This window comes from Fringilla coelebs, assembly GCF_963513975.1.
Source record: "Fringilla coelebs genome assembly, chromosome: 16".
Lineage (NCBI taxonomy): Eukaryota > Metazoa > Chordata > Aves > Passeriformes > Fringillidae > Fringilla > Fringilla coelebs.
Window position 1 is genome coordinate 2,776,179 of NC_140042.1, and position 139,683 is coordinate 2,915,861.

General features: G+C 51.1%; 5 protein-coding genes across 10 annotated transcripts in view; 2 read left to right on the plus strand and 3 right to left on the minus strand.

Moving 5' to 3' along the window:
* USP22 (ubiquitin specific peptidase 22) overlaps positions 1 to 22,205 on the minus strand; it is a 90,760-nt gene extending 68,555 nt beyond the window's left edge. For both annotated transcript variants that reach the window (XM_084216619.1, XM_084216618.1), the window contains exon 1: positions 21,542 to 22,205. In XM_084216619.1, coding sequence (XP_084072745.1) covers positions 21,542 to 21,667 — 126 coding nt within the window. In that variant the 5' untranslated portion in view covers positions 21,668 to 22,205. The remainder of the gene's footprint in view (positions 1 to 21,541) is intronic.
* A 15,225-nt stretch (positions 22,206 to 37,430) lies between these two features.
* Positions 37,431 to 48,368, plus strand: DHRS7B (dehydrogenase/reductase 7B). Of its 4 annotated transcripts, none has more exons than XM_084216509.1 (8): positions 37,484 to 37,500; positions 37,942 to 38,031; positions 41,893 to 42,068; positions 43,577 to 43,692; positions 44,340 to 44,550; positions 45,187 to 45,279; positions 46,552 to 46,704; positions 47,042 to 48,368. In XM_084216509.1, exons 3-8 carry the CDS (start codon positions 41,918 to 41,920, stop codon positions 47,245 to 47,247), a joined length of 930 nt encoding a protein of 309 aa, XP_084072635.1. In that variant the 5' UTR covers positions 37,484 to 37,500; positions 37,942 to 38,031; positions 41,893 to 41,917; the 3' UTR covers positions 47,248 to 48,368. The 4 variants fall into 4 exon arrangements, with proteins under 4 accessions (XP_084072632.1, XP_084072635.1, XP_084072633.1 ...); XM_084216507.1 differs by lacking the exon at positions 37,484 to 37,500 and adding an exon at positions 38,403 to 38,539 and having other exon boundaries at positions 37,629 to 38,031; XM_084216506.1 differs by lacking the exon at positions 37,942 to 38,031 and having other exon boundaries at positions 37,431 to 37,500.
* A 2,577-nt stretch (positions 48,369 to 50,945) lies between these two features.
* TMEM11 (transmembrane protein 11) lies at positions 50,946 to 59,882 on the minus strand. The gene is made up of 2 exons (XM_084216214.1): positions 59,791 to 59,882; positions 50,946 to 51,882 (listed from the first exon to the last, which is right to left on the minus strand). The coding sequence occupies exons 1-2, from the start codon at positions 59,853 to 59,855 to the stop codon at positions 51,366 to 51,368; spliced, it is 582 nt and encodes a 193-aa protein (XP_084072340.1). The 5' UTR covers positions 59,856 to 59,882; the 3' UTR covers positions 50,946 to 51,365.
* A 1,879-nt stretch (positions 59,883 to 61,761) lies between these two features.
* NATD1 (N-acetyltransferase domain containing 1) lies at positions 61,762 to 72,623 on the minus strand. The gene is made up of 3 exons (XM_084216486.1): positions 72,419 to 72,623; positions 65,757 to 65,875; positions 61,762 to 65,034 (listed from the first exon to the last, which is right to left on the minus strand). Exons 1-3 carry the CDS (start codon positions 72,513 to 72,515, stop codon positions 64,918 to 64,920), a joined length of 333 nt encoding a protein of 110 aa, XP_084072612.1. The 5' UTR covers positions 72,516 to 72,623; the 3' UTR covers positions 61,762 to 64,917.
* Positions 72,624 to 76,615: 3,992 nt separating this feature from the next.
* MAP2K3 (mitogen-activated protein kinase kinase 3) lies at positions 76,616 to 106,684 on the plus strand. Of its 2 annotated transcripts, none has more exons than XM_084216257.1 (13): positions 76,616 to 76,703; positions 93,587 to 93,619; positions 93,950 to 94,019; positions 95,700 to 95,748; positions 98,062 to 98,175; positions 98,796 to 98,915; positions 99,065 to 99,181; positions 99,324 to 99,375; positions 100,175 to 100,302; positions 100,877 to 100,954; positions 102,729 to 102,868; positions 103,568 to 103,613; positions 104,031 to 106,684. In XM_084216257.1, exons 1-13 carry the CDS (start codon positions 76,688 to 76,690, stop codon positions 104,112 to 104,114), a joined length of 1,047 nt encoding a protein of 348 aa, XP_084072383.1. In that variant the 5' UTR covers positions 76,616 to 76,687; the 3' UTR covers positions 104,115 to 106,684. The 2 variants fall into 2 exon arrangements, with proteins under 2 accessions (XP_084072383.1, XP_084072384.1); XM_084216258.1 differs by lacking the exon at positions 76,616 to 76,703 and adding an exon at positions 88,932 to 89,004.
* Positions 106,685 to 139,683: the final 32,999 nt, after the last annotated feature.

Here is a 139,683-nt window from a genome sequence, read left to right on the forward strand (position 1 = left end):
TTCATCATCACCTACAGCAAAAGATACCAAGATTTGACAAGAACATTTTGTGCTGACCAGCCAGGCCCCACTCTCTTCACTCATCTTCTGTATTTATGAGAGGAAGTGCTAAACCCTTAACTCAACATAGACATTCCCTCCAACAAAGGCTGATCCCTTCAGCTTAGCCCCATTCACATCCCACCAGTACTATTTCCACATCTTCCTTTTTAGTAGGCTGCTTGGTTATATAATACTCCCCATTGAAAGCAAAAATTAGTAGATTATAGTGTTGGGTTTCATTTATGGACATTGTGCTTGGTTTGTCATTTAATGTAAAAAGTGTTAGTTTCATTTAAAGCATGCCTATAAAAATTAGTTAAGACAAAACAAATGCAGACTGCAGCAGCCAGCTGGGCTCAGTGGCTAGGAAAGCTTATTAGGCAAAGCACATGCTTTTAGCTAGAGCACACCTCTGCATTCCAAAAAGAAATCCCAGCAGGACAGCAAGCTTTTGCAACACCAGGATAAGAAAAGCAAGCAGAAAAACTCCCAGGCTGTTAATTACAGTCAAAGTCTATTTCATAATATCAACAACAGATCTTTCTCCCTATTTTCCTGTCTCTTTAAAGGATGGAATAAAGCAAAGCCAAGGCACCTCCACTCTTTGCCATTTGACTTGCCATGTGTTAGAGAGAAGCCTGTCTCATCTACCCTCTGCTTCCCAAAGGAAGGGGTTGGAAGAGCTGCAGAAGAAAGGGTCAAAATACAATTAGAAAGTGCAGGAACTAAACCAAGCCATCCTTCCTTGATGTAAAGCATGAAAACATAATGTGGGCATTATATAACTTGTCTGTATAAACACTAGTTTCTTTCTGAATTGATTAGTTTACATGAAATTCTAAAGCTTCCATTAAAATATGAAAGATGAAAAAGGAAGATGAGATTTCAGTTGAAGAGCTACCCAGTCCTGGGGAGATAAAAATCCATCTGCCTTTACACTACCAAATACATCAAATCCTGCATCTTCTGGAGTGTGTGAAAAGTACAAAACCAAACCAAAACAAAAACAAACCAAACAAAACACCAAACAAACAACCCCACCCAAACAAACCAGGAAGCAGAACAACTCTTTAATGCTGTACCCCATAAAAGACTCATCTTACAGAGCAACTGGGGAGTTCCAAGAACCATGTCTGGTAGCCAGTTCCAAGCAGTTGTTGGTGATCTTTCAGAAGGGGCACCACTTTAAACCTAAATAATTGAAAATCTGAACTCAGTTCTAAAAAAATTCTAAAACTATTCCAGCTCCTGAAACTGCTCAGAGTTCTGCAGGACAGGAGCCATCAAGACAGAACACTTCAGACACCATGTCACCTCTTCATTCACAGTGCATCTTTCTGACAGTACTTCAAAACTCATCATGTGCCATTGCCATTGCATTCTCACAAAATGCTCTTTAAACCAGAACACAAGAACTCAAGTTACAAGACAGCAAAGCAAAATGTTTAAAGATGTCAAAGAATATCTTGAACCTACATCCAAACCCAAAATGCTTATAAAGCTTAGTGACAAAGACCTGATTTTAAAAAACAGGAATGGGTTCACTTTCAGCACTTTAACTGCTGCCCTTACAGGAGCCAGGTCAGTGAAGCATTCAAACACAACCTCTCACCTTCCAGGTGCCCTACAAGCCCTTATGTCTGTGCCCTGTAAGCAAGAAAAAGTAACATGCTAGATAATACATAATATTTTCCAACTCTTTTTTTTTTTTTTTTGTGAAGACATTAAGGTTCCTACTAGAGATTTAATTTTGTCCACTGCCAGAGAGCTCGAACAGTACTCTAATGTAAAACACAATTTGCCTGTCAAAGTTAATAAATTAATCCAGTTATTCTTTCATTAATCACAAAGAAATTAAGGATAAAATTAAAAGATTCTCTAAGAGAGGGGAGATTTTTCAGAAACTTTACAGGCATGTTCAAGTGGTTTTCATCAGTCCTGCAAATCCATTCCCTGGCACTTCTTCCTCAGTAATGAAGTAATTGAAATTAACATGCCAAAAGACTTAATCAGAGCAGGATTTCCTGACATCCCATTTCTGATAATCAAGTGATGGCAGTGATAACTGAGGAGGGAAATTGGGGGACCTACACATATTTGACCCAAAATTTGCATTAGGACTTCCCAGTTCACCACTTCCAGGTAAAACTCATGGAGAAAAGACTTATCAGATCTATTAATATTCCACATGACCCTTTGAACAAGTGTTTGCACAGCAAATTCATCACTACAGTTCTGCTAGACACAAGTCAACTGACAACACTAAAAAGCAACAAGGAGAAAAAATCCACATAGTGGACATGTCAGGAATACTATGAAGAAAGAGGGAAAAGAGAACTCCACTCAATGTGACAGCTTCCTAGATCAAAACTCTCTTGGGAAATTCTTCATTTTGTAAAGAACTGATCTTCCTACTCAAATGAAAATACAATTATGTACATATACACACACACATATATAATGTGTTAAAAAGTGTAACCATTTTACTAAGAAGAAAGAAAACAGAATTTGATCTTAATTTCCTAAAAAGATGGTTTCAGAACCCAATTTATATACTCTTAACATAATTCAGCAAATACCAAGTACCAGGGACACATTGCAATTTCAATTAAAAATAGTACCTTAACACAAGAATTGTCTGTATAATGGGAAAATACATGGGGTTTTGGTAGAGGCTTTGATCTATTTATTAATGCCATGGATATTCAGTTGCTCACATTGCATCCTTGGACAGAAGCAGATTCTGTAAGAGCTGAGAGACCTTTAAGAAGAGAAAAACACAGAGGGAGAAACCATAAGCCATCACTGGAACACATGCACCTGACAAATTAGGAGCACGTGGCATTTCAGGACTACCAGTGCCTGCAAAAGATGCTTGAAAGAAGAGAAGTCTGCTTATGCATTCCAGGTGATTGCCAGCAACTCCTCATGCACGTGGCACTGATTCATTCAGACACGACAGTCAGAACTACAGCTCTGTCACATTTGTCAAGCACAAAAAGACATAACTTAGATTCTACCTGGCAATAGCAAATACTGAGCCCACACCATGTCCATTAACACTAATAATTAAGATAAGTAGTGTTTCATTTAGCAAAAGGGCATCTGTACAGCAAAGCTGCAGAGAGCTTCAGAAAAAGAATTATTCAGATATAATTCAGAGTTTATTTTATCAGGAGATTGTGAGGGTACTTGGCACACGTGAACTTTTGTGCAAAGCAGAACACAGAAAACTTCAGTAGCATAAATGTAATAATCATGTGATTTAAATAACTTCTTTGGAAAGCAAAAATCATCTATCTGAAGACTCCCAACTAGAAAAAAGACACTAATGAAAACTGGAACACACATTGGTGAAACAAATTGCTCTTTAACTCCTATCACAAACTAAATTCATCTTTTAATCAGAGAGTAAGACAACAAACACCAACAGCCAAACACATCCAAAGAAATTACAAAAAAGGATAAAGGGAGAAAACTTCATCCATATGGTCTAGCTCTGCTGCTCTGACAAAACACAGCAGACCTTGAAGCCTCTTTAATTGATCGTTAAATTAGTGAACCTGAGGCTTAAAAAGGCAGAGAAAGAACAGATTCTGTACTACACTGGATACCACACACCTTGAAGCATCTCCTATTACCATTCTCCACTTTTCCTGCCCAAGGTTAAGCAAATTACCAGTGACTATATGTGTGTGGGTTTTTAACATATATACACACACCAAAAACCCCTAATTAAACTTTAAAAAAACCCACTACAATGGTTCTGTGCATTGAAATGAAGGATTAAAACCTCAAAATTCAAACTGAGACTTTCAAAAGTTAACATCTGGAAATGCATACAGGGGAAAAAAAAAAACAACCCCAAGCCCTGAGCTCCACCCAACGACAACATCACAAAAATGAAATAAGCAAGTGCTCTTACAGGAGTCTAAATACCAAAATGCATTTTCTCATCATACATTCTGGTCTCTCATGATACAGGATGAAGTTTAATAGGAGCCTGTTGTGAGACACTGGGATTAAAAGAAAGAAATTTCATAACCACTTACAATAATTATTGGCATTTTTAGTAAAACAATAGATGAAGTCACAGTTTATTAACTCTGATATAACAGAGCAGTGACTGTTCAGTGGACCAGAACTCAGTCCTTGAATGCAGACTGACTGGAACAACCTGAGGTACATTTTTTTTCTTTTATGATTAAGACAATACCATGGAGAATTGTAAAACTTTACCACAAGCAACTACTTAACCAGCCTTTGCATACATTTTTTTATTTTTTAAAAAATTTTAATTATTTGTACAATATGTACATATAAAACACCAAATCAGTGTGAGATTGCCTGACAGATGAGACAATACAGTACAGAAAGTTTAATGAGCCACAGACTTAAGAAAGAACCAGCCACACACTTCAAACACAGAGACTTCTGGAAAAACTAATAAAATTAATGCTTTGTTTGTTGAATGTACATGAATTACAATTACAGTTTTATTGCTCTGTATTTGTTCAAATAAACCCCAGTGCTCCTTTACACAAATCTACACTTCAAAATAATCAATGGAATAGTTAGAAACACTGTAGAGAATTAGAGCATTGAGTAACATTTCCATAATTTCTCCTAAGAAATGATTAACAGATATTAGATAGCATGAGCAGTGCTTTTGAGGGACTTAAGGATATACTCATTTGGTTTTCCAGTTGAAGAAAGAGAGTTCTCATTTCCTACTGGCTTCCCATCAGCCAATACATTACTTCAAGACTCTCCAAGAATAAGGAGTATTGGTACAATCAAGAAATCTTACATGTTACTGCAGCACCAAGTGAAAGGGTTTTGGGTTTCAGACTCATAGAAAAAGTTTCCTTTGTTATGTGCTTTTAAATTTGAATTTCAACATACGCATTAAAAAAAGAAAAAGGACAAAAAATCAAGAAGGTCCATCCACAGGAAAGAGCCATAACTTCCCTCTGAGCTGAGTCTGCACTGTTATTTCTGCTGACTTTCCAACGACCTTCAGGAAAAATCAAACTCGGCCAACAGTTTGTGTTCCAAGGCCTCATGTTAACAATTGTGTACAGAACACATTGCTGGGATGGGCAGAACCAGCTGTGCCACCAAACACCACCCTGACAGAATCAGCCTGAAATCCCACTTCTTCCTTAAGGCCTGGAGGGATCGTTACGCCTGAACAGAACTCTGGGTTGTTCTACCACACTCAAGTAGTGAATTCCCTGCCATATCCTCACTGCTCACTATTCAGGGGTTTCCTAAACAACCAGCATATTAAAAATACTCTTCCCTCATCATCCCCCTACCCAAAATAAAGAGGCTTTCCCTCCAACTCTTTCACATTCCCTCAGTTTGTATGAGATGTTGTACAGGCTTCCATCTCCCATTATTTTCCATTTACTTACTTCCCATACAGAAACTGAAAGCCTTGTTGTGTCAGAAGGTAATTATTTCTACCAAGCAGAAGGCTGAATTCCAGAGAAGCCCAGTAAGCCAAGGCTCAGAGAGCAGCAAGGGCTCTGTGGGTCCTGCCTTCCCAATTTCAGTTCTCTCCCCAAAGGAACTGTGGATGGTCTGCTGGAATCCACAGCTTCCCCTTAAGCAGGGAATCCATCTGATGCAATCTCACCAATTACCACATCGCATTCCAACAGGGAAACATCATCACAAGGTAGGACTCCACAAGCTCTGCCCCAAAGCTGTAAATGACTGAGGTCTGAAATCAATCAGTTCAAGCAAACAGATCAACTTAACACTTCTTGTCTCCCAGCTGAGCAACTGAATTTGGGAGGACAGAACAGCTGGACCTGAAGATCTCAAACAGCAGTCTCACTGGGAAAGAGGGAGGTTATGTATGTATCATTTGCTTTCCTTCTTCCCCATATCACACAAACCTTAACAGTTTTCAGAAACTTTTAATTATTTATTGCCCTGAACATACTAACAAATCTTCTTTGGCAGATGAGACACATTTTTACACATTCTTCCACGGATCTAGCCTGTCCCAGCTTCCAAAACTCAGACAGACTTACCAACACTTAGGGAAAACATTAGCTAACATACAGCAGCTCATCAAAGCTCCAAATCCCTCACCAAAGCTAACATAGCAGCAGCCATTTGTGTGTGCTTGGCATTGCTTAAAAAAAAAAAAAGACATTGTATTTGTTATTAAAAATAACCACAGTGCAGTCTGAATGTTGGTAAGAACGGAGAACTCATCTGTCAATTTGTTCTAAACAAATTCCTGTTCCTACACTCACGGAAACAGTACCAGGAATAAATTCAACATCTATAATGCACAGATTGAGCCTCAATCCATCATTTGGATGTGGCAGTGGAGGCCAGAAACAGAACAGGGAACTCAACCTTTCTCCCTTCAGCTCCCAAAGCTGTGCAGGCTACCCCAGCAACAGGAACTGCCTGGGCTCTTGAAGCCCCTGTACATGGGAAAATGAAAGGCTGATACAAACACAAACCACAACAGCAGGATAGGGCGGGACAAGGGGAAACACAGGAATGAGGGAGAAAGTGAATTATAAAGTCTTTTATCTGAACAAAAGCCAGAACTTCCTTGGCATATTGCACTTGTAAAACCAGTTAAAAGCTTGAAGCAAAACCAAGGGATTCTTCAGGAGAGTATTACAATTGCAAATCACCAGTAATCTCACATAGATTAGAGCAAAAATATTCCATGAGAGCCAGTACATATTTATAGTCCTGATCTCTTGCTTTGTCTCCATAGTTATAAACATGGCTGGTGTTTTGGGGACAAATACATGGCCTTTATGCTTTACAGCAGGATTAAAAAAAGCATCTGAGAGCATTGAGGCCTCAGGCCTTCTTAGAGTACCTGAAATTGCTGAAAAGCTCTCCCTGCCAAGCAAAGAGGTGATTTACTCAGGTCTAAAAGAAGCTCTTCCTAGTTCTGATTTTCAGGGCAGTGTTTCCTGTGATCTGGAAGTGCAAAGCACTGAGGCACAAGAAATGAAAAGCAGGGGAGCACTGCATGACACTCAATGTGTGTGTAATAATAAACTCTCCAACACTGCATTTCTACCTGGATTTTGTCCTATGGGAACACATTCATAATAATGTAACTTCTATGGCACCTTCTCTTAAAATACAAGGGAGGATAAAATTATTGGTGAAACAATGCCCAGCCACTGGATATGATGAGATTTATGCTGGAAATACATTGGGAAAAGTGTACTTCTGTCTGACTAAACAGTCAGTAAATCTCACCTCTCTGGTAATCAGACACCACCATGCCCAAAATGTAACGGATACCTTGGGAAAAAAAACCTACATAACTTGCATTTTTCTACAGCACATATATAAGAGCAAATGTTAAGTTGCTACAGGGGACTCAGATCCTGCACCAAAAACCCACTTATTTTCCTCTTCAGGACTCTACATCTCAGATATAACTAAACCAAGCACCATCTTTAGGCCAGTGCTAAGATATGATGATATCCAGACTTCACAAAGGTTCTCTCCTGCTTTTGAAAGATCCTAAGGACACAGATGGCAGAGGCTCCAGTTCTTCAGAAATGAGCCAACCTAGTCACTACCTCTTAAAGAAAACACAAAATTTCCACAGCACCCAACTATGGCAGAGAACCCAGCTAACAGCAGGGGAAGAGACTTAATTTCCTTTTTAAAATTCCCCTCATCCTACCTTAAAAGCTTTCTTTCCTTTTTATCCTGAACACAAACCAGAACTTCCCTACATGAAAAACCAGAAAAATTAGCCACAATCAGAAGTTCATCCATGTCTTTACTAGTGTTACACAGGAATGTGTTTCAGTATATAATAGTTTTTCCTCCCTGAAGTCAGAGCAGCCATAAAAAGGGGGGAGGGGAGGTTGATTGCATGAGTTCTGCAGCATCTGGCTATGCAATAAGACTCTTGAAATAATTTTCTCTAGTGTAGCATATAGCCAACAAATCTGGCAAGAAGCAACTTTCAGCATGTGTTGCTGTGACAGCAATGAATTATCACCCCAGTCTGCAGCAAGATTAACACTTACAACCTTGGCATGAGGAACAGTCTGCTCAGACTGTGTCAGGAGTAGTGCTCCATGCTTAGGCTCGAAAGGGTGGGCTCACGTTAAGAAATTAAGAGCACAGAAATGTAGACATTTGTCTAAACTGTAAACAAACAGATAATTTCTAGGGCAAAAGGCAGTGTACAGTCAGAGAAGTAGGAACACGAAGGAAAACTCATGGTATGGAAGAAAAAAGAATAAAGTAGCCATTGAAAACAAGGTACTGTCTGTTGTAGAGGATGTGTTCCAAAGAACAGGTACAGAACAAAAATCAGGAAACAATGCACCAGATTCCTCCTGCTTAACACAAAATCATTGACATATCCAGTCAAACCAAGCTGATGTGAAATAAGTGACACTGAAAGCTTGGTGTGATCACTGAGTCCAACTCAAGACATTACAAAGCCTGTCAGATTTTGTGTGCTCTGCAGCAGAACTCACCATTACTTGTGAGTTAAGGGCAGGTTCAAAACCAGCTTTGGCCTCACTGGAAGGTCAGAGAGGAAATTACACCAAAAACCATCTCTGCTAAGAAGTAAACTCCTGGTCATCCATTCCACTTTTCCAGCTAACTGACCACAAAGAAACCTGGACCCAAAGCTCCTTACCACAAGTTCTTAAAGCAAAACCTGCAGAAGTAGTGAAGGAAAAAGCTGAAGAACACATAGTGGAATCTCCTTCCTGCTTGAACACTCACCACACTTAAACCTTCTTCTGCTCTGTAGAATTGACTAAATTCATGACTAAAGCATGACTTCTGCTCTTTGATCTAGTTTGCTAAATTTTTTTCAATAAACAGTTTGGAAATTCCACCAATCATCAATTTCAATTCTAATGCAATCTCTTTGCCTCATGAACCAGGAGAAAAGTACATTAATGCTGGTAAGAGTTGATTTCACATATTATGTGTTCTACTTTCAAGACCTTAACTTGAAGGAAATACTTTGAGCAGTTAAGCAGTGTGAGTTGAAACATATGAATTTGGTGAGGTTAAGGGATTTAGCACTGAGGAAGAGCAGGACAAAAGGATTTCATATCTTGAAAGAAAACTAATTCATTAGTTTTATGGCTATAAAAGTATTTAAAGTGACAGGAACAGTCTTGCAGGCATCACACTCAGCAAGGGTTTACACAGAATAGAGCTTTCTGCATGACAAAAGAAAAATGTCACCATTTCCTTGAAAAGCTTTATTTCAGATACCTGTAAGTAGATATAACAAACCTGCAAAAAAGAGTATTAAGAGAACAGTATGTGTTGAGAATTTTGTAAGGAAGCTATTACAAGTCATTTACTACCTTGCCAGGAAATTACCTCCAATTCCCTGTGATTTGAAGCTTCTCCAAGAAAAAGGTAGCAAAAATATTGTGTAGCAAAGAGGAGCACACACTGAGTAAAAACAGTTCCTGCAAATGAAGGTCACTTTGAAAAAACTACTTTGTAAAGAAATCAGGGAAATGCATCTAAAGCCTTTAAATTATTTCTCACCATACATTTCTTCCCACTGCTTCATTACTTCAAACTGCTGTGTCCTTCAAGATAGACTCAGCCTTAAATCACTTGCCTTGCTAATACAAGACTGCATGATCTCTCCCAAACTTCTCTCATGTCCTAACAGATCACAAAACCACCATCATTCTTTCTTCAAGAGCAGAGATAAATACTATTTAGGCTGGAATGGTGGTAACTTTCTGTGGTCCATTCTCCTTGTAGTTCATTCCTCTAGCACAATCATCAGGGCAAGGGAGCTACAAGGCACATCCTTCCTTTTTATTCCCACTCATATCCATTTCTGGAGACAGTCAGGGAGAGTTGACCCAAAATATATAGTTCTTCCAGTAAATCCTTTGTACATACTATCAAGTTGGGTTTATTACCTTATTTAAATCAGACACTTGAAATATCTACCCAAAATAGTCTCATGTGCCTCAGCTCAGGGGGGTTTTCAGCTGCAATTCTGCATGGGGGGTTATACCAACTACCTGTGCAGCAAATGCCACCACAGTAAAATCCAGGCTTGGCAGCTATTTTGGGTTCCTGGATTAGAAGTGTGAGCTGCATTAATGGGTCAATAAGAACAAAGCCTTCTGGGTCAAGAGAGTGAAGAAACACTGGGTAGGTTGGTGTATTTCAGCTCCTCTACAGAACAAATATCTGTTTGAGAAGCCACCAGGGAATTGATTCTTCAAAGAGTTTCACCCATTTATTGTCCTCATCTCCACAAGATGGGACTATTCAAACACGTGGGTTTTGTGGGGTACATCTTGTGCAGATGAGGTTATTCTACACTATGATTGTTCTGGAATACAAAGAAGCCACAGGGCTGAATACAATGCAGTAACACCAACAACTGATTTCACTGGTGTTCTAAGAAATCATTTTTTTTCAATAAAAACTATAAAGTCAACTAGGCAAATGGAGGGATGCTTTTGTTTTTGAGCATATCTGAAGTTGTCATTCAGACAGTGGAATGAAGGATTTGGTGTTTTTGTTTCATTTTAGTGGAAAAAAAATCAGCATTAACAAGCTTTTTCTAGTCTGAGTATCTTATGGATAACAGCATTTTTCGGTAGTGAGGATAAAGCAGGACAACACATCAGGAACCACCACACTTAATCAAATTGAAAAAATCTGTCTCAATAGTGAGCATCTGTACATACTATGGAATTGAACATTTCACAGATACAGTACAGAAGCATAAACCAGGAAAAAGGAGATGCTAACACATTGATAATGTTTAATAGCTGAATATTGAATTATGAATTTACTCCAAAAAAATGCCTGACAGATGCCCTAGCCCAGTCCTTTCTACAGCTGCACCAGTAGAGGAGTAACTGAGTCCCAGGGCAGCTCTTGCCCAGGGATCCCTGGCGGGGTTGCAGAGGCTGCACCTCTCCACGACCCCGTGAAGCACGTTTGGCTTTCACTGGAGTGCTGCTGTCTCCATCTGGCACAGCGGCCCCCAGGGCTCCAGCCAGCTGGCACCGCTCGGAACAGCCTTGGGGCTGCTCCACACTGCACAAGGGAGGAGGCCAGAGGAAAACCAGCACCATAAAGAGATAATTTACAGTCCCATTATCCCATCTTCCTCAACTACATGCAGCAGGAGCATGATCTAGGCACACGGCCCATGACCACATGCTTTAAACCAACAAAAAAGTTACATCAGCTTACGAGAGGTTGATTATAAAAGACGGAAATCTTAACTTAGAGACGGGCCTATTTAAAGAGGGACACAAGTGGCTCATAACTTGATTACTTGGAAAAACACTATTCATTTCATTAAATTAAACATAATATGAAAAGTAGATTTACTGTAATAGCTGATCACACATTACAGGCATTCTACACTCCCCCATTCATTTATTTTTCACAAGGAATCTGGGGTAACTTATTTGCATTCAGGACTAAGTTCCAGCAATTGCACACATAAGACAAGTTTCATGTATCAGGCTCAGCACACACCAGTGCATCACCTGTGAGAACAGCAGGTACGAGCACACCACTGCAGCACTAACAGAGGCTCCTTCACAGAACCTTCTGGATGAAGTCAGTATTAGAAACTCTTTACAGAAGAAGCCACCATTAGGACAACACTCACAAATGGTCTGTCACTGGCACAGTCCAGAGCACGGCAGCAGTTATTATTCAAGCTGCCACATGCAGCCTCCCAGTGTCACTACTCAGGTCGTTGAGATATCCGTAAGAGTAGTAGAAAAAAAATATTCATCTTTACCTGCTCTTTCTGGTTCATGGCACAACACAACATGACACAGCAATGGTGCAACAGCAACAACGTGCAGCCCAGAGCTAGTAATTCCTTACACCATTAAGGAAAGACACTTTTTCACCCAGAGCAGAAGAGCTGGTTTTCATGTTCTTCACTTACCAGTCTCCATGATAATGCACAGAAAGGTTCAAATTTCACATCTCTTGCTTTTCTCTGGTAAATCAAATACTGCTTGTCCTTTACCTCATTGGCATTCTTCTCACCCAAACCCTTTACCAATTCCATCAGGTACGTGTGTCTCACTGGAACCCATATCTATAACTAGTTTCCAAATTTCAATTCAAGATTTTAAAACGTGTCAGATTTGCTAACTCACCTTCTCCTTAACATCCTTTTCACCACTGCATAAAACAACTTGCCTGCCAGTTTCAACGTACATGTACAACATGCTTACAGAATTAAACTGCTTGCTTTATAAAGAATTGCTGTAATAAAGTAATTCTTCAGGTTACTGCAAAATTGGAGTTCTGTTTTACTACAGTCAGATTTTTTGAAGTACACGGCCTAAGGCAGACAAAGGAAAAATTTCCTACTCCCCAAAATCTCTCAATAAGGACATAATTATTACAAAGAGATGCAGAAAACAAATTTAATTTATTGGGGTAACTCTGAAACTTGCATAGCAAGAAAAGTTCTAAGTAGCAGAACTACTATGTGACAAGGAAATACATCACGAAGGGCAGTAAGATAAAATTATGCTGAACACAGTATAAGATAAATTTCCTTGGGGAACAGCCTCATCATTACAGAGGAAAGTCTTGTTCCTCTTTACGCACAGAACTGCAGGAACTTTGAAACTATTTTCATGGCATTTCTCATCCTGTTCTCCACATCAAGATCATCCCACAACCAAAAACACAAAATGTAGTCATGAGTGACCAAAGAACTGAGTGTTCATCATGCAGATAAACATTTCCAATAACAAGCTCTCGGGAGGGGATGCTTGCTGAGAGAGCATGGCAGAAGTCAGCAATGCACAGAGGCCACTGTGAGTGAGTGAGAGCTTCACCCTGGCCACCAGCTGCCAACAGGACAGAGATCCAGTTAGGAGCAAAACTGGGCAGTAATATGAAAATAATGAAGCACAGCAAAGAAAAACACAAAACCTTAAGACAAATTTTGCATTTGTCCCTCGAGGGCAGAGGGTCACAAAAGCTCACCTAACACAAACGAGGTACTGAAATCAGTCAGCTATCTCAGCTGTCTGCACTTACTGAGCTGTCATACATCTGCTGTGCAATAAATCTCACCTTTATTTACCAAGTATATTGTAGACAAGGTCCCTTAAAATCTGACTTGCAATGCAACAACAAGGCTGATTGCAGAGGACAGAAGTACAAACTGTAATTAGACAAACTTTGTGAAATAACATCAGGCTGTACAAAGACACAAGGAGGGAAAGATACTTTTTAAACAGAAGTTGGCAAGGGGGAGGTAGGCAAAAATAAGGCTTATAAACTGCTGCTTTCTTTCCTTGTGCTGATAAACACTGAAGTAATTCAAGTCTGTACTTGATTCAAAAACAAAAGCCCTTTAAAAACAGAAGCAAAACATACATATAAAAGCCCTGGCAGTCAATTCAGTGAGATGAATCCAAAGCCAAACCCTATTTAAAAGAGGCTACTTGGATGCATGAACTTCTGAGTGACAAGCGAGGCAAATGGAACTCGGTGCCACATGGGTGTTTGATCCTCCATCATCCCCATCACTAAACTACATTCAAATGCTGCAGGCTCTTTTATGTGTTTAAGAAAAATAAAGGGACTAATAACTAGGTGATTTTTAAAATATAATACATTTTAAACTATGGATTAATACATGGATGAGAACTTGGTTTAATATACTAGAGAAGACATGCAACACAGCACTCCAGATGAAGGCACTAATGACAAAGAGGAGATATTCCAATGATCTCTTGAGTGAAATGTAATGATCTCTACATATTAAGTCTACATAAACACAATTCACTGAATGTATGAATAGTTACATTTTCACATCTTACATGCATGTGCAGAAGAGCTCAGCTGTGTGTTCAAACTAACCATGGCAAAACCAGCATGGTACAAGGACAAGACCATTTAAGCTCAGTCAAATCCCAATTCTGACTTCAGACTTACTACCAAGCAGGGCCAGTTAGTGAGCTGCCTCTCACCACTACCTAAAATATGAGGATATTTAATATATTTGTCATGTTTAATGTCAGAATTTGTGTCAGGATATGAAAACTTGCACTAGCCCTCAACAGTTACATAAAAAAAGACACTACATTTTAAGTAGTGTTGAAAACAACTCTTGCTACCAATATTCACTTTTTTCTCTTTTTTTCAAGTTTCACCTTGTCGAATACCCAATTTTTTTATTCAATGACAAATTTAGTGTACTGTAGATCTTCACAGACATATTTCCCACCAGGGATATGCTGACATCACTAGTGATACTATGCAAGAGGTAGACAAGAAGAGCCACGTTAATTTCAAGCTCCATTAAACACAGGAAAGGAAGAATAAGAGGAGGGGGAAAAGTTCTCTTTAGCGATTTTAAAAGTAGCAGAGACAGGCAAAAAAAAAAAAAGGGGGAGGATTTACCTTAGGTTAAGAAAAAAATAACCAAACCTTAAGGAACATTCTACTTAAGTAGAGAAATGCAAAATCTAAAGTAGAGAATTTGCTGTATTCCACACACAAAAGAATGTGACAGGACTGCTTGCTGCTAATCAGTTATCAACTGATAAAGTGAATCTCAGGTTACTTTGAGTCAACTGGTGTCTGGTAACAGTTCACTTTACAGATCCTCAAATAGGTCTTGAGACAGATAAAATGATTCTTTTTCTTAAATGAGAGAGACCAGCACCATGGCAGCTGCTCCAGCACTGAAGCAAACCACAGATTGTTCTTGAGCTGCTGTGCCAGTTGCATTATGTGGTCCCACTCCCAAACAGAATGCAGGTCTATTTTGCAAGGAGTAACTCTTTACATTGATTCTATTACCAGCTAATGCAGCAAAGTTCTTAGCTTGAATTAAGCCGAGTGTACATAAAGGACTGCCAAATCAATATGTAAGGGAATACAACTACCAAGACAGAGCTTTCATCCAGTCAGAACAGATCTATCAACTTCTAGAACTGTTTCTGCTAAGGAAAGGTTCCCAATTCAGGCCTCTTGGGTAACATATGGCTCCCTCCCTACACCTCCAACACTGCTTGCTGACAACACAGTCCAAGATAACAGAATAAACTGTAATGTCATTATAGCATTTCATTCACTTGCTCCATTGTCCACAGGTTAACGAGAGACTGGAGACAGTGGCTCTAGGCAGCTCTTTCTGAACAAGTCTAGAAAGGTTCTAACAATGGCTCTTTGCATGGTCGGGAAAAAAATAATTTCTTTTTAAATAATGTTTGGAACAGGCCAGTGAAATGTGTACGGGTCACCTTCAGACTGCCTTTCTCCGGATGTATAATAAGAGGACATTAGTATCTCCTCACCTTGGACGCTGCTGCAGGCTTACAGACACATTACAGACACTTGGAGAACCTTGGGAATATAAGTAATAAAAAGCCCAAACCCACCATTTTAAAGTAGCTGTCAGTCAAATAGAAAGGTGTGGCTAATTAAAAAACCCCTATATCTACCAGGAAAAATACAGAAATAAATCAGTTTCTTCAAAGAATTCATAGATCATAAGAATTCATAGATCTGCACGTGAACAAGAAAAATTGTGGGTGCTTGGTTTAATGTGGGAAACACAAGGTTTTAAACCGAGTTAATGTTTCTCTGGTTTAAAACAAATCAGCCACCACTGGGAATCAAACTAACAGTTGCAAGGGCATTTGTTACGAAGAAGGATCCCCAGAGACCATCCCAAAGGAAAACACTTATTTTTTTGCTCAACTCAAGGAGCAATAATTCAGGAGAGTCAGCACTTCACAAGCAGAAAACTTCCACTACCAGTCAGTAACATTTGCCTCTAAATTTGTTACACCAGCTACTGAAACAGAAAATCCTCAAATGAAAGGAGGAGAGTACAAGGTTTGCAAGCAATTTGCAGCTCTGGTTTCACCTTAACACCACAGATTAAGGCTTGAAACAAAAATGAGGCTATCACCTAACCTTTGTTTGGGGTTTAAAGCTTTGATGGCTTAAAATAAAGCTCAACACATAGTCCAGCAAATCAAACAAAGCCATTCCACCCTGCTCACCTTCACACTACTCCCTGTCATTTCAGTTTAAAAGCTTTCAGCATTAAGCAAATAAAATCGTTGACTGCAGACAAAATTAAAGAGATGCTACAACTACTCTGACAAACAGCTTGGCTATGAGCAAACCTTTGACTGCTGATAAGACTACAGGAAAAAAAGGATATCAGCCTTCTTGTCCAACATATCCCTATTTTTTCCTTCATCAGCCTGTGCAGATGCATCTTCTTGCTCTAAAAAAGGGAACAAATACAAGTAGGAAGAAAAAGGCATTTATTGTCTTTCCCCATCCATGTTAAAAAACAGAGAGGTCCTGATGGTTCAGATCCCACAACTTAAAAATTGCTATTCATCATCTTCAACTTCATGGTGCAAGACAAATTCCTAACCTTTGGCCCAGAAAGCAACAAGTGATTAAAAAAAACCAAAAAACACCACAATACAGGATACAAAATAGGGCTTAGCACCATTAGAAAGAGGAAGGTCTTGTATTATGTTCTTCAGCACCAGAGACATAAACTCAGTGGAGCATTCTCAATCTGGCATATCCCACATAAACCAGGCTCTGCTGGGTACAGAGCCAAAATCTCATGTCTGGCTACCTCTCACACCAAGGTCATGTCTTCACAATGAGAGGAAAGAGAACATTACCTTCAGCACGTCTAAGGACCTTTTAAATCCTTAGTGGTTAAAAACTAAGGAAGATTGCTCAGGTATGTAACTGGAGACCTCCTGAACAATGAAGCTTGCAGTTGACTTTGACACTTCCCATGGGCTTTCAGGGAGAAGGCAGTTCCCACAGCACATGGCAAAGAAGAACATCCTTCCTGAGTCAGACAGTTCACTCAGGCAGCCACAGCAGAGTATGCAGCTGAAAAAGAGACATGCTTCTTGAATCCTGGATTCCTCTTTCAAGTGCTCCACAGGATTTGTAATCCAGAAGTTTGGTGCACACGCTAAAAATGTTAAAGAAAAACAAGCTAAGATTTCCTCGTTAATTTAAGCAATCCAAACACCAAGCCTGTGAAGATGGCACAGCCTGGTGAAGCTCCTGGCCTGTCTGTTACAGTACAAAGAAAATCACCTAAGCAACACCTCCCTGTTCCTGGACAGGTACATGGGGCAAGGCCCTTAGGAAGCAAACGTGCCTCAACAGGCACAAGATGAGAAGTTCCACCAGTAGCTTACCCTGAAGACTGCAAGGTCATTTTAGCAAGAACATGACACACTGATTTAAACTGTGAACCACAGTACTTGCTACTGAAAACATGACATGGCAGTTATCTGCCAAGTTATTTTAACCTTTTTAACTTTGAAAGTTAGGAAATTAACCAAAGTCATTTCAGGTTTAAGTCTAAGAATTGATTATCTGTCAAAATATTACAAGGAGTCACACACTGAAGTCACAAGTTCATGGGGAGGATGATACCTGACAAAAAGTCATCACCTATAAAAGCAAATGTTTCTTCATATCTAAAAGGATCAATTGGTCTGTAGGACCCATGTAAAGAGAGAATAATGGGAAAAACAAGAGAAGCTCTCAAATAGGGAGAAATATGCCAGAATGCAGCTGCTGTCAGTGAGAGTGCACAGCCCCTGACAGGCAATTATTCTTTGATCTATTGGCTGAAGCATTGAACAAACATTCTGAAATTCCACACAGAACCTTGTGCATATCCCAACTGTGGTCACAATGACCAGTTTACTTTTATCATCAAGAGCCTTTTCAGGGCAGTGACAGTAAGAACCATTCAGAATGAGACAGTTTTCCTCCAAGGCGTATAGTCCAGGAAGAGAGAATTTAATCATAAATTCAGTTGCCCTTCCAGCAATGAAACCATTACTTACCAACTCCTGGACACAAAGATGCATCTACATGTGTAATTGCTCATTGACGGGGACAAAAGCTACATTCAGCACTGCAAAACAGATTTTTCTCATCTGTAATTCTAAAGGAATAAGCCAAGTGTTTCAAGTGTGACCCTACAGAAAAAAAATGGAAAAAGCTGACACCAAGGTCTGGCACAAGCTTTTTCAGCATCCTCTGTCTGCTCCGTAATTCCTGAATGGGGAGTAGTGGTGACAAATTTAAGGACCTCTTCTAGAGTGTTACTTAATTAAGTGTGAGGTAATTTTCAGATCAAAATATTCAAGGTAAAGTCCATGACCTACAGAAACACAAGCTTTGCCATCAGGTTATTAAACAGATTCTAACTACGGCAAATTAAAAATCAAGAGTTGCAAGTCAAAGCCCCAACATGAAAAAGTCCACCCTAATTTTATGTCACTTTATACACAACTTGAAATCTAAAACCTAGCTCCAACATTTAATCACAGTAACTACAATTTCAAGAGTCAGTCTTTGGATTTCTCTCTCATCTCCCGTTCCACTCTCCAGCGTGACAACTTTGTCTTTGCTTAGGCTTCGCCACCAGCAACACAATTACACCACGACAAGCCCTGTGCCTAGAACAGCTTGTACAAGTGCTGCACTTGAGTTTGGCCAAGATGCAGTGAGATGAGGCAAGTCCCAGCCTCGCTCCTCCGTGTGGATACAACAATGCACCGTGATGACAGCTCAAATCCCGGCACAGCCAACGCTTCGGGAGCAAACACACTCCAAAAATCTTCACCAGAATCCCAGTGCCTACAAAGACACATACATAATTATCTCTTGGTTCTGACTGAGGATTGAAATACATGTTCAGGAGACAGCTTTCCCACTATAAACCAGGCTTTAGAGCCATTCTGCTGGAAGCACTGGCTGTAAAGCAAACTGAACTGCGAGCTGGAGCTCGTAAAAGCTTATTCACAGAAAAGGTGCGTATTAAAACCGAATAGCACAGCACTAAAATGGTCTGCCAAGGCAGAACGCAGTGTAGGTACAGCAGGAGAACGGACCCTTTCTGCCCCCTGCAGTTCCCACTGCTCCCTGGATTTTCAAGACAGGCTTAGGAGGGATAGTAGTTACCATTCTAGAACCAGAACCATTTACATCTGGCTCTCACCAACAGCCAAGGGATTTTTACACCTACCTTCATCTGAACAGCAGTTAAACTGCCCAGTGCCTTCCATAAAGATCAATTATATATATGGAATGTTTCCTGTGATAAACATAAAATGGGACTGTCCTTGATCATGCAATAAAAAGAGTATCACTTGCTAATAAACCTTTAATTTAGCCTCATCATTTTGATGATTAGGACTAAGAAGAATCTTCACCAATGAATAGGCGCTCTTAAGCAGCTGCAGCTTGCTCCTAGAACATATATACACAATATATGTGTATGTAAACTATTAAAGGACAAAGGATTGTTGTCGAGTTATATGGACTATCTAGGTAATTTTATTTCTAGTTCTTAGACTACAAATACACCACCAAACAGAAAACACCCCTTTCCTAATTTTACATATTGTATGTCAGGCATACATACATACAGGGAATTTCAGTGAATTAAAATTCCATGGAAGAAGATCTCATGTTCATATACATAAGAGGTGAATAAAGTACCATAACTGTCATTTATAGACTTTCTTCAATCCTTACAAACATAGACAGGGAATTGAATTCCCAATTTGGCTACCCAAAATGTTCCCCCATATTGATCATGTACACCCACATATTTCAGGTGGGCCGGATTCAGAAACCCAATTGTTTTCATACTGGCAACCTGCTTTAAAAAAAAAAAAGTGGGAGGAAAAGCATTTTTAGCATGTACTAGGAAAACTGGCATTTTCCTGGGTTGACAGATAATTTTGAAACAATCCTGTTCTGCTTTATGAGCCTGGCTGTGCAAAGAGGAAGTGAGAACAGATTGATTACAATGGAATATTCTGTATTTTCAGCTGTTTTCTCAAGCAATGATGAACACATCCCTACATTAGATTTTGGAAGGAAAAAACTGTTGCAGCACACAAGAGGTATGCAGGTTACATAGGATGCTCCATATTAAGAAAAAGGTAATTTTGCTAATGAAATTTTATTTTCATTCTTCCACACAGCACTTGCTTTATATTTGTCTGAGACATCTTCATGCCTCACTTGCCATTTTTTTCTTCCACAGCACAGACACAATTTTTTTCACCATTTAAGCTGAAAGCACCATCAACTATAACCCAATTTGTATTTTAACATGCTATAGGCTAAATAAACCCAGATTTTGACTAATATACTCCATAATATTGACCAGTAGGGAATTGTAAGGTATTTAAAACAAGTCTGGCTATACTTTGCAGGGCTATCAAGTAATTAAATCTATTTAAAACGTATTTCTTCTCAGATTCCATTTTTTCCTCTTTAGGTAAAAAAATTGGGAAACTGAATTATCCTGAGAACATGAACTGAGCACAGAGAAATGGTTTGGCACCTCACCCTTTAAGTCCATCCTTCATGCTCTAGTTCTATTATGAATAATAAGCTGAGCAGCTTAATGCAAAGCACTGGGATCACAAAGTTTTCAGCGGGTTGTTCCAACAAAAATACAATCCATGCTGTCCCAAACCCCAAGTTTTGCTCCGCATAGCTGCTGCCTTCCTCTCCTCAGTCACCAATGCGACGACTGACAGAAATCTGCCAAGTCACTTTGAAGTAAAAACTAGTTGATTCTAGGGAAAAACAGTAATTAGTTGCACAGTGCATGAAGCAGCCCTCCAGAAACATACATGTGTATAAGGATGTTATTATAGGAGATAGGTGGGGAAAAACACTCTTCCTGCTTTTTGCCTGGTTTACAGGGATTTTTTCCCAGGCGCCAACAGCTCCCAGAGCAAACCCCTCCTGCCCTTCCCTGTACTCCAGGCTGAGCCAGTTCCTTTCCCCACGCCCCACCAGAGCACGAATCCCCTTTTCCAAGTGGATTATCAGCACGAGCAGCTTTTTTTTTTTTTTTTTTTTTTTTTTTTTTTTAAGGAAAACCACACACACAACCGAGCGAGCCGCAGCCCCCGGCCCCGGGACCCGCTCCCAGCCATTGTGCTCCGCGCAGCCCCCCGGGCTCGGGCGCGGCCCCGCGGGGCTCCACAAAGCTCCGCCACAGGCCGGACGTGCCCGGTGCCCCGGGCCTCCCCTCCCCCCGGTATTCCGGGAAACCTCCGGGAGGAGGAGGAGGAGGAGAAGGAGGAGGAGGAAGCGGCGGCGCTGCGGAACAGCCCCGCTGCGGAAAAGCCGCCGGGGCAGGTGGCAGGGAGAGAGGCCCCGCCGGGGCTGCTTCCCTCCTCCATCCCGGTGCCCCCCCTCGCCATCCCGGAGGCACCGAGCGCTTCCTCCTCCCTCCCCCCAGGACCGCGTGCGGGAGCTCGGGCCCACCTGCCCCGTGGGGATGGAAGGAGGGAGGGCTAGAGGGGGACCGGACCCGTCCCCTCCCCGAGGCGGCGGCGGGTGGGTCGGGGAGGGAGGGAGGGAAGGAGGGAGGGAAGGGAAAGGAAGGGGGGTGGATGCGAGCCGCCCCCGGTACCTTGCGCTTCCTGGTCTCGGCCGAGCCGCTCCACACGAAGCACTGGTAAATCGCCCGCAGGTTCTGCTTCCAGTTCTCCACCTTGAAGCCGGTCACATGGCAGCACCCGGCCGCCGGCGGACTCATGTCAGACCCCCCCACATCAATCCGCCCGCACACGGGCCGGGCCGGCGGGCAGCGAGCCGGCCCCTTCCCCCGCCCCGCAGCACCGACACGGGCCGGGGCCCCCCCGCCCTCAGGGGCTCCGGCCCCTCACGCCGCCGCCGCCGGGGAGCCGCTGGCACATAGAGCCGGGGCTCCGCCACGGCCCCCCGGCTCCGAACAAAGCGCGGCGGGCGGGCAGCGCGCACTCCCTCCCGCCCTTCTCCCGCACACACAAAGATGGGGCGCTCTGAGGCGAGGAGAAGGAGGAGGCGGCGGCTGTAGCGGCCGCTGCCGCCCCCGGAGTGGCCGCCGCTCCCTTCTACCTCATAGAGGCCGCTGTGGAAGCGGCGGGCGGAGGGGAAGGGAGGGGATGGGGGCGCTGGCGGCGGCGACCCCGGCCGCGGTGCGAGCGGGCGTGTGTGGGGAAGGGGGCGAGTCCCCGCCCGCCGCCGCTCCGGCTTCCCCCGCCGGCGCCCGCACGGCTCTTGTCCCTTTAAACCGCCCCCCCGCCTCCTTCGCCGGCTCCTTCCTCCTCCGCCTCGCCCGCGCCCCCCCCGCCCGCCGCGAGCAATGGTCCGAGCCGCTCACTCAACCCAGCCCGCCCGGCCCGGAGTGGGATAGACCAACGGGGAAGGTGCGGGAGGAGCGCCCCCTCTGCCCCGCCGCCCGCGAGGGAGGGAGTGGAGGGGGGAAGGAGAGCGCCGATTGGTCCATGTGCCTGTCAATCTGACTGTCTCTAGCGTCTGATTGGTTCATTTTCTTTTCTTCTCTCCCCCTCCACCCTTCCTACCTAGCATTTCCCCCGCCGGAAAAAGGCGGGACATCCCGGACGATTAACAGCTTATCTGACCAACGGCGATAAAGGGTGGGGTCTATGTGGTGGGATCGGCGGTGTGATTGGTTGGAATGAACGTCAGTCATACTGCAAGCGAAGAGCGGATTGGCTGTGTCTTTGAGGGGGCGGCCCCTCCCAGAGCAGCCGCGCTGCTGTCACATCCGCTGGTGCCGCTCTGGCTGTTCCCTCAGTGGTTTCCTGAGGGCAGAGGGGTCTCCTGAGGGGAGAGCGATCGCCGGGCTCCCGGGAGAGGCTCCGCGCCGCGCTCCGACGGGCTCCCAGGACCATATATGGTCCCTCCATACCGCCAGCCTGCATCCTTGTGTTCCATAGGGAAGAAACAAAAGCGGTGTAACACCAGAACTGCTGTTATTTCAGGTTCTTCCTATACAAGGAAATGGGAGGACAGTGAAAAGTGTTGGAATCTGTACATAGTTTTCAGCTTGTATGCCACACACGCTATAGGGTTACATAATGGCGTGAGGCAGGAGGGAAAGGATGGGAATTATTCCGTGGTTTCTCAAGAGAGAGAGCAGAGGCTTTGCAGAGGCTTCTTAGACAATCACTGCAAACACTGTGCAACAAGGAAGTAAGTGGCGAAGTGCCACCACATTATTTCACCAATCCCATTTTTCAGTGCGTGCTAATCCCATTCCTCGGGAGCTGTAACCTTGAAATCTTCACCTTGCAGGTTTCCATATAGCGTCCAGTTTCCTGACCTGCTGCTGCAGCTTGCGAGAAACAAATACAAAAATTTGTCACAATCACCTGAGGACTTTCCTTTTCCTCCAGAGGTGCTGCTGGTTTGAAAAGAGAGCAGGGTAAATAGCAGGAAGGTTAGTTTATGGTCTGTATGTAGCTAGAAGGTTTGGTGGCAAAGTAGGGCTGAGCAAAGAGCCAGGTTTGTGCCCCCAGGCTGGGGCAGCAGCAGGACACGCTGTCCCTCTGTCTGGCACACCTGTAATTGTTGCTTCTCCTGGCTCACACTACTTATTAGCCTCTCCCAGAAATCCCTCTTCTACACAGTCTGGGGATTATACTTCAGTGATAAACCTGGAATTGCCCCACAGGTGGAAAAATAAAGGTGCCAAGAGCCAGGAGAGGGCCCGATTATCCCGCTGTGTACACAAATTGCACTGAATGTTTCAGAAGATTATGAGTGGAATGTGGAGGGAGGCTGTACCCTCTCTTTGACCCTGTGTAATCATTAGACCTATTAAGTCATCACTGTGCAGCCTACAGCTCCTTGGAATGGGAACAGGAATTGGTGCTGCAAGTCCTTCCCATGTTAACCCAACTTCCAGAAGAATTAATCGGTTTTCAAAAGAAGGAGTCAGAGAGAGCCAGCCCCTCCCCTGAGAAAACCACCCTCAGAAAAGAGGAAAGTTAAGGATTGCCAGCTCAAGGTGTATAGAAGGGAACAGGATGGATGATTCGTGTCCTAACAGCGTCTAATAATTATTCTCTGAATATTTCCAATTAAACAAAGCCTCCGATATTGCTACAGTCTAAATACAAGCAGAAAGTTATTTCTTATTCTGCACCAACCTACTGTTACTAATCTGGGGCTTTTCTCCATGGCTACCACATCAAAACAGGAGATAAAGATAAAAGAGAGAGTTTCTGCCAATGAAATTTAAGTCCATCTTGCTGAAAAATCAGGATACCAAAGAGACAATACATATGTTCAATGTCCTGCAGACTCTGAAATTTTCACGGAGATTTCTGTGCCACTCTGTCTTGCAGAGTCCCTGTGTTTACTCCCTTTAGGCTGTGCTGTCTTATGCAGAAGTAACAAGAATTGTGAGTTTAAACACAATTGCTCTAAGAAACACATTTTTAGTGTTTCAAAGAGACAACCTTTGAGAAAATACTGATCTTTCTCTCTCTGGCCGCTTCCAGAACAATTAGCACAGTTACCTACTCTTGTCCTGGAGGTCTCTGACCCTGCTGAGGATGTGAGGGGCATCCTCTAAGCCACAAAGGACCCACATGGAGGACACCCATCCTGGAGCACACCTGGTGAGAGCCACTGTCACTTCCCGAAGGCAGCGATGTAGAAATTCAAAGATCAACTCTTAGGGGATATTTCCAAAGTGTAGATGTTACCTTTTAAACTTGAAGCTCCCCCAGGGTTCCCTTGGCACCTTATTCTCCATAAAAGGGGTTTATTTATGCTAGAAATTCAACTTGGGCTTCTTGTGGTAAATTGGAACCAGAGTAAAAATCCACTTTGGAATGGTGTAGGAAATAGTGGCTTTTGAGATATTTTTGAGGCCAGCTCCTGATTTGGGGGGCTTGAGGCCAAACTCTACACATGTCATTAAACCCTTTGCTTTCTGTCCTGTGAAGAGACCAGAATCTTTCCTATGAAGTATAAAAACTTCCAGCTCTACAAACACTTCTTGCTTGTTGCAGCCCACACAGTAAAGGCGATACAACAGCACAGAGCAGCAGCCAAAACAAAATGGGAGTGGAAAACAGTGACAACATTTTGTCAGGTAGTAATTGTCAAATCAGGGCCTGCTTGCTGCACACACACACACACAAGTTTGCTGTAGTTTAATTTACTCTTGGGCATAGCTTGGGAATGTTTCTAGAAAAAAACCTTTTGGTGCAGCTGATAGCTTGGGAAAGGGTTTGCCTCTGGGGGAAGGAAACAGTTTCATTCTCTCCTGTGTCTCATGGAAGAATTTTTAATTTTAAAGCATTGATGATTATGCTAATTAGTGCTTACCCTCAAATGCCAGTGGAATATAAATGTTGATAGTAGCTAAAACACACTGCAAATGTGCAGCAAAGTCTTCCTCCAGAGAGTCATCTGCGTTCCATGATAGCTCAGCTGGGGAGAAGCAGCATTCTTCACATGGAAAAGCAAAGTAACTGCCTCTTCTATCCATGTCATCCCACGGTGGCACTTCTAGGCTCCTCTGGATAGCCATGAATCAGCTGTTACCTCATCACTTGGGCATGCTTTGCCATGATATCTGTTAAAATGTCCAATTTCATTATCAGGTAAACAGGAGCCTTTCCCTTTGTTCAGTGTGTGAGCAGCATCAAGGATTTGGTTAGGATTCCTCCCATAACCCCGGATTACAAGTGGAGCTGGCCTAAGTTTGGACCTGCAAGAGGCTGAAGCCCCTGGCTCCACAAGTGGATTTGAAGGGGGATGTTCAGGAGCTTTGCTCCTGCAAGCACAAGGGCTCTCCATGCTAATAACCAGTACAGAATACGTGAGGATTCCTCAGTCCCTCTCCTGCATTTTTTCAGGCACTCTAAAAAAAATACAAGTTCTTCCACATTCTAAAAGGAAGGAACTTAAAGAACTACTCTGCTTACCAAAACACACATAGAAAAATATTTCAAAGCCTAAAAAGAACACTTTTACCTCTTAAAAATTACCCTATTTTTAATCTTCAGGATTTCTTTTTCCCCTGAGCTCAAGTCTTTTGTCATCCAAGCATTGTAAACTCCCATGCAAGTAGTGCTGCCATTGCTTAATCCACAGGCTTTAAAGCAGATGAGGTTGAATGTCTGGCTGCAGGGCTAAAACCTCTGGAGATAGCACAGGCAGAATCCATTGTGTGATTCTGCCTGAAGCTGATTGCTTCTGAATCCCTGAGGTGAAGTTCAGCTGAGTTACCTCAGACACCTGAAGGTTTGTAGGGAAACACTGGTACCTGCCATTTGTCTTGGGGATGGAGTACTGACCTTGCTACAAAACCAAATAGGTTGTAAAGTCCCAACTGTGCCATCTTCTCTAAAAAGCCTTGTTTTCATCCCAATCCATCAGCAATGGCACCTGGTAGGTGCCAGAGCAGAGATTTCCACAACATTCCATGATAAAGGATTGGTTCAGCTGAGCAGATCCTGCCAGAAAGATGATTGTCAGTCCAAGGGCTGCACAGATAGGTGGATTTCAGTGGATAAAGCTGACTTTGGACTTGGTAATCAACTCTTGCCATTCTCTCTTGGAATCATGGCCCCCTGTATAGCAAATTTAAAGGTACTGACACTAGAATTCCTTGTCTTTGAGATCTTTTGCAGACCTCTTCAAAGCGGTGCACAAGACTCCAAGGATTCATGGCCTGTGGATTGAAAATAGTCCTAGAAAAACACAATGCCTCTGCTTATTTTTCTGAAGATCACTCATTAGATTTCCCGTCAGTGCTGTCAGAGGGTGAAGTCTTGGCCCCAGCTGAACTCAACAGGAATTTTGCCACTGACTTGAATGGAGCTAAAATGTCACTCCTGCTATTTGTCAAGGCAATTACATCCAGACAATACTTTAACATCTGGCTTCAAGTGAACACACAGAGCAGTTCACTCCCTCAGTCTCTGAAGACAACACAGGACATTGGCTATCTCCATAAAAAATGAAACATTTGTTCTTGGCAAGCTGCTTGTGATGAAGAGGGGATCCATCTAGTGACATCCAGGAACCAAGTCCCTGTTCCTTAGCCTATAGTTATTGGCAATAGCATCAATAGATTTTCTGTCACTTTCTGGGAAGAATGTCAAAAGCACCCATCTACTGTTGCAAGTCATTCTGTTGTAAAAACTTTGTTTAGAACAGCAGATCTGGCCTCATCTGTGGTTTCTCACAGACGAGGGGGGTTTTCACCCAGTTCATCTCCTGTTTCCCAAGTCACTGGAAGGGCCCTTGTTAGGTCAGGGAGCAGCATTTCTATCTAAACCTTTCTGTGAGTATGGTGGTCAAAGGTAAGGCTGAAGGACAACTGATTATAGGAGAAAAAATGGTGTGAGCTCATTTCCTTTTCTAAAAACCCACCTGAGACAAGGCAATATTGATTTATTGCAAAATATAAATGTTAGGTCAACCTCAAGTAGGGCACACCTTTTCCTGGTAGGAAAAAAAATCTAATATATAGAATTATTTGATCAGTGGTGATTAAAAAAATCTATTTGAATGGGAAGAATCACAGGATCATAGAATAGTTTTGGTTGGAAGAGATTTTGAAGATAATCCAGTTCCAACCCCATGCTGTGGTCAGGGACACTTTTCACTAGACCAGGTGGCTCCAAGCCCCATGCAACCTGGCCTTGAACACTTCAGAGATGGGGTATTCAGAACTTCTCTGGGCATCCACAACTTCTCTGAGTCATTGGATGATGTCTGGAAGAACAGAGATGCACAAAGAGAGGGGCTTTTATGCATCAGGTAGGCAGGGATCTGTTCCCAGCTGGAGAGCTGCTGTACTGCTCACCTGTGCAAAACCAGCTTCCCTTGGTCTCCTTCCATCCCCTGGGATGCAAAGCCAAACTCAGTCACCAGCATCTGATGAGCCTTAATTCCCAGCACTTAAATAATTAGCTTCTCAAATGTACAAAAACAAGTCTCATTTTCTGGATTAATGAGGGGAGCTGGGTTCCACTGAGCACAGCTATTATGGAGCTGCTAATGCAGTGCTGGATTCCTGGCTGCCACTGAGCACGGAGCCATCGGGCCCTGGGAGAGCAGGAACATGGGGAGAGCAACGCTGCAGGGGCAAAGTGGGAGCCAGCAGGGGAAACCCTGGCACTGCTTGGTGGGTTTATGCAGAGGGAGGGAGGGTTTTATTTCTGTGTCTGCTGAGTCTCATCTGAGTTGGTGGTGATGCCACATAACCCAGATGAAGGCTGAAGCTCAGGCACATCCTGAGGGTGGGCAGTTTGCTTTAATCACAGGCCAGGTAAAGGCAGTTTCTGAAGCTGGGTAACAAATATGTGACACAAACAGAAACCTAAAGCTTAGGTAGTCACACAGCAGCTTCTGCCCAGTTTCTGTAGCCAGAGCAGTAGGGAATTGGAAGGAGCTGGAAGGCTGCAGTGGAACTGGAATGTTCTTGTCCTCTGCGTTCATTTGGCTGAGGAGTTGGTAGGCAACTAGTTGCAAAAAGTCAGTCTTGCCTCATTTTGGCAGGTACAGGCATCTAAACTCTTCAAAACAAACTTCTGTTCTCTCTTTGGGATCTTGGCACAGGGCTGGCAAGTTTGTTTTTCCCAAATGCAAGCAGAGGGGACTGAGGAAATGCCAGCCTGCAAAGGATGCCTTGCTCTGCCCTGGGAGGTTTAAACTGGGGTCACATGACATGGACAACCCAACACTGTTGGGACTGTTCCCTTCCTCTCTCTGCATCGCTGATTCCCTGCCTTGTACATGGAATAGGGAGGAGAGAATAATTGCAAAATCAGGGAATTTAAGATGTAACTGCAGCCACTCAACAAAGTCATGCAGCTTCTCAGAGAACAGGAGATCAAAAGGCCTGGAGCGTTGATTTCCTCAAATTCTTAAGCCATCAAAGAGCCCTTCAGGACATGTCCTTCTCCCCCACCCATTAGCACATCCAAATTAGTGGTCATGCAGCCCTGGATGTGGATTTGGGACTAAATATCTTCTCACACTGAAGTTCTTCTCCAACAATATGGCCTCGAGCACATAACATCTGTCACATTTGCAAACCAAACCAAACCAAAACTTTTGACCTCTGTAAGACAAGTCTGAAATTGCAATGGAAGCCCTGGGTTAATCAAGAACCTTGGTGAAGATATAGCAGGAGTTGAGAGGTTAACATGGAAATTGATGGAACTGAGATGGTTTATGGAGCAAAGTTCCTGTTTCATTCAGTGCCAGGCACCAGGGACACCAGGGACCTGCAGGTGCTCTAGAATCTCAGCACCTTCCCAAACCAGGAGCACTCCCCTGAAGGTGACCATTCAAAATTAAGCTCCTTTGAAAATGCATGGATGCTGCTTCTCATGTCAGGGCTTGTTGGACCACTGACTTCAGAGGAGTAATTTAGCTGAAGCAATCAGGAAATAATTATTACAGTGGAGAGTTAAAAGACAGTAATTAAACTGTATAAATAAATAACTGAAGTGACTAAAAAAGTCCACCCAAAGCCTACTTTTGGAGCACTATTTAATGTAAATGAATCACTTAGTGGACAATACAACAATCATCTGTTCAGCTTCTATTCATTATCAAAAACAATACAGAAGGATTGGCAGGGAATAGCCGTGTGCCAGAGGGAGCCCTTTAGGAAATACCACAGAATCTGGACTGGCTTTTGTCTGTTCTTCTATTGTGTTCTGACAATGCTCTGCTAATGAATGTCCAACGTCATTTCAGTTGTCTTTTTCTTTTTTTTTTTCCCCCAAAACCAGATCAGTGGTAATCTTGGCCTTCCAGGGTTGCTTGTTCCTGTTGGGAGGACTTCCACACATTCTGTGTCAGTTCAACCAAGGTCCAAGAGGCTGAGGATGTGTCGTCTCAGGCCCTCTGGGAAATCCCACTGTAGCTGATGAGACAAAATCCTTTGATTTGGGCAAAAATCCACCAAGTTTTAAAGAAATCATCACGTATCTCTGAAAGATGCAGTACTTCAGTGAGTTGTATACTCAGTAAATTTGTCTTTTGTTACTCTATTTGAAAGGACAATAACCTCATTCTGAGAAACAGGCTGCTTTCCCATAGGGAGTATTCACATTGATCATTCCCAGCATTATCATGGGAGTTATCTGCAGGAAGCTGCAGGCTAAAGGGAATACCCATCAGGAATCTGGGGAGCTAAACCTAGCGGGCAGACACCTGTGCTAGGACAAACAGAGGTAAGACAATACCAAGCACTAAAATGCTGTCATTATGCCTCAGAATTGATAATCCACTGACATTCCCATCTCTTAGGAGTTACTGGTTTGGAGTAGCTCCAAGTTCACACCTGAGGGTGCAGCAGGTACCCAGAGGGGTTCCCTTTTCTGACCTGGCTCTTTCTGCATTGCTGCTGCAACTTTCAGCTCCTGCAGCGTTGCTGGTTGGACTCTGTGGAGCCCCGCAGTAAAAATCACTGTGACAGTCTGAGTGAAGAAAAAAGGGCAACAGTGATACACTTAAGAAAATAAACAGGCTTTTCTGCTGAGAAAATGCTTGTGGAATAGCACCCAGATTTGACTTTTCAAGGCTGTCTCTGAGGTTGTTTTATTTTGTATTAAAGAAAATCTGAGGCTCTGCAGCAAATTTCTGCAGCCAGGGTTTTCTGTCAAATCCAGTGACAATGGAGGATGTGGGTTTCTAGTTAAAGCTATCTAAAATTTGAGATAGAAATGCACACTTCATAAAATCTTGCTCTGAGCTCAGTCTTCCAAATAAAGCAGAGATGGCATCAAACCCTCCAGGGCCTTATGCCTGCAAAATCCCCACCAAGTTTGCTGCAAGCTTGGTGAGCAATTTGGGAGTTTTACTCACAGCATGAACTCAGACTGCCACTGAAGGTGGGACCTGAGGGTTGACAGCCCCTCTGGGGGCTATTTCTGATATTCCTATTTCCAGCCTCTCCCTGTCCTTCAGCTGGAGATCATTTGGGCTGCAGGATGGGTGGCACATCTCTCCATGTCACCGCAGTGCTCGGAATAGCAACAGAACCTGAAATGATTGCTGGGTTGGATTAATACCCTGGCTGTGTGTGGGGATCCACAGCCCAGCTGCCACCTTGGGGCAGGACTGGGAACTCTGACAGTGAGCTGGGGCAGCAAGAGCCAAAGTCCACCCTCCTGGAACTGCTACACTCCTTGGGAGGCGCCATTAGTGTCACAGCTGCCTCCAGACACACCGTTCTTGGTACCTGCGAGGCCAAGCTGCCAGCTGGAGTGCTGAAAATGAGGGGTTATAGCACCCTAAAACTGCAATCCTGAATGTTGCCCTTCCACTAAAATAATCTGTCACTGGGCTTGGGCAGAGAGGGAAAACTGCTGAGCTTCTGATAAACAGTAGTTCATTTTGCAAGATCATTGCCACCATTTGCACTAATTGACACTTTTTTATAGTAATCTCTATTAAAAGACAGAATTTCTCAAGTATGCTTTTGGTAGGAAAAGAAAAGCTGATTATGTTAATGCTCAGTATATTAAGGGCATCATCCTTATTTTGGGAGAAAGAAAAACCAAAATAATTACCCTCCCTTGTTTAATAAACTTCCCCTAAAATATATTTTTAAAAATTTATTCAGTAAAGTTCTGTTCCTCCCTGCTCTGGTAAAGAATTCTTTTTAGTTAGTCCCTCGAGTGGATGCTTAAGTCAGGTCTCGCTGTAATTACACACCTCGCAGCAGTGCGGGAGACTTAATTAAGAGAGTCACTGGAGGTGTGTTGTCAGGCGGATACAACCCAGGACTGCTGGAGGAGGCACCAGCATCCAGCTGCAGTGGGCATGTTGGGGAAGGAAATTCAAGTTTGCAGAAGATTTCGAGATCCTCCTGAAAAAAAAAAAAGAAAAAAAAAAGGCAGAAAAGCAGTGTGGACACACCCAGCAGCCTCTGTTCAAAGCCCCTCAACTCCATCATCAGGGAGTCTGTGGTTTTAAAGATCTCTCTGTACTCACCAGGAGACGCTCTGCCACACGGCAAGATTTCAGATTCTCTCCTCCCCTCCTCCCAAAAGTGTGACTCACCAGTTTCAAATGGTGACATTTCATTCCCAAACTATTCCGGGAGCAGCTGGCTCCATAGCACATGGGGATGTGGGGAGAAGGGAGGAGGGAAGGAAGAGCCAGCTTGCACAGTGAAAACCACCCATTCTCTCCCCCACACAGGTATGTTGCTTTTACATCTCAGAACCACGTAATTTGGGACACGCTGGCAAATTCCATCGGAGGAAAACAATAAAACAAGCACATTTCAGGAAAAAAAAAAAACAAAAAAACCCAACCAAACCTGCACACGCCAGTGATGCAATTCCTGGGTTACCAAACCCCTTCCCTGTCAGGCAGGAGGGACTGGAGGGGGGTTTGCTGTCCAGATGGAAGGGATGTGAGGAAATGCCCTGTCCGAACCCCGCAGTTCTGGGCGAATTTCTGTGTGATCAGGGTCAGGGTTTAGTCAGCATCAATATCTTAATAATAATGAACAAATGCATGTGCAGTGGGACACTAACAGGGGAATGACACAGAAATCCATGTCAGCTCCTGGTCCCCAGAGGAGTTGTGTGTCCCACTGCAGTCCGGCATCGCTGTGTTCCTGCTGTGGGGACATCGCTGCCACGAGCACAACATCCTGCATGTGAGGAGCGGGGTGCTGCGGGCACACACAGAATTCTGCAGGCACAGAATCCCGGGATATTCCGAGCTGGGAGGGACCCACAGGGATCACCGAGCCCGACTCGGACGTGAGTGGCCCATCCGGGGATCGAACCCGGTACCTTGGCGTTGGCAGCAGCGGCCGGTGCGGCGCCGGGGACAGGAGCGAGGTGTGGGGCTGTGACTGCGAGCGTGGCTGTGGGGTCAGAGCGGCCACCAAACCCAAACCCAAACCCAAACCCAAAACCCAGCCCCAGCCCATTCATTGATGTTCGCCAAACCACGCGCGGAGGGAGCTGGGCGGGACGGGACCCGCCGGCAGCGCCGGGATGCCCGCTGGCACTGGCACAGCAGCCTGGCGACACCGGGCTGCAGGGACCGTCCCCAGGGAGGCGACAGCCCCAGGGAGACGTGGCGGGGGCCCAGGCGCCAGTTCTCCCCGTGTGTGCCGGATTGGAACGGGCTGTCACAGCCCAGCCCAGCCCCGTGCATGTCTGCACAGGAAATGTTTGATTACAGCTTCATTCATCCCCTCTGCTGCCGCTGGAAAAGGGGACGCTCTTCCTGCGGCTGTCTCTGCCCGGCAGCAGCCTGGGACCTTGTGCTGCCCAGATCCAAGCCTAATTCCTATTTTTCCTGGGGGAGCCCCACTGAAAGCAGTGCTCGTTCACGAAGAGGAGGATGGCTCGCTGCTCGATCCAGGCATGCAGCAGCAATGACCTTGGCTGGGTAACCACCTCCTGAATACAAAGATGGATATAAAAGCAGCAATCCCCTTTTTAAAAAACCCTCAGTTTTCTGCTAAGGTAGGGAAAGGCAGTGGTTTGTTAAATAAATGCGTCTGTCAGGGCTGGATTTCTCTTCCAGCTTCCCTAAATGCCCTTCACCAGCAGAGAGGGGGAGGGGACCTGCTCTTTGAAGCCTTTTCCTTATGGGAATAGAAAACACGGAAAGAATTCAATTCTCTGCCACAGCCCAGCAGCGCTGATCCACACTTCAAACCCCAAAGCCCGGGAGCCCGGTGGGCTGGTGGGTGCTTGGAGCCTGCAGTACCACAGATTAGCCTTGTTCGATATCCAGCATCATTAAGTGTCCCCCGTGGTGTTAAAGCACAGAAGAAGGGGCAGGAATGGAGACTGGGGAAGAAAAATTAGGAAATTCTGTGCAGAGAGAACTGCGGTTATCCAAATCTTTGATCAAAGCACCATCTAGTGAAGAACAGGCTCCTTGCAGCTGGCAGCGCTCTGGGCAGCTGCACCAACATTTGCCTTTCACCACAAGTTTGCTGCTAAAAAACCCCCAAAATCACCCAAATATGCACAGCCCGTGCTGGACCTGAACGAACAGGAACATGCCCCAAAAATTGCTGCCTTCTCCTTAAATCTTTCTGAGTGGAAACGTGTTCCTGTGCTCCCTCATCTCCCACCAGAGAACCTCAGCCCCCCTGAATCCCGCAGGGAACGAGGCACCACAGGAAGAGAAGGATTTCCATGTTGTAGTTTGGGAGCTAAGGAAAAGAAAAGGTAAGGGAGCGGTCCAAGGTCGTGCAGGAAGCCAGAGGCAGATCCGGGAATAGAGATCAGCCACCCTGGACCCAGGGATGCCTGAACAATAGCACAGCCTCTCCCTCTGTTGTCATTTAACTCCTTCCTGACACGCCAAAACCCAGACAGGGGTGGGCTCTCCACTCTGCAGATGTGCCTGTGCCTTTACAGCTCTTGGGGGCCCAGCCCTCAGCCTGTACCTGCTTTTCCCCCTCCAAACCAAGAAGTAAAGGCAGTAGGGAAGGACAGGGTTGGGTGTCCTGAGAACAGTGAAGCTGCAGGTAGGAAATACTTCTGTCCAGCTGTCCTCTCATCAATTAACCACAATTAGCATCTGTTTGTGGAAATGGTGCCTCAGCTTTGCCATTTCTGTGTGGGACAAAACATCACTGTCTCTCCCCTGGAAGCATTCAGCTCCATCAAAGTGGCTGTGGAGTGTGGGGATGTTTAGCTGCAGGAGGAGAGGATATTGCTGCCTCTCCCTCTTCCCCAGCTCTTGGGTTATCTGCAAGGATTGGGCATTTGCAGCACGATCACACATCAGAAATGCAGTTTCACTAAGTCTACACTGTTCTCACACTGAGCTTGGAAATGCTGCAGTGCAGGCTCTGGAGGAGGCAGTAATTACAAACAAACCTTATAGAAAATAGCTGGAAAAGAAAAATAATACTCAGGTGGTGGAAAAAAACTGAACTGCAATGAACTGAACCTGCAGCAAAATTCTGCCAGAGACAAGAGCTGAGAGGAATAGTGACCAAGTACCCAGAAAGAGTTCTCTGAAAGGAGTTTGATGTCCTTGAGTCAGAGCCCAGTTCCAAAGCAGAACCATACCTGAGGCAAAAGTTAAGACCATTTTCTTGGGTCACTGTCTGGAAGGGACACAGACAAATCTGCAAACAGCTGCAGGGGCAAAGAACTGGAAAAGCCCAGAGAAGCCCTTATTTTTCTGTTTTCCATCCTAGGTCTGGTTTTTTCCCCCCTACCACCCTAGAATGTTTTCATTGACTCCAGTTATGGGAGCAGGGAGGGGAGGATGAGAGTCTGCACCCTTCTGTGAGAGGCTGAGACAAGAAAATCTTTAATCCTGCCACAGCCCTTTGAACATTTACATCTCCCAGCCACAGGCACTGTGAAACTGGGAGCTCTCAGTTCAAACTAGTTCAGGGATGTTTTCCCTGGGGAAGGGTTTTGTTACCCTGTGGGGATTTCTGCCCAGATCTTTGCTCTTAGGGTAAGCAACCAAAGCTTTTTTTTTACAGAAAGAAGCTGCATCTTATACTCCTTGAATGAGAAAAAGTGACAAATAAGAGCCCACAGGGCACAAAATTGCTGCCCTAGAGATGAGGGTTAAAAGGCTGCAGATCTGCACTCAGGGATTGCAGATGTCACCAAACACAAGTGTAAACTCAAATCCTTGAGTTTGGAGAGTTTTTTCTTCTCTCCCCCTCAAGAAAGAGCTCCTGCACTGCAAGAGGGCAGCGACAGAACAGCAGGATGTTTGTCAAGGAAGTGTTAACATGCTAAAAGGATTCCAGCCCTCTGCAGTTGTGGCCTGACAAAATGAGAAAGGAAAGAGATGAGAGTGCAAATAAAACCAGCAAGCACAGTTTTACATTATGCCAACATTTACCAGTTGGGGCTTGCACAGTCTGCAAACCAGTCCTAGACTGGGGGGAGGCTTCACTGATGGTTCTGCGAACAAAGACATGTTGACATCAGTAAATCTTCTAATCCCAGGGCCTGATGTGTCGATGAGCAGCTTTAAATCAGAGGTGAATTTCTTGCTAATTACATTGGATTAACCAAAGGAAATGGAATCCCAGCCAAAGCAACAAAGTCAAGCTTTACTTCACTGACTTCTCTCCAGCTGCAGCTCCACTCTGAGCCTTTGCTGTGGGACTTGGTTTCAATCAACTCTGCCAGCACCTGCCAGTCTGGGAGAGAGGGTTTGAACAGATTCCTGTTCCAAGAACCACCGGGGAGATGCCAGGGAAATGAGCAGAGCAGCCTGGGCACAGCTCTCAGGTCACTGCTGGGCTGTGCAGGAGGCTCCAGCTCTTGCTGCCCCACTGGGTGGGGAAGAAGGACTGAAATGGCTTTTTCCAGCTCTGCTTTTCAGGAGACTGAACCAACTACAGCTCCCAGTAAGGCTGCCATGACACAAACTACCTTCTTCTGGGTTTTATTTTTCAATTTAATTTGTGTAAATAAAATTATTGATTCTTTCATTTCATTACATATTGTCCCTGAGGTCAAAAAAGTGCATTATCATCCTTCCTTTCAGACAGTCATTTTTAGGAAGATTTTGAATTATTTTCTTATCTTTTTTCCTGAAATATTGATCCCTTACTAACGATGAACCAGCACTGAAACTTTGAATTAATTCCAGTGTTTTCCCTTTTAGAAGAGAGGAGCAGAAAAAAAGTTACCATAAAAATGGATGATATAACCATCTTTCAAAGAACTGCTGCAAAAAGCTGTCCTTTATCTCAGAGAAAGACACCTGGGATTAAATACCCTTGGAAACATTTCAGTATTTCTGATTGCTCTGTAAATGTCCCTTCACTAAGGACTTTTCCTGTGTTTTTCCCTCCTGACACATTTGCACTTTTGGGATCACTGGGGCCAGGTTTGTGCCTTTATCAGTGCCAGGGCATTTCGAGCTGCACATCCAGGCCCCATTCTGCACAGAGCTATTGGAAAATCAGAGAAATTTGGGGCTTCCCCATCAGGGATTTGAAAAAGGCTCTGCAGAAAGGTCTCTTTTCTCCTACAGGAATTTACTGCTGTTCCTCACAGTCCTGTCCTGAGCCAATGTCACCCTCAGAGGGGATTTTGGGGTGTCCTGTGCCAATGTCACCCTCAAGATGGGATTTTGGGCTGTCCTGTGCCAATGTCACCCTCAGGGTGGGATTTTGGGGTGTCCTGTGCCAATGTCCCCCTCAGGGTGGGATTTTGGAGTGTCCTGTGCCGATGCACAGTGCCCGAGCTCTGAGGGGGGAGCAGAGCGCCTGCGGAGCCTCCTTCCCTCCCTCACCGGCCATATTCCCAAGCAATCCTGTGCCCGGCTCTGGGACGGCCCTGCTGCGCAGGGAGGCTGAACCCACGCCCCACAGTCCCTTCCAGCCCGAGCCCTTCGGGATTTTGGGATTCTGGAACTGAGGGCAATGCCCACCCGGCGGAACTGCGGGAGGGCGGAACCCCTGGTTGGTACCGCCGCTCCCCGGCCGGGCTGCATAGGCGGGAGGACAGGTGAGGGCAGCTGCTCTCCCACAGCCACTTCCGGTTAGCGTCACGGGGAGCGGAGTCCGGGCGGAAGCGGCTCGGGCCCACTTCCGGCGGTGGCCATGGTGACGGCGGCGGCCAGGTGGGGACAGAGGGGACAGGGAGGGACGGGAGGGGACAGGAGGGGACAGGGAGGGACGGGAAGGGACAGCCGAGAGGGGCCGGGGGGCTGCGGGGCTCAGGGGAGCGCGGAAGAGCTTGGGGGAAGGCGGCGCTGGGGCGCGCAGGGATGCCCGGCGCTCTCCGGGACAGAATTCCGACATTAAAAAGCCAATTATGGATAAATCAGGGACACAGCCGGCCCTCGTGGCCTCACGGAGGTTTAGGTGGCTCTTGATTTGGTAAATGTCCGCAAAACGCTTTCTTTGGAACAAGAAATGCTTCAGTTTTCTGATCAGGCCACCTTTGTTCCTGTCCCGAGCACCCACGGAGGAATTCCGCGTGGGAGGGTGGAATTACACTGGAACTGCACTTTGTACCCGAGTGAAAGGGGCAGGAAGATAACGAGGAAACGATTTCTTAGACTCCTAGGCTGGCCCGGGTTGAAAGGACCTTAAATCCCACCTCATTCCACCCCTGCCAGCACCTTCCGCTAGACCAGGTGGGATTCCAGGTAATTCCTCAAGTCCAGGCTGGTTTTTGGGCGCTGCAAACATATTTTTTCCCTCTTTGCTGCACCATGGGTTGAAGAAGTCAGGCAGGATGCACTGAAGGACTGCAGAGCTCCAGCAGAGGCTGATGCTTCAGGCAATGCCTGGCTGGCTTTGGGAATTCCAGCTTTCTTTGGGAATTGCAGCCGGGTTGTTGCTCTCCTTCTCCTGCTCCCTGTTTGGAATGAGGAGCTCTGCCCAGCTGCTGCATTCCCCCTGAGGAGTTTTTGCTGCTTCCCGAGTTTGAGTTCACTCTGTGTTCTCAGTGTGGGGTTAAATTCCCCGTGCCCTGGAAAGGTCAGATCCTGTGTTGGTTCCCCGTGTTTGTTTTTAGAGGCGGCCGGGGCTCAGCTGGCATTGGACACTTGCTTGGATCGCTGCCAGTTCCACATTTAACTCGGGGCTGTCCTGAGGCAGCACCGAGGCAGCTCCAGCTCGGAGCCACTGCAAGTGAGCCCCTTCCTTTCTCAGGTAGGACCTTGTGCTTTCTTCACACTAAAGCCCTCACTCAATCCTACAGGGGCTGTGCTTTTTTCCTAGGAAAACCAGGGGGTTTCCCCCCTTCCCTTTATCCCCCCAGCCGCTGGGTTTGGGGTTGCAGCCTCCCAGCTGGTGCCACTTGTCACCTAAAGGACAATGTGATTCTGGGAGCCTGGAGCTGCACAATCAGCTTTATTCCCAGTTTGTTTGGGGAAGCTTCCAGGGGTTTGGTTCTTTAGGATCTGCTCTCATCTTTGCATCCTTGACCTTATTAATGAATAAGGTCATTAATCCTTGTTCCTTCAGAAACCATTGTCCTGGCTTTTATAGGAGAACACCCAGTTTTGTTTTAAGGGGAAAGTTCTGGGTTTATTTTTAATTGGATAACTGTGATTTATTCTATGGGAAGCCTTCAGAAAGTTTCCTATCACCTGCATTTGCTGACATTATCAGTGTTCTTTTTTCTGCTCCCTGGTGACCTGCATGTTCCAATCCTGCCCTTTGGGATGGAGAATTGGGAATTCCAGGACTTGGTTTGCAGTTAATGAGCAGAGGCTTCTCCCAGGCTGAAACCCTGGTGTAATAAACATTACCTGTTACAAACAGAGGGGTTTTCCCAGCCTGAACACCCAAACCACTGAACAGAGGTGACAGCAGCAGGCCTGAGATGGTGAGTGCATCTCAGATGAGGTGTGGACCCCACGTGTTCCCCACCCTCACCCCCATTTTTAATGAGACACAGCATTTTCTGCTCTGGGCTGCCTTGGCTGCTTCACTCTTACCTAAAGTTGGGGTTGGGATGGAAGCAGGTCAGGAAATCAAAGCAAAACTTGTTGCTGTAGGTCTGAAGTGCTACAGAAGTTCTTCTGTCCCAAATGATTTATTCAGCTGGGTTGTCCTCTCTCTCAAGTCTGACTGAACTGAGATTTTCTTTGTTTTGGGGTATTTTTTAAGAGGACATTTGAGCACCTTGGAAAAGGGCACTGCATCTGCATGCCCCTAGAAAAATACATTATACATTATTAAATCATATATAATAATATAGTATAGTATATATTAATAATATTATATTAATGCTGATATATTAATAATAATATATTTATATATGAAAAATATTATATATATGTATTATATATATGTGTGTATATATATATGTATATATTTTATATATATATATGTAAAGGGATTTAGATCTCTGGTTGGCAAATGCTTGTCTCTCTGGCTCCTCTCCTTCTCTTCCCCATCCCATCTTTCCCCTCCCCAGAGCTGTTACCTGGTGGCTCAGGCTCCAGCCTGGAAGCTGCCAGAGCAGGCTGCTGCTCCTGCCTGGGTTCTTGGTTTGCTGCAGCCCTCAGGCAGAGATGGACAATCTGCCCAGTTCCTGTGTATAACATGAGGAAAAGGAAAGAAATACAATAAAAGATTAGAAATATTTTTCAGATCTCAGTGTGCCTTAGCTAGGAGAGGTGTCAGGAAAGGCCCCTCTTCTCAGTTACCTTTTCACCTGCATTTCACTGCAACCACAGCAGGGCCAGATTTTTCCAGTGCCTCATGAAGGAAGTGCCAGTGCAGCTGTCAGCTCCCACTTGGGAAATAATGAAAGGGCCTGAACGTGGGCTGAGGATTTTTTTCTGATTCTAGAATGTCCTGGAAGCCCAATGTCAGCACAGCACCTGTTGTCCCTGCCCACACTTTGTGCTGTGAATCTCAAGAGACTTTTGAGAGAGCAAAAAAAGGGGAGTCATAAAGAAGGCAGCTGCTGAGCATGGACCAGCCAGGAGAACTTCTCATCCAGCCTGAAAACCCAGTGGCCTTGTGTCAAAACATCTTTTCCCAGGAATTATTTCAGGGAAGATCCATTGAACTGTCCCAGTCCCTGGCTGCAAACCAGTGCAAAACACACTCTCCCAGCACAGGGGTGGAGGAATAAGATGCTCTGCAGTGCCTGAGCTGAATCCTCCTTTAGGGTTTCTGCTTTCCCACTCTGGGCACACTCCCTGTGCCCTGGGGAGCTGCTGCTCTGGTGTCTCCCTGCATTATCCACACTGGATCCCACCAGGAAGGACGTGAGACCCACAGGAGTCACTTTGGGAATGGGAAGCTCCAAAGGACCCCAAGGAGAGCTGTGTTCTACCTTGGTGGCTTCGTTTTTAGAGCTTGCCAAGTGTATTTGGAGCTGTCTTTATGTGTTATTTTATTGTGTTCCAGCTGTACCCCCAGGAATAGTTATTTTATTCAGTTCACTACTATGTCAGCAAGCTGTTCACTGAGCAGCTATTTGAGGAATTCTCTCCAAGCCCCTGATGGATATCTGGAAGAGCCTGACATTTTCCACATTAGCTCTGTTCCATGGCATGCAGAGCCTCTGCCATCCCCTCAGTGACACTGAATTCTGCCTTAGCTTTGTAGTTAGCTCTTGTTTTCTGCTTCTCATGCTCTCCTTTTGTTTGAAGGAGCACAAGTAGTGTGCCCAGAATTTCCCAGTATCTTCCCAGTAAAGGCCTGTCTTGCAGTTCAGACTGCAAGAGTTCAAACTCAGCCTGCGTGAGAAAGAAGAAGGGAAGGGAGAATACGCTGATGTTTGGTTCTGACTTCATGTGTGACCCTGAAGATTTCAGGAAGGGGTTGTAATTAACTTTACTCTTACACCAAGCTTTGATAAAAGCTCAGGGATATACAGAGGAAAAATCAGTGGCCTTTTCACAGGAGTCCCACTTGTTCTTTGGCCCTTAGTAAGCTGTCACATAAACTACTCTCTTGAAGGAATGGCTTAGCAAGGAGATTAGGGCTATGTCTTGGTATCAGAATCCAATTCCAGGATGAGATTTCAGTGTGTTAAGCAAATTACTGCCTCAGAGAGAAAACCTGGAGCCTCCAAAAGACAGACTGGCTTATATCCATCTGGGATAACACACAGTAACTGATCTCTGGCTTGTAGATACTCTGGTACTGGCTGTTCTAGGGAAACCTGAACAGTTTTGTACAATCAGAAGAATGTGGAGAAATATCCCAGCCCTGAGGAATTTCATCACAAGAGGGTGAATTTAGGGCAGAACATCATCCCTGAACCCAAGTTTGTGATGGGACAGCTGACAGGATGCAATGCCAAGTGTCCTGCTGGGATGTTCACATTACTGTTTCAGTGCTTAAAATTGGGTACTGATGTGAACTTTCCAAAACCTAAAGGAAGGGATGAGAAAATCTGCTGAAGATACAGGGGTACCTTGGTGGTTTATTGGTGGCCTAAGGCAGGGTTAAGAAGAATAATTTCAAAGTCATTTTGAGGCCTTTGCTCATTTTCCTCATGGTGAAATGATGTCTTTCCTTTCATCCTGTGGCTCTAGGAAGACAGCTGAGAAAGGGAAGCTGATGGATTTCACCAGCACCGTCATCATCCCGCTGCTCTTCGGCAGCCTGGGCATCTTCGCGCTGTTCCGGCTGCTGCAGTGGGTGCGGATGCGAACCTACCTGCAGGAGGCTGTGGTGGTGATCACAGGGGCCACCTCTGGCCTGGGGAAAGGTATGGACCCAAACAGGCCACCGAGGGCAGCACAGGCAGGGGGGCTGTGGCAGCAGCAGCTCTTGGAACAAAGCAGGAATGAGCTGAAAGTTCCTGTTGATTGAGTTTTGAGAGACGTGGCTCCCACCTGAGCTGTAACCACAGCCAGTGTAGAGTTATATGCAAGGGGGTCTCAACATTTGGTACAAAAAATTTAAATCATCTTGTATAAACTAGAGCTCATCGAAGCAAGGAATTAGATGCTGTTCTTGTGCTGTCAGGGGTCTTTTCCCTAAATCCTGAAAAAGCCAGGAAGCCAAATTGTTTCTTTAAAACCTCCCAGAAGTTGTGTTCTGCCTTCATGTACTTCCAGCTGCTCTGCCAAACTTTCCACTCCTTCTCCTTGTCCCTCACTGTCAAGTTAAGGTACCTTTCATGGTACAAATCCATCCACTCTGAAGTCAAACTCTTGGCATTATTAACACCAGGAAGCATTTTTTTCCAAATGAAACTTATGTTTTGCTTCAGTGGCTACATTCTCTAATTCTGCTTTCTATAATTGCTTTAAAAGCTGCTTGAAGAGAAGACAAGGTGCTCTCTGCTATCAAGGCCTTTCATTAGGATGAGTACATTTATAGAACAAATAGAGCTTTAATTGATGCTGCCTTTGCATGAGATTTGTCCCTAAGGACAGGGGTGTTCAGGAACTGGCCAAAGGAGATGAACTGGTTCTCTCTGCCTGCCTCAACCAAAGAGTGGGAGTGGCAAAGGATCTTGTACTTCTCATCAAGAAGAGAGGAAATTAGTATTCCAGGAGAGACCTTCCAGCTGGAGCTCTGTCTGTGCTGTGGGGTGTAGAGACTTCCACCACTGTACTGTAAAGTTTCCTCCCTTTTTGACTCATTTGCAAGATCTTCTACAACTCCCTTTACTCCTAGTTATTAATACACCAGACCACCTCTAATTACTCTGTGTTCATTGCCACCCACTGTCATCCCTTGTGCAAACAAGCAGTTTGTCCCTCTGGCTCCCAGAGGGGACAGGAACATGCAATTATGAGGACAGTAGCCTGGCATCCCTTCTCCAGGCTTTTCACCTTGGTGAAGGCATTAAACCCCAGGCTCCCAGAACCTCTGGAGGTGTTCATTAACACTGAAACTGCTAAGACCTGTGTTAGATGACACATACAGGGTAACTGTGGTCCCTCTTAAGAAGGGCATAAAGTCAAAAATGAAGAGGCACAGGCAAATGTGACCAGCTGAGGGGAAGGATGTGTGAACAGCACAGTAAGTGTCTAACCAGCACAGTATGTGTGAGCACAGCAGCTGCCTCGTGTGTCTGTCACAGTCCCAGGAGAGTGGGAGTGGCTGTGACCTCTCTGTCAATCAGCCTGGCCACCACACAGCAGCCACAAAGCCACCTCAGACCCTGCAGCAAACAGCACTTGGAGCTCTCACCAGGGCTGATGTGGATCTGTCCTGTGGCTGGTGTGCACATTCCTACTTTTCTCTCTTCTTGCTTCTCCACAGAATGTGCCAAAGCTTTCCATGCAGCTGGCTCCAGGCTGGTGCTCTGTGGCAGGGACAGTGAGAAGCTGAAGGAAGTGGTGCAGGAGCTTTGTGCTGTGAAGAATCATCGCAAGAATGTGAGTGTGGCACCAGGACAGGCCCCTGGGCTCACCTGGCCTGGATTTCTGCTTGGGCTCTTACAGAACTCACAGAATTGCCTGTGGGCTGTTCTCTTTAGCAATAGGAAGAATGCAGCTCTTTGGTTAGGGATGGATGCTGATACAGGAGTACACTGAGCTGGCATGCCATTCCTTGTAAAAACCCCAAAAAGAAGCCAGCTTGGCTAGAAATGGAAGTGAAAGCACATGAGGGCAGTGTCCAGACCCCTTTCATCTGCACCTCATACACTTAGAAAAGTCACTTAATTTCTGCTTTTACTTTTTATGTCTATGCCTGCTGACTGTGGCTAAGAAAGGTACTGCTTGCTTCTGCAGAAAACACATGGGTTAGGTTTTGCCTTTTTCAGATGCATTTCCTTTAATAAGACAACAGGAAACTTCAGTACTTGAGGAAGATCTCCCTTGTCCCTCTCCTAGGCTCAGGGATAAGGAGCAGGCTACAGGAGCAGAGAAAGATGAGCACAGCCTGCTTCTGCCATGAATTCCTGCCATGTGGAACAGGGTCTGGATGGCCCTGCTCCTGTGCTGCCCGAGCTGGGGGATCCCACCACGAGCTGGCACACCCAGCACTGAACTGCACTTTGCTAACTTGAGTTTGTTCACAGACACACGAGCCTCACACCGTGGTGTTTGACCTCTCAGACACCAAGGCCGTGGTGAATGCAGCTGAGGAGATCCTCAAGGCCTTGGGGCACGTGGACATCCTGATCAACAACGCTGGCATCAGCTTCCGAGGCACCATCGTGGACACAGGACTGCATGTGGATAAGAAAGTGATGGAAACAAATTACTTTGGACCTGTAGCCCTCACCAAAGGTACCTGTGGTCCACAGGATTTGGCTGATGCCTCTGCAGACCAGCACAGCTGAGCACAGCTTCATTTGTGTTTGTCATTGTAGCTGGTACAGCACAGGCTGAAGGGAGGTTTGGGGTTCTGGGCAGGCCTGGGAGCATGACTGTGTGGGAAATACCCCAGTGGAGATGATCCCTGGTTCCATCTCCTGATTCTAGCCTGGCAGGGGCTTGGGAAGAGGTCCAGTTATCCTGTCTGCACTGACAGAACACTGGAGAAGGTGGTGGGGGTTCCAGTGGAGCTGCAGCTTTCCTGGGAAGTTTGGTCACACAGAAAGCTCAGCCTGGAGCGTGTCAGCTGCAGGAAGTGGGAAGATGTTCTGGTGGCAGGATAAGCAAATCCTGCTGCCCACTGTGTGGGAGATCAGAGCCACCACAGCAGCCCTTACACAGCCTCTGGCACAAGGAATCTCCTCACAGGTGACCCTCCCAGGCAGACACGGCTTCAGTCAGAGGCATCCCAAGCACTGTCCCAACCCCTGCACTGAGGAGGGATCCTGTAATTCCCTTGAGCATCTCCGAGTGCTCTGAAAGCTTTGATTCTTGACAGCAGCAATGGCAGGACTGTTGTCTGAATGGGTCTTTTCTGTCCTTTGCTAGCACTTCTCCCCTCCATGATCAAGAGGAGACAAGGCCACATTGTGGCCATCAGCAGCGTGCAAGGCAAAATAAGCATTCCTTTCAGATCTGCATGTAAGTACCTCCACAGAAGATGGGAAAGACATATTTGGGGCACCAGGCTGAATAAATACTTGGCTCCTGCTTCCACATTTAGCTCTCCATGGAATTGGCTGTGTGGAGGAAAGGCAGAGCTGTGCATCACCCTTAATGGGGTCACAGACCACTGACAGCCACTCTTAAATACAAAATCTTAGCCCTGTCCTAAAGTTTCTGAGGGATGGAGAATATGTTTTGAAAACAGCTTGATAGTCCTATCTTGAGAGTCACTATAATTCCATAATTTTGTGGTATTTTGTCCTCGTCATTTGTCTACATGATCTCCTCTAAGAAAGCAGGAATTTTTGGTTTTAATAAATTATGAAGTGCTGTAGTACAAACAATGCCAGAACAAAAGCCTAAACAATCTTGATCCAGAAAACTCTTCATGCTAAATCAGTTATGACAAGAAATATTGGTGGGATTACTGAAAAAAAAAAAAGCCCTTTAAAAGATGGATGAACTATGATGACACACAAACACTTGTAAATCACTGAAAGTGAGCGCCAGAAGTAGAGTGATGATAGCATACAGTGGGTCAGGAACGATGCTGAGTGGGGGAGAGCCTGGAAGGTCTGAGCCATGGGGTTTTGCAGGTGATGTGGGTCCACTCACTGCAGGAAGTGTGTTCTGAGGAGCTCCCAGGGCGCTTCACAGGGATCAGAGCCACGTGGATGTGGCAGCAGGAGCTCAGCCCTTGCCTGCATCCTGACAGGGTGTGCAGCCTGTGCTGAGCTGGCTCTGGTGCTGCTGGTGTGGTGGTGGAGCCACAGGCAGTCACCAAGCTAAAGGAGTCACTCAGCCATTTCATGGGGGAAAATCCTGCCCTAGGCCACGCTTCCCTGCTGTGCCTGCCTGTGTGATCTGCTGTTCCCTTTGTGCAGCCAAGCCCTGAACCTGCTGTGCAAGTCCCTGGTGCTCAGCACGTTCAGGGCAGCCAGCCCTGCCTTCCAAAGGCTTTGGGTCTCCTTTATCAGGAGTGGGAGGCAGCTTGGGCTCACTCTGGAGTGCTCTGGCAGGGCTGTGATATTAAGCTCAGGATCCCAGCCAGTTTTGAACTTGAGTTTACATTTTGTCTTCCTAAATTGCCTCTGACTCCCACTACCTGTTGCTGCCATTCACTAAACAAAAACAAACGTAGAGGCTGGAGAACAGCCCTTGCTGAGGAGTGAAAATCCCATTCAGAAAGTGAAGATTCCCTCAGCCCTGCTCCTCTCCTTGGTGCACAGTCCTTTTCCTGTTTTCCAGATGCTGCCTCTAAGCACGCTACCCAGGCCTTCTTTGACTGTCTGCGAGCAGAGGTGGAGCAGTATGACATTGAAGTGACAGTTGTGAGCCCTGGCTACATCCAGACCAACCTGTCCCTCAACGCTGTCACAGCAGATGGATCTCGCTATGGAGGTGAGATACCATTCAGTGCCCTTTCTAAAGCATCTCCATGTTGTTATAAGGTGTGTTTGCAACACATGGCCTCTGCTGGGGACACAGGTTGGCTTTGAAGGATCAAAAACCAACTCTGGATGCAGGGTAGGAACAGCAAGCCCCAAAATTTAGCCTTTCCAGACAGCAACTATTGCCTTCAGGGCCAGCCACGAGGATCACCTGCCTGTGCTGCCATACACAGCTGGAGTGAAAGCCAGAGCAAGCAGCCATGTGCAGTTAGAGCACTCCTAGGAAAGGTACTCGGTGGGGTTTATCTGCTGCTCCTGGTGGTGCTCACTCAGCTTTCCCTTGGCAGTTATGGACAAGACCACGGCCGAGGGACAGACGGCGGCCGAGGTGGCTCAGGTGGTTCTCAATGCAGTGGGACAGAAGAAGAAGGAAGTGCTTGTGGCTGGCCTGACCCCCTGCCTGGCTGTCTACCTGAGGAACCTCTGCCCCAGGCTTTTCTTCACCTTAATGGCATCTAGAGCAAAAAAGGAGAGAAAAGTAAAGGGCTCTTAGAGCTCAGCTGCCCTGAGCAGGGAGAGGCTGAGCCCCTGCAGTCGCCTGGGACATCACTGGAGGTGCTCCTGCAGGAAAATCCTTTCTCAAAAAGCTGTTTACCATTGCAAGGAGACTGGGAAGTGGTTTTTCCCACACTGCTGGAAGACAGCACCTAAACCTCAGCTGGAGGAGGAAGGGTGCTTGGACAATGGGGGAGAGCTGAGGAGCAGGGGAGGGCTCAGGGGAACACTGCAGCCGGGGAGGCCCCTGGCTGGGAGACTCCTCACCTCACTGCAGGCATGCTCGGCTTTACTGGCCTGCTACAAATAAAACCCACCTGTTCTGCCTTCACACGAGCAGGCCTTGGCTGTCCCCACCTCTGTGAAATACAGTCCTCAGCTGGGAGCTCTCGTGATCAGTGTCTCATTCCCACTCCTTCCAATCTGATCCAGGACATGCTGCTTGCAGTGGGAAACGTCACAGCCTCTTCCTGTTAAAGTGCCAAGTCATCTGATAAATTAAGCTCAATCCAGTGCCACTTTTAAAGAAGTAACTGATGTACAATTTGGGTGTATTTGGCATCATTTTACCTGTCTGAATCATGTCCTATTGATGTACTGGGACAGTTAATTCTGCAGTGACAGCGCTCTGTGGATCCCAGCCCAAGGAATGCAGGGAAGCACTGAACAGGTAGAACAGCACAGCAGGGCAGCTGCTGCCAGGAGACACTGCACAGGTGACAGCAGCACACCTGGGCCACCTGCAGCACAGAGCAGGTGTGATCCTGTGGATGCCAGGCACTCTCTGGCACTAGAGAAGAACCCATGTGTGTAAAGTGCAGAGTGTAGCAGACAGACCCTTTGTTCTCATCTGTTTTAAAGCAATCACAGAGGCTCATTAGGATGACATTGAGTGGGGAATGATACCTGGCTGTTCAGGTATCACTTCAGGAGCCTGACAGCCTGAAGGGGTGCTGTGTTCCATTCCTCACCTCCTCATGTGAGGGATACCAGCACCATTAGGACAGAAATAATCTGAAAATTGAAATAAACTCTATTAATAGGAACCAAGGTTCAGACCTCTCCTGCCACCTCCATGCACTTGCCAGCATTTTCCATGTGTCCTGTCTCACATGTCCTGCCTGGGAGTGCACATCTGATGACAAATAAATTACATTGTCATGAAATGAATCCCTTGGTCTACTCCAGCTCCTCACAGCACATAACATAAGAGGAAGGGAAAGCAGGAGGGTTTTGTTTTTCCTTGCATCCCTGCAAGGTGCTATTGTACCAGTAGTAGCTGCAGAACAACATGCTTTATCCCAGCCCTCTTCATGGACCTGTTAGCTTACACAGTGTGAATCCACACAGAGGATTAGTCACACAAACTCTGATATGGGTGTGCAGGCTCAGCAGGACCTTCTGCTTCCAAAAGCCTTTTCTTAACCACTACAGATTTATAAATGATCTCTGAGATCCAGGATGTGTTTAATGATGACAATGCTGCTGCTCTGTCAGGACATCCACCCTCAGCCACCTTCCCTGTGGCTGAGGCTGCAGCTGTGTCACAGAAAGCCTGGGTTGGATTGACAAGGTGAAGCTTTCAGGTGTAGACACCTTTCTTCCTGTTAAGAGAGGAAAGCAAGCCATTACCTTCTCTGCTCTCCACAAGGGGAATGTTGGTGTTAGTTGTGCTTTTCCTTCTGTGTTTCCCATGCTCAGCTCCTCAGTTTCTTGGTGAAATGCAGTGCTCCTGCCAGGCTTGTTCAGCTGCTCCGTGTTCTGGTGTTTCAGGTTGTGGCTACCCAGGAAGGACCAAGGGGCTGCTTTGCATTTCTGTGTTCCCATCCAGGGCACTGAGGGTGAAACACATCAGGCCTGAGGGAAAAATGATGTGGGGGGAGTTGCTGTAGTTCCTGTGGGAGCTACAGCTCCAAGGCAGAGGTTGCTGAGAGTGCACCCGTTCCCTTTGGAGGTAAATTCCCTCTGCTGCACATTCCAGAGCACGTCCACAATGGGCAGGGGGGGCAGCAAAGTGTGGGGGCTTCTGAAGGGAGATTGTCCCCAGCCACTGATGATTCCACTGAGCTACTGGCACTGGGGACAGCAGATACAGCACCATTCTACATGGATGGGAATTTCTGGAAGTTGTTTTATCATTTCACTGTGCACTAAAATACCCCTCCGGACCCCTCTCATTCTCCCAGGTCACCTTGCACAGTTACAGCCCTGACTAACAACCAGAATGTTAAAAAGCATTTTAGCTACATTATCACTGAGATTCCTTGGAAAACAAACTCCCTTGCCCCTCCACCTCAGAATGGAGTAACAGCTGTGTTTTTCTATCAGACCTACCCATTGTAACAGCTAAGCTGATTTTTCACCTTTCCTCCTGCAATAAGAGACCCCAGGAAACTTGCTAATTTTTAACTCAAGTCTTTGATGCCAGCCGTGCATTTAGGGAACCTGCCACAGTGATCATTCCAGACCAGGGGAAGCTTAACACAAAAAAGTACCAGGACCCCAGAGAGGAACTAACAGCTCTGAGAATTATCCTGCGTTGAGGAAAAAAAGATCAGAAACACGTCTGGTGTGGCCAGCACAAAGGTATTTCAGGGCCTTCTGTAGCAATAAGCAGTAGTAGCTGTGGCAGATGTGCCACTGGCTTCAAATCCATCCAGCAGGGACTCTGGAAACCCGTCGGGGTGGGAGGGCAGCCTGCCCAGCTGGCCTAACCACTGAGAGATGAAGTAGTTGCATTTCTTTGCCTCCTCTCTGCCAAGACAACTGTACATTGTTGCTATAAATAGATGCTCTGGATCCCAGCTTCTTTTAACCTTGGAGGGAGAGAGCTCAGCCACTGTACAAAGGGCTGCTGCCACCCAGAAATGTCTCACTGCCACTGGAGCTCCTCCTGCCCACTCAGGGACGGCTGCCTGTGCTGGTGCTCAGGGCTGGGACACCCACAAAACCCAACTTGCCCAGCACACACAGAATGGGCTGCATGTCCTGCTCTCAGAAAAACCGCCCCAGCAGAGAAGCACAAGTCAGAACCGTGGTCAGAACAGTTCATGGAGGCGAGGACAGGGGAGACCTTGGTGCCCCCTGTGGCAATTTGGAGAAAGACAGACAGGCAGAATTTGGGGTCTGCCCCATGTCAAGGTCAGTGTTTGAGCTGTGAAGGTCAGGCTGCAGCTCCCACTGGAGCAGGGAGCACACAGTGCACGGGCAGCTCTCACTGCAGGCCTTTGCTCTCCTATTTCAAATGTAACACCTGGAGCTGTGCCAAGCTGGCCCTGCCAATGCCAGCCACACCTATTCCCCATGTGGTGGGAGGAGATTACAGCCAGCAAGCCCCTATCTTTTAAAAATAACTGGCAGATGTCACAGAAGAGTAACTGCTTCCCACTCTAAGAACAAGATTTTGAGTTTAGAGCTAAAAAAATGGAATAATGCACAGGATTGAATTTTAAAATCTCAGGCAACAGTTACAAGGTGCACTCCTGTTGATGCCTTGCAGCAGGAGCAAAAGCAGTGGAATCGTGTGATCAGAGCACAGCACAAAGGTAGGACAGGTAGACTCCACCTTGGCAGTCCCCAAGGCATTTCAGAGATGTATCCACCTCAGGAAGAACTCGTACAAGAACTGAGCAGAATGTGTTTGTACCTGGACACTTAAAGTGATATCGCTTTGATAACAGTGACAAGAGAGCGAGAGCATTTGAAATTCTCATCCTTTAATGGTCAATGATAACTTCTGGCTGGTTCTGTGTAATACAATTAAACAATATACTTAAATGTTTCCCAAAAAAAAAAAAAGAAAAAAAAAAAGAAAAAGAAAAAAGAAAGCAGCTCTCACACCCCTTCTTTCTATTGCTTTCTTTCACTGACATTCTGCTGCTGGATTGGACTCCCCTGGCCTAACATACGGATCTCAAGTCACCACACATCCACATCTCAAGTGTAACGAAGAGCTGAAAAACCTTGGTGCACCAGTGATGTGTTATTTGAAAAATAACAGCTCTATCAAACCAAATCCTTCCCAGTCTCCACCGCTTCTCAAAGAGGAAAAACAAAATGTTACTGTGGGAGTCTTAATACACTTGTCTTTGTGGGTTTCTCTCTTCCCTGCTGAAGTCATACAGCATAGAGTTCATAGATCTTCTTTACACAGTACACCAGGGCAGCGAGTGCTATCGTGTTGTGCAGTCTCTTTCTGTGCAGGTCGTCCTTCCTCACCAGCACCACGGGAGTGGACGAGGTGAGCGTATGCAGGGGCAGGCGCGAAAGTTTATAGGCATCGTACTCCACCTGGTACTTGCAACAGGGATCAAACTGCCAGGAGATCCCGTAGAGGGTGCAGCAAGCCACGCTCAGCACTCCGGCGGGCAGGGAGATGTAGTGAGAATAATCTACGGGCAGTGCCAGGGGCGTGAAGAGGCAGGTGGTGCCCGCCAGCACGGCCGTCTTGTGCAGGCAGTTCCCCACGGTGATCCAGCGCGCCGTCTCGTCCCCGATGCGCGTGGGCTCGATCACGATGTACTTGTACTGCGCCTCCAGCGCCTGCTCCAGCTCGTACTCAAACTGGTCCTGAGCGTTCTCCCCGTTGTAGATCTCGTGCACAATGTAACAGTCCGTGGAGGACAAGGTCACCCTGGTAAGGGGAAATGGAGAATTAAAACTACAGGGCTGAAGGACAGGCTGTTCACCCACCCGGATGGGAGAGCAGGACAGAAGTGCCCCAAGTGAGGGCAGCCCCTCAAGGTCACTGCCTGTTTCACAACCAGCAGCTTCTCTGCTCAAGCTTCATTTCACATCAGCTGATTCCTGCTGTAGAATAACTCATCCGAAAAGAAGGCAACGTATTTTTCTTACCTTTTCCTAACTTGGAGGATCTAGAACAATTTGAGAAATAGGGTCTTGTAGCAGTCCTGAAATGGTTTCTCACACTGATACCCAAGCAGAAGTGTCACTCACACCTTAGTGACCACGACACATCACTGAACAAACCCCACAGACTTCAGGAGCTTTCACAGAAACCAAGACAAGCAGCTCACTAATGAGGAGGACAAGCTCCTCTGGGAGGTTTGGAGAGAGGAAGCATCTCCAGATGAATACATCTGCCTTCTGATGCAACTTGCTATTTAGTCCTCCATATTAACACAGCCTAGTAAATCCATGGTAGATGCAACAAGGATGGCCAAGGAACACTGCTGAAAGGGAAGGTAAAGAAGGCAGCAGAGCATTCAGTTTATGGCAGAACGCTTAACTCCCTCCCCTGAAGTGGGATGCAGCAAAGCAAGACATAAACAAGTTTTTAACCCAGGTACTGCTTAAACAGTGAAGAAAGAGCTGCTCACTTCACCTGGGAGCACATTTCCTACTCAGGGGATTCTGGGAACTTGTACTGGAGCAGCAGCTTTCAGCTACTTAATGTCACATCAATTTCCACCTTCCCTCCACCCCCGTCACCACATCACCTTATATCTGCAGCTACATTCATGTACAGACTGCTAAGAAATAGGATTATGACTGTTCACCTGCTCTGAGAAAGGGTAAAACCTGTCCATCAGAACCAGGCAAAATCCTCCCTTCTATGCAGAAATGAATATTTCTGGCATACTTGTGCTTAACCAGAGCAAAACTGAGCACGTGGCCTAGCAAAGATAAAAATATCTAGCAGATTCCTTTAGCAGAAGGAGAACAAATCACACATCTGACCTAATCACAGCAGACAAAACAGCCTCATCCCAACAGCATTCAGACCCCCGTGATATCAGGAGGAACACACTGCTGATGTGGAGAACAGAACGAGCACTTTTTGCTCCATTAGTACGGTGGTACTTACGTGCATGCACTGGAAAATAAGGGAGAAAAATACACATTCACAAGCTGCTGCTGCCAAACATTATCCTTAATGTGCAGCTCCAGTCAGGCTGCAAAGGGGATTGAGCAGTGGCCAGCTGTAATCAAGAATATTGTTAAATTACAAGCTGTTGCAGACATGGCTGGGTTTGTAACAGCAGCAAACATCAACCAGCAGGACCTGAGAGGCACCATCCTCTCCCAAAGCAGAGTCATAAGCAGTTTCATTAAAAGTCCAGCTGGAATTTATACAACCTACAAGGAAAACTCAACTTACAATGTAGTTATTGAGCTCTTGCAGTGCATTTCCCCCTTGGCCTGTTCATGGGTAGAAAGAAAAATAAAAATCCACCTTAATTCTGTGCATGCCAGGGGTTCCTTTAGGGCAATGAGTGGTCAGACATTGTTGGGGAAATTACCATTAACCCTTTCAGCACAGGATGTGGTGGGCTCTGATGTTCTGCAGTGAATTGAGAGGTATTTGGAGAAAAAAAATTAAGAACAGGATCTACATAAGGGTTTTCTAACAAGAAATGAGTTAAGCAGGTGTTACACTGACACCAAGGACACAGCTGCCAAGGATTCTTTTCCCTGATAACAGCTGCTCCAAGTGCAGCTTTTTCCAAATCAAAAATTCCAGTTTCATTGCAAAAGACATATAGAGGCTTAAGGTAACTGCACACCATCACCATGACTTTGTGAAACCACTTGCTAGGACATAATGACTTCATGGAAAAGCTATTGCTGAAAGGCATTTTCAAGCTGGAAGCCAAGCCAGTGCTAACACAACTCTCCAGACAAAATTAATATTTCCAACAAGGAGCACTTTCAGTGTTTTGTAATACCTAGGAACATGCAGATGGGTGGGCAAAGTAGAGAAGGAGAATCCAAATTCAACAGAGAACTTAACTTCCCAGAGGCTTAGGCACAGCACAGTTGTCATTCCACATCTCCCTGTCATCGCTGGGAAAATAGGGATGAAGCGAGGCCATTCCTTCCCTGCCTCTGCAAGGGCCATGGGAACTGAGCTTCTAACTCTAGAATTCAGTATCTACATGGGATTTCTCCAGGCTCAGCACCAGAACAGGTGGCACTAACCCATCAGCCTCGTTTCTCCTTGCTCAGCTCTTGCCTGTTCTTCCCTCTGAACACTCCTTTTTTCCTTTCACCATCACGGCACAAGCAGAGCCACACCACAAACAGCCACCTGTCAGCAGGAATCCAACAGACTGGCCAGAGGCAGCACTGTCCATCTCTGGAATTTTCTGGCTTGCCAGGCTCTGGGGCTTTGTAACAATAAAGTTGAGAAAAGCACATGCTTTTTTTTTTTTTTTTTTGGCCTCCAATGCCAAAACAAGCAGAATTTAAAGCATGTTCTGCTGGGAAAAATAAAAAATCACTGGGAACTGAACAGCACAAAGGCTCTGTCCCTGAAAGAGTCTGCCCCCCAGCTGTGCTGTTTCTCCAAATGAGTCCTCTAAAATCAGAATAAATTTCTATCAGTGCTGAAGCTGCAAATGGCAAAGCAGCCAATCCAGTAAAGATATCTGCTTAAATAGGACATGTGAACAGTCAGCAAAGCAGGCAGCAAGTCTCAATTTCTGCACAGGGAAGTGGGGTTATCATGTATTATTTCCACACAAGAACAGGCTGCCCCTGGTGCATGAAAAGCTGAAAACTGTTTGGATTTCAGATAATATAGAAAGAGACACAGAGATGTGGGCTTGAGGAGGTTTCAGCTGAGGACTTCACAGAGACAACTCTCCTGACACAGCCTTTCCACTGAACACAGCAGCTGCACACCACAAATCCAGTCAAAGCAACTGGATCTGCTCAAACACTGGAGGCTGTGGAGTTTGCCTTTTGGAGCTTGTCACCCACCCTGGCCATGACAAACACAACTGCAGAGCTGTGCAAGCAACTCTGAGCTGGCATCCACCACTTACCAAGTGTGGGAATTTGATATAAACTCCATTTTACTTAAAAGAATAGTAAATAACCAGAGAGCACCTGATGCCAGAAGACATAAAATGCTGCCAGGTGTTCAGAAGCCTGATGAGGCTGTTTCCTAGACAGACCAGAGCCTAAAAGCAGTTGTTAATATTATTCAATCAAATGATTTTCCAGGACCTGTCTCCCCACTCCAAATAAGAGGGCACAGTTAAAAAGTTGTAGAGCTGTTCTGTAGGAATAGTTCTAGCCTTATATCCCAATATTTGTTCTACTGCAGCTTCAGGCATTCTGTATTTGAGAACTTTTAGTGTCTCACTCCTGGTGCTGAATGAATGCCTGGATGGGAGAATGTGACAGAACTCTCAGCTATTCAGCACAGCAAGATGTAAATCACTTAACAATGTCAAATTTTGGTATTGCCAAAGTTAAAAATAAGGAATCCATTGTTAACAGAGCTACAGCAGCAGGAGGGGCAGAAGTGTCTCTTAGCTATAGAGCAAGCTTCAAATTACATGTGGATTGTCTTCCTAACATGGGAATATGGGAAAGCACCAGGAGAGGGTGAACAATAGCAGCTCCAGCAGTTCATCAAATCCTGAAATGATTTGGGTTGCAAGGGACCTCAAAGCCCATCCAGTTCCACCCCCTGCCATGGGCAGGGACACCTTCCACTGTCCCAGGCTGCCTCAAGTCCTGCCCAGCCTGGCCTTGGGCACTTCCAGCCACAGCTGCTCTGGGCACCCTGTGCCAGGGCCTCCCCACCCTCACAGGGAAGAATTTCTCCTGAAGTTCCAGTCCTCAGAGCAGCTCCATTTCTCTGCCTCCACCTTGGAAGCAGGCTCCTGAAACCAGCAGCCTGCCTGGTAAATGGAAATTTCAGTTGGATAGTCTTTATGGATGAAGAAATAAGTAACATTCAAAAAGGAGGCACAATGTCACTCTATGCTTTGCCAGGTGCCAAGTGGCAAAAGCAGAAACAAAGGAACAGAGCACCAAGAACAAGGCAGGGGAAAACATCCTGGGAAAACCCTCAGCATCCTCCTACCACTGCCCACCTGCAGGGAGAAGGGCTGAGCCTCCTGAATTTGTTGCCTTAAACCTAATGGAACCTGCCAGACTTTTTTTGGTGAGGGTCTCAAGTTATCCAACTATCTCAGTTCTGCAAATTCTCAAAATCACACTTGGGAGCAATCTTAAGCTGCACAAGTAGAGTTCTGGGCAAAAATAAAAGTTCTTTTGAGCCCCTCCCATAACACATAGGTCAAGTTTTGGTAAAGTTTTCTTTCCTGGGCAAGAATTTTGCTCAGAGCACCAAACAATCAGATTAACTGAAAATGGAGACCAGTTTGATAAGTAGTTAAAAAAATTAGAAAGGAGAAGCTTGCAGCAATATGATAACACCAAGTCAGAAGCAGCACACACAGCCCAGCTCAGCAGTGCAAGAGGGGTTTCGTGCTGGCTGTGCAAGATCTCAGAAAAAGGACATTACAGATGGCCAGAGCATGTCTGGGAGCATTGCTGGCTTCTCAGGCAAGCTGGAAGAAGTCAACAGAGTCAAGGCATGACAAATCCAAACACTAAACTCCCCTCCCTCCAACATAAATCCTTCCTGAAATTTAATTTAATTTCAAGATTAAGAAATGAGCTGTGGCCTGGCTTTAATTCTCAGTGGAAATATTCCACCTCCCAGTCACATTCCCAGTGTGTGTTTCTACTCAGGATATGGTGCACAGAAAGCACAAACACATCCCACCCTGAACACCTGGAGAACTGTTTCTCTGCTGAAGGTCCCCACAATCCACCAGGCTCAAGCCCTCAGCCAGGGCTGTCAGGCCTGGGGCTTTAAGAAGGGCACTCAAGCAGAGGAAGAACAGGAAATGCAGGGCAATAAAGCAAGACTTGAATTCAAAAGGTGCACCTTTAATTCAAATAGGAAAAAGGACAGGAGAACATTAGGAAGCTCTTCAAGCAGCTTTAGGGAGGGACAACATTACCTGAACTCTAAGGAAAACATCACCAGACCATTACAACAAATCCAGCCCCAGACAACAAGGAGGTGTCAATTTTAAGTCAACTAATGATTAGCCAGGCTGATGGAAATAGGTCAATCATTGCTGCAAGCAGAGCACCAGAAATCTGAGCAGTGCAGGTAGAGAAAGGGGAGCTCTGTGAGGGCACAGAGCAGCCAGTGCAGGCCCTGGTGATGACATGGAAGCTGTTCTTTCCAGAGTTTGTCAGAACATCTCCCAGGGGAACAAATGACATGCTGTCCACTGCTCTGGCGGGCACCAGGCTGTATTTTATACAAAAACACCCAGTACAATCCTGTGTCTGTTCTGTATGAAAAAGTTGTTTTGGTCTACAGATTAACAATTCCCTTTAGACAGGCTCCATTAAAGAGTCTATCCAGAATGAAGAAAAACAAATATTTAGTTGGTTCCCTTCAGCGCTTTTGGTTATTTTGTTTAACATTATTATTTCACCACCAGAGCCAGCTGGAGTTCACAGTCAACATCCTTTGAAATTAATGTCCTTATATTCACTCCTAGCAAGGAAAGCACTTTTTAACCAATTATAGCTTTCTCAGTATCAATAAAGTCACTTATGAAGGACCTCAGTCTCCACAGATATGCTGGTCTAGTTTTTTTTTAATAATTTTAAATGAAAGCTGCTCTAGTCTCACAGCAGACAGGATTTTATTCAGTACTGAGTCTCCTCACACCACCTCCGACACACAGATGCCTTTTAGAGCGGCTGGCTGACAACTGAAATACTCCTTGAAACAGCTCAGTTACCAGGAAAACTGGATCAGCACATTCAGTTCAAAGGAACGTGTCTTTGGACAAGAATCCTGCCCAGAGTAAGAAAACTGTATTCACCCTATAAAAAGCACATGTCATCATGTGATGACATCAGGTCTGTCAGCGCTGCCTCTGCACAACCGGTGCTGCAGCAGCCTGGCAAGACGGGCAGGTGTGGTTTGGGATCAGCCACTGAGGGACAGGCAGAGGCCCCAGTCATCCACAGCTCCTGCTCTGCAGCTGCCAGGAAGAAGCAGCACCTTGCTGAGATCACCCAACACCTTTTGGAATCATCCTCCTGTCACGTTTGTCCAGGGTAACACCTAAAGAACCACCAGCTTTTGATGGGGATTGTGAAATGCTGCTCAGGGGAGGATGTGCTGTTCTGTTCTCTTCCATACCCTTCTCACTGGCAAAGGAAAAATAATACATGAAGGAGGTTCAAGAGTGACTCGTGTTTAGGAATATTTTTGATCATAAGATCAAGAGCAATCGCAGCTTTGAAAGAAGATCACCTCAAACAACAATTAGATTATTGTACAGGTCATGGATGAAGTTACACAGTAACAACTCACTTTTAAGTCTGCGTCAATTTTCACCCTGGAAGAATAATTGAAGTTATTAAGTGTTCTTTTCCATATTCTGTTTCTGCTGGGAGGACACGTCTGCCACATGAAAATTCCACACCTCCCATGCTGGGGCAGTGCCAGCACTGGGTGCAGACAGTTTTACCACTGTGGTATTCTTAGCTGTTTATTTAAACCAGGCTGATGCAGGAATTCCATTGGCCCTTCCAGTTCAATTACTTTTGAATTCCCTGAACACAGACAGCATTCCTGCAGTTCACATTAGCGCCAGAATTTTCAGGGCTACTTGTGGCTCTCCTTGGCCGGTAGATTCAACAGCATCAAAGCAAACACTGCTGGATCACAGCAAGGGAACAAAGTGAAGCAAAAGCCACGAGACAGATGAAGGGGGATATCGGAGTTTCTAATTAGGAGGGATATCAGAGTTTCGAGGCGAGGCAGCAGGACAAAGGAAAACTCAGAGAACACTGCAGCAGCTTTCAGCAGCTGCCGGTTACATCAGTCAGCCCTGGGGCAGAACAGAAAAATGCCAACGTCAGGAAATGCGGGATAAACCCAGACATTTTCAGCAGGTGGAGAGCTGTGCACACAGGTTTTAAAGTAGCTCGACCAGACGCTGTCTTAAGCTGTGCCAGGGGAGGTTCAGGTCTGACATTTGGAAGGATTTCTTCACAGAAAGGATGATTAAATACCGGAGTGGGCAGCCCTGGGAGGTGGCAGAGTCACCGTCCCTGGAGGTGTTTAAGGAAAGACTGGGTGGCACTCAGCGCTCGGCTCCGGGTGACGGGGTGGGGATCGCTCCAGGCTGGACTCGATGACCTCCGAGATCTTTCGAACCGAACTGATTCCGTGACATATCCCTCTGTCTCTTTTCCCCATTTTAAACTTGCGATTCCCAAACTTCCACCGCTGCTCCGTGGGTATTTCCAGCCTGTGCTGGCCGCTCCTCCGCCCCGGCAGAGGCGGGAGCGCGGTCCCGAGCTCCGTGCCCGCCGCGGCCCCGGCAGAAGGAGGTCACCCTGGAGGACTCGCCGCTCCCTCCCCGCCTTTAAAAATAGCCGTGGACGGAAGGAGCCTCCCGGGGCCGGCCCTCCTCTCCCCGGCCCGCAGCGCCGCATCCCGCCGCGGGCAGCGCTGCCCCAGACGCGCCGCGGGCCGCGCTGACCTTCCCGGGCCCGGCCCCGCCGAGCGCCCCCGGCCCCTCCGCGCCTCAGCGCGGCCGCGTCCCGCGCCCGCCCCGCCCGGCCACGCTCCCCTCGCGGCGCCCCCGCCCTTGCCGCGAGGTCGCGGGGACGCCGCGGGCGGTGCGGCCCCGCAGCCCCCGCCGCCCCTCGCCGCCGCCCGGCCGCCCCTCACCTGTCCCGGCCGCCGCCGCTGTTGGTGCTGCCGGGGCCCGCGCGCCTCCTTCCCCACGCCGCCATCTTGGAGACACTCGCCTCGCAAATGTCTCCGCCGGCGGCCCGCGGGCGCGCCGCGATGCCCGACGGAAGATGTAGTGCGTGGGGGCGGCGGCGGCCGCTGCTCGGGGTGGGGCTGGGCCCGCGGAAGGACTACGAGTCCCACAGTACCTCGCGCCGCCGCACGACCGCGGGGGGCTCTGGGGCGTGTAGTCCCCTGGACGGGGGCGGTGGGGCCAGGTGCGCACCGCGGTGAGAGCCCGGCGAGACCCCCGGCCACTGCCCCGTCTCCGACGGCGGAGCGGCTCCGCGGGGCTCGGCTCGGCCCGGCCCGGCTCGGCCCCGCCGCCCGGGATCCTCCAGCCGGTGGGAGGAGCGCGGCGGCGAGTCCCGGCCTGCCCCGCGGCCCCGCCGTAAGGGGATGCGGCTGCCCAGGGTGGGCACCGCTCAGCATCGTCTCCTGATCCAAAAAAATCAGGAGGCTCCTTCCCTGGAGCGACTAGGGATGGAGGATCCCCTGTGCAGCACTTCCCTGGAAGGAGAGCCTGGGCGGTTTGGGGGTGTATTTCGCCCCCCTAATCAATCTCGAAAGAGGGGCAGTGAATGGGGAGACTCCCCTGCTGCATCTCTGAGGAATAAATCACAGAATCACTTAGGGAAAGACCTCAAGATCCTTAATTCAATATAAAGTTTAATACCAAAGGCTTCTCTAGAATTGCAGTGTAGGTTTGGTACTGCCAGAGGTTTCCCAGCGCCTGTGGATCCATCAGAAGGTTTTGTGCTTGGATGGTTATCTCCAGGATGCTTGAGCCTCTGCAGGGCTCCCTCTTGCTCCAGGCTGGATTTCTCCTAGGAGAGGAGCCTTTTTATCAGGAATTTTAAGCTTTCCTTCTCAAACAGCAGCTCCTTGCTCCACACCCCCTCCTTTCTCGGAGCCCTCCTCCAGCCTGACAGCGCTGCCTCTGCATCTCCCGTTCCTAGAAAAACCCTCTTTTTGACAGCATTATTCCCAAGCGATGTGATGTGACTGAAGAGAACAAACCCCCGGCTGCCTCCACCTTCCCAGGCATCCCGAGGCTGCTCCTCCAGCCTGCAGGGCCCTCCCACAGCGCTGCCCTGTCAGCTGTGTTTTGGGGGGCAGCTGTTTCGGGGGAGGTGAGCGCTGCAGGAACAAGGAGGTGTTTGGGAAGCGTGCCCGGCCCGGCAGAACGTGCAGCAGGGCTGGGACGGGCCGGAGCACGGACTGTGAGGAATGTGGAATGCAAACAGAGTGTGTTACCAGCAACAGCCCAGCTGCAGATCCCAGCCGGCCGCGCTGTCCCTGGGGAGCAGCAAACCCCACGCTCCTGCTGCAGCCCAGGGGCAGCTTGTCACACTGCATCAAATCACAACTGTTCTCCACACCAGCCTTCCTGGCAATCTGAGTTATCCAAACTCAGCCTCTGCAGCCTCCTCACAGCGCTGGGAAGTGACACAAATGCCCTGCTAGGATCCCGAGTGCTCGGGCTGTGCTCCCAGCCCTGGGGAGTGCTGGCTCCAGGAGGGAAGTGCCTTGTGTCCCTCTTGAGTCACCTGCCTGCCCACCTTGCTCTGGACAAGCACAGCAACTGGACACAAATATTTTCATGCCCATCTTAAAGCAGTGGACACAAACACTGAACATCTGCTCATTTGCAGGACAACTCCCAGAGACTGGCCTGAAATCCCAAGGAGGAATGGTGAAGGTGAGCAGGGCTGGATCAGCTGGCAAAGGAGAGGAACCAGTTGTGATCCCGCTCACCCTGAGCTCTGCACAGTCATCACCAGGTCAGCCAGCCCTGTGACCTCAAACAGAACACAATAATTTCACCCCTTACCTACTGATCCTTTGCAGTGGGAGCATGTGATCCCCCCAGCACAGCACAGCCACTGCAGCTCAGTTAAGCCACACTTTTATTGTATTGTATTCCATGCATTATGTTCATGTTTTATAGTATGAGAGAGGGAGGGATCAAGATAAATGTTAAACATAAACAAGAGCAGAAAGGTCGTTTGTAACAGGTCCTGAGAAGGAAAGGCACATCGTAACCACCGAATCCAACAGAACGGAAACCTTGGACAGAGGAAGACAACGCTGGAGAGCAGATGAAGGAGGGGGTGTTTCAAGTTGGGGGCTGTGGAAGCAGGTTTGACAGCCACCTGCATTCCCCCACCCACCACAGGTCTGTAGTTCAAACGGGTTTGGGGAGCTCAGTATTCAACCAAACCACTTCCACACTCCTGTTGCCCGGGGAGAGTCCAAAATCCCAAACTCCTCCAGGCTTAATCAGCACCAAGGGGCAGCACAGGACTCAAAGCTCCTTTCTGCAGAGACCAGCTGGGAAAAGGCAGCTGGTGGGGAGGCAGGGAAGGGCTGCCCAGCACCGAGGGAGGGACCCCGAGCCAGGTCCCACCCAGCCATGCAGGGTCACAGGAGCACCGTGGGCCGCGGCATCGCTGGTGAGCTGCGGGTATTGCTATTCACTGGCATCGAGGAGGAGGGAAGGCTGGGATACAGCAAGGACACAGCAGAGGAAGGGTTGGCACAGCCACTGGCACAGGTCCCTGCCAGGTCAGACACCAGGGGGTTGTAGCACCTCGAAGGGAAGCAGCAGCAGAACCGTGTGCTGAGCTGACTTAAGGCAGCGATCGCTGCGGGCATCCAGCGCCGGGAAGCTCGAGGTTCCTGCCGGAGCAGCACAGGGGCTCCAGAGCCAGGCTGGACACGGGACTCCGCCCAGACAGTGAGCACAGCACACCTTCCAGCGAGCTGACACAACAGGGAGCTCCTGGAGAGTGCACACAGTGGAAATGAGCACTACAGCAGGACAGAGCTCAAGCACCGCACCCAGCCCTGCTGTGGCAAAGACACAAGTGCCTTATCTTGGCTTCCAGGGGAAAAAACAGCTCAGCTTCACCTTGGAATCAAGAGAAGGGATGGTTCAGTCATCACAGCAGTACCAGAGCCACCCTTGCCCCCGTAACTATGTGGTGAAGTGTGTTTTGCATGTTAAAGAAGGAACATTTATCAGCCCACGTTTCTTCTTGAGCCCCTTTAGTTTGTTACCTGCCACCCTTTCCCAGTCCCTTGAAGCCACCCTAAAGGTCACAGCCTGGGTGAAATAAGCAGCAGGAGGGCAGAAATGAAGCAGAGGCAGGGCTGAGCTTGAAGCCTTTCCTGAGCAGCACAGGGCAGAGGTGGCTCTGCCCTCTGGCACAGGTGGTGGGCATGGGCTGGGGTGGAGGTTGGGAGTTTTGGAAGCCTGAGAGGGCTGTGCTGTGCTGGTGATGGGCAGCCCAAAAGCACAGGCAGGCAGCAAGGGTTCTCCTCAAGCTGGTGGCCAGGGACAGATCAGGCTGAAATCCTGGCACAGGGTCTCCATCTCTGGCCACCCGAGCCAGGAGAGAAGTTAGTAGGAATTTTTGCCTTTGCTGCCATGGATTTTGTGCTGGGCTTTGGGAAAGGGCTGAGCTGCCTCTCACCTGGGGCTTCAGTCACTCCGTGGCACAGATTGTAAACTTTAGTCCCTGCTGAGCTAAGCAAGGTCTGGGTTTGGTCTCCAGGTGAGAGGCTCTCCATGTCCTGCCTGGCTGCTCAGGGCTGGGGGTGTTGAAAACATCATCTCCCTCACCACAGCCCTGCCTTGGGACACTACAAAATCCTGAGAGCTCAGTGTGAGATGCTCTGAGGTGTAGCTCAGGGGCTGGAAAATGCAGGCAAGGCAGGACAGGCAGCAAGCTGGAACCTGGCAGTGCCCTGCCATCATGGTGTTACCTCCACATCTGAGTGTGGCAATGCTGGCTTGTGCTACAGAATCATCATCCACCGAGGTAAGAGCACAAAATGAGGGTGTTCCTGCTGCTGGCCAAGGTCCCCACGATGCTGCCAGTGCCCTGAGCTTGGAGCTGTGAGGAGGCCCTGAGCAGACAGGTAATGCCATGAGCCAGGGCTTCTTCCCAAAGGCTGTAAGGAGAAGCCATTGGAATCCACGTGGATGCAGGCACCTCTAGCACTGAACCCTGGAGATGGGCCAGGAGCAGGTCCTGGAGGCCTCACTCTGCTGCTCTCAGGATGTCCTGATGGGGCTGATCTGGGGCACTGACAGGGATGCAGAGATGGAAGAGAGGGAGATGGGGGGGAGCCTTCCTCTTCAGCTGCAGGAAATCACCCTGGTGCCCTGGGATGTCCCTCACCGCTCAGGCCAAGGCTGGCTGCGGGGCTGGTTTCTTCTCCTGAGCAGGCTGTGTCCACACCAAGGGCAGGGAGGCAGGAATAACAACAATCCATGACCCTCTGGGATGCCACTTCAGGGTTGTGTATACAAACTGGGCGGGAGCTGGCATCTCCAAGGAGCAGCATCTGCAACTCAGCCACATTTCTTCCTCTGCACAGACGCTGCCACAGCCTCTGCAGTCCAAGTCCACTCCTCACAGGGCTCTTGTCTCCAGGCTCGAGGGTGTCACCATCCCAGTGTCTCCACAGCCAGGGCAGCAAAGCCCCTGAGGTGCCACCATGGTCCACATGTTCTGGTATGTACTGCATGTGGCCTTGGACACGGCTCAGTGCCCACCGGGTGCTGCAGGGGATGAGCCTGACACAGGGCTGGGGCTCCTCCAGCACCTCCCTCTGTCCCACAAAGCTGAATCCACAGCATCTCCCCAGCTGCCAGGAGAAAAGGGGGGCTGGTACCCCATGACCAGCCTTAACCAACATCCCCCAGCAAGTTCAGAGCTGTTGCCAAGCAGGGGGGAGGGGATGAGGTGCAGAACAAGTCATGCCCTGGCCTTGCGATGGGGTATGGTGGAAAAATCCCCCTCTTCTATCCCCTGGCTTGGGAAAAGCACTGGTGGGCACCCTGTGTGCCCAGAGGCAGCCTGGCCCAGGGGCTGTGGCCATGCTCACACGTGGGCAGAGGAGGAGGAAGTGGTGCCCACACTCACACACCGCATGGACACGCTAAAAAAACCGGGAATTGCCAGTGTGGGAAGGGGTTCCTGAGACTGCAGAGAAGCCAAGGCTGCCTTGAACAGTCAGGGCCAGGTGTGCTGGTGAGGGAGCAGTCCTGCCTTAAGGCTGCAAGTGTTCCAGGTACTGCGGCAGAGGGTTCTCCTTGACGTATTTCTGAATGTACCAGCACGTCAGGTGCGCCTTCAGGTCCTCCTCCACCACAAAGTCCAGGGCTGCCTGCAAGCAGTGCAGATCAGATGGGTCACAACCAACACCTCCAGCCTTGGGGGAGTCCTGTGCCCCTCACCCGGATGGGGGAAGCAGCAGGAGTCCCTCAGGTACCCCCTGTGCGAGGCAGGTGGAGGGAGAGGCCCTAGGGGACAGCACAGCTGTCCTGCCACAGCCACCAGCTCAAAACAGAGCTCCCGGTTTAACCCTCAACACATCCAGCCCCGTGGTTGCTGTGCTGCAGGTGACACAGCCCATCCTGTGAAGGCCACCTTCATCATCCCTTTGTCCCCACTTACAGGGCCAGGGAGCAGCTGTACCCCAAAGCAGCACCCCAGTGTTGTGCTCATGGCTCCCCAGCTCTCCCTGCACAGCCCAAGCAGGCAGAGGGCTCACGAGGGCAGTGAAGGTCTGAGAGGAGGGGTCCAGCTTGAGCTGAGCCATCAGCCCCTGCACAAGGGATTTTTGCTGAGAGGGGGAATGGGCTGAACCTGGGTGAGTGCCTGGACTTGCTGACACTTACCCAGCTCCTCTTGCCACAAAACCCAGGAATGTCTGACCCCAGATTTCCATCTGCCTCGCCAGCCACCCCATCTCCCATCAGAGCAGGATTCCCACGGGGCACACACGCAATTCCAACGTGACAGGGCCTGGTTCAGCCAGGATCTTTACCCACAGCCTGGATGGCAGCAGGATGGGCACCTTGCCCTCCTGGGAGGCTGGGGCTGTACCTTTGCCAGGTGCTTGGCAATTCCTCTCCCTCGATAGGCGTCCGGCACCTCCGTGTGCTGCAGGTCCACGATCCGCTTCCCCACGTACTCGTAGAGCAGCACGGCCTTGTCATGGCAACCTGAGGGTGGCAGAGGGGACAGGGTTGGGGTGTCCCTGGAGGACCCACAGCAGGGAATGGGACAGAGGAGTGAGGGGTGGGATGTCCCCAGAGAGCCCACAGCAGGGGATGGGAGAGAGGGGTGAGGGTTGGGGTGTCCCCAGAGAATCCCCAGCAGGGGATGGAAGAGAGGATTGAAGGTTGGGATGTCCCTGGAGAACCCACAGCACAGAATGGGACAGAGGATTGAGGGTTGGGATGTCCCCAGAGAGTCCCCAGCAGCATGGGCAGTTTTGGGACTGCTACGTCATCCCTTGTGCCACAGGAATGGCTCTGGTGCTGGGTTTCAGTGGTGGCTTTGCTTTCAGTGACACCTGGATGTCCTCAATGATCCCCCCAAGGTGTGAGCAAGGCCTTTCCAAGCCCCTGGAGCAGGAGCAGGTTTCTGACCCAGCTCTGAATCAGTGATGCCAGCACAACATGTTTAGGGTGGGAAACCAGCTGTGGGGAGGGAGGAGATGTGTTGATGGTGGGGGAGAGTAAAAAGAAGAGGGGGGAAACCAATAAAGCTGACCTAGGTAACAGCCAATTAATTTCTCCTCCAGCACAGGTTTTTTTTTGGTTGTGGCACATAAAACAGGACAAGACTCCTTGGTCTGGTGTTGCAGCATTGTCTAGACACGTTTTGGGAAGGTGAATCCCAGAAACACACAGGAAAGCACACACAGGTGTGCAAGGGGGGCTGTGCACACAAATTTACATGTACACAAACACACAGAGGCTTCCTGTTTCAACACCCTGACCTTTCTCACAGCAGCTCAGTTACAGGAAAAAAGAAGTTTCAGCTCATGTATAAATCAGAGGAGTCAGAACACCCCTCTGGTTTCATCCACAGAACTTGAGCCTTCAGTGCAAAAGCAAATGTTTCATTTCTAGAGTGCTTCTGTGCTTAAAAGTGAGTTTCAGAAATGCAAGATCCCAATTAAAGAGACGAGTTTGATTAAAATAATGGGAACTTTTCCTTCTCTCCAATGTTTTTTTAAGGCTGAAGGGCTGCAAAGTTCACCTGCATTCAGGATCTGCTTTAGCTGAGCTCTGTACACTCCATTTCACTGCATTTCAGCTGACATCTCCAGCCCAGTTTGCCTCCCCCTGTATTCAAGAGAAACTAGAAAGGAGCCCATTGGAATTTTGTGTTTCCAGAGAAGCAGCTCAAGCTTTTATTCCTGCTCCTTTTATGCAGACACTCAATTCTCCTACACTGGATGGAAACCTTCACATTTCCAGCCCGAGTTTATTCCTGCTGGTTTCTGCCCACTCCTTCTTGTGCCAACATTGTTCTTGGGTGGACATAAATAATTTCCCTCCCTGCCATTCCCCCAAGTATTTCTAGGCTTCAGTCCTGCCCCTCTCAGCTCTAGCTCACCAAAAAGCTTTGAGTTTTCCCCAGACAGAAAAGAGGGAGCACTGCAGTGTTTCTCCAAGTGGACCCAGGCACCCCAAAAAGCCAAGGGAGCAGGTGAAGCCCTTCCCCAGCAGCACAGACCTGTCTTGCTGGAGGAAACCTGCCCAGGCTGGGGCAGGAGGTGCCCTCACCCTCACAGAGCATTTGGTGGCAGCTCTCAGGGGTGGCAAGGGCAGAGTTGGCAGCACCAAAGGCTGTAAAATGATCTTAGAGCAGCAGCTTTCACTCGTTCCAGCCCTTCCACCCCACTCTCCTCCCAGGCTAAAACTTTCCATAGCCTCTGCCTGAAGCTTTGAGAAGTTTAAAACTAAATTGACCACAGAACAAAAGATCTTTTTTTCTTTAAATACACTTTTAAAATATATGATCTGTTTAGAAGTCAAGACACAAATGCATTTTAAAGCAGGAGGTGGTTGGAGTGTTTGGAGGATCTCTGACATGTCCTGGACAGGCTTTTCCTGGATATTCCCTGTACCACAGCAGCACCCAGCCAGGACAGGAGCTGCAGAGTGCCACCAGGGCACAGATCAACACACTCAGAAAGGATTTTACAACCAGCCTGATTTTACAACACACAGTCAGTGCTGCTGGAAACTGAGCCCAGTTCAGAAAAACATCCCAGCTCAGCCAAGAGCAGGATCACATCCACACACCTCAGTGGCACAGCACATGAAACCGAGGACACTCGTGCCTCAGGGTGTGCTGTGGGCCCTGCAGGTCACAGCCATGGCTTGGAAAGAGCCAGCCCTGGTGCTGTGTGCTGCCCTGGCCATGTGCTGACCCTTCCCCAGCTTGGTGCAATCCCCTCCAAAGAGAGGGGGCACAAGCAGAAACCCCAGCAGAACATGGCACAAGAGACACCTCCTGGCAGCCTCCAGCCCGTGCCACCCCTGGGCTCTGGGACAGGAGTTTATCAGCCTGCACAGACACAGCTGGGCACAGAGAGCCTGCCCTGGAGTTTGACTCACTGACACTGAGGAAGTGGAGTCGATGCAAATCAGCACAGCCAGAGAGGAGCAGGATGGCAGCAATGGCAGCACAGCTGGTGCCCTGCTCATCCTCTCACAGGGGTCACAGGGAAGGGGAAGCTTTTCTGGGAGCTGGGAAAAGGACCAGGTCTAACCTTGCTCTCCATGGAGGGTTTGCTTCCACCAGGAGCAGTGGTGGCTCAGCCCTGATGCCAGACACAAGTGCCCAGGCTGGGTGGCTCAGGGGCCTGGGGGAACAAGCAGAGAGCCCAGTTCCAGCCCAGCTGAGGAAGGGACACATCAGGCATCTGGCAGGACGCAGGCACCCCACTGCAGCCCATCCTTCACTGCCCCCCTCTCCTGGCATACACAAAGTACCCAGCAAGGGGAGGCTGCAGCGCTGCAGGACTGTCCCTTGTCCCTGTCCCCCTGCACCAACCCCAGCCCACCATACCCCTTTGTGTGCCCAGGACCAGGGCAGGGCCCTGACTGCTGCCTGCAAGGCCAATTTCTGTGTCCCAGCCCCCTTGGGACACTGCTGCAAAGCCATTCCCTGGGAGCAGGGGGACAGAACAAATGCCAGCCCCATCTCCCAGGAGCAGGGGCAGGAGGCAGCTCAGGTCTTCTGCTGCTGAGCCAAACAGTGGGGGGGAAAAAAAAAAAGCAAAAGCTGTGTGTGGGGTGGGCTGAGAGGACAAGAAGTCCTGAGGAGCTCATGCATCCCAGGCTGGAGCTCTGCCTGCCATGGGCTGGCCTCATTCCCCAGGGAGCTACTGGCACGTTACTACGGAGAGAAAACACAACAGAGCACAACAGCCAGAGTGGAGACAGCACAAAGCTCGTGGAGGGGCCTCCCTGGCAGGAATGGCAGCAGGGGGGTCTGGTTTGGAGCAGTTTCCTGTTTAGGAGCTCTCTGCAGGCGCCTGTGGCACAGGAGGAGCAGGGATGTCTTTGATGCAGCGCCTGGTGACGGATCCCTTGGTCCCTGCTGCAAACTCAGCACCTTCCCCCCTCTGGAAAGCATTTGCCCCATCAGGCAGGAAAGCTCCAAGGCATGACCTGCTCCAGTTTTCCCAATAAACCTGAGCCTGGGCTCCTGGACAAGGAGCTCCTGAGACTCAGATCAGCAGTGGGCAGAGCAGGAGCTTCCAGCCAAAATCCTGCCCTAGTGCAGCTGGGGAGGAGTGGGAGGTTTGGGAAGTGTGGTGTGCTGCAGCCAGCAGAAGTGTTGGAGTTGGAATGTGTGAGAAGCCAGAGCATCCCTGAGGAACTGGAGCTGCTCCATGCTCGTGGTGAGCCTCATGGGTGTGATGGGCATCAAGAAGTCACAGCAGCTGCTGCTAAAAGCTCTTCCCCTGCCCCAAACATCTGTGCCAGCAGCTGGACCAACCAGCCAACTGCTTTGGCATGGGGGGGGGGGGGGTCCCTTTGGGTTTCTTGTTTTGACCTGAAATTTCATCTCAGACCCAAAGAAATACCCAACTATTCCTGACAAAACCAGCCTATGTGATTCCAATGGAAGCCTTTAGCTTTGACAAATTGATGTTTTCCAAGAGTCTCTGCACAGGGAGGTTTCTGGCTGGCTCAGGCTGTTAGTCACATCCTAACCCATTACAAATCCAGTTGGGCGTCTCTCTGCCCTCCTCTCGAGGGATAACGAGGCTCAGTGAGGTCTGGTTATAATCAGCTTTACTTTCAGCTTCTAAATGCTCCTTCATTTGGGATGCAGGGAAAAGGGAACATGTTCAAGTGAAGCAGCTGTTCCTATCAGAGATTTAGCAGCTACTGCAGCAATGAGGGGAGGAACCAGCAGAGAAAGGAAAGACAGGGCAAGCCCCAAAAAACTCGAGCGCAATTCATCTTCCTTGTGCACAAGGAGGAAGTCCTGACATGAGGTCACACAGGGGCACAGAGGCAAGCACAGGATGATGCTGAAAACGAACACTTTCACAACCAGTTCACAGCTTTCACTGTCTCAGCCTCCTGCTCCAGGGATTTCCAGAAATTCATCACCATGCAAAGTTTTCTACCCAGCATCACACCGCCATAAACCACCAGCTGTCAAAGTCTGGCTGTTTGGCCCACGTGCCTGGTGCATCCATGTTTTCCCAGGGTATCATCCACACTTGACATTTAGCAGAAATTAGGACATCACAGGAAAGCTGACCCCAGAGCCCACAAACTGCTGCTCATCTCTGCCACAGCTCAGTGACACGGGACAAGAGTGGTCTCTGAGGGACACAGGGATCACTTTCATGCCAAAAATCAGTGTCTGACCCATTTCTTGTCATTCCCCGCTTGCTGCAGGGAAAACCTCCCGGGGCATTCCACACCAGTGATGCTCATCATGCCAGGAGGGACAAAGAGCAGTGCAGGAAATAAACACCCTGCCACGCACTCCCACAGAGATGTTATCTCCTGACCGGCTTCCAGGGCTTGGCTGCTACCAGCAAGTGCCTAACAAGGAGGAGGAGAGGTGGGTCACCCACTCCACGTGGATGTTAGTCAGCACAGCAGCACGGACACCATCACAGCAGGACACTGCTCAGCTCGGCTGCCTGGCGTGGCTGAACTCACAAAAAAGGGCTCAGACTCCCTGAACTCGCACAAAAAACACAGCCTTGATCATGGGGATTACCTGGGTGAGGCCATGGCCAGACTGGATGGGGCTTGGAGCAACCTGGTCCATGTCTGGACACACAGAGGGTGGAGTGAGATGAGCTTTAGGATCCTCCCAACCCAAACCATTCTGGGATTCTGTGACTCCAGGACCCCCTCCTGAATCAGGAGGTTCTGTGCTGATTCACACACGACTCCCACAGCTGATTCTCTCCCTCTCCAAGTTCACCCTCTCCAGTCACGACTCATCCCTGCTCAGCCACCAAACGCTGCTGGGCCCGTGGTGTGGCTGCCAGAGCTTTTATCCAGAAAACCACAATAAAAGATTATGTCTCCCTAATAATTGCTGACCCTTGGCTGTCCCCTCTATTTCCTGCACACACCAACTTCACTGGCTGGGACAATGCTCTGCTGGTGGCAGTGGGGACCTGGCAGCGGCACCTTGTTTGATCTCAGGCTGAAATAAGCAGTTGGTGAAATTGTTTTCTCCGCACCCGTCTCCTCCTTCCTCGCTGCACCACTGCTGAGCCTCCAGCCTGCACTTTGTAATTAGTGGTTGAAATGAAAATGGGGTTGGGGGGAGGAAGAAAAGTCTAAAATAAAATCTGGACTATTCTTGTTGTTTTATTGACGAAGCCTCCTGCATTCCCTATGATTTGTGATCTACACATTTTATTTTATTTTATTTTTAAAAGCAGTTTCTGCAGGGCAGTGAGGCAGTTTCACCCAGAGTAGTTCTCAGCATGACAAATGGATGGGGAAGAGATGCTGGGATCGCTGAATATCTGTAATTAACCATCAAGATGAAGGCTGGAAAAGAATCAGTGCACCACAGAGAAATTTTAGTGGCACCTACTTTTTTTTTTCCTTTGTTCGCTCCACCCAACATGTGACAGAGCTTTTTGGGGGTCACTGTGTCACCAGAGCTCCACAGGTGGCTGTGGCAGCTTGGATCCGCGTCGTTGGTCCTACAGAACCGTGGCACCCACCCTGCCGGAGCTCCCGAGGGGTTTCCCTGAAGGAAATGTCCCCAGAGCTGGCACATCCGCATCCCCAAAAGGCACCTGCTCCGGGGGGACCAAGGCAGTGTCCCCAACCTGCCCGTGCCACCATCGGGCTCCACAGCCCAGCCCCAGCCGAGGGAGCCGAGCGATGCCCAGATCTCTCCTGGGAGAAGGTTTTGGGGGGCAGGAAGGGCTGGGGGGACACTGGGGGGGGTCACACCGCGGGAGAGTGGAGAATACGGGGAAAGTGCAGCAGGACACAGCGGCACGGGAAGAGGCGGCATCGGGGGAAATAGGTGAGAACAGGAAAAAGGGGAGGAACAAGAAGAAAAAAGGGGAGAGCAACGGGGAGGAGGAACGGGGAGGGGAAACGGGGGGGAGACGGGGGGGCGAAGGGGGGGAACAGCGAAAGCTGAAAAGGAACGGGAATCTGGGGTCCCAGCGAGGCGGAACAGCGGGCGGAGGGCAGCAGGTAACGTCCCGGGGAGCCCCGAGCGCCGTCCCTTACCGTTGAGCCGCACGGTGAACTGCCGCCGCTTGCGATCGTGCTCCACTTGGATGGGGCAGCCCTGCTCCAGGAGGCCGAGCGGCGCCGAGTGCGCCATGGCGGGCCGGTGCCGGTGTTGGTGTCGGTTCCGGTATCGGTGCCGGTGTCGGTGCCGGAGCGGAGGCGCGGGCGGGCCCGGCGCGGCCCCGGCCGCAGGAAGCCCCAGCTGTGCGGCACGTGCCCGCCCCGCAGCCAATGGCCGCGCCGCGCTTTTGTTTTGGTACGGCCGCGCGGCCCTTAAAGGGGCAACGCCGCCACGGCCGTGGGGACCGCAGCCAGCGCCCGGCGCCCCCGCGCGGGCGGGCACCGCCACCAGCGTCCGCCAGAACAGCGCGGGTCCCGTACTGGTGCCGTACTGGTCCGGCACTGGTTCTGTGCGGATTCTGTACTGGTGCCGTACTGGTCCGGCACTGGTTCTGTGCGGATTCTGTACTGGTCCCGTACTGGTTCTGTGCGGATTCTGTACTGGTCCCGTACTGGTCCGGCACTAGTTCTGTACTGGTCCCGCACTAGTTCTGTACGGATTCTGTACTGGTCCCGTAGTGGTCCGGCACTGGTTCTGTACGGATTCTGTACTGGTTCTGTGCTGGTCCCGCACGGGTTCTGTACTGGACCGGCACTGATCCCGCACCGGTTCTGTACTGGTCTTGCTCGGGATCTGTACTGATCCTGCACTGGTTCTGTGCTGGTCCCGCACGGGTTCTGTACTGGTCTTGCTTGGGTTCTGTACTGGTCCCACACGGGTTCTGTACTGGTCCTGCACCTGGTTCTGTACTGGTCCCACAGGGTTCTGTACTGGTCCCGCACTGTTTTTTACTGGTCCTTTGCTGGCCCCGCACGGGTTTTCCGCTCGGGACTGCCCGCGGTGCCGGCTGCTCTGCGGCGGGTCCTGGGCTGTGCCCTGTGCCCTGCTCCGCTGGGCTGCGGGGGAAGCCCCAGGTCATGGCTCCTGTGTGATGCTGGGACCAGGTTACTCCAAGTCCATCCAACCTGGTCTTGGACACTTCCAGGACCTGTGCCAGGTCCTTCCCACCCTCACAGGGGAGAATTCCTTCCCAATATCCCATCCATCCCTGCCCTCTGGCAGGGGGAAGCCATTCCCTGTGTGCTGTCCCTCCAAAGTCCCTCTCCAGCTCTCCTGGAGCCCCTTTAGGCCCTGGAAGGGGCTCTGAGGTCTCCCTGGAGCCTTCTCTTGCCCAAGCTGAACACGTCTGTCTCTCCCAGCCTGGCTGCAGAGCAGAGGTGCTCCATCATGTATCACACACCCATCATATATCACATACACACCACATCTGTGACCCTAGAGCTCTCAGTGACAGGAGCTGAGAGTGCCTGAGGTGTCTGTGCTGGCAGCTGCAACAGGAAAAGCAGCAACACCTAAATTCAGAAATAAGAACAATTCACCAGCAGCTTCTCTGCACCTAAAGACCATCTCATGTAGCCTGGCCTTTGTTTACTCACCCCTTCTGCTCCTGCTGCCCTGTGGGAAAGGGATTTGTAAAGAATTCAAGGCCGTAGAATAGAAGGCCATAGTGGGGAAAAAAATAGAAGTAATTTGTGGTAAAAGTAATAGCAGCATTGTGTGGCAAAAGCTAACAGGCTGAAAAACATTTATAAAGTATTGTAACCAAGAAATAAGTTAGCTTCTGATAGGATGGCACTGAGTTTTACATCTCTTGTGTCTCAGTACTCATCGAGACTGAAAACAGAACAAAATCTTTCCAAACACCTCTCAGTTGCCCTGTCTTTATAAAAGCTAAGAAAACCAACACTGCCTGAGTTGCAGAGAGGCTTCACTCCCTTCCTTCTCCACCAGTATTGCTGAGATGTCCTTCTCCCCACGCCCTCCCTGGCCGCCTCTGCTCCCACACCGTGAGGGGGTGCAGGGAGGTACAAACAGCAAAGCAGGGCAGCGCAGAGAATGCAACCACTGCAGCACTGCTGGTGTGCTGCAGGGAGGAAGGGAAGGGGATGACTGGATTATCCCAGAGCTGCCAGGGAGGGCTGATGTCCTCCAGCACACAGGGATGCTCGGGACACAGCGGGTCTGAAGCCTGAGGACAGAGGAGGAAGGAGAAGCAGGTTTTGCCCAGGGTGAGCAGCTCCTTACTGCTCCCTTGGTGACCCTGCACAACCAAAGGTTCACCTACAGCCCCCGAGGGCATGGAGAGGCCTTCCATGAATGCCAAAAATCCAGCAGCCTTGCCAAAATCTCTGGGAGCACTCAGGCTCCTGTGCCTGTGATGATTCCCCAGGACAGCAGCTCGGACGAGGAGGGGCAGAAGAAGCCATGGGAAGCTGCAGGAGAGAAGGAGAGGTCCCCCAAGAGACCCCCAAGCCCTGCCATGGCTGGGAGGTGACCTCATGGCTGCTTCTGGTCCCTTCCTCACAGTTTGTATTTGTATGTGAATTTTGAGATAAACATTGATTTAAAAATGCTATGGAATGGGATATTGTTGAGAGAGAAACGGACTTAGAAAAAAGCTTCAAAAAAACCCCCCTTGCAAATAAGATGAGATACTTTGGAGAAATAAAATGATGAAGAATGTATTGTATTGGGACCCACGAGGGGTAGTTTTAGATGGTTGGTTTTAAGGCATCTACAGCATGCTGTGGCAAAAAGCTGATAGGCCAAGAAACACTTAGAGTGTATTGTAATTAGGAAATAGTTGGCTTCTGATTGTGATGGTGTGAATGATAACACCTGTATTATCTTACCCTTCTCATGAAACTGAAAATGGAATAAAAATTTTTAAAACACCTCCCAGTTGCCCCATCTCTGGGTCAAGAAAAAAATATTATCCAACACCCGAGCACTGGCTCAGCTCAGAGCTGTGTGGATCACCTCAAACCCCGCTGCTGATTCCAAAATCAGGAAGATCTTTTATCCAAGATGGGGATAAAGGTCAGAAAGGGCCCCTCAGCTTGCCCAGCCCTGCAGTGACACCCACAGCTCTTGCATCAGCTGATGACCCGTGCCTGGGCTGCAGAGCAGTGGCTTTTTTTTTTGGAAAGACTCCTCCTCCTAGTCTGTGTTGAAAGACTTGAAAGGTGGTGAATCTGAGACGTCTCTGGGGAAGGTAATTGCCCTCCCCATTAAAAACCTGTAATTTATTTTCCATTTGAACTCTTCCACCTTCAGTGTGTAGCTGGATCTGGTGCCTTTGGTGCTGGACCACAGCTCTGCCCGAGGCACCCGTGCAGCCACAGATCCCAACCCCTCCAGCTCCTTCCCTCTGGCAGTGATTCCCTTCCACTGCCTGGCTTTCAGGAAGTTTTTCCAGTCCTCAGATTTATCCCAAATGCTCTGCAAAGCTGAGAGCTGGCTGTGGCAGAGCAGCTGTGAGCTCAGCAGCGCTCTCAGCGTTTGCCACCCCTCCAACTCCTCCTTTGGATCTTTACGGATCACGCTGAGAATCCCAGCCAGAAAGTGGCACTTGGAATCTGCTTTTTTTGCTTTTTTGACCGCATTTCTCACACCCTGCCCGGCACCTGTGCCTGCAGCCCAGCTCGGGTGGCTGAGGGATCCTCCTCACCCCGGGATGTGCCACGTTCAGGAGGGATCGATTCCTCACAGAGTGCCCTGGGCCGTGAGGGACACACGAGGGTCAGCCAGGCCCACTCCAGGCCCCAACTCCCACCCTGTGCCTGCCCGGGAGCGTTGTCCAAACACTGCTGGAGCTGTGGCAGCCTTGGGGCTGTGTCCATCCCCTGGGGAGCCTGGGCAGTGCCCGAACACCCTCTGGGGGCAGAACCTTTCCCTGATATCCAACCCGACCCTCCCTGGCCCAGCTCCAGCCGCTCCCTTGACTCCCCGTCCATTTCCCGTCCGGACACACCGCTGCCACCCGTGCGGGACCCACGGGAGATGCGGTGAGCTGACCATCCTTAGCTGACAGGTGAGGTGCGCGGGTCGAGGAGCAGCACACGACGGGGATGCTCCGCGCCCCAACCCCGCGGGTTCCGCGGCGGGACCACACCAGCGGCGGGGACACCGAGGCCACATCTCCTGAGGGGCAGCAGCGCCCGCCCGCCCGCCTCACTTCACCCTCACAGCCGCGCCCAAGAACCGCAAAGCCGTTTCCGCGCGGGGGCCTTATCCCCGCCCCCTCGCGGCGCTGGCCAATGGCGGCGCGGGGGCGGGCCCGGCGGGGCGGCTGCCGGCGGGGCCGCGGCGGGCGGGACTCGCGGGCTCCGCTCGGGCCGGGCCCGCCGGGCTCGCACAGCGCCATGTCCCTGCCCAGAGGTACGAGCGGGCTCGGGAGGGCCGGGGGGCAACCGCGGGGCCGAGGGGTAACCGCGGGGCCGGGGCGCAACCGCGGGGCCGGGGCTGCTGCCCAACCCGCCGGGCTTGGGCTCCCCGCGACTTCCTCTGCGCGGGCCCCGGTGGTTCCGCAGCCCGGTGGCGTCTCTGGGGCCGGAGCCGCGATGCCCGGGGCTGCGAGTGGGGATGTGCTGAGGGGCCGCGGGGATAGGGGCGAGGCTGCGTTCGGTGTGGGGAGAGCGACAAAAACAGGCGAGTTTTGTTTTCCCTGCCTCGAGCTTCCGCTCCTCGGGAATCCTGGGCTGAGCCCTCGCCGTGGCTCAGCCGGGTGGGAAGGACCGGGCTGGGATTCCGGGTGTGGGCCGTGTCGCCTCGTGTCACCTCGTGTCGCCTCGTGTCGGTGTTCGGGCTCGGCCGGGAGCCGATGCCGGCGAGTGCCGGGAGTGCCTCGCTGCTTTCCCGCGGTCCCCAGCCGGAGAACGTGACCGTGTGTCACTGGGGTTATTTGTGGAGCACGGCCGTGACTCAGGTGACCTGTCCCCATCGCAAGGTGAGCACCGGCAGGCAGGTATCGGCCTGCGGTGGCCGTGCCGGGATGGATGGATGGATGGATGGATGGATGGATGGATGGATGGATGGATGGATGGATGGGGACAGTGGCTCTGCCGGTGTCCCGGTGCTCCCCGATGCCGGCTCCATCCTCGCCGTGGGCGCACACCGGGCGGAGCAGGGAGCGCACGGAGTGTGGCTGCCGCCTCTCGAATCAGCGGAATAAAATTCGAGGGGTTTTCCCTGTGCGGGAGTGATGCTCTGGAAACTCGAAGTCAGGAGCCATGTGAGCAGATGAACGCGCCTCCCGTGACTTTTTTTTCTTTTCCTCCCTCCCCCTCCCCGGTTTTAAACGATCCGTGTCTTATCCGGAGGGAATGTGGACCTGAGTTTCCTGTTTGCTGTGTAAGCAGCGGGTGAATCAGCAGCGATTTTCAGAGCTGCTGAGTGGAGCTGCTGACTCACAGGTAGGAGCACATGCCTCCAGCCATCCAGCCTTGGAAGGGATCATCCAGGCTTCTTAAAAGGCTGGGACACCTGAGCCCAGACCTTTCCTCGGCTGCCTGTGCCGGACCAGCGGATGTGTGCATGGAGGGACGAGGTGAGCCTGGCCCAGGGAGCACTTGTGCCCCACGGGAGATGAAGCCCAAGCTGAGCCTGGAGGATTTTGGGGGAAGCAGCAAGTGGTGATGCCTGGAGGAGCACCTGGGAGCGTGGTGCTTTCCTCAGAGGAGGTTTGGAGCTGCTCTGTGTGTGCAGGGTTTTGTTGGTTGTGATAAACTGGTTCATTCGTGCAGTTAACCTGGTGTCCTGTGCTGGAGGTGTCACACGTGTGCTGGCAGCTCCGAGTCCCTGTGTGACCTGAGCTCCTTTGCTTCCATCAGGGCAGCAGCAGCAGCACAAGGGTGGATCCTGAGTGTGTGGTACACATCTGCCTCCTCTCATCCTGCCTCTCCTTGGCTTGCACCTGCCTCCCAGGCGGTTTTTCCAGGGATGCTCACAGGTCTGGCTGTGTGCACCTGCTGCTCATGGCAGCTGCTTCCCTCTCTTTCAGACAGCCGGAATTTAAGCTGAATTTCCCTAGTTTTCCTTAGGGAATTTCAGTGAACAACCTCAGGTTTCCTTTGCTGGTTCTTCTTGGGTTTTTGTTGCTCTGTTGTAAACAGAGGCCACTGTATTGAAGCTCTTGGTTGGCTCTTTTTGTGACAGATGCCTTCCAAAACTCACCTGCCATCACTTTGGCTTAGTCACAGGGCTGTCTCCTGCCTTGGGAGATTTTTGGGACACGTGGCTGGCCGTGACACCGGCCATAGGAATGGTGCTGTGCCGGGGCTTTGCTCTGCACTAAACATAGCTTGGGAGATAAACACCTTCTGGGGATTTTGTGAAGCTTAGGGAGGATTTTGCTTTTCTTTCTTTCTTCCTCTTCCCATTGCTCCTCTCTGCTTGATCCAAGTTATCTCGCAGGATCTTGTATGTGGGAGAACATCTCCTGTGTATCTTGTGCTGTTGAGGCTGATGTATGCAAAAACTCCCTGTTTTCTCAGGTCACCCAAGTTCCCTTGAGCTGTGTCTCATGGCCTGGGTGGCACTGTAGAAAGGAACTGGGAACAAAGCTCTGGAGCTGTCCCTGTGTCCTCCTTGCAGAGCTTTGCAAGGGACACAGCCTGTGGCTGCAGCTTGCAACATGTGGCTGGGCCTGGGTGTGATTTTCCAAAAGGTTCCACCTTTTTCAGGGAATGGATGCTGTGCAGGGAGGGTGTTGTATCCCAGAGGTTAAAGCAGGAGGGGATTGAAGCCTCAGGGAATTTTCAGCCTTTGTGTGGGTGCAGAAACACAGTGGAGGATGCAAGGTCTGAAACTCTGGGGATACAAAACCAGGCTGTTGTCTTTTCCCTGGGCCTCAAGGTGTATCTTCTGCCTGCCCTGCACGTGGAAATCCTTGTGCCTATCCCTGGGGCTGTTGGATATCACCTTGGGAAGCTCCTCCTGGAGGGACAGGCAGGAGTGTGCCAGTGGGGAAACAGTTGTTTCCCAAAATTTGGGAGTTTGCTGTAAAAATCAGCTGCAGGGAGGGAGGGTGAGTGCAGGGGTGGGATCTGGAGGGAGAAGACCTGCTTGTCCTGTCCTGGCTCACCCAGCACCGATGGCTGAGTAATTAAAAAACAAGTGTTTTTCCTTAGCAGGGAGATTGTCCTTTGGGAATAGAGGTGCTGTTGGGGAGAGGGATCAGGATCTGTCTGGAGCCAGGCTATGCCTCTGGGGAGGCAGCTCTGCTTTACCACAGAGGCTTGGAAAAACCAGCAGTGAGAAATGCCAGGACCTGGGGATGAACTGGTGCTTGTTCTCGTGGCACGTCTATTCTGGGTGGGTAAATAAGTGGTGGTGCCTTGTCCCTGCCGTGCCCTGGCTGTGCCCTCCGTGGGAGCACACCACTGTTATGCAATTCAGTCTGTGAATCCAGCACTGTCTCATCTGCCATTCACACTTTTCCAGCTGCCATCCCCAAAAAAAGGCAGCTCTGCCAAAAATACACGTGTGGGTCGTGACCTGCTGAAGCAGGACTTTGGCTCTGGGCTCCTGTCGTGTCCAGGCAAAGCAGCCACCAGCCTGGTGTTCCCAGGGTGTGAGTACTGGGAGAGGTGGGAGATCTGATCCCATGGAGCCATTATTTAATTTGAGTTGAAGCATCAGGGAGCTCGAATCCAATTAATTGTAACGATCCTAGAGCAAACACAGCACTTTGCTCCTGCCTTCCTCCTCTGCTGCCATAACGGTGGGTGCCTGGAAAATATCATGCTGGATGTGATAAATATTTAGCTGTGCCTCAGCAATCCATTTCCCTCCCTGGAGGGATGCTTCCCTGCTTTTCTTTTAGTGGATAATGAATCTCACTGCAGGCTGATGCCTTTGTTTTCCAGCTCTGAGCTGTGGTCCAGGGCTGAGCTGGAGTTTGTTTGCAGAGGTTGTTGTTGCTGGAGGAAACTCATCTGTGCTTTGTAGAGGCTCCCATTGGGAGCAGCTTTCTGGTACTAGTGATTTTGTGTCCCAAAATGACACCTCTGCAGATGTGGGGCTCTGTGGGTTTTTGGGCAGAAGATGGTTTTTGCTTGTGTTGGTTAATAAGGCACAGCCTGGGCTGGGTGTTTGCTGGGCAAAGAGCTGGGAGAGGAACTTGTGTTGGCTGGGGAGGTGATTTTACTCTATCAACAAAAAGTTTGGGGTTTTGCTGGCATGACTCAGGATGGCTTGTGGGTTCATGTGGAGCTGGATTTACCCGCTGCCTCTTGCTGACAAACCTCTGTAGCACAGGTCAAGTGTTAGTCAGGGATTTGGAGTGGGGGAAAGGGCAGAGAGGATTTTTTTTTATGATGGAAACTGGAAGTTTCTGTTGGTTTTTTCCACCTGGGAGATTTTTCATCTTCTCACAATCTCTCATCTGTATGGGGACAATGCTACAGTCGTGCTGTGGCAGTGCTGCGAGTCCCAATGTTGTCCTGAGGAACACTGGAATTGCTGGGCACAACTGCAGCAATCTCAGATGTCACAGTGCTGCCTTGTGGCCCCAGTGGGCCTCAGTTTGCTCTGGATCTGAGTCTGCTCCCTTTTTTGGAGCTGGGACAGTGCTCCCTGTGTGCTCCTTTCTCTTGCAGCCATTTCTCTGTCCAGCAGAAGGCTGGAGCAGAGGTGCTGCTTGTGTGGAATGTGGTGGGTTATAGTGTGTCCAAGAGCAAGAGCAGGATTTGGGGGTCACAATGGGTAGGGGAGGAAGGAAATCATTGCCTTGTGCTGGGTATCTGTCGTGGGGTGAAGTGAGGATGAGCTGGACCCCCTCCAGCACCCACTGAGTTGCCACAAACTCCCTCCTCTTGCCTGCACTGTGCCCAGGGAGGGGCACTGCTGAGTTGATCTGTGCTCTAAGCCTAAATTTCATCATTTCAATTGAAATTATTAAAAAAAAAAATTAAAAGATAAATTTCCACTAAAAGCATAACTTGTCAGAGGAGGCAGGATGAGGAGGAGACAACACTTACCAGAAGTTGTTTGTGGAGCATTCACCCTTCCTCCCCCCTCTCCACCACCAAAGACAAATCTGGGTTTGGAAAGGAAGAAACCTCCAGAGTGCTCAATACAAGTAATTTCCCATCAGAGACTGCTAACCTTAGCTGTGGTTTGGCACTGGCATCAGCCAAGCTGCTTGTGTCTGATGGAGCTCTCTGAGAATGCCTTGGACCCTTTTCTCCCTGGGATCTGCCTGTTGAGCACCAAGTGCCCCTTGTCACCGGTGTTTATCCCTGCTGCCTCTTCTCCTGCTGTGGTAGTGCCTTTTAGGAAGTGTAAAAAGCAGCTTTTAATTCTTGTATTTCATTTCTAAAGATCTTGGAGGTTTCTCATGAGGAATGCATAAATCCCTGCAGCTGGGATGGAGCCCTGCCAGCGTCAAGAGCCACATCCTCCCTCAGCATCCATGGGTGATGGCTGTGGATGGGACCAGCAGTGCAGGACAGAGGGACAGGAGGGGAAGAAGTTGTCCTTTAGGGCCTGGCAGGTGACAGTCATGTGTGTGACAGATCATAAACACGCAGGGCTGGTTACGTGGATGGGCTGGGGGTGGTTTAGGAGAGGATGACGGGGTTATCTAGGGTGTGTCAGCTTGTCTGGGCTTGCAGGCCAGTTAGAAACTGCTTTGTGGTGTGTGTGTGTGTGTGTATGAATTCCCTCCTAGCTGGGGTCCCGTGGGGATGGCTGACACAGCACTGGGCTGGCTGCTGTGGATGTCTTCACTGGGCTGTGTTAACAGCAGCTTGGAGATGGCAGCAGCCTGACCCTGCTGGCTGGAGGGCGTTTGGCACAGCTGGAGCAGATGTTCCCTCTTGCTGCACTCATCCCTCCCTGCAGGAGGCTGTTCCCCTTTCAAGCTGGTGAAGGACAAAAACGCTGCACGATGGAGGAGTTTTCTGCTGTAGCATCAAGATCTTGGTTTACTTGGTGTGGGAGTGGGAAAGTTGAGGCTTGAGAGGGAGATGATGAAGCAGCAAAGTGTGCAGCCCTTGGGATGGCCCCTCTGAATCAGCCCTGAGCGTTGGGGGCATGGCTGCAGGGCTGTGTTGTGCTGCAGACGCCAGGATGTCTTTGCAGCTCGTCACTAAAAGTGACGTGGCTCCTGTGCTGAGGGCCAGATGTGCTCATGGTCAGGGCTTTTGAGGAAAGCTGCTCTGCATAGTTCACAATCCCCTGCTGCTCTGCACCGCTTGGTTTCTCTCCTGACGTGCTGCCAAGTTGCAGCCTGGCCAAAGCTGAGATGATCTCGTGCTGATTCGTGGCTTTGGCTGCTCTTTGTCATCTTCAAACACCTCTGAAAGGTGCTTGGGGGTAGGTGACAGGCCCAGCCCCACGTGCCTGTTTGTAAAACCCCCAGAAAATCCCTGCTGGCACGGGGCAGGGCAGTGTGAGACACCTGTGTGTGTGTGTGTGTGTGTGTGTGCACGTGTGCTCACCTGACTTCTGAGGTTTCCCTGATGTCCCCAGAATTAAAATCCTCCACCCTGTGCCAAATCCTGGTGCTGACTGCCTCCCCTGTGGTGGTCAGGAAAAGAAAAAGAAAGATGCAATTGTGCAGAAAGAGGGATGAAGGTGCTGGTGGGTGGTGATGCTGCTGGAGGACCAGCCTGGACCTGCCAGCCCCTGTGCCAAGCTCTTTCTCTCTTTGGCAGCACCCGTTTTCCTGAAGTCTGGAAGCAGCTCCACACTGCTTTCAGGCTGCTAAAAAGAGGGATGTGGTGGGTGTTTCAGATGATCAGCCTGTACAGCTCCCTGTGTTCACTCTCTGTTAGCATCTGCAGCCTGTTTCCCTCAGGTTTTTAGTTGATCCCTGCAATTGTTTGGCTTTGAGCACCAGGTGCCAGAGGATGGCTGGTGCCAGCCAGGGCTGGGGTTGTCCTCGGAGCCCAGGATACCTGCAGGGCTGCCTCTTGTGCTCTGCTGATGCTGCTTTTTTACCCAAGAGCAGCTTTTTGCAGGTATTAATTACACCTGTCCCTGCCAGGTTTCTTGAGGGGTGATGAGAGTGAAGTGAAGGCTGGAGGAGCTGCCTCCAGAAATAACCAAGCAGAAATTGCGGGTGAATTTCTAATTCTTATCGGCCTTGTGTGTGCTGTGCTAAGGTGCTTGAAAACCACTCAGCTTTTCCTCCAGCAGCTCCCCTGTAGGTGTGATGTTTCTGTGTACATTCCAGGTACCTGCGAGAGTTTCCCCTTAATTTTGGATCCACAAAGGGTTTTGTGTTTGGTGACGATGGGTTTCCCCACGGGGTTTTACAGCCTCAGCTCCGTGAGGGAAACCATGTGTAAGCATCCCAGGGACAGGAGCCAGGGTGTGTTTCCCTTGATCTCAGACAGGTTTGATGTTTCACACATCTCCTTCCAGCTCCTGTCCACACATCACCCTGCAGAGAGAGCGCTGCTCCTTTCCCCAGAACACGGATGTGAGGCTCGCTCTTCTGAGAGAAAGGGGATTCTTAAAAATTGATTTTCTCTTACTCAAATGGAAATGATTCTTGGAAGCCCTGATTGTGCCCCAAGACAGCTGCAGGCTGGGCTGGGCTGAGTCACTGCGAGCTCTTGAGCTGGGATGTGAGCCGGATGCGTCGGGACCAGCCCGGCTGTGGGGACCTCTGCCTTCCTGGGATGGAGAGGCAGCTCTCTGATCTGCCTTTACCAGGAAAAACCTGCAACTCTTACTTCCCTGAACCCTGGAAAACGTGCAGTGTGTTGGGTGGATATGAGAGAGTGACAGAAGGAGGGGAAAGAAGATCAATCCCACCCAGAGGAGCAGCTGTGGTGGCAAAGCACCGCTGAGCTGTGGGCACATTTCCTGTGGAGCTTTTCCTCGTCATGAATCAAAGCTGCCCTGTGGGTACTGGGCATATCCACCAGAAAATAAGTGTTTTCCCCACACAGACCTGGTCCAGCCTTTGATAAGAGCCTGTGGAGAGGAGGCAGTGCAGGGTGATGCTGGCCAGTGGGGCTGGCAGTGTGCTGGTGCTCCAGCCTTTACCTGGGAGGCATTTTTTAAGTTTTGCAGCAGGGAGTGTGAGGGAAAGGAGAGAAAGGTTCACAGGTGATTTCTCACGGACCAGCTGGATGTGGGGTTTATTCTGGGAGTGTGAATGCAGTCTGTCCTGTGGGGCAGAGGAACAGTGGTTGGAGGGAAGGCAGGAGGTATATGGTGTGGGCCATAAGGGTGGTGTGGTTAAAGCCAGGAAAAGAGGGTGCAAGGTGCAGCTTATTGGGGCTGAGCTCTCTCTTTGTATTCATATCTCCTGCCTGGTTCCCTGGAGCAGAGAAGGGATGGGTGAAAGAGGCAAGGGAAGAGGGTTGGCACTGAATATGTACCAAAACCAGCAAAAATTTGGGTGTGGGGCAGCAGGAAATGCAGAAAATTTTACTGCAGCGCTCACCTGCTGCTTTCAGTGAGCTGCTGGAATAGCACCCTGCTCCAAAGGGAATAATCCAAGGTTCTCTCTGCTCCTGCACCTCAGAGATGTGGTGCTGCCTCAGTGCTGGAGGTCAGGAATTTTCCTCTGAGGGAGCACAGGCTTTGTCCACCCGAGCTGTGGTGGCACCCTGGGAGTGGGAAGCATTCCAGGTCCCTGGGGAATAATGTCACTGTCAACCCTCTGAGCAGCTGCTTGGCTGTTCCCCAGTGCAGATGCTGCTCTTGAAAGTCCTGCCTGAAGTCTGTGGGCCAGGGAAGCACCTGGGCTGGTCTCTTGTTTCTGTCTCTCTCCCAGGGCAGGCAGCTGGGAACGCAAAGGGATTTTTTTCCCCCTTCATAAATTCCATTTTCATAGCAGGTGTCTGCTCTCTTACATCATTTGCAGAGATGACATCACTCTATCCCTGCCCAAAGCAAGTTGGAGGGAGGGTGGTAGAAATCTTTTTTTCCCTAGTTTTTCTTTTTTTTAAGAAGCAGAGAGGGGAATACTTTGCTCTCTTGATAAGTTTACAAGGACACCTGGAAGTACGTGAATGATGCCAGTTTGGGTGGAAAAAGTGTCTATTGATGCTGGAGTTGAGTTACTGCTGACAATTACAAAGTCAAACTATTCCCTTTCCCACTGTGCCTCCTGTCAAGCTGATCTATTCCAAGGACAGTTTGAGTTTTCTCTCCCATCAGGAAACCGTCACTAGCCAGTCACATCAATTCCAAGCAGATTTTATTTTATTTTTTCATGGCTTAGCCTACGGAGGGAGAAATCAAAGGAAGGGATGATGCTGGTACCTGCTGGCAAGGAGAGGGGCACAGGTGATGATGCTTCTGGCTTTTTTTTCCTTCTAGTGTATTCTTTGCTTTTCTCTAAACATTGTCTCCTTTGCCTTCCCCTGACAATCCCAGGGCAGCAGGGCTGGGATTCCTTCCAGATCTTTGTCTCAGGACGAAGCTGAGCTTTGAAGAGGTGCAGCCTCAGCCACTGCTTTTTTTGGGGGGAAATCCAATTGAAGTGAAGGATGCAAAGGTGGCAGTGTCCATCCCAGAGGATGCTCTGCCTGCACCCCAGCTCAGTGCCTGCTCTGAACAGCTGCCCCTGTGACTGTCACCACCTTTGCACAGGGGTTTTGCACAAGCTCTGGTGCAAAGCACCACAACTCCGGGCACGTACATGTTGTGTCCTGTAATGTCACCGTGTCAGTGTCAGCCAGAGGGGCTTTTCAGCTTCCTGAGGGGAGTCTGGCCTCTGGTCACATGTGGGTGTGGAGCCCTTGTGTTCCATTGTCACATGGGGCTGGGCAAGAGCAGGCTGACACACGGGCACAAAATCAAACGTTTTTTCCAGCCCTCGAGGTTGTGCAGGTAACCTAAAAATACATCTGGAATGTGGCTGGGCGGTGACATCCTCCCGGGGCTGCCCCAGTGTTATCTGGCTGCTGCACAGAGCCCGGGTGTGGCTGTGAGCCCCAGAGGTGGCTGTGCCAGTGCCTCTGCTTGGCAGGGACTCTGGCTGAAGTGCCCATCCCCAAGTTCCTCTCTGGACACTGGGATGTCACATCTTTCTCTCCCTTGCACAGTCTCCTCCAGAGCCGGTGGCACTGTGGCTGTGACATCCTGCCACGCTCTGATTGTCCCCAACCATGGACGATGTCATGCCCCATCCAGGGGGATGAGAAGGATAACACTGTTCCTTTTCCACCTGGATTCAGTTCAAAGGCTCTGTTTTCATGCAGAGTTTCCAGCCTGTGTGTCCTGTGCATGGTGGGGCACGTGAGGCGTTCCCATGGGTTGTGTGGAACAGCGAGCACATCCCAGACTGGGGCAGTGCCTGCACTGCAGCCCTGACCAGGGAAGCTGCTGCCATTCCTGGGAGATGTGGGGTCACCAGGCAGTGTGTGCTGGGACAGGACAGCCAGCTGGTGCATGGGCTTGTCTCTGAGCAGAGGGAATGAAGAATTCCATGAAAATCACACTGTCCCCGGGTTAGACAGCAGCTCTACTTAGTGGTCAGGTGAAGTGATTAATTTTGTGGTCTAACCCAAGCATGCCTATAAAAAGCTCCTTTCCAGCCCCAAATGGGACACTTCTGCTGCTCATGGCAAAGCAGCTCGTCCCCTTCTCCACTCCCTGGCTGTGATGGTGACCCAGCCTTAACTGAAGTGGCCTCGGGAGGGGCTGTGTGTCCACAGGGGAAGGGTGGGGAGAGGGGCCCGGTGTTGGCAGGGCACTGTTTGAGCTCATTGCTGTTTTTGTGGGTGTGCTCTTCCCCTTATTCAAGCCAGCCCCCTGGCAGGAGGCTGCTGGGAGGGATGGGAGCCATCCTTGTCCCTGGCTCTGCCCTGGTATACCTGACCCTCTGCGAGTGCCTGAATTCTTCTCAGGATTTGCTCTCCCAGCATCCCTCACCTGTTTAGGGGTGACATCCCTCATGGGGAGGCTTTGTTAACACCACCTGATGCTTTTTGTTCCCCTGGGATTACCTGTGCCCTATAAAGGATTGGATAATTTCTGGCAAATGGTGCACGCCTGGTTATTCCTACTGCAGCAGCAAACCTTTGAAACAGTTCCCAACAGTGAGACTTGAAAGGATGGTTTGGTTTGTTTTTATTTCTTCACTTTTTCCCCCCTTGTTTGTTTATTTTTTAAGATGCTTTTGAGATGTCAGGAAGCTCAGCTTTACACCACCCCTGGTCCTCGGGCGCTGAAACCCAACAGGACAAATTCAAAGGAAATCTTCTTTCCCATCCCACCTGCTGGGTTAGGGACTTTCTGCTCCAAAGCAGCTCTGACTCTGTGGGTGTCTGTAAAGATCCTTGGAGTGTCTGTGTCTGGGTGAGAGGGAATTAGCTGTTAATAGAGTGAGTGATGGGAGGGCAGCACAGCACTGCTCCCCCCAGGAGTGCCGGGGACGGGTGCTGGTGGCTCTCAGTGCCATCTGCAAGAGCAGCTCCTGCGTCAGCATCCTTTATGTGCTGATGATCTGTGCCTGAAACTATACCCTGGGAGTGGAAATGAGCCTGAGAAAATACCTTCTGCAGTCCTTCTGGGGCTTACATAAACACTATTTAAAATTAGAGCCACTCATTATGTTGGTATGTGCGTTTACCTTGACCTCTGACTTTTCAGCCTGCAAATGTGCCTGGTCCGGCACAGCCTGGAGTTGGGAGAGAGCTCAGCAGTAAAGCACGGGTAGATTTTCTATAATTAGTTTAAGGTAAAGAATCTGGTACAGTATCTCCCCTCCAGGCTGACAGGGAAATCGAAAACAAAACTGCAGCCTGTCAGAGCTGAGCCTGGCTTTGATCAGGAACATCAGCGTTGGCTTCTGCTGGAGTGGCTTTGAGGGAAAGAGCAGCAATTCTTGGCCATGGCTTTTCTTGCACGTGCTTGCAGAGAAATGAATGCTTTTATTTTCCCACTCTCCCTTGCTATTTCCCAGCCAAGTGCATGCAGCAATTTATATTTTGCTACCAGAGATGCCATCTCGGTTGTCGCCCTGGAATAGCTGCTGAGCTCCGAGCTGGCATTGTCATGGAACAATATTTCTACTATTTGTTGTGGTAATAGTTGTTAGTGGCAGAGCAATTAACGTGTCACCTGCAGCACAACGAAATGTGACCTCTTTCCATCCCAGCACCCCTTTGGTGCCCAAAGCAGCGAGCCTGGGCTCTGCTGGTTGGTGCCAGGGCTGTCCTGGAGCAAGGGTCACTCCGGTGGGATGCCTGGGCCCGCAGGCTGGCTTGGAATGGTTGAATTTGTGGGAAGGGAACGTGTCCCACCGGGATGCACTTTAGCAATCCAGCGCTTCAGCAGCTCCCGGAGCTGGAGTTTGGCTCCCCACCAGTTTCCTGTTGACGTCACCTGCTATTTCTCTGCTGCAGTTTTTACAACTGTTGAGCTTTCAAGGGTAATCGGAGCCGAGTCCGGCCAACCTCGGCAGCTGCCGATGAGGGAACGCGGCTCTACCTTCCCCAATTCCCCCCGCTTGCCTTGGCTGCTGCTCCCAGCCTTGGGGACCCCTGGGATTTGGGGACACCGGGCGAGGAGGGCTCTGTGAAGGCAGCGGGTGCTTGGGGCCATGCATTCCCACTGAAAAGAATCATCGGTGCTTGCAAGAAGTGCCGTGCGCTGGATCCTGCGGGAATTTTTTCCCCTCCCTCCTCCAGTCCGCCCCCATCCCTTTCTTGTGCCAGGCGTGCAGGCGCTGCTCTTCATTTCTGGGAAACCATGGACAAGAAGCAAGGTAGATGTTGCAATTTCCAAAACACGTGGTGGGGGAGAGCAAAGGGCTGGTTTTGGTGCTAAAAGGGGCCGTGTAACTTTCTGGGGTCAATCCACGCGGTTTTGTTTCTCCTGGCTTGGGCAGGGGGTCGCTCTTTGCAGCCGGGGATCTATTTTGAAAGCGCTGGAAAAGTTGCATGTTTTGTGGGGTTAAAACTCTGGCATTTTAATTGTAAAAAAAAAAAAAAAAAGAAATAATCAAATCCAGCATGTCTGAAGGAAAATATGCAGAGGGTGAAGCTGGCTTCTGGCTCTGGTTTGAGTCGCATTCCTGGGACGCAGGGCTTTCCAGCAGCTCTTCGTGGCTGTCCCCTGCCTGTTGCATGGGCAAGGTGGGTGCCCAGGGCCCCAGCAGTCGGCAGCTCTGATTCAGCAGAGGCTGAGAGGCTGTTTTGGGGCTGCAAGGGGCTTTTTGTGCAGCGTGGTTTTTTCCTGCTGCTCGCTGGCAGTTTTGCAGAAGTGCGGAGCGCGCGGGAGCCCCTCTGCAGCGGGACCTCGGCGGCTGATGAGTGATGGCTCTCAGCAGGTTGAGAGCCCTTTTTCCACTTCCATGGATAGCTTTTTCCACTCCCAACAGTGGAAAACAGCACAAAGTGTGCCTGTGAGAAGCTGGCTCTCATGACCAAGCACCCAAATTCCCCTCTCTGCTCTGCACCCTGCCTCCAATTTATTTCCTTTCTTTTCTTCTTTTTTTTTTTTTTGTCTTTTTCCTTCATGCTTTTTTGTTCCAGCTCTTTAGTTGCAGCAGGGCTGGGATCCACCCTCCAGCCTTCTGCCCTATGCATGGCATCTGACTCTCCTCCTTGGATCGAGGAGAATCGGGATGCATCCAAAACATTTCCCCCAGCACTAACAAAGCAGCACAGCTCTCAGAGAAGCCTCCCGTGCCCAGGACTTCACCTGGGGCTACAACCAGAGACCTGGAGAGGCAGTGGTGAGGTTTAATTTCAAAGGTCGACTCAGGCAAATAGTTTTATTTGCAGTTCTTTAGATTGTCCTGTTCATTTCTCTCCGCCCACGCCAGCAGAGTGGGAAGGAAAAACCTCCCATGGAGAGGTGCAGCTTAGTAGGGCTGAAGTTTGTGGTGGCAAAAATGAGGATTCCGGTGTTAAATTAGGCAGTTCCAGGAAATGTCTGGTGGTTCTTAACTGGTGGTGGTTATAGCATGAGAAAAAATCTCGTTGGGCTTTTTTTTTTTTCCTCTTTAGGAGGAAATGGCTCCTTTCTTAGCATAAAGGATGCAGTTACGTGCCTGTAGCGTCACGTGGGTTGCAATTTCATCCGCACCAGGAACTTCTGTCAGCTAATTTTCCCCTGCCTGGGTGCAGGGCACTGTGCTGTGTGTGTCTGTGGCTGGCAGCCCTTTCCTGTGCCCAGAATGGTGCCCTGCCATCCCGTGGGCTTGGGGCTGGCAGCAGAGCCCTGGACCTTGCAGGGATAACCAGGACATGTCCCCACATCTCCTTGTCCTGCCGCTGCCTTTTGGTCTTTGCAGAAGGGTCTCTTGAGGGGAACTTGTGCTTGCAGACACCCCTCTTGCAAGAGCCCAGTGCCCTGGGAAATTGGAGCATTTCCAGGGTTTTCAGGTGGCATAAGCAGTTGTGCACATTCTAGCAATTCCTCCTGCAGGGACCCTCGCGGGATCCCAAATGTGGGAGGGATTGTGCTGAGTCTCAAGGGTAGGGGAGGCAGTGCCAGGGACTCTCCAGTGGGAAGGAGCTGACAGCAGCTGCCTGCGGGGGCTGAAAGGCTTGAATTGCAGGGTCATGTCATGCCCATCCCACTGCCTTTCTGCTTCTCTCTTTTTCTCCCTTTTTTTATTCCTTTCCCTGGCTTTTCCTGCATTCTTGTTCACCCTGAATGGGACAGGGGCTCTCCTTGGGGAGTGGCGCTGGTGCCACAAGCAATGGGAGAAGCTTGCAGCAAGGAGTAGTTCAGGTCAGCCTTTGGGAGCTGGAAATCTCGTGTCAAATTTTAGGAGAGCTGTAACAAAGGAATCCAACCTCTGCCTCAGCTCCCTGGCTGCAGGGCAGCATCCTGGGTGATTTTATTCCTGCAGGAATGGGCTGAGCTGGTTTTCTGCCCTTCATAGATGGCCCAGGCATAGTCTGGGAGTGGTGGTGTAATACCTCTGCTTTATTCAGTGCTTTTTCACGTTGGAGCTAGGAAATGCTTTTTGGGGCTAAGCAGGACAGGCTGGGAAAGGGATGGTTGCTGATTCCGCGTCTGGGAAGTCAAGGGTGGTAGTTTGGGAGTACAGGGAAGTGTGCAGGGTGCCTGTGACAGCAGAGTTCATGGCCAGTGCGCATCAAAAGACTCTCCTGTATGGAGCGGGGTGTTTGGAACAGGGAATCTCTGTGTCCCTTGCTGCCCTGTTATCCCAAGCTGCAGATCCTGCCTGCAAGCTTTGGCTCTGCTGGACAAGGCACCCTGTGATTCCCAACCCCACACTGGGTGCTCCCAGCTCCCTCCGACCCCAGAAGGGCTGAGGCCATCCTGCAGAGGCCTGGCTTGGGTGCCTGTGGACCCTGCTGCTGCCCTGTGAGTCACGGCTGTGGTGCCAGGGGAGCTGCTGGTGGCACAGAAGGCGCTTTGTGCCGGCTCTGCGGGGTTACTATGGCAATTGGGGAGAGGGAGAGCAAACAGATGGAGCAGAATCCCAGCCAGCATGGGGGGATTTCAGGGCTTCGTGTGAAGGTCTGGCTGGTAACTGCTGGGGGGGGGGAATCCTGTGTGTGGAGCAGGGACCAAACTGAGTTTTGGAGCAGGTCCTGCGGGTGAAACCCTCAGCACGGAGCTAAATCCATCCCCTGGCGTAGGATGGGTGCCCGCAGCAACTCCCCAACTTGCCTGAGTGCAGAAGGACTCAGGGAACCCCAGTTTCTGGATTCTGTTCTTGGCCTCCCACACTGAATAGCAAGGAGCTGGGAGTGGGAAGGGGAGGCACTGCTGAACCCACGGACACGATCTTTCCCCTGGCTCCGTTTTGTGTTTGCTCCGTCGTTGTTCCACTGGGTATTTTGCCAAGTGCCATCAGTGGGTGTGTGGGACTATTCATAGTGCCCCTTCCAGCCCTGCTGGGTGGGCAATGGGGAAGGGAAAGTCTGCAGGCTCACAAAATAGGACTTGTGACTGCTCTGACATGGTCAGGTGGTTTCCATCCCAGCAGGATCGGTTTGGGGTGGAGTGGCTCGTGTGCTGGTTTCACTGAGCTGGAAGTTCACATCATGGAAACTGTGCTGGTCTTGGAGCCTTTGGCTCAGCTCTGATGCAGGAAAAGTGACAGATAAGGTGGGGGTGTGGACTGATCTGTGCTGATTCCCTCAGCAGGGAGGGATGCTGCTGGTCCTGCAGGTGGGACCTTTGCAATGTGTTGCAGACCAGTTTTAACCCACAACCTCAGTGAGGTTTGCATTTGGGGAAGGACAGGGCAGGAGAAGTGAGTCCCAGACACCTGTTTTGTCCTGGAGCTGGCAGGGCACAGGGCTGGGGGCTGTCAGAGCTGGGGACATGCTGGGCATGTGTCTCCCTTCTGTCCTGCTGCAGCTGCAGCATCTGTTGCACGCTGCTGTCTCCTGCTGAAGTTCCAGTTCCTCGCTCTCCCCTCCCTTCCCTGGCAGCCTTTGGAGCGCTGGACTTTGTCCACACTCCTGCTCCCAGCAGCCAGGCAGGTAGGAGCTGTTCTGAAAGGCTGTTCAAGGCCACGCTGAGCTGTCTGCTCCCAGCCCCTGGAGCACACCTTGATATTCCTGCTTTCTAATGGATCCTCCAGCTCTGTGCAGCCACAGCAGCTTTAGCTGCACAGTGCAGCTGCCCCCTTGTCTCTCCTGGGGGGATCAGACCTCTGTGCTCTCAGCTGCTGCACTTTCAGCCCCTTGGGGTCAGTTTGTTTTCCTAGGGAGATGGGATGGAATTTTCACCTGCAGGTTTCTGGCCCTGCCTGGGCCCTGTTTCCCTCTGCAGCAGGGGTGTTGTTATCTCAGGGCTGTTTGGATTTGGGAGGAGGGGGACAAGAGCATCCTCTTGCCAGTCACTCCTGGTGCCTTGTCCTCGTGCCTCAGCCTGTGCAAACCCAGATTTGTGAGGGGTTCATTGCTGGCTGACAGTCAGCTCATGTCTGGTTTTCCCCTGTTTTCCATTTGTTGTGGATGGGGTGTCCCCTCTCCTGCTGGGACCAACCCTTGCTTTTGCTGGATTTTGGAGTGCTTTTGTTGGTTTTTGGTGGATATCTCGTGATCATTGCTCTCCATTCCAGATCCAACTCTGGCTCTTCCCAGGAAGGCCAGGCTGGGGTTGGGGCCCTGGGGGTCAAGGAGCCTCTGGACAGGGAATGTTTTTTGGGAGCCCTGCACATCACTAATGGCGTGGGGACCTCTTGTGGCTGGAGAAACGGGGATGGGGCCAGGCTTGGCAGTGCTCCCAAAGCCCAGCTGCCTCCCTCTCCTGGAGCTCTCCTGGGTCCATGAACCATGAGGGGTACAGGGCTGCTCTCTGCTTTGGCTGGAGCATGAAGGCTGAGCTGGTATCCTGTTTTTCTCTTTCAGATTCCAAAGGATCCTTGGAGCCACACAAACCAGGTAAGTGCCCAGCAGAAATTGCAGCTTTCACCCCTGGAAGGGTTTAAATCCCAAAGAGAGGGGACTGTTAATGGCCATGAAGGGTAAAGAGCACTTTTATGGTACAGTGCTTGGCTGCAAGACCTGGAAAATGGTCTGTTAGTGCACCCTTGGCTATTTCTACAGAGCAGTGTTCAACAGTGTCATTGAGACTCACTTGTGCTCTGGCTCTTGCCTAAAATTTTGGGGAAGTGGTCACTGTGACCTTCTTGGCATTTTGCTGACCATGGTGAGGGGTGGAAAAAAGCAAGAATCCCTTTGCTCACCTCACGTGTGCATCTTCTCTTCCAGTGAAAGGCAAGAAGAAACGGGATCTTAGGATAACATGTGTCCCCATCAAACCACCCGTGGCCAACACCACGTAAGGATCTCTGCTGTTCTTTTCTCTGAAGCTGGGGCAGCTTGTGGGTGATGAGAAGGAATTGCACACGTGTGTGCAGGCACCTGCACAGCGTGTGTGCTCTGGGAGGTGTTTGATAGGAAATGTCTTAAAGGCAAAGGCTCAGAATCCTCTGGGGAGCTCTCCCCAGTCTTTCTGCCATGGCTCTGCCAATGCCAAATATGTGGTAGAGAGAGTGAATCTGCCTGGGTAAAGGAGAGGGAACAATTTGAGTGCAGGGGAAGAGAATAGGTGGTGGTAGCTGGATCACGACAGAAGCCAGAGGCACAGAGGTTGGGGAGTGTTTTACATGACCTGAGTATCAGGTTTAGTTTGAGTTGTTTGCAGCTCCTTACCCTGCTAAAAGGAGGACACAGACATCCTGCACTGTTGTGCTGTTTGGGGCCAGTGCCCAGCAGTATCTCAGGGTGCTGGAATTTCTCCCTGCCCTGTTTGCTTTGAGCTGCTGATGCTTGTTATGCCATGGGGGAGAGCCCAGGGTAGCAGTGCTTGGTTTGACAAAGAGCAGACTGCTAAAATTCCACTTCCATGGTGCTCTTCCAAAACACTTCAGGCTGCATCACCACTACTGAGCCTTGTTTGCTCCAGAAACCTGTTCTAGAGAACTCCAGGAGAGCAGTGAAGTCCCCAAAAGGGAAATATCACTGCTGAAAACCCCAGATAGAGAGGGGGAGGCAGGGGAGCTCCCCCACTGATGCTGTGCAGCCTCGCACAGCCCTGCCCTGCCTGTGACAACCACCTCCTTCCCCCACGGGCACATCTGTCTCTGCTCCTGCCAGGGTTTGAATTTCCCCTGGAGAAGGCCTCATGCTGGAGTCTGCAGGGCTTTGCATGCCCAGAGGCTGGTGCAAGCTGCCCACTGCTCCTTTTCTCCCTGCTTTTCAAGCTGCAGTGCAAATATTTGCACAGTGCAAGGCTTTTGCTCAGAGCCCAAAGTACTTCCTTGAAGCTGGAGGCTGCTCTGATGAGACAAAACCAGTTGGGCAATCTCTGCTCTTTAGAAGCTCCCAGGGGATGGGGAGAGCCCAGAAGAGAGGCACAAGGGGCAGAGCACTCATGGTGGCTCTAAAAGTACCGTGCTTCCCAGAATGGGAAGTGGGCAGCAATAAGGAAAAAAGCCACAAAGCACAACTTTCACCTGCCTGGTGTTGTGCAAAGGGTGACACCAAGGTGCTGCCTGCTCTGCCTGCCTGGAACAGGCAGCAGAGTGTACACAGATGACTCACAGGGGAGGAATTACCTGTTGTTCCCTCTCGTGCGTTTCGGGCTACGTGGCTGTGCTGGTACAACACCTGCCTGTCAAAACATGACAGCTGAGCTGCTCTGCCACAGAAACGTCTCATCATCTCAGCTCCTCAGGCTCCTCTCCCGAGCAGGAATGGTTTCACAGCCTGGTGGTTTGGTGCATGTCTCACCTGGCTGCCTCCCTGGGGTTCTCACTGTGCCCCATGGGTGTGGGGTGAGGCGTTACTGGCACGATTTAAAGCTTTTGTGGGTGTTTGGAGGGGGCTGGTTGGAACCTACAGTGAGGCAAGGGGGAAAAGCAGCAGCTGAAAGTGCTCAGAGGAATGTGAAACCTGTCTCTGGCCAAGAGGGTGAATGAAGCTGGGCTTTCTCCTGACTCTGTCTCATTTCTTGCAGGCCTCCGAGGAACTTGGACTCCAGGGCTTTCATTACCATTGGAGATAAAGTACGTGTCAGTGGGGTTTCTTTTTTTGCTTGCTTCCAGATTGGTTTTCCCTGGGCATGGAGAGCTCTGTGGATTGTGCCTTGCAGCCTGTCAGATCAGGATTGCAGCCTCATGGGATACAACTGTCAATCTAAACCATTCTTGGATGATCCAGCCCACATGTCCTAAATGAGGGTGGCCTCACCAAGCTCTCAGACTGCCCCTTACAAAGTCCCTTTATCCTGCCTACCCACAGGTCTGTGTTGCTGCTTGAGGCCCAGGAGAAGCTGGGCACAAAGTTTCTCTCTGGTTCTCCAAAGTCTTTCCTAGTGACCTGATGAAAAACGCTGCTGGAAATAGCCACTGTCCCTCTTTTACTTCGTTCTCTTGTTATGGGCTCTCTTGGGGCTGCAGAAGCTGTTTGCAAACGAGCTAAAAATACCCTGCATTGGATCAGCCCTATATCCAGACCCTTCCAGGCTGGGAGGTGGCTTGGCTGATGGGATCTGGGTCCCTTGGCCTCAATGCAAGGATTAGGGTTGAGGAGAGGAAGCTTTGGCTGGGTCCAGGGAACAATCCTGCTGCCTGTGCTGTTTTCTGGGCCTGGTGTTGTGTATAGCAGGAGCTCTGGGAGAGATGCTCTCCGTCACAGCCTGGGCACTGTGTGTGCAAGGGGACAGTTCTGCAGCCTAGGGAAAACTCTCTAGAGTCACTTCCAAGCCTGCTCCAGTGTTTGCAGGAAGGGTCTGGTCTGGGTATTTTGGAGTGAAAATAATGGAGAAGAGGACTTGGGCAGGAGTCCAGCTTCAGGAGCGGAGGTGGGTGGTGACCTCGGGTCCCTGGGATGTGCACAGGCCATGCCATGCATCCCATTGTCCTGGGAGGGCTCCGTGGGTGCATCCATCCCCTCTTGTTGCTGGGCAGGGCAGCGCTGGTTCCTGGAGCGTGCTGGGAACCGCCAGCTCCTGGGCAAGCCTCGGGCCAGTGCCAGGAAAGGAAAAACACAATAACCAGGAACAACTGCAGAACACGTGTCCAAAAAGCACCACCAGATCCTTCCTGGAGGCCCCTGCGAGCCTGCGCCGCTCCTCTGCCTGCTGCCCCTGCTCTCCTCACTTCAGGATCCACGTCCTGCCCAGGAAAGGGCCGGCACCTTCCTGTGCTGGGCAGGGCACGGCTCCGCGCTGAGCTCAGCCCTCCCTGCCCGCCACAGCTGGCTGCAATCAGCAGCCACATCTGGCTGGAGCCAGGGCTGGCAGGAAGGTCGGGCAGACCTGGTGGCTGCTGCCCGTGCTGAGGGGACAGTGCTGGCCAGAGTCTGGCAGCCACATGTCCCAGCCTGAGGCCGTTTCCTCTCTCCCTGCTCAGGGCGTAGCTGCCGGCCCCGTATCCGGAGCTGTGCCGTGCTCGTTTCCCACCCTCGCTGCCTTTGTGGCCACTGGGGCACTTTGGCATCCTGGTATTATTTTCGTTCCCTGAGACCGGAGGAGAGCTGGAGGCTGGATAAAGGCTGGCTGAAAGGAGGCCTGTGACTTATTAGGAGCCATGAATGCAGCATCCAAAAATAGCCCGTGTGTCACTTGGTTGGTGCCCTGCCCAGCAGAGCCGGCAATTACAGGGGAACGTGGCTTTAGGGAAACTTGTTTGTGGCTGGTGCAGGAGCTCACTGGCTCCCTGCAGTGTCAGGCACTCGCTGGGGTGAGCGCTGGCCATGGTTTTTTCACAGCTTAGGTAGTTGTTTTCTTGGTGTTAACTCAGGTTTTGCCTTGCTGGCAGCTTTTTGGTGGCAGGAGAAGGTATTGAAAGTGGGTAAAACCTGTGTGAGGCTTTGCACAGGTTTTGTTGGACACACAGAGGGGTTTTTGTGACTGATGATTTTTGGGATGTGGGGAGAGGTGAGGGATCCCTGGCTGCACACAGGGGTTTGGTGCGTGGTGGAGGCTCTTGACTGCTGCCCACATTGGCACAGGAGCTGTTAAAATCCTGCAAATAGTTCAGCAACTGCAGAAATACCCTTGGTGGGTAATCCCCCACAGGCAGTGAGGCACCAGCCTTTGGTGCCCTTTCTAGTGGCAAAGTTCCCTGGGCTTAAAGGATGAAAGTCCTGATCTCCAGCTGCAGAGGGGGAATTAAATGAACCCTGGTGAGTGTGAGGTGAGAGGGTTTGGGCTGTGATTTAACAGAGCCAAAAATACCCCCATCCTCTCCAGGCGTGGTGCCTCTGGAGTCCTCCATTGTTCGAAACGCTCTGCACGAGCGACCTGACAGCGTTGCTGATGTCCTTGCTGATAAATGTGCTTGTCCCTGATGCCATTTTGTCCTCTCTCCCTAAAGAACTTCGAGGTGGAGGCTGATGACCTGGTGAGCATTTCAGAGCTGGGCCGTGGGGCTTACGGCGTGGTGGAGAAGGTGCGGCACGCGCAGAGCGGCACCATCATGGCCGTGAAGGTGAGCACACCTGGCTGGGTGGGGACACCTGGCTGGGCTGGGGATCACGAGGGGCAGCCCCAAGGGAGCAGAGGAACTGCTGAGCTCCACTGGTTGTGGTAAAATGAGGATGGGTTTATCTAGGTTTGGCAGCCTCTGGTGGTCCTGGTGGGGTTTGGCCAGTGCAGGGTCTGTGCTGATACTGGCTGGGCATGGTGGGGTTGATAACAGGCTTGGGAATCCAGGATTGGTGCCTGCAGTGCAAGGCAGGCATGGCACAGTGCCTGTGCAGGCTGCTGGCCTGGCCCTGCACCCGCTGCAGAGCGTGCCAAGGGTTTGGCAGTCGTTAAGGTTCTGTCTGGCTGAGGCAATTTGGGCGTCTCCTCCTGGGTGCTGCTGGCTGCAAAATAAGGATAAAACACCCTGGCCCCAGGACTGCAGGTCTTGAGTCAGGCTGGGGGATTCAAGGAGCTCAATCAAAAGTTATGCTTATGCCTTTCTCCTTTGCTTGCTTTTAGCCATGCAGATTGGCCAGTTAGCCAACCTAAAACAAATGTTTGAATATCTACTAATATCTTCTTGTGTTTGAATAGCTGATATCCCACCTACACCAAACTCTTGTTGTTTGATGTTTGTCTCAGAGGATTCGAGCCACTGTGAACACTCAGGAGCAGAAGAGGTTGCTGATGGACCTGGACATCTCCATGAGGACAGTTGACTGTTTCTACACAGTCACCTTCTACGGAGCCCTCTTCCGTGAGGTACTGACCTGCTGGGGGCACCTGGGGCTGGGGGATTGCACTGGAGGCACAAGACTGTCCCCAAACACCTCTGTGTTCTTCAGCCCAGCTCTTTATCTCCTCTGGGTTTCCAGGGAATTCCTCTCAGCTGCTTTCTCTCCCATCTGCAGGGTGACGTGTGGATCTGCATGGAACTCATGGACACTTCCCTAGATAAATTCTACAAGAAAGTACTGGAGAAGAAGAAAACCATCCCTGAAGACATTTTGGGGAAAATGGCTGTGTCTGTGAGTGGCTCTTGGGTTCTTAGATGGGTTTGTGCATCCCCTGAGCCTGCTGGAGGCTTCTGCTGAGGGCTGTGGTGTGTTTGCAGTGAGAGGCTGCTGCTGCCTGTGACTGATGGGTGCTTTTCCACTCTTTTATCCCCAGATTGTACGAGCTCTGGAGCACCTGCACAGTAAACTGTCTGTAATCCACAGAGGTAAATGCTGGATGGGGTTAGTGGAGTGTGGCTGGAGATCCAACCTTGAAATAAGCCAGGGGAAGACACCTTTCCAGGTGTGCTGTGTCCCTGTGGGATGCCTAAAGTGGAATCTGCTGGTGCTTAGGACTGTGGTGAACAGATCTAGATGTTTGTTCCTGAGATGCTTCCCTTTCTGTAGGGTGTTGTTCTCTTCCTCCTTTCCAGATGAAGGGTTGAATGTAACAGCAGAATTCCTCACCACCTGTATTTTATGAGCATCTCTGTCCCTCTTGGAGTACAGAAGTGCCTTGAAGGCAGCTCTTAGAGATAAAATCCCCAAATCCTCCTGGCTGGGTAGTTCTAGCAAAGTGAGGGCTGGAGGAGACCTTACAAAATCACAGATGGGAATTGTAACACCCAGGTGTTGCTGTGCACCCTGGTGAAGTCCCTTGTGTAGTTCTGGACAGACAGGATGTGCATGAGACCAACTCTCCTGAAGATTTGGTAGAGCTGTGTTTTTAAGGCTGTGCTGGCCACATAAATCTCTCCTAAGGAGCTGGGGATAAACTCCTCAACACTTTATTTCAACCTTTTGACCTGCCTGGTTGGAGAGGGGACTTGTTCTCCCTAAGGACATGGTTGTAGTTCACCTGTGAATAACTTTTATTGCAATAAGACTGGTGGGGTTTTGTCTCCCTTCCCCTGTGTTGATGCCTGCCCTGGTCCCTCTCAGGCCTGCAGGGAGTGGCCAGTTTTGTCTCAGATTCTTCAATACCCCTGCAAACACCCAAATTTTCCCTCTTGCATTTCCTCTTAGACGTGAAACCTTCCAACGTGCTGATCAACAAGGAGGGGCACGTGAAGATGTGTGACTTTGGGATCAGTGGTTACTTGGTGGACTCTGTTGCCAAGACCATGGATGCTGGCTGCAAACCCTACATGGCTGTAAGTGCAACCCTGTGCAGCCTCAGCCCTGACTGCAAGAGGCTGCTGCTCAGGAATCAGTCTGTTCCACCTCCAGCCTGAGATGAAAGCCACTCAGGAGTGCTCTGGTCTCCCTGACTCAGCAGAGCCTCCCTTTAAGCCCAGCTCTGGGTTAATCCCACAGTGACTCTCCCTCTGCCCCTTCCATTTGCAGAAGGACACAAAACTGGTTGTGGCACTGCTCCTTGTTGGATAGAAAGTGCTGAGGCTTTTCTTGGCAGGATGATTTAGTTTCATCCTCAAGTCAGAATGAATTTCCCTTTGCCATCTGTGGCAACCATGTGGGAAGTGTGTGCTCCTCTCCTGAGGCAGGGATCATGCAAGTCTCACTCTCCTGCAAAGAGGCAGAGTGGATGTGAGTTGTGTGGAGCAAGATGTGGCTTTCATCAGAGCTAGATTCGACCTCAGACCCTGCCTCCCTGGGGGCATGAGCCAGGGAAATCCACCCAGCCTGGCTTTTGGAGCCAGAGATGTGCTTTGTGGGGTTTGCACTGGGAAAGCAGGAGTGCTAACATCTCCCATTTTGCTGTTACAGCCAGAAAGAATAAACCCTGAGCTGAACCAGAAGGGCTACAACGTGAAGTCAGATGTCTGGAGCCTTGGGATCACAATGGTAACACCAAGGGCTGGGATCTGGATCTGCAGCCCCGGGGTTGGGATGGGGTTTGGGCAGGTGGGGCTGTACCCTGCTGGGTGCCCACCAGGCAGGACTCAATTTGAGCATGGCAGCTCAGGGCAGTGAGGTTAATTACCCAGGGAATTCAGGCTCCCAGCAGACCATATCAGGATAGCAATGAGTATCCACACTGAGTATCCCAGAGTCTGGCTTTTAATTGCTCTGCAGCTCCCTGCCTGCTGGCTGAGGGGTGGTCAGTGGAGCAGGGTTTGCTGCAGCTGGGGCTCAGCCTTCCTGCTTCACCCCCCATGTCACCAGAGCCCTGCAGGGGATTCCAGTCCTGCTGCAGTGAGAGCTGCTGTGTGTGGTTTGCAGCAAATCCTGCCTGCGGGGTAGCTCAGAGCAGCCAACAGGAAGGGGAAATGCTTTCAGTTCCAAAATTGCAGCTGCTTGGGATGGTTTATCTGCCTCCTGCAAGAAACAGATCTTGCAGAAAGCAGCTGAGATCCTCTGGCGCCAGTGGACAAAGGAAATCCCAGCTGTTGGCTCCGAGGGATGCTGCCTGAGGAACAGCTCCTGCTTTCCAGGAGACTCTCTCTGAGGGTAGATTATTTTCAGGAATTTCTCCTGTGCCCTCTTAGCCATGGCTTTTGTTTTGGGGGCTGCATCCCCACAGCTCTATGCTGTGTCTTGGCAAATATTCCCTCTTCTTTGGCCTCATCCACACCCAAGTGCCAAACCCAAGCCCCTCTCCCTGGTGTCCCCATGCCAGTGCAGAGCTGGTCTGGCTGACTGGAAATGTCATCAGGAATGTCATCAGGAGCTGCAGGAAGCTGTGGGATGGGAGACTCTGAGTGATGGAATATCCAAACCTTTCCAAAGCTGGAAGGGAGAGGACACCTTGCTGGAAGCTGGCCAGCCTGCAGCTGGATGGAGCCCCAGAGGGTTTGGTTCCCTTTCATGTCTCCCTCCTGGGCTGGCTTCCTGGGGTTTTTTAGGTTTATTTTCTTTATGAAGGAGTTGGATTGATTTCAGACCTGTGGGCCATTGAGTTGCAGGGCTGTTCCAGGCCTTCCTGGGCTGGTGGCTTCATTCAGTTTTGCAGCAGCAGGAACTGACCTGAGCCAGAGGCAGGGAGGGACGCTGGGCTCTGTCCCAGTCTCTGTCCTTCCAGGTTTGTTATTCCTCCCACCACATCACACCCTACCAGGCAGGTCTCAAGGTTCTGTTGCCCATTTTGAGACAGGAACTGATCCTTGGCATGAGGAGACTACCCAAGAGCTGTGACCAACCTTTTCCTGCTTAAATGAGGCATGGAGCAGAGGTGACTTGTAGGAAGAACCCAGTAATTGAGGTGGTTTTGGCAAAATTATGTTCTAGCACTTAATTTTTCTTGGGTTTGTGGATTTCTTTGTGTGTTTAGCTCATGCAGTGCCAGCCCAAGGCCCAGAGGCTGCCTTAGGGCCAGCAGAGCACTTTGGAAGCCAGTGCAGAAACTGTGTGCTGTTGTTATTATCTTTTCAAATAATCCCATTTTACATATCTTTTGTGACTTCCTGTAAATGCATTAATATGCTGAACCAACCTCAAAAGGAAGTATTTTTGGCCTCTGGGTTTTGTATTAAAAAAAAAAAAAAAAAAAAGAAAAGGTGGTATGACCCAAATTGAAAATGGTTTGTAAGGAAAGAGGGTTTTCCTTTGAATCTGAGCTGGCTGAGGATGGTGGGGCTGTGCCTGGGGTGTGTCTCACGTGTCCCTGCTCCACCCCCAGATCGAGCTGGCCATTCTCCGCTTCCCGTACGAGTCCTGGGGGACGCCCTTCCAGCAGCTCAAGCAGGTGGTGGAGGAGCCCTCGCCCCAGCTGCCCCCTGAACGCTTCTCCAAGGAGTTCGTGGACTTCACAGCGCAGTGGTGAGGCTCCAGCAGGGCCTGCTGGCTCTCCCAGCCTGCCTGAGGAGCAGCCCTGATCCCTGGGGGTTGGAGTGAAGTGTGGGGCTGGCTTTGCTGTCCTTTGGGAGCCTGTTTCTGCCCTCCTCCCTGTACCTGGTGCTCAGCATGGCAGGAAGTGCTGCCCAAACTGGTTTTGCTCTCAGCTTGACTCAGCCAGGCTGGCTGGAAGGTGCAGAGGTTTCTCTTCCCCTTTTCCTGTCGCTGCTGCTGAAATGTTGGTGTTTTCTGGCAAAGTGGCAGTGAAACCAGAACCACCCCCTGGCAGCCTCTGGGTGAAAGCTGCTTTGTGGTTTTGTGGGAAGCTGCTCCCTCCAGGGTGTCCCCTGCTCCCTGGGTGCTGCCAGGCAAAGCCAAGCTCACCCTGCAGGTGCTGAGAAACCATATCCTCTCCTTCCCAGTTGTTCTCTTCTCTGTGGGGTAGACTCCAGAGCTGCTTGGCTTGTGCTTTTTGTGGCAAAACACTTGAGTAGTTCTTCCCCAGTTATCTGCCTGGCTGCTTTGCTGATGGTTTAAACCTGCTCAGGCAAGGAGGGAGAGGGTTGGATGCAGCCCATGGGAAGTATTCCATGTTGGGTGGGAAGGAGAGATCCCTATGACAGACCACATTCAGCAAAAGAAAAAGATCCTACAGCCTTTCTGTCCCCTTTTTTTTCCTTCCAGCTTAAGGAAGAACCCAGCTGAGCGAATGAACTATTTAGAACTTATGGTGAGTGCAGAGCTGTTTCTGCTGGTCTTTATTCCCAGTTTTGAAACTCAAGTTGGTGGTCCAGCAGGGAAATGGGACAATCCAGGGGTGATTTTTCAGGCACAGAGTGGGATGGGTGTAGTGTGTCAGAGGTGTGGAAGGGTGTGTTGATTTCATGGGTGTTAAGGTCAGGGCTTCCAGGTGTTTTCTCCATCTGTCCTATCCGCTCTTGGAGAGTTTAGACCTGGGAGGATGGTAGTACAGCTGCCAAAGTGGGGTGTCCTGCTGGGGCTGAACTGAGAAATGCCAAAGTTCATCTTTTAGCTGAAGAATGGTGTCCGTGGGAGTCTGGGGAGGAGGGTGGAGCCCACCTCCAGCTGTGTGACATCCCCCGGGGTCTGTGGTGTCAGCTGATGTTTTCTTTGATCTCATTGGCAGGAACACCCTTTCTTCACCTTTCACGACACCAAAGAGACTGACATGGCCTCCTTTGTGACAGAGATCCTCGGGGAAGACTCCTAACTCCCAGCTCCCTGCAGCCCCTCCATCCCGGCTTCCCCGCAGGAGAGCGAGCGAGGACTCGAGTTCACCGTGGTTTGCACAAATCACAAATCCACCTCCCCGGCCTGGGGGCATCTCTGGCCCAATCAAAATCTCTTTTCTCTTTGCCCTGAGGAAAAAAAAAAAGTCCCCCAGGAGGAGCCTTTTGAAGCCAACACCTTCCCAGCCAAGCCAAGGACTCTGAAGGCTCAGGAGGTCCCTGGAGAGGAGCAGTGCCTGAGCAGGCAGAGGGTGCCCGAGGCCACCTCCCCTCCCCAGTACCCACAGCACAGGGGGTTGTGTTTCTTGCTGTCAGGGGAAGACAGAGAGAATCAGTGCTGCTGTGCTTCTCCCACTCCTTCCTGCCTGCTCAAAGCCCCTTCCCTGGAGTCTGGTCTCACTTGCCTTCCTTCTGTGCCTGGTTCTCTGCCCCCAGGAGCTCACACAGCTTTTTAGGGGCTCCTGAAGCTCCCTGGGCTGCTGCTCACACCAGAGGAATGTTTTAAGGACCCTTTGAGGCAGCACCAGCTCAGGCATCCCTCTCCCTCAATCTATGCTGCTCTCTTGAGGAGAGGGGGAAAAAGGCATTTTTCCACGAGCCCACTGTGCCACAAGCTGCAGCCCTGGGGCTGCACCCAGCATCCCTCCCTTCCCTCGTGGGCACAGGGTGATGGAGACACAGCAGCTGCCTGTCCTCCCCGTGGCCCTGGGCTGGGAGCTCACATCCCTGCTCCGGGCATCACCTCCCGCAGCCCCGGCTGCCTCCAGCCCGCCTGGCTCCCTGAGAAGTCTCTGCTCCATCTCCTTTCCAGCCTGGAGCTGCTGTCAGACCTCGCACTGTGACGCTGTTCCAGAGGCTGAACTCGCACCCCTGGTGTCCCAAAGTGTCCCCACGCCCCGTGGGTGGCAGCGAGAGCCGAACCCCAGAGACTGGCCCGGGGCAGTTGTACATTTGATGTCTATATATGATGGACTTTGTAACGTGTTTCCTGATCTAACTCGCTATAAATTAAAGCCCTTCTGTGTGGGAGGAGGGAGGAGCAGTTCCTTCTCTGCTGACAAATCCACTGTGAAAACCTGATGTGTTTCCCCCAGCTCCCAGCCCGAGGAGCCAGGGGAGCAGGAGGGGTTTCAGGCTTCTACTGTACATGATCACGGATAAATGCACCGGCTGTGGATTTTGGTTTTGTTTATTTTTTTTCTTTTTTTTTTTTTTAATAATTGAGTTTTTCCGAAGGATTTTTTTTTTCTTTTCTAATATATATTTGTGTGTGTGTATGTGTGCTCTATATATATTATATATTTTTAAATCAATGATGAATGTGTGGATGTCTATGTGGCCAGCAGATCTGGCGTAATAACAATTTTCTGGCTAAATTTGGGCAGGTGGGGCAGGGGTCACTAGAAAACACTCTGGCCTAAGATTACTTTTTTTCTTTCTTTTTTAAAGAAATGCATCTATTTTTTAACTGAATCTTTAAAAAATGTTATTCCTGAAATTCATGCCCTGGAGGTCTGGATTTCAGGGTGAATTTCCAGTGTTCAGGGTTCCCCTCAATGAAGAATGATGTTCCCTTAAATTTATTATCCCCCCTCCTTCAGGCCAGGGTTTGATGCAGTGCTGGGGACCCCCTGCCTGGGAGCTGGGGTGCTCTGCACCATCTATCCCCATGAGCTGCTCCTGGGAAAGCTGCTTTGGGGTAAATGGTTTTCAGCCCTTGAGGCATCACACAGCCAAGGCTTTTCCTGTGCCATCCCTCTGATCCCCCTCCCTGAGTCAACAAACCCTGAGGAACCCAGACCAGGTGGAGCTGCACAAACCCTGTTCAGCTTTGGTTCAACCCTGACCCCCAGTCCTCCTTTGGATGGAAAATAAGGAAGTGATTGATGTTCTCCATGTCTCCCTCCTCCTCATCCTGCTCTGCAAACCACCTGACACTCACCTGTACCTGCTTGGTTTGACAGCTTTGCTGCTGAGATGTACAATTGTAATTTTTTTCATAGTTGGTTACTTTGGATTATTTTCATTTTGAGTTGAGCTTTTGGGTTTTCTCCCTTCCCTCTTTGTTTAAACCCTTTTCCCCTTCCTTTATCTCACCCTTTTTTGGTGCTTTGGGGAATGGTGTTCATTTCTTTAAAATTTTTTTTGCATGCTTTTTATTTTTTTCTGCATTTCTCCTCCTGGAGAGAGCCCTGATTTCTGTATTTTGGGATAAGGGAGCATCTGCCCTTTCAAACACAGGGGAGATGGCTCTGGGGTGGGCTTGGGCCCCTGTGAATGAGCTGAGGCTTTGCTGAGGAGGCAAACACACCACGCCTGCCTGTTCCATCTCCTCTGCTTCATTCTACACAGGTTTTACCTGTCCAAATCCCGTGTCCCTTTCCACCTCCCTGCTTCCCTGTCCCACCTCGTTCCCTCTGCAGTGGCAGTTCCCTGGGGAGAACCAGCTTGGCTTTAAAGTGGGCGAGGATTTTGACTCACATGGGAAGCCCCTCTCCCGTTGTATTTTTGGGAATGGTCTGTACCCCCCAACTCTCGTCCTTATTTCCAATAAAATTCACCCTCAAACCTGATTCTTGTCTCTTGCTGTTTGAGCATCAGCTGGGGGCTGTTTGGGGCAGCAGCTTGGAGGGGGATCTGCTTTCTCCCTCTAGTGTGGGGTGATGCTGCTGCTGATTTGGGGATGGTACAAGCCGTGCCCCTTGGGATGGGATCCCTGGAGCAGCCCCCCTGGGCCTGGGGGTGCAGGAGGCTGTGGAGGTTCCAGCGTGGGGCTCGTACAACGCGGGAGCCCCAGCTCAGCATCCCCGGAGTGGCACCCTCGGGAGATACCCAGGGCTCTGCTGCTCCTGCGGCCGGGCAGGAGGGTGAGGCTGAGGGTTTCTGGGGCAGGGGGAGGCTCACCATGGACTGGGATCCCCGCGAGTCGAGGGTCCCGGGGCAGCAGGGGCTGCCCGCGGCCGCGAGGGGGAGGCAGCGCCCGGCGCCGGGACCCGGCGGGACCGAGCTGGATCCGCGGGGTGAGCATCCACCGGGACCCGGCGGGACCGAGCTGGATCCGCGGGGTGAGCATCCACCGGGACACGGCGGGACCGAGCTGGATCCGCGGGGTGAGCATCCACCGGGACCCGGCGGGACCGAGCTGGATCCGCGGGGTGAACATGCACTGGGACACGGCGGAATTCACCGGGAACCGGCGGGACCGGCCAGCCCCGCGGGATGAGCCCCCACCAGCGGCGGGACCCGGCGGAGCCCCCCCTTTCCATCCCAAGCTGCTGTGACCCCCCCCTCCGGGCACTTCCCAGCCCTCCCTCGGCCGGGATTAGGGCAGGGGGTCCGGAGGATCGTGCCCATGGGGGATGGAGCAGCAGGTTTGGCGAGGGACTGGGAGTAAGGGAACAGCTCCCTTCCCAGGTATTTTCCCTGTCAGCCCTCTCCAGGCAGGATCAGGTCGGGGACACCGCGTCCCTCAAGCCCCGGGATCTTGGTGGTGATGCTTTGCCTGGAAATGATGCCGGGGGGGGTCAGCGGTGCTGGGGAGAGCAGGGACCCCTGGAACACCCATCCGTGTGGTGTGGGGACACGCTTGGAGGGGGCCCGACCTGCTGGGAGTTGGAGTCTGCTCTGTTCCAATTACCAGCTTAATAGCTACATCGAGACCATTAAAAATGCATCAGTGCCTCCGAGGAAGGAACTTCAGGAGAAGTGGAAAATTCATCACTTTGAGCTCCCTTATTAGGAGAAAAGGTGTTTTTTTTCCCCCCTATTTGTCTCAAACAGAGGCAAAAAGAGGTTATTTCTGCCTGGTGACTCCGCCGTGGGACTGTCACGAGGTGCCAGCAGGCAGTGCCCAAACCTGAGTGAGAAGGACACAGCTCCTGCTGCTGGGAAGGGAAAACTCAGCACATCCAGCACAGGCAGGGGGCACGGGGACCATCAGGGCTGCAGCAGCTCAGTCCTCCTCAGATGAGGGGCCAACAGCTCTCCCTGCCCTGTGCTGGGAACACGTGTTGGGAGCACGGTGTGATAACCAGCAACACGGGACCTTGGGCAGGCGTGAAGGAGGGCTCTTCACTGCCAAAAACCCCAGGCAGGTGTGAAGGAGGGCTCTTCACTGCCAAAACCCCAGTCTTTTAAAGCACTTAGCCAGTTATCATGGTTTTAAGGCACAAGAAGCCCAAGTAAACCAACCACCATCCACCATGAAGTGGACTTGATGTGGACATGTGGCAGTCACACAGCACATCCCTCACCTCTCTCACATCTCTCTCACCTCTCTACTCCTATTCCAGCCGAGTCACTCCCCCATAGCTCCCTTCTCCTCAGCCTAAGCAACAGGCTGGAGCCATCTTACAAGGCCTTCCCTTTCTGGAGCCTTACAAGCAGTCCCTCTAAAAGGGCAGACCCCGATGTGCTCCCCCAGTACAGGGCAGGGGTTTGTACTGGTCATACTGGCCCTTTGCAGGGGTGGTTCTTCAGGAACTGTAGTGGTAGGACAAGGAGTAATGGGCTCAAACTGAAAAGGGGAAAATAAAGGTTTGAAACACATAAGAAATTCTTGGCTGTGATGGTGGGGAAGCTCTGGCACAGGCTGCCCAGAGAAGCTGTGGCTGCCCCTGGATCCCTGGAAGTGTCCAAGACCACGTGGGATGGGGCTTGGAGCAACCTGGGGTAGTGCAAGGTGTCCCTGCCATGGCAGGGGGTGGAACTGGGTGATCTTTAAGGTCCCTTCCAACCCAACCCTTCTGTGCTTCCATTCTGTGGTGGTTCTCTCCAGGAGCTCCTGAGCTGGAGCTCATGCTGTTCCTAAGAGCCGTGTGCGGAGGAGGGCTGGCTAATGGATTAGCAGGGGGTGTGATGATGCAGCCAGTTTTCTGGGCCTGAGGGTTATTTATTTTGCTTAATTTTTCTTTTTTTCTTTTTTTCTTTCAGATGGTGCCTGAGCCCGTATCTAGGACAGGGGTGGGTTTTTTTTGGTTCAGGTGGCCTGTGGGCACCTCGTCGCTCGATAGTGTAAATTAGCGAGTTCACCCAGGCCAGGGGTTTGTACCAGACCTGTTCAATCCTCCCCTAATAACTGCCTCACCCAGAAACTTCCAAAGCTCTTGTAGCACCTAAGCACTAATGAGCTGAAGCTGCAGAATAGCAATGAGGCCTCAGGAATATGGATCAGCCTTTCCTGGCCCAGCCAGAGGCTCTAAAATCGTTTCGGCTGGCGCCCAGAGGGACCAGTGCAGCCCAGCTGGGAGGGAAGGGTTTAATTGAGGTGCCTTTGGTGCAGAAGCATTTGCTGCCCATGAGGAGCTGCTGGAGATGTCCCCCAGCTCTCCTCTCCAAACACAAGGGTAGGTGGCTTGTGTTGAGGCAAGGAGAGCTCAAACTCGGGTTGAACCACGGGTATCCAGGTGCTTTGGTGCCCTGCCTTTTCCCCCTGATAATTGAACATCCCTGGTTGATCTAAGTTTGTTTCTAAGTTTTGTTTTTACTGCTGGCTTGCACAAAGCATCTCCAAGCCCTTTCTGCCTGTCCCAGCAGCCTGGTTTGCACATCCAGCCCCAGAGTTTGTGTGTATATGGAGTGAGCTGTGCCACCCATCCGTGCACAGCTGCTCCATCCCCTGGGAAATCTACAGGACCAACAGCAATAGGATGCTGGAAAGCTGGGGGGTGATTTCTGCTGGAGCCCCAAACCAGGGGGAAAACTCCAACCTGCAGCCTTCCCTCTCAGCTTGAAGCTCCGATTGATTTTTCCGAGGCGGGGATGCTGGTGGGGGAACGGGGGTGGGAGGAGGAAGCCTCAGCAGCGCAAAGCCTGAAAATATCAAAGCTTGACGCCAGCGCTCCGGGGGTGACCGGGGGGGTCACCGGCCCCGCAGGGAGCCCCGGTCCCCCGGCGGGTTTGCCGGGAGCCTTTCCAGCCCCGGAGCGGCGGCTGCGGCCCCTCTCACGCTGCGTTAACCTTTCTGGAAATGCCAAGCGGAGCTGAACAGGCTGTTTGTCTGCAGACGCCGGGAGCTGCAGGCACACAGGCAGGGGGCTGAGAGGAGCCTGGGGAGCCACGGTGGCTTTTGCACCTGGTTTGCAGCTCCTGGTTTGCAGGAGACGCAAACCCTGCCGAGCCAAAGCTGCTACCTTGATATCAGCTGTGTTTTCCTCGCTGTCATTCCCCCCTCGGGGCCGCTTGTTTCTCCTCGAGGGACACGCTCCTGATTCAAGCTGGGATTTCATAAATAAACCCCGAGTTTCAGACAAAAGCTCTGGCTCGGGTCCGAAGCTGCCCCGAGCGGTGCGTGGCTGCTCTGAGCACCAGGCTCCGCTCAGATAATTAGGCGATTAATTAGCGTTTCCCAGGTCGTGCCGACCCTCTGCTCGGGCTCTGCAGAACATCATTCCTGCAACAGGTCCCGTTCCTGGCCGGCACCGAGGAGCCGATGGACGATGCCGAGCGTCCCCCAGGATGTGCCTGCGGGCTGGGGAGCCCCGGCTGGGGCAGGAGGCGCTCGGTTCCCGGGCTGCTGCCCGTCCCCGGCAAAGGCAGCCCCGGGGAGGATGCTCAGCGCTCGCCGTGGCTCTGTAAACACCCAGCAGCTGCCGGGAATCGATCCGGGCCGGCTCTGCTGGCTCCGGGCACGGGCACGGACCCGACGCCCCGGGCGGGAGGGGTCGGCGGCGGTGTTGGGTGGAATTTTGGGAGCCGGGGGGAAGGCGGGAGGAATCGGAGGGGCTGGGGGCTCCCAGGGCTGTATTGCTGTGAGGGGTAGGGGTGGCACTGGGATTTCTCAGGCAGTGCTGCCTCCAGCTTGTCTTCTCACCCCGCTGTTTTCCGTAGGGGTTGTGTGTTTTTTTTTTTTTTTAAAACTTATGCCGTGCCCCTTTTGAGGAACCTCTCCAAACAGCCCCAAAGTGGTCTGGGGGCTCTGGTGACTGCACCCAGCTTCCCAAATTTTTCTTGGGCTCTGACCTGGCCCCTTTTGGCTCAGAGGGGGCAAGCTGGGGTCAGGACCTTCAGCCGTGAGGAACCTCCGGCCTCTCCCTCTCCTTTGCCATAACTCAGAGTGGAATCTGCAGGAATTTGGGTTTGCTGTAGGCTGGAGCACCTGATTGCCCTGTGGGAACCTCAGCCAAGACTGGAAGGCTGTTTTTGGGGAGGCAGGGCAGCCTCTGTGACCTGCATTTGGGGGATCCTTCCCCTCGGGAAGGGGAGCAGTAATGGGGGGGTCTGCCCTCCCTGAGCCCCAGCAGCAGCAGGACGTGTCCTTTGTCATCATCCCGCCCCACCCTGAGCTCCTTTAATTACAGCTTTGAGAGAGATCTTCCCCTTTATTCCCCCAAATCTTCTCCTTAATTAAAATCTTCGATCTGGGCCAGCGGGAAGCAGCTGTTGCCTCTTTGCAGCGTGCTCGGGTGTGCTGCAAGCTGCCAGCCCGAGCGTGGGCCACGCAGGGACAGCGAGGGGACAGCGAGGGGACAGCGAGGGGACAGGGGCACTGCCATTGTCACTGTCCCACCTGCTATCCCGAGGGGAGCTGGCTGCTGGGAGCCTGGCCCTGCTGAGGTGAGGGCTGAAATCATCTCAGCTGAGTGGGGAGCGAGCACTGGGCGCCTCTGCTCCCTTCCCACCACAGAGCCCTTGCAGTGGGGCTGCAGATGGCCCAAACCCGTCTGGGGCTGCCAGCTCCTGATCTGGAGAGGGGCTGGATGATGCAGGTGGATGGAGGGGAAGCTGGGGCTGTTCCTTGAGTTTTGTCCCTGGGATCCACCATGTGTCTGGCCAGGGGCAGCCGCTCCTCATTCCTCCTGTCCTTCAGAGGAAGCCCACTGGAGCCTATCTTGGGCACAAAATTTGGGGCTGGCACCTCTGGGACACCCCTGCCACCCCTGTGTCCCCATTCTCCCACATCCTGGGGACATTCCCTGCCATGCCCTCGCAGCCTCCTGGTGTTTTCTCCCAGGTTTAGCCCAGGGAGGTGACTTTACCCTCCCTGCCTGCAGCGATCCATCGTCACAGCAACGGGGAAGCGTCGGGAACAATCAGCGAGCCGGTGGTGTCGGCTTTATCTCAGCCGATGTGTCTCTTCTTAATGAAACCTGTGGAAGAGAAAAGCAGGAAAAAAGGGAAAAGGCTGCTGACAACAGATGTATTATTTCACCTCAGATTTACTGGTGCATGCATTTTTCATTCATGGAAGAGGCTGATATGCAGATTTATTCAGAGCAGAGCAGGTACAACCTTTGGTGGATCAATTCCTGCAGCAGGCTTAGGAGAAAGGGATTTGGCTGAGCAGACAGCCATGCAAGGCACTCCCAAAGCCAGCCCCAAGTTTTGTGCCCAAGATGGGCTAAAAGGCCAATTTTTTTTTTTTTAATATTTTTTTTTCTCCAAATCCACACACTTCAGCCCAAATTCTGTTCCTGTTTTTTGCCAGGGGAATCTTCCACTGGCTGTTGCAGCTTGTCTTTCCCACGTACTTCAGCTGGGTTGACTTTGTTCCTCTTCCACCTCTGCTTTACTAGAGTCTCAGTGCCCCCAGGGTGGCTTCACCCTGTTTTGGAGAGGATAAATTTATATTATGGACTGTATATATATATATGTGTATGTATATATATATATATATATATATACACACACACACACACATAATATAAAGAATTGTATTATTTATATTGAGATGGCTTCTTCAGGAGCCCCTTCTTTGTTCTGGCTCCTTGGTCCCCAAAGTCATACCTTGAACCTCAACACCAGAGCCAGGTGTCTCTCACTGGTGGCTAAAATTTGGCCTCCAGATGTGTCTGAAGCTCTTCTCCTTCCACACACGGCACGTTGTGGTTTCTCTGTGATTTTGGGGGGCTCCCCTGGGGGAGGACACCCTCTGGAAGCCGAGTAGAATTTAATCTCCCTGCAGTGATGAAAGTGAATCCAAGAGAAGTATTTGAGGTGTTTTTCCCTCTCATTAGGAATGGAAGACAGGAGTCTTCTGTCTTCTGGGTACTATACAACCAGCATGAATTATTTAGGACCAAGCATCTCTCCGATAAATAATTTTTTTATGTGGGGAGATTAAATCTGAATTTTTTAAAAAATATAATGACAAAAGCAATTTCTCTCTCGTAAGTCCTCATATTTCACCCAGCAAAGAGATCCCAGGCATCCATTCCTGTATTGATCAGCAAATAGGTCCTTTTATAGATTTAGTTCCCCCAACCTTGTTTAATTTTGGATTCATTGATTCAATGCAAAGATCTAGATGAAAAGCAAGTGGGCTGTTTCCAGTGCTGGTGATGCTATTTTTAAATAAATCTAGTGCATGCTAAAATAAATATGCAAAACATTTTGTAAGGCCGCGTACGGGTGGGGAGACCAGATGTACTAAAATATTTAACAAACTTTTCCCTGATTTCTCCAAATGCATGTTTTATTTACCAAACACCAGCGGGATTTAATCTCACCCGGTGTTTGCTCCGACCCCTTGTCTGGGGTGAGCAGGAACGTGGGCCCTTGGAGGAGCTGTCTGTGCAGTGACATTGGTGGCACATTTGAATGCAAAGCTCATTAACCGTGTCTGGGATTTTTTGTTTGTTTCTCCCTTTTTTTATGTTCACATTCCTTACAAGAGCAGGAGATGAAATACCCATCTACAATTCCCTTTCATCTCCAGGCATGTTTGGCTGGGTTTTTTTTTTTTCCCCCCCCTCTTCTGCTGCTCAGATGACAAAGTTTCTCATTTGGTATTTTATTTGATTTCAGAAGATGAGAAAGAATTAAAAGCGACTTCAGGAGGTTGGGCTCACCTTACTCTATCCAGGATCCTTCAGAAGGAGGAGGAGTGACTTGGCAAAGGCTCCTGCCCCCAAAGGATGGAGTTCATCCCGGGGTCAGAGCTGCATCCTGGCTTTTCCTTCACCTGGGGTGACCATCCTGCAGATCCTACAGATCCCAGCCTCCATGGCATCCCACTCTGGGTGTACCTGCCTGTCTCCTTCCAACCCTCTGCCTTCAATCCAATCACATTTAATTGAATTGTGGTTTTGATCACATCTGACGGTGGCAGAGATCTTGCTGATAATCAGATTCCCAAGGGGGAGGTGGAAATGGGGCTGCTGGAGGAGGGGGGACAGACAGGGGTTGTGTGGTGCCACTTGGTCCTCCTGTGACACCAGGGAAGTGACAAGGCAGCCAGGCTCTGTCCACTCTGGGGGACGAGTGGATTAACTGAATGTCCCAGTGGGGGCTGAACCCTGCAGGTTGTGTTGGTTTGGGTTAAAAAAAGGCAATTTCCTCAGCAAAACCTTCCACCTTGCTGTAGGCTGGAGCAAATCCAGCATCCCCCAGCACTCCTGGTACCCAGCCTGGCCTCACCCTGCCCTGCCTGGAGTCTGTGCAGGGATGTGCTCAGCTCTCTGGTGGCAGCAATTAATTACAGAGTGATTTACATGAATCCAGCTGGAAGTGCAGCCCCTGGGACGGGGGAATATTCCTTGCAGAGCGGTTCTGCCCCTTGCTCCAGATGCCTTTCTGCCAGCAGGTGCCTCCTGGGGTGTTTGTTGTGTCTGTGATTTTGGAGGTCCCAGAACAGGAGGGGCAGCAGCCCCTCCTCCATCCCTTGGTCCTTGCCAGGGGCTTGGCCATGGCAGGGAGGGCCCTGGGTACGCTGAGACACCAGGAATTTCCCCTCAGACTGGGATGAGAACAGCATCCTCCACCCTGAGATGCCAGAGGGACACGTGTGCCCCATCCCAGTGCCAGGGCTGCTGACCCCAGGGCCCAGGGGAGAGGAAGAGGAGGGTCCCCAACACCACCCAAGCCCTGCAGAGCTGTGAAGTGGGGCTGCACGAGACCCCCTTGTGCGGGGTTTGCAGGTTCAGGACAGGCTTGGGGCACCTGCTCTGCCTGAGCTCTCCTCCACCTGGCACAGCTCTGTTCCCCCAGGTCTGGGTGCTGCAGCAGCTCTTCCCATCGAGCAGGGGGCTGTGCTGATTTACCTCCTCGCTGTCTGCACAGCCCTGTGGTTCACCCAATCTCCTTGGATCAGAGAGCCCCAGAATGGTTTGGGTTGGAAGGGACCTTCAAGATCATTCAGTTCCAACCCTGGGACAACTTCCACCAGACCACATTGCTCCAAACCACATCCAGTCTGTCTTTGGACACTTCCAGGGGTGGAGACAGAAGAGATCTAAGACAGTGAACTGCCAGAGGAGGATGCAGGGCTGTATTTGTGAGTGTGCATGGGGAAAGAGAGACTCCTGCAAGGACCCTGCAGTGTGCTGGCTTGGTCCAGGAGAGGTAGCAGCCAGCCAAGAGACTCAGATATCCTGGCCAGAAGGATGAGAGAACATTGCCAAGACAAGCAGGTGTCCAACGGAGCAGCTCTGGGCCTGGAGGAGACAGGGGGAGACTGGAAAGGAACAACGAGGAAAAAAACCCTGAGGTGTAAGGTGACAGCTAGAAATAGAAGGGAGCAAGTGATATTTGTATCAGAGGTATCCTGGGGAAGGCATGAAGGAATCCAGCCCCGAGAGCCCCAGCTCCTCTGTTCAAGCCTTTCCTCTCAAACCCAGCATAAACCACCTTAAAGGCTCATCTCAGCTCGCCACGAGAGAGGATGGAGCTGGCCATGGCAGCCAGGCACTTCCACTGGTCCACTGGCTTGGTTTTCACCTCCACTGGTTTGGTTCTGATCAATAATGAGCTAATTAGTTGCTATGGAAATGTAATGTGGGAGAACTTTAGGGAGGAGAAATTATAGGTAATTTTTATTTGTTTGGGCCCTGTTCCTATAGCAACAGGAGAACTTGTCACTGACTACCAGTTGGTTTCCATGGAGTTGGCTGCTAGTTCTGGGTTATTAATGCCTCCAAGCATAAAACAACTTACCTAGTAGGGCTGGTGGATTGTCCTCCATCATCCCTGGGAACTTTGCAGCGTGCCAGAGTCAGGGCCTGGCTCTCGCAGCGGAATGTGCCCGCTCCCAAAAGTTGGGCTGGAGCGTTCACCATCAGCAAGCAGCATGGAAGTGCTGGAAGGATCGATTATTCTGCCCCTCTCCTGAACTGAAGACATCGTGGAATGAATAATCCATCACCCCATAGCTTGCTCTACTCGCAGCATTGCCTGATTTTTAATTGGATTTTCTCCGTCTTCCGCTTCCAGATGCTTGGCGTTGATCTGCCTTTCTCTGCTAAATTAAAAAGTCTTTTAGCACCTGGCAGTTTCGCTGTAAAGGGACTTACTGTAATTAAGTTCCCTTCTCATCTCCCCAGGACTGGTTCTCCTGAATGAAGACGTTTGCTTTCCTCCAGCCCCTCGCCCGACGCGTCCCCCGTTCTCTCCTCCGAACAAAAGGGATGTGGTGTCTGCCTCGCAGAGGGCTGGGGCTCTGTCGAGGGACCTCTCAAACTCCTCCAGAAGCTGAGCCTTGGAACCAGACCAAACACTCCTGAGCACTGAAGAGACTGGATTTGGGAGAGATTGGTTTTATGATAGGTGGTAATTTCCCTCCCACCAGCTAACTCCTCAGCTTTCCACGGGTGATAATTACCCAGCAGGAGCTAAAATGCCTCTCCCCACTCCCCCCTTATCAGCCCATTCTCCACTTTGAAGGCATCACCACTTCTTCCCAGAGTGCCTGTGCATCCTCTGTCCTTTTGGAAGATGGTGCCACATCCACCACCTCTCCCCTTGGGGACGGCTCTGGCTCCAGCTTTGGAGTCAGATAAGTTGATCAGCGTGTGGATAAACCTTTGATGATATTTGGCTGAGCACAGCAGGCAGTCGGAAGGGAGGCACGAAGCAAAGGGCAGCTCCTCACCAGCAGCCCTTCCTCGGAGCTCTTGGCAAGCTCTGCTGCTGGCCCCCAGCTCTGCGTGCTGTGCTCGCAGCTGCTGGTGAGACACAGCCCAAATGTCTCCAAGGAGGGTGCAGATGGGTGAGGAGGATGAGTCTGAGGATGAAGGCTGGCTGTGGAGATGGGAGGAAAGTCCTGAGCCACCCAGGTGGGGTCTGGCTGGCAAAGCCAAACCTTCAGGATGGAAGAAAGACTTCATTCAAGGGTTCCTGCATCTCCTTGGTGCCGCTTGATTTGCAGATAAATTATGTAAGAAATCCCCCAAGAACAAACTCTGTTTGTTCTTCCATATGTTTCTTTCCAAGAGTGGAAAGGAACCCATGGAGGGAGAGGCTTGGGGAGCTCTGTATTGAGGCAGCTGGCAGCGATGGCTGTAGCACAGACTGGTGGGATGGAGAGTGTTGGCTGGGTGAAGGGGGCACATCCAGCACACCAGAACCCGGCTCTGGGTTGGGAATCCAGGCTGGGGACCCAGGAGATGGGGGCAGGAGGAGCCCAGGAGGTGACGTGCTGGGAATGCACCGTGTTGTCCCCGCCTGGGGCAGCTGCTGGGGTCTCTCTGCCCACATCAGTGTGGTGGCTGTAAATAACAGGGATGTTCTGGGTGGGCACCTCCAGCCTGGCCGTGATCCATGACTCACCAGCTTCCTGTCCACAGCAACGCTACCGATTGACTCATGGCTATGGGAGTGTTTCACCCCGAGCCCACAGCCCTTTGATTTCACCAGACACCCTTGTGTGTTTACAAACCAGAGATCTCCATTTGATCAGGGCTGTGAAAACTGGTGACATCCTGCAAAGCCACTCAGCAGATGATGCTTCATCCTGAGCTTCACCTGGCTCTCCTCCCCTTCCCTCATGTGTGGCTGGAAAGAAATTCTTCCTGGCTTGCTTTGAGCTGCAGCAATCCCAAGCTGGGCTTTGCTTCACCTGTGTTGGTGTGAAAAATCAGTGTTTTCCCACTTAATGTCTCAGCCTTCCTGAGCCTGGAGCGGGCACGGGGCCTCATGGAGGTGTGGGAAGGCAGATGATGTGACCCTTTTGAAACAGCATCTGAGGAGGGGTCTGAGCATGGAAATTACCCAGCACCTGGGAGGGTGAGACCAGCCTTTGGAAAACGGCTTTGAGTCGCAGAATCACAGAATGGTTTGGGTTGGAAGGACCTTCAGATCATCTAGTCCCAACCCCCTCATCATGGGCAGGGACTTTGTGTCCCTGATGACAGTGGAGCTGTGCTGCTTCGCTCTGAGCATCTGTCACCGCCAGGGCTCAGCAGGGGAAGGGGCGGCGTGTGCCGTGTCACAGGGTGAGGCTGGAGCCAGCTGAGAGAGCCATCCCTCGGGGCTGTGACGGCTCCTGGCACGTCCAGGGAGAGCTCCTCTGCTGCAGCATGCTGTGAGGGACGTGGTGGAGCCGCCTGGGAGGGTGTGATGGGAAAGGCTGGCGTGGCTGTGGTGAGCGCCGGAGATCCCGCCCGGCTCTGCGGGGACTGCGGTGGGAGGAGGACGCAGGGTTTGCTGGGATGACACACGAGCACATGCTTTTACTCTGAGTAACCTTCTCCTGACAGAGAATGGAGCCTTCTGCCATGCCCTGTGCTCCCAGAGCACAGACAGAGCCCTGCAGCAGGGCAGGCACTGCCAGCACCTGTCCATGAGAGCTGGCAGCAAGAAGGTGGCCCATAGAGGAGCTCCATGCTGGGACAAGCCTGCTCCCTGTCATCCAGCAGCTCTGCCATGACTCTGACAGGCAGGTTTGGGTCGTTCTCCACAAAGTAGGCAGGACCTGTTTGGGTATGATGTTGTCCCAACCTCCTGCTGCAGGTTTCTGCTGTCCCCAGTCCTTTGTGGTGCCTTCAGCCGGCTCTCCTGGGAGGTTCTCTAGTGCTGAGGTGTCCAGATGGGCTTATGGTGAAGCCTGGGATCCTTCCCAACACTCACCTCTGCCTCCTGACACCCCCAGGATTTGTCCACACCCTAAAGGTCAAGCAGACTTTAGAGGAGCTGAATTGACCACAGAATGGTTTGGGTTGGAAGGGATCCCAAAGATCATCTCATTCCCACCCCCTTCCACTGTCCCAGGTTGCTCCAAGCCCTGTCCAGCCTGGCCTTGGACACATCTTCACAGTCTCCCCATTTTTCAGCCCTTTTTAACCAGCCATAGCTGGGACTTGGAGCACGCTGTGAACCTGCAGATCCTGGCCCTGGAGCAGCTCAGGAATGGGCAGGGAGAACCATTTCTCCAAAAGCCTCACGTGTGACCTCACACCTTTGGTCTAAAATAAAACAAAGGTGCATTAGAACACGCCAGACACCAGAGCTACTCTGGAGCAACCTGGATTAATCCTGGATGAGAAAGCCATTTTACCTTCAGGAATGGCCCCAGCAGACCCCATCCTGCACAAAGGACTTGCTGGCAGCCTCCTCTCCTCTCCTGTGGCCCGGAGGAGGTTGCGTGTGCCAAGGGGTGGATCTCCTGCAGCCTCCCGTCGCTCCCTGCCCCGACAGCCCTGCCCCACTGGGAACATGTCTGTCCAGGTGAGCATGGCAAGGTGTTTCCTGTGGAGCCACTAACCAGTGGTTGAGCAAGCTTGAAGGGAGGTTCTCCTCCTTCCCCAGCCCTTTCCCTGCTCTGGGTCCATCCGTGGGGAGCGTCCTCCCCGAGCTCCTCGGCCTCGCCCGCGGCAGGAATGGAGGTGTGGGGGTCTGCCCTGGGCTCCTGCGGCACAACGGGGTGGTGAGGGCTGGCTCCCAGAGCTGAGACCTTCCTGCACCAGGGCTGTGGGGGCAGGAGCAAGAGGAGAGCTCCAGGAGCCATCTCAGGAGCTGAGTGTGAGTCTGGGATGGGACGGGATGGGATGGGATGGGATGGGATGGGATGGGATGGGATGGGCGAGCCTGTGCAGCTGCTCCAGCCTTGTTTCACCTCCCACTGAGGTCCAGAAGGCTCCTTGGTTGCCAGGAAGAGTCATTTGGAGGTTCAAAGCAGTGACCTGCAGCAGTCCACCTGTGCTGGAAGTGTTCTGGAGGCTCAGGGGATGAACCAGCCCTCTCCCCTGGGACCTGGAAGGGTGAGGAGGAAATCTGGGAGTTTTTCTGCAGGCTTGGCCTCCTCATCTGCCCCCAGCAGTGAAGGGAAGAGTGGATGGGGTGGCCTGGGGGTCCCCTCGGTGCTTCAGGCACTCAGGGTGGTTTCCTGGTCTAGCTCAGGGTGCAGCAGTGTGCTCCAGCCCCAAGCAGGGCAGCAAGGCTGGAGCAGGAGCCTGTTTTTGTAGGAACCTTTTCTGCAGAAGGATTTCCTTGCTCTGTCCCTCCCCACCTCACCACAGGCTTTTCCATGGGGGCTGTTGCTGGGCTGTCTCTGACAGGACTCCCTGGATTTTGGACCCCAGCAGGGATTTTGTCCTCTGTGTATGGACAGGTTGTTCTGTGTCCCTGTAAGCTGCAGGGCAGGCTGTCCCACGGCTGGTGGCTCTCTGGGGATGCCACCCTCTGTGTCTGTGCCAGTAGGAGCTCACAGTGCCAGGGGCTCAGGGGGTGCTGCCCTTGGGGGGGACCCAGAGGCTGTGTTGCATCCCTAGGACACCGTGCTCCGTTCTCCCTGCTCCATCCTGTTTGAGCTTCCAGCAGGCAGTCAGCTCCTGCCGCAGAGCAAACATCGGCTGGCAATTCATCTGCACAGATGGGCTTTGTTTGAGCAAGCTGCTGTGCCCTGGCCCCAGAGGAGGGTGCAGCAGGGGGCTGGGCTGGGGGCACCTCACCACACCCTGCTCCAGGCTCCTGGCACCACCAGGTCTTTTGGCCAGTGCTTGGAGCTGAAGGTGGTCCAGGACATCTGGTTTTGTCAAGGGAGAGAGATGTGAGAAAATTGGTGGTGTGGTTGTGAAACGCTGATGGAGCCAGGGGAGGAAGGAGGGAGGAGACTCCCACTCCTCTCTCAGGGACTTCTTGCCTCCTCTTGAGCTGCTCCATGCCCTGTGACCAGAGCATGGGTTTGGACATGGAAAACGTTAAAATGGAAAACGTTAAAATGGAAAATGTTACAGTGCTGTCAAAGATCTCACCTGGAAAACCTCAAAGTAAGTGGGAATCTGCATCTCCTAAGGAAAAAAAACTTTTGGAAGCCCTCAAGTGCTTCAATACCCTTGAATTATTTTTGCTCCCCTGGTAATTATTGCCTCGGTTTGTGCTGAATTGACAAAGTGCTCCTGTTGCCCCAGAACCTCATTTTTCAGGTGAATCACTGTTAGCTGGTCTGTTTTTGCTGCAGTGGTGGCCCCAGGGGCTCACAGCACCATGGCCACAGCTGAGGGCAGAGGAAGCAACTTCCCAACCCCACTGGCACCAGGTCCAATCCCCTGAGCACTCAGGGCCCTGCCTGGGGTATGCAATTTTGGGGACAAACTGGAATCATGGAGCTGTGTCCTGATCCCTGTAGTGACTGAGCCCAGCCAGGCTGGGTGTCCCGTTAGGCAGGGACACATCTCCCCACCTCCAGGGGCTGGCTGCAGGTGACAGATGCCAGGGGCAGCTCCATGAACCCCAGGAGAGCAGAGCAGCCCTTCCAACCTCAGAGATTCCCCCTCCCTGGCAGCAGATCCCAGCCCGAGCTGCCCTCCTCCCTGGCCTGGATTCTGTGTCACTGCCGGCAGCTGGGGCTGCTCCTGTTTTTAATGGAGCATTTCTAGATTACAGCAAGTGACAGCAGAGTGATTTGTGATGGGTCAGGTTTCCTGCCCTTTCTCTTATAGCCCTGGCTTATAAAAATATCCTCCCTCTGGGATTGCTTCGGGTCTATCTTTGTTGGCCAGTTCAAATCCCTCTTTTTTATTTGTGTTAGGAGGGCTTGGGAAAGCTGGATGCCTCCTAGTACCAGTGCCCAGCCAAGCCCAGTCCTTGCCAGGGCTCCAGGATGGGGAAGGCTGGTTTCCATCTCTGTGGAGATGAAGGGAGGTGCCCTGGGGAGGCAGGGAAGGATTCACCTTGGCACCCCGTGCCCATCTCATGGTCCAGCTTCACAAGGGCTCATCTCATGTGCCCTGTGTGTGGTCCTGGTCTCACTGCCTGATAAAATCCCTGGCTCAGGAGGGAATCTGTGGGTTTTGGTGTGTGGCATGAGGCTGGTTTTGGTGGGGATTGGTGTCTCAGGGGGCTGGAGTGGCCAGAAGCTCCTGCAGATCCCAGAGACATCAAATGAGCAATTAACTGAGGCTGATTAAAGGATGTGAGGCACGAGTTTGACGCAGGAAGCAGCACAGATCCCATCCACGGTTCCCCACCACCCCATTGTGCCCCACTCTGCCTCCCCATGGCCTCTCCCTGCTTTGGGAGATCTCAAAAGGCCTCACAACCACCACTAAATGGAGATTTTTATTTTTTCCTGGGTAATCAAGACTGTCCCTGCTTCCCAGACAGGGGAACAGGATGGGATGAGATGAAGCCATCCACCCAAGCCCATGCAAAGCCTCAGCAGCAGATCTGAGTCCCAAATCCTCCTGCTAATCTCTGCTTTGCTGGAGAGCTCCAGGGGATTTTTAGTGGTCCCACTGAGGTTACTGTCATTTTTCTCTCCTTACTTTCACTCCACCTTGGCAGAATCGATTTCCTTCACTTGCTTTAGGCTTTCACTGTGGCAACAAAGCTGTGAGAAGACTTCAGCAGAACCCCTCTTAAAAAACCTGGGGAGCCTCCTTAGCCCTCAGGGGTGGATGCAGCTCTGTGTTCCCAGTGCCAGAGGTGCCAGTTCTCCCCTTTGAGAGCACCTCAAGCACTTCCCCTCCAGCTTGTAAAAGTGCAGCACAGATCTCACTGAGAGCAGAACATTCCCAGGACCTTCAGGAGGACAGGAGCACAGAAGGACAGACAGAGGAGACCACCCTGGGGCATGCAAGGGAAGGAGGAGGCACCTTGCAGGATGAGGTGGCTGGGCTGAGCATCCATCCCAGGCAGGTTGGATGTGCTGGCTGCATCCCTGGGCCCAGCTGGAAGGAGCCCAGGCAGGGAAAATTGGCTGGCAGAGGATCCAGAGAGCAGCACAGGGCTTGTTGCTCAGGCAGGAAATTGCTGTGTCCCAGAGCCTCTGCTGCAAGTCCCCCTCATCTGGGGACGGGGTGGGCAGAGCTGTGGTACCCAGCCCTGCAGGACCTGCAGAGCCACAGGGGAAATCCAGCTGGGAATGGTGGCAGTGCAATGCAAGGGGGCTGTGCTGCAGTCCCAGCATGGCACAGCCCCCTGAGCTCAGCTGCTGCTGCCTCTGCCTGGGCTCCAGGGCAGGGAATCTTCCTCTCTTGCAGCACTTTGGGTGGCTGAGACACTTCTGCAACAGCAGTAGCTGGCTTTGAGTCTGATTGTGACCCGACAGAGCCCTGCTAATGCAGCTCCTGGATCAGAGCCAGCAAAGCCAGGGTGGAATTTCACCTTTCTCCACACAGGGAGAGGCTCAGACTTGGATATGTGCAGGCAGCATCTCTCTCCTGCTCAGACATCGCTCCCGTGCCAAGCCAGGCAGCGATGGGAGCTGCTCTCCGGGGTGGGATCGGCTTGGGGCACAAACACGGGCTCAGCCTCCCAAAATCACTCAGCAGTGCAGATCTTTGCATGCTGCAGGCACAGCATGGATGGGGGTGATGAGTTGTTGGTTGGGATGGAGGAAATATCTGAGCCAGGCAGGGTGGGCAGGCAGAGGAAAATGTTCAGGGTCTGGTTTGAGACCCAGAGCTGTAAGCAGCCTCCTCTCTCCCCTCGAGCTGTTCCCAGCCCCGGGAGGTTTTTCCCTACCTCCACTGCCTTTTGAGGATTTTATAGAGATATGGGGATACTGAGAAAGGGAGATGTGCTGAAACTCATGCCAGGAATTAATCTGAAGTGCTTGGGCTCCCTTGGCTTACATGTCCCTCTGTCTTGTCCCTCCTTCTCTGGACTAAAAGGGTCAGGGAAAAGGTGCAGTCCCATCTTCAGGAGGAAATTGAAAGCTCCATGTCCATAGCCTGGATATGCAGCAAAAACATTTGCAAGATGGAAAAGGTCTGCAGAGGCTGGTTTCCAGGAGGGGCTCTTGGATGCTGAAAAACCCAGAAAAGCAAAAAAATCCAATGGCAGTAGCAAATCTGGAGATCCAGCAGGTTTGAGGATGCAGAGGTGAACCCTTTTCCAAAGGGAGGGAAGGGAATGTGAGGGGTGGGAAATCTCCCTGGCAGTTATGCCATTCCTTGGGTGCCAGTCTGAAAGAAGGGGCCCCAAACTCACTTCCACCCCCTGGATTAAGCAGGAGGAGACAATAACAAAAGCACAGTGTCCCGACAAATATAATTAAGAGGAAAAAAAGGAGAGATTTTTCAAAGTTTGGGTCCTCAGCAGCGATGTTTTATTCATGGCCCAGCAGGGAAGGGCTGGCGGTGCCATTAATTACGGGAGCTGCGCCTGCTCCGGGGAGCTGGGCTGGGCTTTATCATCCTGACACCTGGAACAGGGAACTGGGGCAGCCTGGGCAGCCCCTGGGGCCACCACGCTCAGGGACACGAGCCTTGCTTCCCCTGCCTGCAGCCATCCCTGCTGCTGGGTGTCCTCAGCCATCCAGAGGGTCCGGACACCCCTGCTGTGCCCGGGGGATGAGCGCCACGCTCCCCAAAGAGCCAAGGGGGGACAAGCAGCCCCAGGGATCACCAGCCCTCCCTGTGGCTGGGAAGATCTGGGCAGTGCCACTGAAGCAGCACAAGTCATGGCTTGGTCAAAGAACCAAATCAAAAGGGACGATGATGATAATGATGATGATATAAAGAAACACATTCAAAGCTGGTTGGAACCATCCCCGGGCTTGGTGCACCCCTCAGGAGCAGCTCACAGCTCTGATGATTTCCTATTCTGGGAAATCTCCCCAGTAACTTTCCAGAGAGGAAATAAATAAAATATTTAGTGTTCAGCAAACTACAGCAGGTGCAGGAACAACATAAGTGGGAGAAGGGACCTGGGAAGGGTCCCTGTGGGAGCTGGCTGCAGCTTCCAGAGATGTGAAGGAGAGGGACCAGCACAAATGGGGCCAGTCTGGGAGAAAGGTGACCTTGCAGCAGGACATCCCTGTGCATCACATTTATACCCCTGGAAGTGTCCAAGGCCAGGCTGGATGGGGCTTGCAGCAGCCTGGGTCAGTGGAAGGTGTCCCTGCCCGTGGCAGGGGTGGGAATGAGGTGAGCTTTAAGGTCCCTCCCAACCCAAACCATTCTGGAATTCTATGAAAGCATTGCCATGAAAGAAACTTCTCCAAACATCTCTTTGAAATACAAAAGTGGCGAAGCAAGGCTGGAAACTGGGACAACAGCCTGGGGGTAAAGAAGAGGGTGACCTGTGGCATCATTAGATCCAGTCCAGGGCTGCACCCAGGGGTGCTGGTGCAGCTGGTCAGTGGCATGACACCAAAACCGGGTCCTTTGTGTCTGCAGTGCCTCAAAAGGCAGGGGACAAACCAGGAGAAGCTTTGAAGCAGCAGGAGCATCCTCAGAGGAGCAGATGCTGGATTAACGAGTGGAACAACCTCTGGCTGCCTGGCAAGGAGGGAGTGTTGGATGGCAGGGGACTGCTGTCCCCTGTGACTGGGGGAGCTGACGGTGGGGGACAGCCCTGCCTGGCTCTCCTGAGACCCAGGGCTGCATCCCCCATCTCTTTTAATCAAGGTAATGCTCAGCTGTGCCCGGGCCCGGGCGGTGTCACTGGAGGATTGATGGCCTGGCACGCCCAGCCCCGGTGACAGCCCGGGCTCAGATGGCCCCGCTCATCTGCACTTCCAAATGCCAACTGCATTTTGTTTCTGCAGGAGAGGCAGGAAGGGAAGGGGCTGTCTGAGCACTCCTGCCTGCATTCTCAGCCCCAAACCTTTCCTGGCCCTGCTACCCCATGGGCAGGGCTCCACCCACCCCAAATCTCTGCTGCTCCACGGAGGGATGAGCTCTATTCCCGACCTTATGGTTGGATTCAGTGCTTTTTTTAGGAGCAAATAATGTGTCTAAAGAGTTTCATCTGGGGGATTCCATCCTACACTCAAGGGGCTCATATCCCCCGAAATGCAGAGGGACCCAGGACCCCTGGGCTGTGTGATCAGGGAACCAGCATCAGCCACTCAGGGGGATGCAATTAGCTGAGTTGGTGTGAGCATTAGAGGGAGGATGGTGCGCTCTTGCCCAGCTCAGCCTCACGAGAGGAGAGGCATCCTCCTCCCAGCCTGCTGGGTACAAACAGGAGGAAACAAGGGGGGTGGGCTGGGTGCTGGGCAAGGCTTGCCTGGGGTGGGGTCTGCTGGTGGTGGTGGGATGAGCTGTGCCCGTGCTCAGCCCCTCGGTGCCTCCCCCAGTTCCCTCCAGGGGTCTCGGTGCAGCATCTCTGGGGGAGGTGGCGTGGGACAGTCTGTCACCGCAGCAGGGCTGGGCTGGCTCCCAGGCACGGCAGCTCCATCTGCTCCTGCAGAAAGCCCTCCTGTTCCGCCCCCACAGCCAGCCAAGGGTACCTGGTAACCCTTGCTCGGAGCTGGCTCCGCGCTAAGCCGCGTGCTCTATAAAAAGCCGCGCTCCCTGCGAAGAGCCCCCCTCTATTAGGATTTTTTTAGAGACGCCCGATGATGAGCAAATCTCCCCTACAGTCTGGAGTGGAGGCTCTTGGAAAGCAGATCTGGGAAGAAAGGGTTTGTGAGGAGAAAGGGACACGTCTGTGGGGCAGAGGGGCAGGGACTGCTCCTCGTGGGCTGAGCTGTTCAGGGGTAACCAGCAGCAGCACTTACCTTACCCCTGAGCCCTTTGTCTTGCTCTGAACGTGTCAGTCCCTGAAACTTTAATGCTTTTACACTGATGCTTTAATTATTAAACGTGGAGGTAATGGAGAAGCCAAGCTGGAGAGGTGGCTGCCGAGCAGGGGTACAATCCTGCATCCTGGGCATGCAGGAGGCTGCAGCGTGGATCTGAGCATCCCAGGGGAGCTGTGCTGAGCAGCACAGATCAGACACTGCTCTGGCTTCATTCTGAGTGCTTTTTGGGATTTCCCACATTGCATTCCTGCTCTGCAGGGACCACAGAGGGTCTCGGTATCTCTTGCTCTCTGCCTGTGGTGTGTTTGTCTGGTTAAGTTTGCCAGAGGGGATGGATGTTCTCGAAGGACTGGCAGAGGAGATGCTTGTGATCCCTCTGAATGAACGTCTGTGCCTCGGTTGTCTGTAATTTGGGAGAGAACTGTGAGCTGTGTGGCTGCTTCCAAGGTTCTTTCCCAAAGGGAACTGTGTCAGATTGAAGTGGAGGGGAATGAGCTCGTCTGCAGCCACGACCGGAGCCTGATGGTGCTGGGGAAGAGCCTCCCTCTAGCTACAAAACTGCACTGTGCTTGCCAAAAAATGTAAAGCTCTTGTGCTAACAGGGTAATTAATTAATTACAGCTCATTAGAAGAATTACAATCCCATTAGCTCCTTTGGATCATGATGGGGGGGAGCTGATCCTCAGAGGATGAGACTGAGGACACTCCAGGCTGCTGAGAGCTGCACGGGGGAAACTGAGGGTGCTCTGAGGCTGGTTTGTGGGGATGGGGTCCTGCTCAGACCCCCCCAAATGATGGCCCTCTGCTTCCAGAAAAGCAGACATTGAAATTGCTCCTGCCTTCCCAAAACAGAAATGCCAGCACTGCTGTGTCCCAGTCTGCTCCCAGGAGCTTGTCCTGGTTGTCAAACTCTGCTCTGTCCCGCCGTGCTCTGCCCACATCCCCGTTCAGAGATGTCTCGTGAGACTCTGCCTGAGGAGGGATGGATCAGGATAAGGATCTGATCCCATGTGGGGCAGGTCATGGGGTCCTGGCACCACAGCTCTCTGCTCTCTCTGGGAGCAAATCCTCCCTCCTGCCCTCCTTCTCCCCTTGAAATCCCATTAACACTTCCTTTATTCTTTGCTTCACTTTGCCGTCACTCGCCGGTCGCTCGGTTCTTTGATCCCTTTAATTTATTACTTTTATTTCACAGAATCTTTTATTATCACTTTTTAAATATATATCTATAAGAAAAAGGCCCTATCATCGAGGCTGGGTGAGTGGGGACCTCTCTGATTAAATATAGCAATGAGACGTGCTGCTCACTGCGTGCCAGCCCCGGGGTGTAGTGCTTGTCCTCCCAGAACTTGGGCTGTTGCCCTCCTCCTCCTCCTCCTCCCTGCTGGGACATGGAGGAGTTCTAGGGCCTGCCACGAGTCCAGATAAACTGCTCCAGACCTTAAGCCCTGACTGGAGCAAACAGCAAGTTTCCTCAATTTCCGTTCCCTGAGCCTGATGCTCAGAATCTGGGCGTTCCCGTAATGCAGTAACACACCTCATGAATAAAGATTAAGTTGATTAAAAAGGAAAACCCAGAGCAAGGCTGAATAAAAGTGATTTGCAGAGATTAGATGCTCTAGCACATCAGGAGTTCCCTGAAGGGCTGAGCTAACATGTTCAAACATAAGAGCTTTAAGCCCTCTTCCCTGTTTTGTAATTAATGGCTGCGGGTTGGGAAGACTGACTCTCCCACTTGATAATTGCTCCTGTGGGACACACTGAAGTTTTATGCACTGCACCAGAGGCCAGCATCCCCTGTAACCTGTTCCCTGTTTTCCATGGGATGTGCTTTGTGCAGTAGTTGCACAGACTCCCTTCCCAGTGGCCAGATGTGGGGGGAATGGAGCAAAGAAGGGGGATGAGCTTTGTACCCCAGCAGCCACAGCTTCTTCCATGCTCCTGGGTCCCAAAACTGGGGATAACTCTCCTGTGTGACCGAGTCTAAGGAAGAGAAATAGTGAAAATCAAGGTTGTTTTCTTATTTGTAAAAGTGAGACTAATATGTGTCCATGCCCCAGCAGACAGTGTCATGTCTCAAGTACCTGGAGCAGCCAAGGAAAAACACCCAACTCTTTTTATTGTGCATCAAATCCAAGGGGCTGCTGCTGTCCCAGCCTGAGCTTTCCCTCTGCCACATAAAAACAAAGGTACATCCTCTCTGAAAAATGGGAAAAATGGGGGGGGGGAAAAGCCCCACAGCCTTTTCTTTCTCCAGGGAATCTCCAGGGGATCTTTTCTTTCTCCAGGGAATATCCTCCTCCCTGGATAGCCCTGGGCCCCAAAGCTTTGAACCTGCCTCTGGCATGGCTGGGGTGATGCTCTGGGAAAGGGGCACTGTGTGCTCTTTAATGGGACAGCAGGGAAAGGAATGTGCACACGTCATCTGGAAAATCTTTTGTCTGGGATTTGCAGGGGTAGAGACACGGGCAGAATCCATCTCGCTCCATTTTAATGATGCAACCTCTGTCTCCATCAGAATTTCCCATTTGTGCTCAGGGCTGCAGCAACATCGCTGCTCTGGGCCAGGGCAGTGCCTTGCTGAGCCCTGTTTGAGTGAGTGGGACTATTCCTGTACCTGAGAGATGATAATGTAATTGGCCTTTTTAATTCTGGCCTGAAAATGGGAGGTTTTCCACGCCACAGATCCCACTCCCCCGTCCCCATTCCCCTTCCTCTCTGGAGATGCTGTCCCTGAGCTGATGCTGGTTGTGCCTCCTGGGAAACCAGCCCCAGGGTGAGGCTTTGTGTGTCCCAGCCTGAGGTGAGCACACCTGGAGTGGAGCATCCTCAGGAGGCAGCTGCAGAGCAGGATGCCAGCAGCAGCAAGGGGTGGAAAATGGAGCTAATTTAAAGATTTCCAGGATGGCTTTCTGAACTGGATTATGCAGCATGGCAGGGTCTGAACCTGGCAGTTCAGGGTCCTCCTCCTTGTCCCTGCACAGCCCAGGAGCTGCCATTCCTGCTGGACTATTTCTTTTCTTGTGTGTGAGTCGAATTCCATCACAGGTAACTGCCCTCAGTCTCTACAAACTCCCTGGGGAGCAGGGAGGCATTTGCTGGTCCTGTGCCTGCCCAAGGAGTCTCAGGTGTCAGCGAGCTGCAGCCTGGAGGTGGCTGCATTGCAGGCGCCGCGCTGCTTCGCTCTCTGATTCCTTATCCAAATGAAACGCTGCCTTCCTCTGAGCTCCCCACAGCAGTGGGAGGGGGGGCTCCAGGGGTGCATTCCTGTGCTGCCTGTGCAGTTGGGACAGGTGTGCTCCCATGCTGAGGGATGCTGCCTCGGGAAGGTGGGAAGAGCTTTGAATCCAACTGGAAATGCAGCTGGTGGAGCAGCAACTCCCCCCTGCTCCTCTCCCTTCTCCCTGCAGTCACAGCCATTCATCCCAAGCACTTGTATCCAGCGCTGTGCTTCAGCAGGAATTGCTTCCCCATCAATCCAGCTGCTGTTTCTTTCCCCCCCTGAGGTTTCCAAAGGCTGTGAGTCCGCAGCAATGTGGAAATATTGGAGAGCTGCATGTGGGGGATTAGTGACTTGGCTATTAAAATATTTGACCTACATCTTGTTGAGTACCAGCAAGGTCAGATGGAGCTGTGCTTCTTCCCAAAACTTCTTCCCGAAGGAATTTTAGTGTTGCTGTTACTTCTGTTGGAACAGGCTGCTACTGAATATAAAGGGAAGGGCTCAGGGTCCGGATCTGTGGGGCTGTGCAGGGCTGGACCCCTCAGCAGGGATTTTGGGGGTTCTAGGAGATTCTGAGGGCGGGTTGGAGATCATCTCCACAGCACAAACACCCCATAATATTTACAGGACTCTTCCCCCAAACAAACACGGCAGAGAGCAAGCAGCTCCTTTTGTTCCTGAGATTGTACGTGCTGAGAATCCTTGTCCAAACAAATGAGTGGGTTTTTCTTCCAGCAAACATCACAGATCTCTTTTTTTTTTTTTTCAAATTTTTTTTTCTCTCTTCTGCTTTTCACGTGTTGTTCGCTCTGTTCTGCAAACAATGTTCTTTTTAAGCCAGGGCAGAAAACTCTGTGTGTGTGCAGAGCACGAAGTGACGGCAGGAGCCGGCGATGTCCGCTTGGCAGGGAGATGAAGAGGAAGTCTTTGATAAAGCTCCTCTCATCCCAAAGCAAGGGGAGGGGGAACAAAAACAAAGCCCCCCCAGTACTGCTGGGTTTGGATGGTTTGCTCACAGCTGGGGCCACAGGGACAGCAGTCAGAGGGTTCCTGGACACCCCCGGGCTGAGGTCGGGCACAAACCCTCCCTGGATTTGGATGGTGATGAGTGGCTGTGGCAGGGCTGGAGGAAAACTGGGAATTTGCTGCCATCCACTTGTATAGCTGGCATTCCCCAGCAGCCCAGGGAGGATGTTTTGGGCTGTAGTTTGAGTTGTAACAGGGATCCCTTGTTGTGACTGGGTCCAACAGCTCTGCCTGTTACTCCTACCCTTGGGAAAGTGTCTGCTCTGAGCCTACCTGCTCCAGGCAGGGCTGCTGAGACACCAACCTGCTGCCAGTCTAAGGGAGCTTGGAGTTCCTGCCTCCTGAAGCTGAGCAGAGGAGGCTGTTGGCATATGCTAAATAAGCCTGGAGGTGATTGCAGCCCCTTGGGTGTGATCACAGGGAAGGGCTGTGCAAAATCCGTGCGGCTGCTCTGGGAGTTGCCGCTGGTGCCAGCACTGGGAAATCCCAATGCTCCTTCCCCTACCTGCTAAGCAGGTGCTCCAGGATGCTGCCTCAGAGCAGGAGAAGCCCAGGCCATTGTTGGTCCCAGCTGATGCTCAAACCAGAGCCCAAAAACCCAGTGGATCCTCAGCTCCCAGTGAAACCCTGGCCCTGAAGTTTTACCTGTTGGACCCAAGAGTGTGAACCTTTACCAAGAGACTCAAGTAACAGGTTTATCCAACAGCAGCAATGCCAGATTTTGGCACAAGAACAGTTAGGAAACTGAAACCAACAGCTTTGCAGAAACCTCCACGGCCTGTCATTCCATATGGAAGTCACTCACCCATTCTTTCCATGCTGAGGACTGCCTCATCCTTTTTTTTATTTTTTTTCTTTTCAGTGGGGTGATGCTCCTCAAAAGGTGTGGGGCTGGGGTGAGAAATTCACAATTGCTGCTGGGGACTCACCTTAGTGAAGGTCATTGGTGCTGTTTGCAGTTGTGCTGCCTGCCCTGGTCCTGCCTGGCTTCCCTTGCCTCCCCAGGATCACTCCAGGTGGGATTTGATGGCTTGTCTTTATTGAGGCGTGCTGTCCTTGGAGTCTGATAGCAAGAATTTCTTGCAGAGCCATAAATGTCTTCAGGGCTACCAGTCTGTGAGCCAGCAGGGAGCAGGGAATTGCTGAGTTTGGGTAAACTTGTCATTAGAGAGAAAATAGTTCTTCAGGTTCCTCCCTGAGCAATGCACGACTTAAAATAAACCCTCAAAACAACAACAACAACCACAAAAAGAAAAATCCAACCTCCTCAACAGCATTCACCTCAGCATGGCTCAAAAGAAAAAGAACATCTTTTTTTCATTCAACAAATTTTCCTGCAACCTCTCCCTGATTTTCTTTGGGAAATGAACTTCTGGCTAAACCTATTCAATCTCACAAAACATTTCAATTTTGACAAGAGTGCATATTCCGAAGGAACGTGGTTTCATCAGAGTTCCTCCAGCCAGCTCTAATCCCAAATGCCTCGCTGTGACTAAACCTCATTTCTATGTTAAGTACTTGAGCTTGCCTGTAAGGACCAGGTAAAAACTCAATCAGTGGAGTAGCCTCCCTGCAGCTGCCTTGTTAAACAGTGGGCTTTTAAAACTTTTCTCCTTTTTATCTTAATGGAGAAGAAGTGGAAGATCCCCCTGGGGAGAGGCACAGCTTGATCCCTGATAAACCAAGCCAAAAATTTACACTGGAACCCTGCTGACATCCAGGGAGGTGTGGGGGCTTGGAGGTCGCTCAGGACTGGGCTTTGGGAAGGTTTTGCTGCTTTGTTTTTTATCATCCAGCATCCAGAATGGAGGGGGAGAGAGGAAGAAAAAAAGGAATTCTTAAGAAGCATCTTTGTTGGGAAGCACAAAGTGCTGGCCTGGTGGGCAGTGCCCTCCTGCTGGCTGCAGTCCTCAGGGAGGGACATAAATAATTTCTGCCCTGCCATGGGCATTTAAAGCTGGTGACAACCAAATTTCCACCCCAGTGGTGCTGGATTTGAGGCATGGGCTGCTCTAGCAGCAGGAGGAGTTTCCTGTCCTCCCAGGGACCTGGATCACACCTTCCCTGGGTGTTCCACCTCCCCAGTGTGAGGTGCCTGTGCCACCTGAGCACTGCAGAGGGGTGAGCTCCCTTCTGCACAGGAGGGGTTTGGGATGCTCCACAGCAGCTCCAGGTGGGAATCAGCCCTCCTCTGCCATCTCTGCAAGCTGCTGCATTGGAGCACCCCAGAGCAGCAGGTATCACCTGATGGGGTCTGCTGTGCCAGCCCTGCCTCCCAAATGGGATTCCCTGGCTCACCCCACAGGGATAAACACCCCAGGGAAAGGGAAAGGGGAAGGGAAAGGGAATTTCCTCAGCCCTTCAGGAGCTCCCTGCCCTGGGCTTTGCTGGGTGCTGGGGCTCTGATCTGGAGCATGATGGCAGCTGTGTGTGCTCAGCACTGGCACTGCAGAGCCTGGCACCCATCCCAAACTCATGCAGAGCTCAGGAATTACATGTGACTGCTCAAAATGGGGGAGAGAAACAACTGGGAAGACCAGGGTGCTTTACCTTGGCTTTTTGGAAATGTGAAGTTTTCAGGGAGAGTCAGAATACTCTGTTTGGAGTAATTTTTTTTTTCAATTGCCTCTTCTGCTTTGGAAAATGTCTTTTAAATTATCTAGAGGAGAACTGTGATTTACAAATGAGTGCAACAACCTGGTGGGGAGTTGGTGCCTGTTGGATTGAACAAACTGCTTTGAGGCTCATGGAAAAAAAATCTTTGTAATTTAGTCTTTCACTTAAAAATAATTTGTTTCCATATGAATGTACAGGTTTTTTTTGCTCCACAACCAAAAGAATAGCTCAGCCTTTCATCTGCCTGGCCTTGGGCACTACTGAACCTCTGTTTTCTAAGGCTCCACCCTCCAGAAACCCATCACAGGCCGGTGATCCCAAAATGCAGCTCTGTTTCAGACTGGCCTCTTGGCTTCCCTGGCGCAGTCCTGGTGTCTGGTGTGAGTGCTGCTCGAGGCTTTGAGCAGAGGGTGTAAACTGGGGGGGTTATGCCAGTTTTGACTGTTCCTTCACTCAATAAATTCCAATTCCCCTTGGCTGTGGTGCCTGCAGCTGCCCAGTGTCACTCAGTGCTGCGTGCCTGGGGACAGGACCTGAGCAATCCCTGAAGTTTTACCTTTATTGCCATACCCAGATCCCAGGGCTGCCACAGGCAGCTGCGGCCTGGACCCCTCTGCCCTTTCCCAGACCCTGAGAGCTGCCAGCAAGGGGCAAGGAGGCCTTGCCAAGAGCAGGAGAGCACAAATATCTGTGCATACGTTCCCCTCTGCCAGCTACAGACCCAAATTCTCAGTCTGCCTCTCTTTTCCTCCCCAGCCCGGGGTCGCTGGTGGCACGGCCAGCTCAGCCTGGAGCTCCAGCGCTGATGGAGGAGCTGCTGGTGCTGATCCTGCAGGGATGGATTTAACCTTGCTCCGTGCCCAGCACCGCCCCGGGAGGTGCAGCAGCGCTGGGGCTGCTTTATTTAGCAGCGGGGGCGGGTGTGAAATGCCTCCTGTGAAAGACGGGGCGGGTTTCCAGGGGCTGCAGTGTTTAAGTGACCTGTCAAAGAGGAGCAGGAGGCCGGGGCGGGTCGTGTCCTGTCTGATCCCTCGGCCCCCTGCTGCTGTCTGTGCCTCCGAGCATCCTCCAGCTGATGTCTGAACCCACCGAGCTCGGTGTGACCTGGTTTGGCACAGGAGGGGATGTCCCATGGATGGGCAAGTCCCCCAAGGCTGGTGCTGACAGGTAAAGGCAAAATCCCACTCATTTGGGATTTTCTTTGGCCAAACCCGCTGTGGATAAATCCTTTGAAGATGTGAGCCCAGAGAGAGGGAGGAAATAGTATCTATCAGCACAGCCCTCACCATAGTTTTCACCTCACTGAGCAGCCTGGAAGATGCTTCAGTGCTGAAGATGCTCACAGGTTATCCATCCTCTGCATCCTTCTAATGCCCCAGCCCAGCTGGTTTTACCCCAGCTGTGTCCATCCGTGGGCTCTCTCCAGCCTCCCAGTTCCAGCTGTCTCCAGAAGCCTGCTCAGGACACAGAGAAATGTCTCTCTCTCTCTTGTCTCTGGCAGTGCTGAGAAACTTGGGGGAGACTGAGATGAGAAATTTCCCAGGTGGTGGGAGCTGAGCCCTGGCAGAGTCTCCTGGCTTGGTGGGATGTCTCCATCACTGGGGGGAGTTATGGTCCAGCCAGCTGTGGCCGGGCTGGAAGGGCTGGCCTTGTAGGAAGGGCTGTTGGGCTCTTCCCAGCTCTGCACTCAGCTACCAAGTCCTGGAGGACAAATAACCTGGGGGCAGAAGTGATTTGTCATTTTGACCCCTTCTTCTGGTGTGTTTTTGCCTCTGGGGATGGGGAATTCTTCTCCACACACCAGAGTTTCCCTGGAGCCTCCTGTGGCACAGTTGTGGATGGGTCACCCAGGGGGTCTGGCAGCTCCGTGGTGGGCACAGCCCCTTCAGCCCCCCAGACTCCTCTTGTGCCTCTGTCCTGGAGGGAATGGCTGTGACATGGCTGAGCTGGCTCCAGCCAGGCCAGGGGTGCTTACATAAGATATTTACAGTGTGCCCCAGGAGTGCCTTGGGAGGAAGCCAGCGTGCTGATTAGGTGACGTCTGCCCGGGCCGGGGGGATTTGCCCTGGGAGCATCTGCTGCCTGCCTGGGGGTCCTGCAGGCACTGCCCCAGCTCCTTTATGTAAGCAGCCACTCGGGCTCCCTGGCTGCAGCCAAACCTCTGGGTCGTGTGTCTGACCCACAGGGCGTCCAGCCTGGGCTCTGCTGTGAGCAGCTCTTCACTGCTGCCTCTTCCTCCTCTTTTCCTGAAAGAATCCACTCTTTGGATGGGGGAAAGGGGAGCTGAGCATTGAGACCTGAAAGGGCTCCGTGGTTTCTCCTGGCTGCTGTGAGCCCCAGGGGAGCTGTCCTTTGCTGTTCCTTTTGGAGCATCCCATGGGAAAAAGCCAAAGCTATGCTCAGCACGACTGGCCCGGGCCATGGAGCTGGCACTGGGATTGTGCACAAAGTCTAGGAATTTCCATCTGCTGCCCCAAATCCTCCCCCCATGACAGCAGCAGATAAGCTTCTTTCCTCCTGCTTTTTCATGTTTTTCCCAGTCAGGATCCCAAAGTGATGGAGTCTCTGGCCTGGTCTTGGAGTGGTGGCATGCTGAGGGTGCATGGTTTTCCCAAACTGGCTCTATTTTTGCTCTTCAGTTGTGGATAAGGAGCAGGCTCCCACCTCTGGCCACGATGAAATGCACTGGCCAAGGTCTCCTCAAGTGTTTGTCCATGGGCTGGACCTCTCTGTATGCAGCACAGTGGGGTCAGCACCTTCCAACTCCTAAAGAGGATCATGACCAGCTGGGAAATCCTCTGGGACTGTGCAGAGAGGGGCATTATTTTATGGAGGATGTGGTTGTTTGGACCAGCCCTGCTCATGGTGGAGCCACCCTGAGCTGAGCTGCCTGCACAGGGAGAAGAGAAGCAGAGGAAGAGTCAGAGGAGGATGCAGGGGAGTGACATTCCCTCGGGACCCAGCTGAAACAAGCTCTAATGGGTGAAATTAAGCTGAGTAGAATGGGAAAATTTCCTAAGATGTGTTAGAGCCTCCCGAGGGACAAGGTGCTATCCCAGCAGCACGGTCCCCAGGGCAAACACAGGGGAGCAAACCTGGCAGTGGGTCTGGGTCCTGCTGTGGGGCAGAGCTTGGCTTTGCAGCGAGCCTGAGCCGTGGCACCGGCGCTGGGATGCGACGAGGGATGCTGCCAGTGTCCGTGTTGTGGCTGGGGCTGGGATCCAGCTGGAAGCTGGATGGAGCAGTCCTTCATTAGCAAAATCTGCAGAGTTTCACTGGCTACAAGTGGCATTTCATTTTGTCAACTGGCAGAAATACAAATGTCTTTTTTTTTTCCCCCGTGCTAGCCATCCTGGGGAGAAATGGCTCACCTGCTCCATAGCTTTTCATGGAACAGATTATTGCTCCTGGATGATGGCTCCTCAGGCCCAATCCTGCTTTTGCTGTTCTTTCCTGGGTGAGTGGATACAAAGGTGCTGAGCCAAGAGAGCAAGACCTGCTGGGCATGATGCAACCAACCCATGGAGAGCTGCTCCACATCCCTGCATGGCAATGGCCAATTCTTGCCCCCATCAGCAGTTTCTGCCCCCAAGACCTCACTTGTAGTGCCAAAAAAGCACCACAATCAAAAGACCTCAGCTTCTGTGCTCCTCCTGCCACCAGCTGGGCTCCTTCCCTGCCCTCTGTCCCTCCTGGTCTCACTGAAGCACAGCCAGAAACCAGAGGTGCACAGGGATGTTCATTCCCCTATTTCTAGAGAAATCCATGGCAGTGCCACAGCTCCCTGCTCCTCATGCCCTGGGGTCAGCCTCCCTGAGCACTTTTGGTTGTGCTCCCTCTGTGCTGGCACAGCCCCCGAGATGCTCTGGACGTGGAGGGCAGGTCTGAGCATCCCTCTCTCCATCACCCAGCTGCTCCTGGACATCCTTCCCTGCTCCCCCAGGCTGAGATCCCCTGGTAACACAAACATCTTCTCCTCTGCCCTGGGGTACCACCCCTGCTTTCTGCCCTGCTGTGAGCGCTCCAGGGCCGAGAGCAGTGCCCCCAGACCCGTGCCATCCATCCTCCCCTCCGTCTGCCGCATCCCCTGGCCCGCTCTCTTCCCAAATCCCACCAGGACTTGGCTCTCTGCTTCCCTTTGCTCAGCCAGCAGCTCAGCCTGGCAGGGCGGGCACCCCGTGCCCGTGAGCAGATGGCTGCAGCCACCGGAGCCTGGCCCAGGCTGGGAGCTTGGGGGGCTGCCTGGGCAGGAGAGAGGGGAGCCAGCTCAGACGGGGCTGAGCTCGGGGCGAGGCGTGGCCGTGGCAAAGCTCGCGGCTATTTTTAACCTGGAAGGATGAGGGTTTGTTTCCTGAGCTGGCACGTGTGGCTCTCACCGCCCGGTGGATGGGGGACGTGTTTTCGGTCATCAGATGGCAACCCTGAGCCTGCAAATGGCTTTTTTTGGAGCAGAAGTGGGAAGGGAGTGGGGTGCTGGGAGAGAGGAGCTGGTATTCCATAGGGGTGTCCTGCACTGGTGTCATGGTTTGGTGTGGCTTGAGTTCTGCGTGTTTTCCTGGGCTCTGGGGTGGGTCCTGAATCCATCAACCTTGGGGCTTCCTCAGCTTGTATTTCCAAGTCCCAGTTATCACACTGGAGCCTTCGATGGGGCTCCGAGCCTATTTCCCCCAGCACCCCACCTTCCTCCTGCTGCAAACCCATTGGAGCAGACTGGTGAGATGCCACGGGAGCACACCCCTGCCACGCAGGATCCGTGAACAACCCCGCACCTTTTGGGGCTCAGCAAACCCAGTTTCCTTGCAATCCAGCCGCTAGGTTTTCGGAAGGGCTGGAGGATGGTGGCCAGGACGGGCTGGTGGCCCCCGATCCGAGCGGCCCCGGTGCCACCGGGAGGATGGGTGACTTAGCACGTTCCTCCATGGCCGCTCCCCCGCGCCTCCCCCTCGGCCTCCTCCTCTGGGAGCCCTGACACGAATGCAGCAGGAGGGGGGGATTTATGGACGGCAGCCCTCCAATCGGGCCATCCATCCTGATTCAATTAGCCCTAATGGCTCGGCGCTGACTCGCTCACGGCCCCGCGCAGCCGCGCTCGCTGCGGGCGCTCGACCCCGCCGGGTGCATCCTCCTTCCAGCCCCTCGTCCTCCTCCCCTCACCTGCACAATTCCTCAAAGAGCGGCTTGGGGCAGGGCGAGGTTGGATCCTGGCTGGAGCTGTTCCCTGGCTGGGAGCCCACGGGACACGGGGGTCCCCAGGGCTGCGGTCCTGAGCTGACAGAAGGGGACAACGAGCTTCTCCCCAGCCCTGGTGGGAAAACGTGGGGAACTTCTCCCCAAAAGCAGAGGGAATCTGGGGCTTACCGGGACGGAAGTCCCAGGCTATCCTTTGCATTTCCTGGAGCAAACTTGGGAGAGAGGGATAAGCCACCAGCAGGGGCAGGTGATGGGAGCGCCAGCCTGGCCAGTTGGGGCTGCCCAGCTCCACCCAGCCCTCCCAGCCAGCCCCAGTCTTGGACTGGGCACCCTGAAGCTGCTCCCCTCACCCCAGTGGGTGCCCCTGGCCCATGGCCAGTCTCCCACCACAGCTCTGCGGCCAAACTTTTAATCTATTTTTGAAGGGAGGGTCAGGAGCTTTGGTCTGGCACCTCTGGCTGGGCACCGGGGCAGGGAAGAATTTGGGAATCTTTCCATGGGCATGGTGGGGTGACAGGAGAGGAGGAGCAAGCTGGCATGTGAGGGGCTGCCTGACAGACAGAAAGGAGCAGTGTTTTGGGTCAGGATGTCCCTGGGTGGTCTTGCACAAGACCACCATGCCCAGTGTGTGAGCTGGTGTTCCCTCTGAGCTGCAAATCCCAAATCCCTGCTGTTAACTGAGTACCCATCAGGGCTGGGGCAGGGCCCTGCCGTGTTTTTCATCCTGGGATTTTGGTGCTGGTTAAAATTCAGCGTTTCTGAGGTTTGTGGAGTGGGGTGAGGCGGGACAAGCCAAGGTGGAGAGGGGAGTGGAGGCAGCGCTGGGAGCACTGCCCTGAGGTGCTCTGGGCTGTTTGGGAGCAGTGAG

Coding starts and splice junctions, on each gene's coding strand:
- DHRS7B (XM_084216506.1), top strand. CDS start 37,481: ATGGTGACGGCGGCGGCCAG. Junction 44,551..45,186: donor ACCTGTAGCCCTCACCAAAG/GTACCTGTGGTC, acceptor GTCCTTTGCTAG/CACTTCTCCCCTCCATGATC. Junction 45,280..46,551: donor CATTCCTTTCAGATCTGCAT/GTAAGTACCTCC, acceptor CCTGTTTTCCAG/ATGCTGCCTCTAAGCACGCT.
- NATD1 (XM_084216486.1), bottom strand. CDS start 72,515: ATGGCGCACTCGGCGCCGCTCGGCCTCCTGGAGCAGGGCTGCCCCATC. Junction 65,876..72,418: donor GTTCACCGTGCGGCTCAACG/GTAAGGGACGGC, acceptor TGCCACCCTCAG/GTTGCCATGACAAGGCCGTG. Junction 65,035..65,756: donor TTGCCAAGCACCTGGCAAAG/GTACAGCCCCAG, acceptor CACTGCTTGCAG/GCAGCCCTGGACTTTGTGGT.
- TMEM11 (XM_084216214.1), bottom strand. CDS start 59,855: ATGGCGGCGTGGGGAAGGAGGCGCGCGGGCCCCGGCAGCACCAACAGC. Junction 51,883..59,790: donor AGCGGCGGCGGCCGGGACAG/GTGAGGGGCGGC, acceptor TCCCCTTACCAG/GGTGACCTTGTCCTCCACGG.
- MAP2K3 (XM_084216257.1), top strand. Junction 98,176..98,795: donor GCACCATCATGGCCGTGAAG/GTGAGCACACCT, acceptor TGTTTGTCTCAG/AGGATTCGAGCCACTGTGAA. Junction 103,614..104,030: donor TGAACTATTTAGAACTTATG/GTGAGTGCAGAG, acceptor TCTCATTGGCAG/GAACACCCTTTCTTCACCTT.